The sequence below is a fragment of the Anser cygnoides genome, chromosome 1 (genome assembly GCF_040182565.1).
Source record: "Anser cygnoides isolate HZ-2024a breed goose chromosome 1, Taihu_goose_T2T_genome, whole genome shotgun sequence".
Taxonomy (NCBI): Eukaryota; Metazoa; Chordata; class Aves; order Anseriformes; family Anatidae; genus Anser; species Anser cygnoides.
The window spans coordinates 87,219,011-87,338,702 of NC_089873.1; the positions used below are offsets into that span (position 1 = coordinate 87,219,011).

The 119,692-nt window shown below is 49.3% G+C and overlaps 3 protein-coding genes and 2 long non-coding RNA genes across 24 annotated transcripts; 3 read left to right on the top strand and 2 right to left on the bottom strand.

Annotated features, from left to right (window-relative positions):
* Positions 1-1,503: 1,503 nt before the first annotated feature.
* On the bottom strand, positions 1,504-24,611 carry LOC106039991 (uncharacterized). 4 transcript variants are annotated; one of them, XR_010833344.1, is made up of 10 exons: positions 23,271-24,611; positions 18,014-18,200; positions 17,713-17,910; positions 15,130-15,191; positions 13,566-13,681; positions 12,669-12,773; positions 9,958-10,075; positions 9,641-9,688; positions 5,274-5,351; positions 1,504-4,828 (listed from the first exon to the last, which is right to left on the bottom strand). It is a non-coding gene; the product is annotated as an uncharacterized lncRNA (long non-coding RNA). The 4 variants fall into 4 exon arrangements; XR_010833346.1 differs by having other exon boundaries at positions 5,274-10,070; positions 12,669-12,740; XR_010833343.1 differs by having other exon boundaries at positions 5,274-10,075; positions 12,669-12,740.
* On the top strand, positions 9,333-28,504 carry GJA5 (gap junction protein alpha 5). 4 transcript variants are annotated; one of them, XM_067001674.1, is made up of 3 exons: positions 9,359-9,472; positions 17,770-17,866; positions 25,574-28,504. In XM_067001674.1, exon 3 carries the CDS (start codon positions 25,627-25,629, stop codon positions 26,734-26,736), a length of 1,110 nt encoding a protein of 369 aa, XP_066857775.1. In that variant the 5' UTR covers positions 9,359-9,472; positions 17,770-17,866; positions 25,574-25,626; the 3' UTR covers positions 26,737-28,504. The 4 variants fall into 4 exon arrangements, with proteins under 4 accessions (XP_013042995.1, XP_047927621.1, XP_066857775.1 ...); XM_013187541.3 differs by lacking the exon at positions 17,770-17,866 and having other exon boundaries at positions 9,333-9,472; XM_048071664.2 differs by lacking the exon at positions 17,770-17,866 and having other exon boundaries at positions 9,338-9,472; positions 25,542-28,504.
* A 15,273-nt stretch (positions 28,505-43,777) lies between these two features.
* ACP6 (acid phosphatase 6, lysophosphatidic) lies at positions 43,778-51,252 on the top strand. 2 transcript variants are annotated; one of them, XM_067001652.1, is made up of 10 exons: positions 43,778-43,987; positions 44,124-44,252; positions 44,359-44,489; positions 45,118-45,197; positions 46,010-46,097; positions 47,671-47,803; positions 48,570-48,670; positions 50,319-50,414; positions 50,629-50,794; positions 51,079-51,252. In XM_067001652.1, the coding sequence occupies exons 1-10, from the start codon at positions 43,793-43,795 to the stop codon at positions 51,217-51,219; spliced, it is 1,260 nt and encodes a 419-aa protein (XP_066857753.1). In that variant the 5' UTR covers positions 43,778-43,792; the 3' UTR covers positions 51,220-51,252. The 2 variants fall into 2 exon arrangements, with proteins under 2 accessions (XP_066857753.1, XP_066857756.1); XM_067001655.1 differs by lacking the exons at positions 43,778-43,987; positions 44,124-44,252; positions 45,118-45,197 and having other exon boundaries at positions 44,354-44,489.
* Positions 50,543-109,602, bottom strand: BCL9 (BCL9 transcription coactivator). 11 transcript variants are annotated; one of them, XM_067001615.1, is made up of 9 exons: positions 109,532-109,602; positions 71,637-71,719; positions 68,304-68,610; positions 66,441-66,757; positions 65,357-65,546; positions 64,790-64,889; positions 62,113-64,342; positions 60,394-60,654; positions 50,543-59,141 (listed from the first exon to the last, which is right to left on the bottom strand). In XM_067001615.1, the coding sequence occupies exons 3-9, from the start codon at positions 68,354-68,356 to the stop codon at positions 58,024-58,026; spliced, it is 4,269 nt and encodes a 1,422-aa protein (XP_066857716.1). In that variant the 5' UTR covers positions 68,357-68,610; positions 71,637-71,719; positions 109,532-109,602; the 3' UTR covers positions 50,543-58,023. The 11 variants fall into 11 exon arrangements, with proteins under 11 accessions (XP_066857716.1, XP_047927626.1, XP_066857725.1 ...); XM_048071669.2 differs by lacking the exon at positions 109,532-109,602 and adding an exon at positions 86,211-86,243; XM_067001624.1 differs by lacking the exon at positions 109,532-109,602 and adding an exon at positions 86,062-86,173 and having other exon boundaries at positions 66,441-66,754.
* On the top strand, positions 86,169-97,089 carry LOC125183680 (uncharacterized). Of its 3 annotated transcripts, none has more exons than XR_007166065.2 (3): positions 86,169-86,306; positions 86,961-87,192; positions 96,293-97,089. It is a non-coding gene; the product is annotated as an uncharacterized lncRNA (long non-coding RNA). The 3 variants fall into 3 exon arrangements; XR_010833338.1 differs by lacking the exon at positions 86,169-86,306 and adding an exon at positions 86,497-86,696; XR_010833342.1 differs by lacking the exon at positions 86,169-86,306 and adding an exon at positions 86,497-86,682.
* Positions 109,603-119,692: the final 10,090 nt, after the last annotated feature.

Here is a 119,692-nt window from a genome sequence, read left to right on the forward strand (position 1 = left end):
CCCTGCTCACTGCTAAGGGAAAGGCTGGTCTGGGTGCTCCTGCACTGGGTGTTCAGACCCTGGCAACGGTCTTACGGTGCTGGCCACAGGGAGCTGGGCTTTGCTGCCCTTCTCCTGGCTCAGGACTCCTGGTGGACACCTTCAACTCCCTTTTGTCCTTGTCAGTGGTCTTCAAGTGATCTAGTCTGGGACCTAGCAAGCTCTTGAGAGCACATGGCTTTGTAAAAATCCTGCACCTTCCTGGTTTTGTCTGGAGCAGAAGCACCTCATGTAGGGTCGCTCGCAGCATGTCTGCTCCCAGCCCTGGACAAGACCTGCAAGTTTGCTGGTCTGGCAGGTTTCCCCCAGTGTTTTCCCAAGCAGTTGCCCAACTTTGTTTAAGCTTCAGGGAGTTCAGTTTGGGGTGAAGGGTAGGTCAGCTCTTATCTCGTATCTACATGTGCAAGTGTAACCCTTACCAGTTCCCTTTACAGCTCCAAGAGTTCCTGCCTGGCGTCCCAATGAGGACCACACTTTCCCTCCGTGCTGGGGCCTTTCATCAGGAGTTAAGCAGTACCAAAGAGCCACAAAGATTTCTTAGAGACTCCCCAGCTTTAAGAAAAATCCTGGGGGCATCTATGACCTTCCTCCTTGGCAGCCTTTTATGCAGGGCTCAGGGCAAGGAGAAAGCACAGGGCCACCGGCTCCCTGTTTCAGGCTGGCCAGCGCAGCCCAAGGGTGACTCGGAGCTATGACAGGAGCTGAATAAAGCCTTAACTGGCCTGCGGGCCCTGTGAAATTGAGAGATTACATAAAGCCACTCCGGCCTCCTTCTCCTTCTGGAAAATGCTTGTAGTGCAGCTGAGGTGGATTCAAGAGCTTGAGCTACAGGATCTTGCACAGTTTGTTTTAGCAAATACTGTTGTTGTCAATTTTCCAAATGTCTGTTCACACACAGACTGTCCTAGCACCCTGCCAGGGCTCCAAACATTCATCTGTGAAAAAAAATTACTAGGAAACTGCCTGCATTCTTGCCTGTCCTTGTGACCATTTTAAGACCAATCACATAAATGGGAGCCCACATGGAAATATAGGTGTCAAAGATTTAGTTCTCCAAAGGCTTGTAGAGGTATGTAACTACAGGAATCCCACTTAGACCACTGCCACCTTCTTCTAACCACAGAATATCATGCTCAGTAAAACGTCCAGACCAGCAAATCCTATTTCCATCCCCCACTGGTAGAGGCTACCACAGGACAAAGACACTGAAACCGAGTGGGGGTGGATGGGAAGGGAATAGCACAGCAGGCAAAGACAGTTGGTCCCATGTGTTTTCTTTCCTTAAAGATAAAAATTTACACGAGTCAAAAGAAAAATCAGGAACAATGCAGGAATTTTAAAGAGGCCCAGGCTGCCACCTGACTCAGCGTCTAGGCAGGATATTGATTAGCGAGGCTATTCTTTATTCCTCTGCTATTGTTTAAGCATGGGCTCCCTCATGACAGCAACAGGCGTGGGAACACAGCAGCTTTGGTGTTAAAAAGTGCTTTTATCACTGAGCTGAGTAGAGGGGTCTCTGGGAACCAGAGATGGTGTGTCTGATAGTGAAGGAAAGGCATTCAAACCAAGAGCCTTATTCTGAGATCTGTAGGGCCAATCCCGCATTTCTTTTGAGTTGTGTTCAGGCTCCAGTGAGTTCAGAGAGGTGCAGAAAGAAAACATCTCTGCTGCTAAAAATTCTTGGATTTTTCCTTGAGCCCCAGTAGCTGCTGGGATGGCAGCTCCTACATACTTACTTACCCAAGTTATAAAGAAGCCATTGGGTTTGTAAATGGTGTAGCACAGCACAGAGAACAGATTCATCATCGACCAAGCTTCTTTAACATGCGTGAGCAGGTTTTGCAAGCCAGGTTGGGCTCCAGCCTGCAGTGGCTACCACAAGAATTCAACAGAACCAGACAAATGTGTAGTCACTTGCATTATCTCCATTTAAACTGTCCATGTGCTGGCAACCTGCCATTCAGAAAAGCACGAGCTTCTACCAAATGAACTGATGGACAATTATACAATTTCCTGGTAGCTTCAGGTAGGAATAAAGCAAAGTCTTTGGTTCCCTGGTAATTCTCCATGCACTAAAAAGCATCACACTTCAGTACTTGAAAACATCCAATTTGATTGAGTAGGGGGCAGTGACCACCAAGCAGGTTTTCAGCCAGCCGAAATATTTCTGCCTCCCATCAGAGATGTACAGCTGGCTACTGATTTTATATTCTCTGTAGGTTTGTTCTTCACTTGCATTAGAAGCTCAGATGTGACCTCATATATGCATATGAGGGTCTTTGTTTTCATCCACCCTTAAGATAAAAATGAAACTCATTCAGGCACTGACTGGACAAATATCAACATGTGAATTCACTTCAAAGACAGGGCACTGCAAAGTGGACTGTCAGACATAGGACATGCTCTTTGTAGACACTAAACACATATTCCAGCATCTAGAAACACTCTATAACGTTGCTTCATGTGTCTGTGTAAGCATGCACAATTTGGTCATAGTGTGAGCATACCAACTTTCTCTGTAGGCTTTCATGATTCAATATAATTCTTTCTAAATATTTTTAACCTTACCAAGGTTTAAAACCAGTCAGGATTCAGACAAGGTTCTCCTACTTCAGTCTGTAACAAACGGACAACTGAGATAGACTTTTTTCTTTTTTTTTTTTTTTTTAATTTTTAGGTGAAGGTGATAGCCCTCCTTCTACAAGAACCATGTTAGCACACAAATACTGTTTTTCAAAGATGGACTTTCTCTGAAGTTATCTCAGGACTATTTATACTGTTATTTATTACCTTGGTTGCTTATCCTGCCTCCATGCCAGCTTGTACTCAGTGCCTAGTAGAGAGCAAGCTGTGCAGTGGACTGGTAAGCTGAAGCCCAGAGGCTGCCTTGCTCTGCTCATCCAGACACCATAGACACTACAGGATAGAGACACTCATCTCTGTGAGAATAATCCCAGGTCTAGCACTGACCCACACATGAGTCCAGACATAAACAAAACATCTTCTGCATCAGATCATAAGCTTAGTGAAGATGTTGATTATGTCCTTATCCACATATTTTGGCAGTCACAAGTTGAAGAATCCATCATCTTACCCATTATTCCACAGTCCAAAAGGCAATCCAATAAATGTAGCAGGTTGCAATTTAAAGGACAGCTCATCTCTCCTTGAGCTCAGTGGTGCAGTCATATTTTCACTGCTTACTTTCTGACCTTCTTCCTCTTCTAAACCTAACTTATTCTCAGACAGTGGAGGCACATCTATAACTCACAAGCTAACAGGACCGAAGCACAGGCTCCAATATGATCCTGCTATCATTGGTACTGTTTAACTGTCAGCATGTTCTCTGCCAATTTCTCTCCAGGCCATTGATGCTCCCCTAGGATGGATCAGATGCCGGCCTGACTAATAACGGCTCCCACAGTGCAGCATGAACAAAAGCACCCTGCTTAGGGTCTGAGGGAGGGAGTGGAGAGGCAAACAGACATACACTGCGCTTTCATTTGCCCTCTAAGCCAGTGAGCAGAGCAGTCTCTCATCAATATTTAGTCTTCCAGTCTTCCAATCACAGTCTTCCAGATGAACCACCTCACAGTTTTGTTGCACTTGGAAACAAAATGTAAGTTCCCATCCAGTTCGATACCTGCACAAAGCAAGCCACAGATCACAATCGACCTCTTTGTGGATTCCTGTAATGCTGGTCAATTTGCTTACACAGCTGCAGGCTACTATTTCACATCACTTCAGTAGCTGAAAGATAATCTTGTGTCAGTCCTGTGCTGGAATTTCTGTGTGGTTCCACTTTTTAAAGTGGAAAATAATTTCTTTTAATCATGTGACACAATTTCTCAAGGTTTTTTTAGTGCAAGGATCTGAACAGAGGAGGAAAAATGGGAAGGATTGCCTGGGTGGAAGGAAAGTTGTGTGGCCCAGATTAGAAGGGATTTGACTGGAAGATTGGCTTGGATTTGCCCAGACCTGTTAGACAGGAATGGGAGACCTCTTCTCAAAGGTTTTTTGGAATGAGAGTGTAGGGAGTGCAAGAGAAAGCAGCTCATGTGAGCAGTATGGGCCGGCCACAGTATCTTCAAGAGAAACATTGAAGTCTGGTGTTAGATTTACACTGGATTGTAGCATTTGTGGAGAGCTCCAGCTCTTAAGAGCCTGACGGCATTAAAAACACCAGTAATTCCTCTCAAGGTGGCATTCCTCATGTTTTCCCAACAATCTGGGAACTGCAAAGAAGTGCAGATTTCTCAACTCAGTAATTGAGATGTTGCCTCAGCATTTTTTCTATCAGCATACTTCAAAGCTCTTTAGATTTCCTCCCCCAGTGCAGCCATCCATCCTCTTCCAGCAAATATCAGACCTTACTGATTATTACCAATAAAATTATTGATGTTAGAAATGCTGACTCAAGAAGATGAGGCTATTTAAGAACGTTTTAGCAGATGTTAGTTGAGTGATACTGCATCATTTCATGCAGCACATTGCAAAACATCTTTCTTCCCTGCTGTGTTCAATTGTTACTTTCCCTGCGAGAGAAACTTGTTTCTTCACAAAGCTGGCCTGAGAGGAAAGTGTGGGAAGAGTGTGGGAACAGCAGACAACATCAAGGCTTCCCATTTTTCTCTTCTCTGGTTCTTGTGAGCAATATTGCGTGGTTTTTAACTGCTGCAACTCTGAAGATTTCTTTCAGAGGGCACATCCCGTGGCATTCCTGGTTTGGAGACAGCACTCCTAAATACTGAGTACATTGTCAAAAAATCCGTCTTGGGTTCCTTTTGATCTGAAAGAACCAATTTATTTTCTTCTTCAGATAGGCATAGGATAATTATAGGAAGCACCCGTATCATTCATGTGGCTATCACATGCAAAAACCACCTATCTTACTAGCATGCATTGCTTAGGCATCTCCATTTCTCACACACACTGAAAGCCACAAAACATCATCCCTGACCAGGAAAAACTTTATTCATGATTTTAATATTTTTTGTCATAATTTTTATCATCTTTTTGGTTTTGTTGTTTAAGAAAAATAAATCACTTTTATCATAAAGCAACCAAATCCTATATTTTGGATACAGAACTGCCAGATTTAGCTCAAAAAAAACAATTAGTTTATAGCTACCTCAGCTTGTTTCAATCAGATTTACATATCTCTTGCTTTTCCACCATTTTAAGAAAAATAATAAACACCAGCAAACTACACACTCGTGTCTGATACCACTTACTTGTCAGGTTTTATCACCAGGTTTCTGCACGAGCTCATACAGGAGTCTTAGCACAGTGCAAGCACACTTTGGTATCATCTGCCAATCACGAAATCAGAGAGATGAAGTACCAGCAAGCCACGAAGGATATACCTCAGTACAGGCTAGCAATTTTGCATGTGATTTTCAGCTAGGTGTCCAATGATCACCCTTCATCTTCATCTCTGCTGGCGTTAAAAACACAAATATACAGCATACAAAGGACTGGTGAGAATGCAGTGCCTGTCTTTATACGGAGCAATCCCTAGTTAGGATTAGAGCAGACTGCATCACATTGTGTATGAGGAGTAAGGGGAGAGAATTTAAATGAAATTACAGGGGAATTTAAGTGGGGAGGGTCCTACGTTATACCATCAGCAGTACTTCAATGCCCAGAGAATCCCCCAACCCCAAGCCAATCCTCATAGCTTTAAATGTGGGCGCTGCCCATGGCCATCTGCAGAGCCCCGCAGTGTTTCAGCGTGGCTCTGAGCGGCCATGGAGAAGAAGCAGTGGCCGTCACTTCCTTGTCTTTGTGGCTTGTAGGTGACTAACATGCACACCTGCTTCCTTTGCAGGCTGTCACCTCTCCTGGGCAGCGGGGGCTGTTACAGAACGTCAAGCAGACGGCATTTTACCAGGAAATGCAGGTGTCCAGCAACACAATTAAGGAGATTTGAATTGACCAAATCCTTCGCCCTTCCAGAAAACAAAACTGAATACACACCTCTTCCAAGCTTTCCTCTAAAAAATATTCAGGACACCAGGCTGACAAGTATAGGTACTTAATGCATCCAAGTGTGTCTATTTGCCATCAAGCAGGCACACTGAAGGTGCAGCATGATCACCAGGACTGCCTGCTTCCCTTGGGTTGACCTCATGTCAACACTTTGGAAAGAGAAACCCCTTGTAAGGCAACTTTCCTGCACGCTCTGCACCACTGGGAGTTGGGCTAGTTTGTGAGCTCTTGCCAATAAAAGAAATATAATTTTATTCCGTGTGTGTATACGTGTGTGTGTGTGCATGTAGCACATGGATATTTGGTCTTCTAATATAAATGTAGCTTTCTGTTCTGCTTGGGCCAGCAGTGTCCTCCTGCCCTCTCCATTTGCTGTAATTCTCGTTGTTCGCAGAAGGCTTCAGAATCCAGCCAACACATATCACAGAACTGGTGAGGAGAACCATTACTCATAAATTTGTGCAATTGATTAAGTCCCTAATTGTACCCAGGCGGTCATGTCTTGAAATGCTTTCAGACCATCAAAAAGAGAACAAGCTGCTTGGGAACAGTAAGCACCATCTGAGACTTCTTCCATAACTCAGACTGTTTACTTTTCATCTTCACTCACCACTTCCAAGCACATCTTTTTTTCCTCATATTCTTTTACTGTTTCTTCTTTTGAAACTCACTTCCAGGGAAAGTTCTAAGGATATCTTGGCCTTCAGGGCAGATTCAAGTCCTGATTTCTCTGTACCCCAACAGAGAACGTATGGAGCAGACCGAGGTCCTTCTACCCCACAACAAACCTAGTTCTCTTTATGATGAGAGGTGTGCCCGTGATTCTTTCTACGCTGGCAGTGTTACGTAGGCAGCCTCTTAATAAGCTCAAGCTTTACAGCTGGGACATCTCACAGCAGCACAGCTATCTAACCCCAGCATGGAAGAGCACACCTCAGGAACTGTGTGCTGGTACTGGCACCACATGGCAGCATGTGGCAACCTACCAGGGTAAGATGTTCCTCAGCATCCATGCATCTGTCTGGTTGGCAACCTTTGCCATCCCAGAAGCTTCTGGGAAACCATATGACTCCTGGTAGGAAAAACAGGAGCTTCAACAATCTACAACATTTTCCATTCTATGATGCTTTTATGGAGAGGGACCTTTACCCACGTGAATGGCCCCAAGCTGTGACTATATCAAATTACTTACATGACCAAGTCTTTGCAGGATCCCAGCCTCAGGGATTACTGGGAGTTCAACAGTGGTGAGTGAGTGACAAAAAGGCTCTCACAGAATACATTTGGGGTTCCTACTTATTAGAACAAAGTGTGAATTAAATGATACCGGTGTAGGTGACACAGATTCCAATAAGTGCAAATAAAATATTTCCCATTGCCAGAACACCATCTCGTGATTCACATGTAGTATCCCTTACAGCAGAGGCAATTGAGAAGTATATTGACTAGCTGCTGTCTGCCTCAGAATTCCCCTAGCAAAGCTGGCCTGGTTAGCAGTGCAGGGTGGTCGACTTCCAGGCTATCAAGTCTCACTGAAATCAATGCAATTCAAGAACGTACTTAAAATAAAGTAAACACCTACAGACTGTAGTGAACTAAGATACTGCACCGTTCTCTGAGGTTTCTTGGTTGATTTGTTTACCAAGGAAGTATCTCAGAGGGACAGAAACTAGCAAAATATTCTAAAAGCTGTAGGAATACCCTACAAGCAAGGTAAACGTAAATGTAATGTAAATGAGAGGTGGTTGCATTTACAGTAAAACTACAAAGTTTAAGACCCAATTTCCTAGGTCTTTCCAGAGATCATGCACTCCCTTTGACCCTCATATAAGCATCTAACCTGGCTAAATTAAAAGGAAAACATAAGCCAAGATCTTCTACCACTTGCCAATGCAAGATGTGCTATTGCCCTAGGCCTCAGAGATCACTGTCGTTATGCATTCCTGCTTTTAACTAAGCTAATCAGGAGAAGAAGGAAGAGAATCTTTGAGGTGGGCTCCTCTTCCTTTCATCTGGAAAGTGGTTACTGAGTTGTTCAAAGCTTTTGTGCATAGCTCTGTGCACTCTGTACCTCTCAGCGTGTGAGTTTCTAGAGACTCCTACTGCACTATTGAAAGGAAAGGTGAGTTCTTCCTATACGTTCCCTGGAAGCAGGCTAAAAACACAATTAGCAGAAAACCCTCCAAAAAATAGCGGATGATTTTTCATTAAGCAGAGTTTGTAAATGCTTCTCAGTTACTTGTTCTATTCTCTTCTCCTTTCTTTGCAAATGATGGAACGCCTTAGAAAGGGTCAGACAGTGTGGACATTTTTGGCTTGAGAGTCTAATAGTGTGGTTGTCCATTCTTCTCCATAGCCGCATGCCAGCATGTGTTCAGTGACTTAATGGCACTGCTACTTTGGGGCAGCTAAACAGAGCAGCAGACTGCAGCTGCTTCTGAAGATATAAATATTTTTACAGTTGGGGGGCTCAAGTAGCCCCACAGGATCAAGGACACCTGGGTTCTATTCCTGGCTCTTCTACAGACCTGCTGTATTGTTTCGCTCCTTTCAGAAGCTCTAAATGAAGACCTTTTCCTGCCATATCTGTAATTTTAGGCGTGAGATTTCAATTTGAAAATCTGGACCACAATGAGGCGTTTGGGGTGTTGGGGTAGGACTGTGAATGCAGGACATTCACCTGATAACAAAATCCCACCAAAGCCATTCCACTGGTGAACACCATGAATGGTTCACAGGCCAACCTTACTTGCACCATTTACCAGTTAGCCATCTGCTCCCTTCAGATATTATTTTATGGCTTTCCTTTGTTTTTCACCGAGGCCTAAACAGGAATGAAATTGTGAGTCTTGTCGCTAGCCCTTTTAAATAAATAGCTCTGCCATCGCTCTAATAAGTTTGACAAGTTGGTCCCAGGCCCTGGACAGGAAGCTAATAAACTTTAAGTTGCTTTTCTATTGTTTTCCTAAAACAATTTGACTTCCTTTCTGATAGCCTCAAATTCCTTCATTAAAAATAGAGTAGCTGGGAGCCAGAGGAAGAGCTGAACGTGAGCCAAGTTGTGCTTACAATGCCGCCTGCGTAAGATCACATTTTTATCCTGATCCACGAAGACTCTTTAAAAGAATAGCAGGCAGACAGCTGCCAGTGCATGTCAGGAACAGCTCAGAAGCCAGTCTCCCCCAGCATCGGTCCTTCAGGCTTGAGGGAATCTCCAGCCAGTGAGCCAGTGTCAGACCACAGCAGGAGGCTGAGTCCCAGGGAGCTGACTGGGGTTTGTTTCCCCTATCCATAGTGTCCTCCCTCAGACACGGATCTCTTCTGGGAGCCGAACAGTGACAGAGAGGTGGGCTCCAGCAAGACCAAGGGGCTGTGCTAAAGCTAACCCTTTGGTCAGCTTCACCTGCTCCTATCTCTACCTGTACTGGCTCTGCAAAAAGAGGTAAAGGTCTATTCTTTCTTTTCTTTTCACTTTGTGAAATATCTATAGGTGTATATGCATACACATGTATTTGTGTGAAGCAGTAATTGATCTAGCTGGAAATCTACAGGACAAGGTGAATGTCTGGTGGCTAGGTAGATGAGGATTCCTTGCTTAAAAATGACTTACTAATCATTTGGACAAATCCTTTGGCTCTCCATGGTTTTGTTCCTCCACCTGTAAATCAAGGAGAGTGTTTATGAGAGGTGTAATTACATTATTATTTGCAAAGCACTTCTCCGCTACTCGGAGATGTTTTAGAGTTGGGAGGTGGAAGCAGCAGCTGTGAGAGTACAGTGTTTTATTTCCAGTAACATAAAGTTGACAACTAAGCTCTAGTGGTCATTTTAGATGGTCATTTCTCCTCACTAAGATGAAAGCCTCTTACAGATTTTCTTGCTGAAAACTTTATTGGCATATGAGACTGACACAGTGATATTTCACACCTTGTTGTTTCTTTTTTCTTCTTTTCTCATTCTTTGCTGGTTTGGTACTCTGGTCTGTATGGTGTTTTCACACTGATGGGCAGCTGAACTCCACCACACTGCTCTCTCACTCTCTGTCCTCGAAGAGGGGAAGAAAACACAATGAAAAAGTGCTTAAGGGTTGAGATAAGGACAGGGATATTGCTTACCAATTACTGTTATGGGCAAAACCTTTTCAGCATAGGAAGATAAATATAATTTATTGCCTATTGCTAACAGACCCAAGGAATGAGAAACTGAAAGCTAACTAAAAACACCTTCCCCCCATTCACCCTCTTTCACCTCCTCACCCCCGGATGGTGCAGGGGAACGGGGAATGGGGGCTGCAGTCAGTCCCTGATGCTTTGTCTCTGCTGCTCCTTCATGGTCCCACTCTGCCCCTGCTCCATGTGGGGCCTTCCCACAGGATGCCGTCCTTCCCCAGCTGAGCCTGTGGGGGCTGCCCACAGGCAGCAGCTCTTCCAGAACTGCTCCAACATAGCTCCGTACCACGGGGTCCATCCCCCAGGAGCAAACTGCTCCAGCACGGGTCCCCCACGGGCGGCAGCTCCCCCCAGACCCCTGCTCCTGCGTGGGCTCCTCTCCACGGGCTGCAGCTCCGGCCCGGGGCCTGCTCCTGCGGGGGCTCTCCATGGGCCGCAGCCTCCTCCAGGCCACCTCCACCTGCTCCACCGGGGGCTCCTCCACGGGCTGCAGCGTGGAGATCTGCTCCGTGTGGGACCCATGGGCTGCAGGGGGACAGCCTGCTCCACCAGGGGCCTCTGCACAGGCCGCAGGGGAACTGCTGCTCCCTGCCTGGAGCACCTCCTGCCCTCCTGCTGCACTGACCTGGGGGTCTGCAGGGCTGCTTCTCTCACATGTTCTCACTCCTCTCCCCCAGCTGCTGTGTCTCAGCAGTATTTCTCTTCCTTAACTCTGCTTTCCTAGAGATCCAACCAGCATCGCTCACTGGCTCAGCTCTGGCCACCAGTGGGTTCCTTTTGGAGTCAGCTGGAGCTGGCTCTGGTCTGACATGGGGCAGCTGCTGGGCTCTGCTCGCAGAGGCCACCCCTGCAGCCCCCCACTACTAAAGCCTTGCCATGTGAACCAAATACTGGTTGGAAAGAAACTGAGGCAAAAATGTCCATGAATAATGCAATCAATTGGGGATTTTTTTATTTTTATTCTTTTACTAAAGAAGGAATTGTGACTATAAAACTATTCCCCCTCATTCAGGGACCTATCATCACATGCTACTCCTGTTCCCTTGGGCCCAGTCTGTCCTTGGGAATTTGCTTCCTGCTGGAGGATGCCTTCAAGCTGTCTCCAGAGGTTTAAGCTACAGCAGAGAACCTCTATCTCCCTCCTTCTCTTTCAATCATATCCATGCCAGGGGATTTTGGATAAAACGTTTCACAAGGGAAGTCCGCTGTATCAGCAGGAAAGCACAAGTTATTTACCCTTCAGACAATCTCTTGAAGTTCTCAGATCTCAGGAGAACATTTACCGACATTTGAAACACCCTTACAGCAAAGCCAGATGCTGCAAGAACATCTGCTTTATGTGAAGAAGCACATTCATATGTGAGCTCTCATCTATACTGCTGCATGTTTGCAGATCTTCTCCATGCATTGTGTTGGCTTGCCCATTTTATTTGTTTAAATCCCTGACACAGAAGGAATACTCCATTAAATAACCACGGGATCAATGCTGAAAAGCTCATCACACTGAAACTCTTTTCAGGATTTACCTGGCTTCTGCGTGAAAGGGAGCAGCTCTGATAAGGCAATAAGGGAAGTACAGGAAACAGAATGAAAAAGGGACCTCTTGGCTTATCAGGTTCAATCCTTTTGAATAACAGGCGAGTACAAAACAAATGGCCTTTTCTAAACTTACTAAGCTCTACCCTAAATCTCATTAGGTTTCCACCCTCACTTCTGTTACTAGAATGCTGTTCCAGCACCTCCTTCCCTGCTCTGTTGCTTAGAAACCTTCTGGTTTCCAACCTAAATTCATTCATGGCCAATTTATATCTATTTATTCTTATGCCACATTGTCCTTTAGCTTATGTAGCTCTTCTCTCTCCCTAGCACTTACTTGCCCAACCCCCAATTCCAAAAAGTATTTATAGGCAGCAAATCTCTCCTCTCTTAACCTTTGCTCTGCCAGACTAAGTAACTAAGCTGCCTTACAGTATTCACCCTGCGGGCACATCACACGATGTTTTAGTTACTCCGAGTAGCTGCAGTAGCACGAAGTTCAGTGCGAAATAATTAATGCAGAGAAGGTCGTCCTGGTACCTCATCTATTTTCAAATCAGTTCAGATATCTGTTTGCAGTCACTTCTGTGACTGATAAGTAAACATACTCTTGGCCGAGAGACTTTCCATTCCTCTAATCACCCTGTTGACTTTCTTTGCACCTGTTCCAGGCTCAATGTCTTGAACATGGGTGAGCAGCACTGCACACAGTATTCCTGGGGGTCCTTGCATCCTCTTGGATGACATTAATCTTACTCGCTACAACTGGAAATACTGCTCTGGCCTGGAAGCTCACTTGCCATTTTCACCCCCATCACATCATTGGAAGCCTTCATGCAGGACTTTCCCCTTCTCTGTCATGCCAACTAGGAACTTCCAAGTGCTTGGAGAGATTGCTAGTGTCTGACTTCGCACTTTCCCATTTAAGCTCACCTTTATCACTCCAGCTGTGGAGAGCCTTCAGTTCTCCTGGTGCTGGAATCAACTCTGTCCTGATGATAGGCTCTGTTCCATCAGCAGATTTCATTAGCATTTTTACTTTCAGTGTCAAGGTAATTAATGAAAATATTAAGAAAGATCAGTCCTAAGTGCAATCTTTGAGCAGCCTCACAGATAATTTTCTTTCAACCTATTAGGGAACTTGTGTTTCAATTCCATCACTCTCTTACCCACTGGAGGATTTTTCTAATAATCCCTGTCTTATTCAGCTGAGTCTTTTAAAATAATTTGCTTCTTCTGGGATCTTATGCCTCACTGAAGTCTAGGTAGATATGGTCTGCTATGTTTCTTTTACCTAGAAGGTAGGGAATTTTACCTTTCCTCAAAAGATGATGCACGCTGTCCTATTTTCCCCTTACCTCCTGTATTTCTCCTTTCCTTCAAAATCTGTTCCACAGCACCACAAACTGCTGAGATCTGCAAGCTGCACATGGCAAGCTGTCAGCTGTTCTCCTCGTCCCCACTGTCTGGGGGAGCATTCTCTTCCACTTGCTCTCCTCACTCGAGTCATAAAAGTTTTGCATAGCAGTCTCTTGGGGAGGGGAGGAAAAATCCTTCTTCCCAGCTTACCAGTGGGCAAAGCACTAGCTGTGGAGCTGGAGAAGCTGCCATGACACCTTTGTTTTCCCTAGAAGAGGCTGCAGTACGATAGAGAGGAGGGGGGAGGACACGCTGAGTGGCTGGCTAAGGCATCCATACGACATCTCTATTCACCTGTCTTTTACCTCCCAATCTGCCTTCACCCATTTCCCTTCTGTGCATCAAAAAAGTAGTTCCCTCAACACCAAAAAAAAAAAAAAAAAAAAAAGAGAGAGAGCTCAGAACAGTTACCTCATGTACGTGATGCAGAAAGTTTCTCCCTATATTCATTCAATAGAACTCCAGCATATTTGCAGTATTCAGAGATAAACTCTGTAGGAGAAAGAGTATACCACTCTGGGACAATACTGGGGTAGGAAACACAAAGGATTGATCATGGAAAATCAGATCTGATCATTGTGAGTGTACAGCAAAGTTTCAATAAGGCAGGGCAGGGATATTACATTTCAGACAGCTTACTTGCAGGGATTGCCTCTCTGTAGCACATGAAAAACACTTGACAAGCCTTAGCTAGCCTATTCCAAAGCCATCTGTGAGTTAGATCTGTACTACTAACACCTTTTCTTGGACACTTCTATATGATGAAGTTCTTGACAATTTCACTGGCATAAAATCAACAAAACTTTAAATAATAATGCTTAGCGGAAATTTCTTCAGAAAGACTAATGAAAACATTGATATTCTCCTTCCTGTGGAATTTCATCACAGGCATAAAACTGCAAGGCAAGAGAGAGAAAAACAACTCCAGAAACATTCCCATTTTCTTTGAAGACACGGGAAGCCTTTCAATAAAGTTAGAAATGAAGTGGCAAATTATTATGGGTTTCCCCATCCTAGGAGTTTTCTGAGCTGCTATGGGAATGTACTGCATGTCCTGTACTAATCATCAGTGAGGATTCAGCGGGAGGGAGATTAGCCCTCCTGAAAAGGAGCTGCACTCTTAACTTCAGAGTGAGAGTGTCCACATGGGACATGACTCCAGAGCAGCCTCTGCACAGCACTGTGTATCTTCTAAATAAAGGGGATACTAAATTAGTAGGAGAACAACGATTAGATTAGAAGAGTTGCCAGCCCTGTGTTTTAGTCTCTGGACTACTTTTGCTTCATGATCTACACTAGCTGCTGCACAGAGGCTGTACAGTTATGTTCTGGATGGGAGACAACTAGCCCAGGAAGGATTGCTGGAGGGACACCAGCCAAAGCTTGTGTGCAGCAAGCCAGTTCTCAGGGAACCACAGTTTTCTAAGCAAATCTCGCTCTCCTGACACTGGTTCTTTCAGACCAGCCTTTATCAAAGCCAGAAGGCCTCTCTGATTCACCCTCATCTCTTGGTTCAGTGTGCAGGAATCAGAGTCTCAATTTGACACATACATAAAATATAAGACCTTCAGACATGTCCAGACAACATTTTTAAGACAGGCCCAAAGGTTCATGCATCAGACTCTGTGTGTGTGTGTGTATGGGAAGGGGGCAGCTTGTCAAAACCCACCTTGCCTGGCAGGCAGGTTATTCTCTATTTATCCGTAAGGGGGCCTGGGACACCTTCCTGGGAAGCAGCAAGTGCCCCCTGGGACAAGACTACAGCTATGCTGGGGCCCTGGTCCAAGCCAGCAAAGCAAGCCCTGCCTTACTTGGAGAGGTACAGGACCCTGCTCCACATGGATTCTGCTTTGCCTAAGCCTGAATGAGTCAGAAAAATATCCTTCATCGATGTCCTATGTGGAAGAACCTTCCCAGAGTCTGGCTGGGATAGCTGTGGTGCGACCCTGTCTCTTTTCAATTAAGGAAGACTTACTTATACCATGGCGTGTTATCTGGGGGAGGAGGTGCAAGGAACAGCAGCAGCGGCAGCAGCAACTGGAAGGGAAAGGGAGAAGTCAGCAGTGAGTGCATCCTGTCAGTATGGGGAGGGTGGCACAGAGAGAGACTGAGCATGGAGAGGGAGGAATACGACCCGTGATCCTTAAAGGAAAAACAACAGGAAACTAGGTTTGAAAATAGAAAGATTAAGCTGGAGGGGGTGGGAGAGACAAGAAAAGTAGGTGAAGAAAGAAGAGAGGCAGTGGGGAAGACAGAAAGTGACACAGAAAAGGGGTGGAGAAAAAAGAGGGGAAGAGAGAGAGAGAACCATACTAAAGGAATAAAACCAAGCAACTGAGAAGAACGAAGAGTTCAACTCAATTACAGAAAGGAAAAGTGCTAAGGCAAGGAAAGGAGACAGAACAAAAGACTCTGGAAATCAGGTAAGTAACCATGAGAGGGAAATAACAGAACTGCAGGAGCATCAACAGGGAGATCAAGCTGTTTAGACTCAAGGGTAAAACAGCATGAGGGGAGAGATGGACTTGGTGAGGCAGGAAAAGAAGGACAGCCAAAAACAACTTAAGAATTCTACTTTTTCTTTCCATTTCTATCCAAAGCATTCCCACTAGTAATAAGGTGGGTTTGGGGCATTTTAAAAATTACACCGTTTTTGCCACAGGCGGCTACACAGAACTGACAGGGGAGCCTCCCTGCAATAAACACGGATACCAATAGATTGCCATGTACCGGATGGCAGAATAAAAGCCGCACGTATCTTCAGACATTATAATGTGCAAATTGTAGTTTCTGCTAGATCCCATTTCTGCATGCTGTCAGGCTGCTCTAGGGAGAGTGGCAAAGGGAACTCTTACCTGTGAGAAGCTGCCAGGGTATAAGCGCTTTATCAAGCGTCTGTGTAAACTGCCTATATTCCAAAGCACGCAGAATAGTTTCAAAATACCTCCGTTTCTTTTCCTTGAGAGTATTGTATCCTGGCCAGTCTGTGATGTGGACCCTGGGAACATAACTCAAATGTAGCGAAGTGCCTTGCTCGTGTCCCCCAATCATATGTGCAGCACGCACCGCGGGTGGAATGCCTTTCTTCTCCATCCCGGCACGGCTCAGAGCAGCCTCAGCAAAGAGGCACACGGATCTAGAGGGACAAAAACCCGCTCCCACTCGCAGCTTCTTCTTCTTTTTGTTTGCCTTCCTAATTTTTTCCCCTATTTGCATTTGGCATAATTACTCGATTACATTTCCATAATTTAATATCTCCAGCATTGCAACCGCACGTTTTAAAGAGTAGCCCAGCTTGAAAATACAGTGTCCAGTTGTCTGGTAATTGCTACATCTGATCCAGCATAGTTACTTTGGTAACCCCTTTGATTTCCCAAAGGGTCATTTTACTGGTCATTTGCAGTGTCTAATGAGCTTTGTGGCATTCAGATTTTAACAGCTCAGGTAAACTGAGGCAGTACCTCTGTCTCTGAAGTACTGTAAAAACCACCAGAGGATTATGTAAGTAGCATTTCTGGATAAACCTCAGGCACAAAAAGTAACAGGCTAAATGAGCCTTAATTGCTGAAGTCTTCCTTCATGCTAAAACCTTGATGAGGAGGCACATGTGAAAGGTTTTCCCTACTGCTGTCTATGTGAACCTCTCCTTAAGGCTAAAAGACTTAATGCATGTAATATATGTTTGCATGTGTGTGTGCAGATAGGAGTGGGTTAAACTGTTACTCAAAATTCTCACACAGGTGCTGTATTTGTACCAGACGCCAAACGACTCTGCATCTGTTGGTCTTTTCAAAATGTACTCTGTGAAGAAAGCAGAATGTTTCTGACTTTCTTCCCCCTTTCCTTGAGAGCAGAACACTAGTTTAGGAGAATTCCTGAGGGTTCGGGATTTAAAATACTCATCAGACTCTGGTTGCTTGGGAACTATGTTAAGTATTCCTGCTACTATAAGTATTTGGCTTTTGTTTTGCCTTTTTTTTTTTTTTTCCACTCAACACTATATATTATCACACTGTTTCAGTATTTTGGACTCTCACATGAAAAATGTAAACCTTGTCAGGAAATACAGAATTTCCTACCCTAGACTCTCTTCTCTTTTTGACCTTCAGAGAGACTTCACACATTCTGCACGTTTGTCCTTGTTTTCTGACTTATCTCAAAGCATTGAAAATAGACAAGAAGGAATGAGTAACTCAGCACTATACCATGTCATTAGGGAGCATATTTCAGAGACTGCTCCACACCTCGGGTGCTGTTGTATGAAGCACGTGAACAGAGGCTTAAAATTAGAAATAGTTCCCAGGAGGCACAAGAGAAACTTCAATCTTTGAGCTAAGAATTCATGAAGAGGAAAAGAAATCAATTTTATGCCTATTGATAAACAACACATAGATCTCTATAAGCAATACTCTAATATGCCAGCTCTTTCACAAAATAAAGAAATATTCATGTCATACAGTAAGTAATGAGCCGAGATGCATGTCCCTAAGTCTCTCCAGTGTATCATTAAAGAGGGGTCAGTGGTTTTTAATGTAAGAACTAAGGGTTTTACACTTACATTTCTGTCTTTCTTCGTTATCTTTGTCATAATGGACATGCCTTGAGAACGGCTCAGAATTTCCATATGAAGCTCTTCTCCCTTAGAAGTGGAAAAGCTGGCAGATGCCTTTGTAAGGGCACAGTGGCTCAGGAAGCCAAGCAGTCCAGCCAGGGTAAGTGTTCCAGAGCTCCAGGGTCTTACGCTGCATTTGGATGCCTGGTGGGAAAGGGAGAGAATAGCAGCATGGGAGAAAAGCTGTCTCCAATTTAAAATCACAAAAAACTGTCCAAGAGGACAGGTTTTTGTTCTTGCTACTTACTCCAATTTCCTGTGCAGAGATGGGGCAAATCACTTAAACCGTGTTTGTTCACAAATGGCCCCTCGGTGGTGCCTCTTGTCTTCTGGATGCCTGCCTCTTAGATGTGGTCTAACTGGTGGAAGTGATAAATGCTCCTGCTCCAGCGTTAACCAAGGAGAGCTCTGCTTCGAACATATGTTGCATAGTGCTAAGTACACCAAAGAAAACAGATTAGCAACATCTCCACACAGCTTCCAAAAGTAATGAACATTTTTAATCTCAATCTCTCTCTGCCTTAGTTCCCCAGCTGCAAAATTCATGTAATACCATCTCCTCACCTCTGAGTGGTAATGAAAATAAGTAAATTAATAATTGTGAAGCGATCAGATACCGTTGTGATGAAAGCCATAGGAAAACCCATGAGGAAACTAATAATTCTGTCTTTAGAACAGGACTTGAATAATGTACAGTAAATGAGGCACAGGCCACCCACTGAACAATAAGGAGAAAACAAAACATTGAATAGCTGCTGCTCAAGAAAGCCCCAGCCAGGCTGGCACGGAATAAGGCAGGCATCCTGTGCAAAGAATGAGGTGACAATGTGAGGATGTGGTTAAAGACTCATAGCTAGGAGGCACAGGCACAACGAGATTGAATTAAGATTACTTAGGAAAGTAACTCTAGCATTTGCTAGCTCCCTACTGCTTGGTTTTGAAAATTTAATATTAGTTGTTTTTAAAGGGGAAGAGGGCATATATATATGTATATGTTCGAATATATGCTGAGTATAAAAAATAATCTACTCACAAGCTATAGCCTAACTTTGCCCTGGATGAGAAATGAAATGCTTGGAAGCAAGGCTACAGCCGTGAGGCTGGGGTGTGAAGAGAATCCTAAGGATCTTCGGGCAGAAACAAGAAAGGAGATTTGACGAGGTATAAGTGGGAAGTAAATAGTTGCTGAAAATTTCCCCTTTCTAAAGCTGAAAGTGTTAGCAACCTGGGTGCTGTAGAGAGTTAAATGGCCAAAATAGACCAAAAGCTGACCCTCCAGAGAAGGGTCAGTGGGGAGCTTGACTGTGGGAGAGCAACAGGGAACGGATAGGCAGGGAGACATTGAGGGAGAAGGGGGAATAAAGGATAGTGTAAGTCTGAATTTGAGCCCTTTCCTTCTCCTGTTACCTCTCCAATCTGTTTTATCCTGACACTGTTCTGAGCTGCATTTCATGCAGTCTGTGAATCAGCCTAAAATCACAAGAATAGGTATTTTACCACTGCATCAGGCCCAATGTGATGCCCACCATCACCTCCATGTCTCCTTACACCAGCCTCCCCCACTGTCTACGCAGTGCTTAATAACAATTTTTGTCAGCAGAGTTCAGGAACTGCTTTACTATGGCAGTCCCTAAATTTCTCGACATGTTTCTATCTTCCGGAGCTCCCTCTGCCCTGCTTTGCTGTCCTCTCTCCTGTATACAGCACTGCCCAATTTAGTACCAGCTGCAGATGCATCTAGGCTAGCTTCTCCCTACAGAGATAAATATACTGTCAAGAGCACCAAGCCCAGTCATCCTGAACTGGATGTTCTTCAACCTGTTAGTTAAGGAATAGGCTGGATAATATCCATTAGCCTGTTTGTAGCATTTACATCAGAGAGAGAACTGATTTCTTTTTCTAGCAAAAAGCATATGTGAGCCTTTGTTTAGCTTATCCCAAGACCAGTTTTATTGCATTTGTTTGGCTAAGGGCTGATGTTTGCAATGCACAGAGAGAATCCCAAGAGAATTAGAGGGTGCTCTCCGCATGCTAAGTATAAGCCTGGATACCACTACCACGTAACTATTTGAAGCAGGCTTTTCAAACACAGAGGGACAAATTCATTCCTCAGCTTGATTCAGATGTGTTTGAGGTCTTTTCTGTTCTGGGTCTTCTGTATCCACATCAGACAGAGCTTGGCCCTAATGTCTGGATATGTAAGAACATAAGAGCACAATTTGACCCTATCCAAGGGAAAGAATAAATAATAAAATAAAAAAAAATTAGCCATCCTGTATAGACAAGCAGTAACAATTCAGCACAATGGAAGTCTGCAGCTTCTAGCATCACTTCAGATGAAAATATTCTACATAATACTGTCATCTGTGTGTGTAACACATCCCTGATGTACTCACTTGGAGGTGTTGAGTGAGCTCCCTCTGTCTGTGTCTCTGTGTGCGTCAGGGTGTGTGTGTGTTCAGGAGGTGACAGGTCATTCAGCTCCCTTATCTTCTCCCCCACTCTCGTTTTTTGTGAACTCTGAGATTTTCCACAGTTGGAGAGGGGGAAAGCACACCTCATCAAGGAATAACAAGCTGTCTGCAACTACAAGCAGGGCCAGTGGTCTGGATTCCAGCATGACACTTCCAGAAATTGCAGTGAACTCAGGAGGAGCAGGGAGATGAGAAACATTGGACGTCTGTCTTCTAGGACAGGAGCTGTTAACAAAGAGCTCTGCTATGAGATTTGAGCACAGGAGTCAAAGTCAATCTCCTTGCAGCTTACAGGACTTTGAACTCAAGGAACTAGCAGAAAGGAATATGGACCTATTTAGTGCAGAACCATGCACAGATCAGAGTTACAAATTTGGCTAAAGAACTGGCCTATTTCAGGCAGAAACTTATCATAAGCACATATATGTGCATATGAAGCCAGAGGGATGGTGTTTGGATGGCAATGCCTGACGTGTCACTGCTCATCTGTTGTACGTACACATGAAAGAGCCAACGCCAGTTAATAGTGAACAAAAAGATACATCCTGAGGTGGGCTTTAGCATTGATTTATGTCCCAAAGCTCTGAAAAGCCAACCTGAAAAATGACAGCAGCTATATTGTGTGGGATGCTGAGAGAGTGGATTACTGCTACCAGGGGGCTGGAGACACCTTAGTGACAGCGTTACCTACCCTCCAGTGCAGAGCTGGAAGTGTCTGCAGGTGTGAACGGCCAATTTTCCAAGGCTGGGACCACTCAGCTCAGGCTGCAGCCTGCCAGTTGTTAATGCAGGGGAAAAGATCTTTGCTTGCATGCCTCTGCAGCAGCTATCTGTTGTGCCACGCACTTGCCTGGGCCTGGTAGGAGGTGACACAGCTGGAGGAAGGCAGGCCACAAGCAACTCCTAGGCATTGACCTTGCCACAGCTGACCTGGATGCTCCACTGAACAGGGCTGACACTTCCCAGTGCTTAGAGGAGATGGCTGCCTCCTCATTCAGTAGCTCGAAATGGGGGATCTGCTGCACGGCCTTGGGCAAAAATAGAGTGACTTCGTATTCATGACTCTCCCTTCTCTGGGAACCTCCCTTCCCTTACACAAACGCACCCTGCTGAGAGAGCCTCTCTGAGCCTGCCTGGGACCTGCCAAGGGGAAGAGGTGAGCTGAGAGAGGGAGAGCAGAAACAGTATTATAGTCAGGCTCTCCACTTTATTTTAGAAACATCCTGCAGAGATGTCGACCTCCTGTCACCTTCCTTGTGGGAAAAGTTAGTGTGAAGTGTGGAGCTCAGCTATTTATATCACTGCTGATAGTCTCGCCTGTCTGCTAAAGAGGGGAAAACCAGTGAATTCCTAGCAACTCCTGGGGAAACAGACTCTCATCAAGAAAAAAACCGTGCAGGAACAACCTTCTTGCCTCTTTGGTGTGAGTTTCTTAGCAGTTCCCCACAGCTGTAGCAAGTCTGCCCAACACAGCCCCCCTGCCAGAGTGAGAAAAAGAAATGCAGAGTGCTTGCCTCTCATTCAGAGCACGTGGCATCATAAACAGGAAGGGCAAAGCTGCTCCGAGAGCTACGAACACGTCCTCTCCCACAGAAAAAGGTAGCCCAAGAAGAGGATGGCGGAGAGCAGCACTCTATTGGCAAGGCAGCCTGGTGCACTAGCAGGTGCCATCCCTGCTAGGGTATTTTTATCTCGGCATTTGGCAGTCACAAGGCCCCGAGGTGGGTGGGAGCCACGCTTGGTCTGCGGTTTTGCTGCTTGGTTTTTCCCAGCGTTAATTGCGTTCCAGGTGACGATGAAGCCGGGACAGCCACGCCGCTGGGTTTGTGCCGGGCTGCGCTGGGCTTTGTCACATACACGTTTCCTCTTGCCAAGACCTCGTGACTGCGCACAGCCCCTCTGCTGCTCCAGCAGAAAGCTGCCAGCCAAGAGCACAGCAGCGCGGTGGCACGGCCCGAGACTCCGCATGAATATGCACGACGGCTGTCAAGACAGCCTGCTATCAGGTGCCGAGACCTCAGGAAGATACCCCGAGGTATTTTTCGCTGAGTCACGCCGGAGAGAGATGAGATTTGTCCAATTAAGTCCAAAGCAGGAGTATAAAAGGCCACAGATGCTCACACGCTGAGAGGCCGAAGCGTGTGGGGATAACAGTCTGGGAATGAGGAAGGGGAACTATATGGAAAATTCCCAAGAATAGTAAAGCCCCGGGGAGAAAGGCTGTGTCAGAGACAGTCCTGTATAGCCAGGAAAAGCTGTCAGGAGGTGACAAAAATTCTTCTTTGCTTGCTGGCAGCACAGCACTAGATGCTTTCTTCTGTTGTTCTCGGAGGTCCTTGGGCTGGCATGGCAAGAATAGCTCTCTAATAACTAAAACCAGCTAAGCCAAAAACGCTGCACTAGGAAGGACTCCCCTTCTCTTGGTATCCAGCACCCTTTCTCCCATGTCCTCCTACCCCCTCGCAGCAGCCACAGGCTCTGTCTGGGGCTGCAGCAGGCACAGCAGGAGGCGTTCGGCTCCTTGGGCAGCCCCTCCATCAAACAGCCTGCGCGGGGAGCAGCCAGCAGGGAGGGACAGAAGGAATGGCCCTACTTCCTAGTCCAAGCCTCATGGCTGCCAACCTTGGATCATTCAGATTTACCTCCTTTGGGAAAATACTGTGGGACTGTAACTCTAACATCCAGTGTTATTTTTTTAAACTTCTGGACTCCTCTTGCACTTACACTTGCCTATTTCATGTTCTGTACACATTGATCTTACGTTTGCAAATATCTAGGTGTAGTAGCCTTCACCAGGGGAAAGCAGACCATAGTAAAACTTCAATCTACCTGCACGTGGTAGAGCTGATGCAAAGAGGTGCCCAGTTTGCGAGTGCACATACGCATGGCAAAAAGGAAAACTCAGCCTTGGCACAGACAGGAAGAACTGTTTTAATTTTTACACTAACAAGCAAGGTGAATTAAGAAAAGACAGCTGTCAGCTAGCAACAGCGGGAGCAATAGGGGCACCTGCAAACAACACACACTCACCTGGAAAAATGAGGACACCCACAGTCGTTTACGCTGTCAGGGAAGGGATATTCCACGTGGTACAGTTGTGCTACACCCTAGCGACCTTGGACGCACCTGTACACTGAACTGTAGGCCGGTGGCTGCCTTGTCACCACTCTGGAAAAAATAAATAAATAAATAAATAAAAATCCTGGTTTCAGTACAGCTTTCTGTAAACCCATCACTGATTTAACTGCCTGTATTTAATTCTTGGTGCTCGCAAAACAAAGCCATATGTTAATTCCTCCCAAATGCAGTAACTGCACCAAAGCCATTTCAGCAGTCAGACCCTCAGATTTTTCAGTTTTACCAATGTAAGGAAGGAGAGAATCAGAAAGACAATTTTGTGTATTACTGCCCCTCTGGTTCTCAGCTGGCAGCAGATGAAACAGCTTCTGCATACTCCAGCAGCCACCAGGATCTACATTAGCACGACTGCAGCACGCCTGCCAGGAAAGAGCCAAAGCCCATCCTCAGCTTGCTGGCGTGCCCCTTCTCCCTCCTCACGCAGCTTCCAACAGGCGGCAGGGCAGCAAATGACCACCTCCCCATCTCCTCACCTGGGAAATCCTCACCTGTCCTCGGGGCAGCCCTCAGCAGCAGCAGGAGTTTAAGAATGAATTCCACTTTCATTCTTTGTCCCATTCACCCACACAGATTGACACCGCGCACAGACAAGTAATGGTAAAAAAATCATCATGTGCATTGCTACAATAAATTATATCAGTTACATAACCGGAGGAGGGAGTATTGTTCCCTCAACAATCGTATGGTCTCCAGCCTTTGCTCACAGGAAATGTACACAACGTCGCTGCAGTAAATTTTCAGCATTTAACAGTGTCTACTCTCCACAGGCATTTTTGCACAGTAAAAACAATTGGCTTTTAAAGAGGAGACAAGGGAAAACAAGGAAGCAGAGTTATCACTCTTGGTGCCTGCAGCTTTGGGATTTACCTTGTCTAGTGCTTTTAGTATTTCATTATGATGATTATTAAGTTTTGCATACATTTATTGAAAAGACATTTTCAAAAAGAACGACTGTGGGAGAACATTACCTCCAAGGTAATAATGCATACTTTACAGTGCCCAGCCCTTAACCCACACACAAGATAGTGCCCTGGGAAGGTCAGTATGGTGAGTATAACTGCATCAAATGATCACCCAAATACTCCCACAGAACCCCACAAAAAATGGATTAAGCCCATCATTCTCCTTTTATCCGGGGGGTTAAGTGACTTGGCCAGAAAGAGTCTGCCAGAGTCGGAAACAAAACTGAAGCGGGTTCTCCTACATCCTGAGTTTGCAGTCTCACTACCAGCCCACCTAACCTTTCCTCTCAGCAGACCACCTACCAGGAGATGCTGGTCCTTGGGAGGTATTTCAAGGGAGGCTTGTTTCCTTTGTCCATGCCATTTGGGCAGTGAATATTGTCTCAGGGCTTAAGAAAAGAGGAGGGAGCAAGATCCACCATGCAGACTTTGCAGCAGTTCCCATTTTAAGAGGTATGGCAGAGTGGCAGCAGATTAGGTTTACAGGACTGGCACAGCTCACCAAAGTCTTTACAGATCCAAAACACCTCAAACTTGTAAATAAAATGCTTGTAACTGGTGATACTGCAAAACCAAAGCAAAACCCATAGGCAAGGTGCAGGTGGGCAACAGGGAGGCTTTCTATGCCTTTCTTTCAGTGGTGACACTCAGCTCAGACACAAAGCTCAGAGCTGCAAGCACTTCACGTTCCAAGTGTCAGTGCAGATATTACTCAATGCAGCACATGAATATGCCAAGGCACTGCCCAGACCAAGCAGTACACCCCAGATCCCAGAGGATTGATCCATTTAAGGATTCTCCAGAGTGCAGTTTGCAAATGGATAACTACTGCTTTAACTACACAGGCCACAGAGGATGCAGTACGCAGACCACAGTGAAAGGACTTTCTGAACCAAGGAAAAATCTGGTTCACCCTCAAAATTGCAGTAGCCCATTTAACAGGTTGTAGTTTGATTATGATTAATAATAATAATGATGATGATGATTTAATAATATATAACATATATAATAATATAATATAATATTATTATTTAATAATAATAATAATTATTATTATAAAAAGGGTTTGGTGAATGTGAAACAAAGTTTTCAGCAAAGCAGAACTCATTAATCTCAGGTCAAATAAAAACATTTCCTTTGACACAAGCCAAATCATTCCACTCCATGCATCCCCAGCTGGGCATTTCCTGACCTTCCTTAGAACCCCTCTCTTCTGTCTATTTTCACCCACAGAGGCTGTCTCCAGTTCTGCCTTCAAGCCTTCTCCCCTCTCCTGGTGAGCAGAAATGGGGGACTGGAGTTTCTTGGGCGAGTTCCTCGAGGAGGTCCACAAGCACTCCACAGTGGTGGGGAAAGTCTGGCTGACCGTGCTCTTCATCTTCCGGATGCTGGTACTGGGTACCGCAGCCGAGTCCTCCTGGGGGGATGAGCAGTCTGACTTCATGTGCGACACCCAGCAGCCCGGCTGCGAGAACGTCTGCTACGACAAGGCTTTCCCCATCTCCCACGTCCGTTTTTGGGTCCTCCAGATCATCTTTGTCTCCACCCCATCCCTGGTGTACATGGGCCACGCGATGCACACGGTGCGCATGGAGGAGAAGAGGAAGATGAAGGAGGCAGAAAGAGAGGCCCAGGAGATGAAGAACAGCGGTGACAATTACTACCAGCAGAAGTGCCCTGTGGCAGAGAAGGCCGAGCTGTCTTGCTGGGATGAATCGGGAGGCAAAATTATCCTCAGGGGCAGTCTGCTGAACACCTATGTCTACAGCATTTTGATTCGCACTGCCATGGAAGTGGCCTTCATTGTGGGACAGTACGTCTTGTATGGGATCTTCCTGGAGACCCTGTACATCTGCCAGCGGGCACCTTGCCCCCACCCTGTCAACTGCTACGTTTCCCGTCCCACAGAGAAGAACGTGTTCATCGTCTTCATGCTGGCTGTGGCCGTGCTGTCCCTGTTCCTCAGCCTGGCTGAGCTGTACCACTTGGGCTGGAAGAAAGCCAAAGAGAGGTGCTCCCGGGCTTACAAACCCAGCCCCAGCACAGCTCCTGGCAGACTGGAGTCCGCCCCGCAAGTGGAAAGGGCACAGATGTACACTCCCCCGCCCGATTTTAATCAGTGCTTGGCGAGTCCCAACGGGAAGTTCATCAGCCCTTTCAGCAACAAGATGGCCTCCCAGCAGAACACCGCCAACTTCGCCACCGAGAGGGTCCACGGCCAGGAAGATGCTGCCGGTGAAGGGCCCTTCATGAAGTCCAGCTATGCGGAGAGCCCGGAGGTGGCCAACGAGTGCGCAGCGCCTGCCTTCCCCGAGAGCTACTTCAACGAGAAACGCCGCTTCAGCAAGACCAGCCGCGCCAGCAGCAAGGCGAGGTCGGATGATTTGTCTGTGTGACTTGTCGCCAGGAGGGATGAGGAGAAGGAGTGGTCTCAGCGCTTCGTAAAACTTCTGCAAAGTGGGCCGCAGACTCTTGCCACTAACCTCTCTCTCTTTTAATGCCCTCTTGCTCCTTCTCAGTGAATGTCATCATCACATTGCAGACACTTCTCACAGCTTACGGCAGGGGCAGCCACTGGACGACGCACTCCTGAAGGCTGAGAAGAAGCACCAGTCTCGAGATGTGAAGCTCTTGGCCATATTCTCACCATGGGACCCACAGGGACTGGGGAATTGCCATCCTTAACCACAGACTGGTAGAGCACAGGCTAGCACGCTCCTGAGGCTGCCTGGCTGCCCCAAACGCAAGGCCAGCCATCCACTGCGACACTGCATCCAGCAGACTGACTGGACCTCGATCCCCTCAGCCCCCTCGCATCTCCTTTGATGTCTGTCCAACACTCGCTACAGCACTGGGCAATTATACCGAGCTGAAGCTTCTCTCACCTGCAGGGAGCAGAAACACACCGGCGGGCTTTCTGAAAGAAAGACTCTCTCTTCTTTGTTCTCTCTCTTTTTAACCTTCCCTTTCTCTACCTGAGCCCGGATATTTTATACCAGTTTACCTATACGATAAACTCTACTTGAATTTTTTTGACACTGTGCATAGAACTGTTCCCATAGATAGATAAGGACAGCCACGGTCCCCCCACACACAGCTGCTTCGTGTCTAACTTTGGATTCCCTTCCTCATTCCTACCCCAGCACAGCAGGCTGGCCCCTGGGATATCGCTCAGATGATCGGTTGACGAAGACTAGGGAATTTTCCCAACATACTTATGTCAGCAATTTTAAGCAAGGCATCCACTAACAGAAATAGAGATTTTCCTCTGAGAACAGACGTCCACCTAGTAAAAAAGGACGAATCATCAAGCGGAAACAAAGTGATTTTTCCCCTTCTTATGCTCATCTTTCAAGCAACCTGAATGCTGCTGAAAGGGTGCTGACAGCTGCCAACTCGGGAGAAAAACATCCTCTGTTTACCTGCAGAAGAGGTACGGCCTGTGTCTTCTCCCTACTACCCTACAAAAAAAAAAAAAAAAAAAAAACACTTCAGCATCTTTTGCAAGGAGCAAGAGGCCCCTCCAGGTCCCGCACGTCAGTGAGCTCCTGGCTGCTCTCTCAAACCCGCCAGCCACTGCAAGCCATGATATCTGTCCTCCCAGAAAATCTCTGTTCTTCCATCAGGTCATCTTCTTCACTTCTGGTGCACGTGGTGTAAGGAACCACCTATGGACCACCTCTTTCCTCCACCGCAGCCTCCCAGAGCTGCCTCTGGAGCCCAGCACTGCACAGTGAGCCTGGTGGGTGAGGTCTGCAGGCAGCTCCCACCCTAGATACATTTTCTCACTGCAGAGCTGACCTTCCTCTTTTAAAGAGGGATGCCATACAGAGCTAAACTGCTCCTTATTGTTTACCCTGCTGTTGGACTGTGTGAGTGAATGGCCTGGGACCAGCTTGTGAGGGGACCAAGCCATTCCCTCTCTTAGCAGCTGCTGAAAAAGTTTGTGAGTCCTTGCTCCCGTTACACAGCTTTGGTACAGTTCTCTGTATGTACACAAACACAACCACACACAGAGGGGGGGAAAAAAACTTTTTTTGTTGTTTGTAAGGTGTTTTATAAACATGTATTTTATAATCCTGAAAAGACCTGTGTGCTCGCTCTCCTTAACATGAGATTTTAGTCCATTGTGCCTAGGTTTCTCCTAATAAAGTTCTAACTCCATCTCTTCTTGTTGGTGTTTTGCCTCTCGTATGGCTGAGAACAGGCCGCTACCATTGCCCCGGCTGCCCGCCAGCCTCTGCTGCTCAGAGATCACAAAAATTCCCACTGCCCAGAGTGGCAGGGATGAGGGGAGAGCTCAGCCAGGGGCATAAATAATAAACACTGGGAAATGATTGATTGACTGGCTAGCAGAAAACCCCTCCAGCTCCCTCTGCACTACCAAGGAAGAACGAACGGGAAGAGCTGGCCGGGGAGCAGCTGCCCTGCCTTGTTGTGACAGAAACTCTCCCTGCTTCCATCCCCTAGCACACCTTTACACCCAGAGCCTGCGCCTCTCCTTCCCATACCCAGTCTGAACTTCATCCCTTGCTCCCACTTTCTGGCTTTCACAGGCTCCCTTCTTCTGACCTCGGGTCCCTCTGTCCACCCAGAGGAAGTGCCCTTCCTTTCTCTCTCCACACGCTCTCCCATCCCGTGGGACTCCACACACTGGGAAGCTGGAGACCAGTAATGTACTGGGCCCCAGCAGGGGCATAAAGAACCAAACCAAAATTTCACAGGGACACCAGAACAAGGACCTTTAACTGGTGGAAGCAGGAGGGACCCTTTAGGATCAGAGGAACCTTGTCTGGGGGTGGCAGGGGTCATTCAGCCCAGAAAGGAGGATGCCATGTAGGCCCCACTGCCACACAATGCAGCAAGGAGGCAGGATTAGTCCTTAGTCCTATCAGGCCTGGCAGCTTTTAACTGGCATGTGTGCAGCCTTGGGTTGTGCCTGTCCCTTAGGGCGCCACCTTGCTGGGAGAGATGTATTTAATAAGCCAGGAGCTTATTAAAGCATATTCATGGATTTCCCTTTGAAAAACCTGGCTATTAAGTGATATTGCTGCTTCACGGGGCCATTTAGGCACTAACACAGGCCTAGTTTAATAAATTTTTCTCAGTTTATGACAAGCAGTGGTGCAAACTTTAAAAACTCTGCACTACAAGCACTCAGAGGGGTAACGACTCCTTGCCGGAGAGCAAGGTATGGTTAAAAAAAGTCTACACTATTTCAGCCCTCCACAATCCAAACATGTTCACAGTTTGGGTTTTGGTGGTCGCTGAGGCCACAGGAGGACAACCACACCAGCCCAGCTCTACACACGCATAAAAGCAGGTAATCTCCCTCTGTCACTCCTGCCTTAATGCCTCCCCGGACCTGTCTTCTAGGTATAACAAGTGGCCAATAGTTGATGGATGATGTTTGCACTGGCTGACAGACCATAAACTTATGACTGGTGGAATCCATTGCCAAGGCCAGCCAGGCTGTCACACCACAGTAGGAGCATATTTACTTCAGCCAGTAAGCGGAGAGGCTGGCCTGTCATTTCAGACAGAGTTTGTGGTTATTGCTTTGTCCCCAATGGATGGATGGATGGTCAATCTTTTAGCTGTGACCTAAATCAACATCATATATTAAGTTCAGTCCTTGGATAGGCAGTCAGTCTTTAAATGGCATCATTACAAAGACAGTGCTCTGGGGAGAAAAAAGGAAACACCTGAGATCTTTTTATTCTGCATTTGTCCCTCTTTTCTCAAGAGCCTTACCTGCTGGGGTTAGCTCAGTCTCTCAAAACTGTTATTTTTCCAGTGAGCACTGGAATTGCCATTTAACAGAAATACTGTCCCCCCTCTTCACCTCCATGAGCACACCTCAAACCATTCCAGTATTGCCTTCTCCGACTGGTGTCTTTCAGAGCCAGAAGCCAATTCTGTGTTACAGCTGTTTGCTAATCAGCTGTCGAGTCTGAGATGTGAAAACAGAAAATGTGTGTTTCACCAAGCTCTTAAAACAGAAAGACTTAAACCTATTAATGGAAAAGCTATATTTAAAAATATATAGAATGCCAAAACTAACAAAGTAATGAATCAAGACAAGGTCACTCCAGTAGCCCCTCTCATTTCTACAAAAAGCAGAGCAAGACAGTTGAGTGGAGTAAGACAAATGAGGGAGATACCTAAAAGTAACAGCTGATGCCCAGCATGCAGGTTGAGCAAGTTGTTTCTTCTTTCAGAGTACGTGAGCAAGGCAATACTCGTGCAAAGTCAAAGCTGTTGTTTAAGACTGTTAAAAAAGAATGGGTGAAAAGATGCCAGACTACACTATTCTCCTTCAAACACTTTTCCACAAAATAGTGGAGGCCAAGAAATTAGGAAGATCAAATAAATGAATAAATAAATACAAAGAATAAACGCACTGCATACTCATAGGAATGAGAACATGTTTGACTGGACCACAGGTGTCTCAAGCACAAAGACCGTAGAAATGCACTATTCCAGAAGTCAGCGTAGCATGGCAGAGTCCCAGCAGGAGTGGTGGAGGCTGCCCAGCCATTGGCCTGGGCCTACGGAGGCAACTGCTGTCCCCAGAGGGAACCACCGTCCCCAGGAGCCCCCGCTGCCACCGCCACTCCCGTCCGAGGCTCTCAGCAACAACGCAGTCTTGCCAAAAGGGTGCCCAGAGTCTTTATAAGCACAGGCTCCGCAGAATGAAGGTATGGACAGCCTGTAGTCTCTCTTGTTCTGGGCCCCGAGAGCAGCTGGCACCCAATTTTCTACTTATCCAAGCAAGGAAGAATGACTTCAAGAACTGGCATGAAGCTGAGAGGCAGCTGAAGGGATGTAATGCCACTGTTTCAGTTATATCCCACTCCTGTTTTCCTCTGCTCACTAGAGCTAACAGGCAAATCTAGTGCTTTTCTTCTGACCTGGTGAACTACCATTATGTGCACAAAAATCAGAAATTTCCCAGTGGCAAAAACAATGACAGAAAAGGGCAGCACTGTCTTTACAAATGGCATTTAAAATAAATTAACAAATAAACCAAACAAAAAAGCAGGCAGCCCTATCCAAGGCTATACTACTAACCTGCAAGATGTTTAAAACAAGCAAAAAAAAAAAAACACAATACATGGGCAGCATGGGGTGTGTAGCTCTGCACCGAGTTCGTGTCGTATCCAGCTCTCAGCGCTGAAAGAGCTGGCAGCACTATGAGGAGCCTCCAGCTGTGATGAAGGCTGTGCTGCAGGAAGAAAAGCCTCCTCCCTCTTTTCTCAGTAAGACCACTAACTGCCCCAAGGACTTCTGGAACCTCTTCCCAGTAGGGATTACAGGAGGGTATCCACGGCTTATGCCAGTTTTTGCACACGCATGTACAGCTTTGAATAAAGCACAACATTTTGGTGATTAGGTTGCCAGCCACAGCAGATGTGCAGATGGACTGAGAATGAGGATGGAAGGAGGCAGCTTCTTAAGACACACGTTTTAGGGGGAAAAACTGTGACTTCAAAGTGTAAAATTAATAGCTTTGCTTTTGCCCTCAGCGTTTGTTGCTTGTATGGTCTAGATGAATAAAGATCTTTCTGGGGACCACAGGAATTGTAACAGCACACACACACGCATATAGATAGATACAACATCACCATGAAAATGTGATGACAGAAAAAGAAAGAGAATCAAATGAGTTTATAACACCCACTTTAGCCAAATAATGCAGAAATTCTTCATTTTTCCTTCAGTGAACATTGTTTTACATTTTTTGAAATGGATTTGCTGAGGCCACATTCACATACCACCACTGTTTTCCCACAGATATTTGAGTGATTGAGTTTGACGGGCAATAGAGCTCTCAGAAAGTGCATGTCAGCCATGGAAACTAAGTTTTAAATTCATATGTACAAATATTCACCCCAGAGGCAGCTGCGTGTTCCTCAAGCCACCAGGAAGCACAAACAATATTGTGTAACCAACTCTGCCAGTCACAAACCAAACAACACACCTCCACGGTAGAGTACATGCCATAAATTCACACCGGAACACGTTTTAAAGACAGTTGTGGGTTATATCAGTCAGAGCAAACATCTGAGAGACCTGTAATCCGCTAATACTCTGTTGGTGGAAGTAGTGGTTAGCTCAAACGCATATTTGTCTGCCGTTCGCTGGGCCCTAGGCACAGCCCGAGGCATGGCTGGGAGCCGCTTGGGAGCTACACGTGTCCCACAAAAGGAGGTGTGCACACAAGGGGTGCAGAAGACCCCACTTTCTTGTCTGCTCACAAAGTCCCCACCAGACGGTTTGAATTTTCCATCAGCCTCTTAATGCAAGCAACTCTCTCCATTTTGTGCTCCTGCACAGAGGGCTTCACAGCATTCTTGAAAGCTCCTACACTTGGCAAGTGCAAAATGTAGCAGAAGCATTATGAAGTACTGCCACTCAGGCATAAAAACACTCCCCAGCCTCTAATACAATTTGCCAAGCTAACGCAGGGCTTCATAGCCTACCTATTCACACAAAGGCAGTGGTCTCTGGATGAATAAAAGTAATCACGCTGTGTTTGCTGGCAAAAAGTATTCCCCCAGAGCAAGCTGGGAAGCAGAACTCTGAGAAGTTGCAATATTTACTTACTCCTTTAAACTTATTCCTGGACCGAGGCCTGTAGGACTGCTACATTAAGCCGTGTTGCTCCCTCAAAGTGGCTACATCTTACTAGTGGATTAGGCAATCCTTTTCTTTTTTCATTTCCGTATTACTCTGGCCTCAACTCCTGCTCGGCCGGCACGTGATGAGCTCCCCTGAGGCTCTGTCTGCAGGAGCAGGGCAGTGGGCGGCAGGGAATTTGGCAGACACCCTGCCTCTTCCCACTCTCTCAGGCCACGTACTCTGTGGTCCTGCTCTTCTGATGCATCCTTAGGCAAGAAGAGCTCTCTATGGACCGCTGTTATTTTTCATGAGGACATCTCCGTCTGACAGGGCTGGACCAAAGTGGGAGAGCGCTCAGGGATTACTCCGAGTGGGATTTTGTGACTCACTATTCACACGCAGTAGCTCCTCTTCACCATAAGGTTAATTTAGACAGCAAGGGCAGATGCAGCCAAGCCAGACATCAGTATGCACGGCTAGGGACCCATGAGAGAGTTAAATTTTCTTGTTCACGTTGGACATGAGCCTAACCTTAAAAAGGCATGTCCGTGGTGGTCAGCTATATGACAATATAAAGAGAGCAAAAGTCACATCTAGCAATTTTTCCAGAAACTGGATATGTGCTGCTAGGACATGCCATTTTTAACAGCCCCCCCAGTAAAATCCGACACTCTCATACTCAGCTACACACAGGCTTTCACTAAAAATTACATTACCCACCAGCTCCTACCCTTAAAAGGAATCAGATTAGCAGGGAGAGGCAAGCTTGAGGTCAGAAACTTGCTGCTATTTGTTTGGGTTTGTTTTTTAAGTAAATGCCATGCCAGCTGTTCAGCCTGGGAACAGAGTTTGAGGTTGAAAAGTGCTCTTAACAGAACCGGTTTGATGGGTGCCAGGCTACGGGCAACAAGTCTCAGAAACAAACGTCTCAATTTAGCCATTGCTAAATAATGCTCAGTTTCCACCTGGCTTTTCTTCTAATTCATCCCACACTCAAGAAAGCCTTAGGTATAGCAGAAATTACCATCACCTTCACTGCCTAACATGAACTAACAACCCAAGGGCACGTGTGGTTTGTAACTGATACTCACTGAAAATTGGACTATTTTTCCAATCTGCTTTCCCCTCACAGATCACTAGAACTCTTTTCTCAGCTTTTCTTCCCCTCTGAAATGAGGCTTGGGATTATTTTTCGCACTCTGTGGTCTTGTCTTTTCTTAGGATACAGCTATATGTTCCTTTCCGCATTTCTAGTTTGTCCATGTTTCCTTTCGTCTCTGGCATTTCCGATGTGTCAAATTTAAGGACTTTCTGAAAAGCTCATTGAAGTACCCACTTCAAAGTCCTCAATAAAGAGGTTCTTTATGTTAAGCAGGACTTGGAATAGCCCTCACTGACTCCTGTCGGGCATCTCTGTCTGAGCAAGCACACCACAGGCTCCCCACACAGGGAGCTACCCGACAGACCGATAAGGTCCTCAAAAGCTCACATGGCGACACCTCAACCCTTTTCTTCTCCCCATGCACACCCACTGCAGGGTGACCAGCCCAATTCCTACAGCACAGACACCCCACCACTTCCCCGAGCGCCCTCCCCACAAGTGGGATAGGGGCTGCCACCACCCCGTGCGTGTAGGCCTCGGTGCACAGGCCGCCGCCGCCTCATGGTGCCATGTGCTCGCAGTCCCTCAGGCCCGGTGGCTCCAACCCCGTGGGGGCTGGTCTGCTCCCCGAGCTAATCAGAGAGCTGGTGTAGTCACACCAGCCTCACAACCCACACGTCTGTGACAAATTCACTGCCGTCAATGCGCTGCAGTTCATAATGATTATTTTCTGTCCACAGCGCTGCTGTTTGTTTCAATCCATTTAGCAATATTCATTAGCTCCCCACTTCAGATTAGGGTAATTGAGAGTAAGAGATCGCGTAATAAAGTCTTTTAGTAAGGGAGACCTGTCACATTCCCCTCGCTGACTCATTTGTTGACTCTGTCAACTTGCAGTCGTGTTTTACCAGGAATCTTTCTTCAGAAACGCTGAACGATTCTTGAAAAATGTTCCGCTGGCCCTTCCTTATGATCTCACTGTCACTGAAGTTATTAAATCAAAAGCTTCTCTTCACATTTACCCTGCTATTTTACAAGGGGAGGATACTAAACTCCAGCGCACAAACTGCTTTGCTTCTGACCCTTTGATGACTGAAACCACAGATACCAAAGCCCTAGAAAAACTCACATATGTCAACAATCCTTAAAATAAGTACTAAAAAACAGTCTTAAGACAAAACTGCTGTTAGCCATACCATTGTCTGGGATACTTCAAATTCTTTCTTTCAAGGAATCTCAGTCACTCGCATTAAATGACTCCCAACTGAGACATGAGAACTGGTAGCAGCGCAAATACCCATGAAGCAGCGACTGGTACAGCTGACAGCCACATGGGTTCAGAATGGCAACAAGAGATAACACAGAGACCAAACAAGAGGCTCAGACACCCAACGAAAACTTTGGAGAACACCCTCCAGTCCCTACTCCAGCAAGTTGTGCGTGTGTGACAACCAGCAAGACAATAAACCTTTCTTTGCCTGAAATCCATCCGGAAAATGAATACAGCAGCCCTCGCCTACCCCTAAGAAGGTGTTGAGATCCTACTGAAATGCAATGGCCTGAGATAGGCAAAAGATGGACATGGGAAGCAGAACAAACAAGACTATGTCCAAAGGTTAAACTCCATGTCTGGAGCTGCAATAAAACACAGATGTAACACTGTGCATGTACCTGTGCACCTTGCACAAAAGCAGTGCAGGACTATTTCCATTTTGAAATAAAAATAATAGCAACATTTCTGCAACCATGATGGGCCATGGATGTAAGGCAAGACCTGAAGAAAGTTCGTATCCTTAATTCAAATAGCTACTAACACAGTTGGAAAAACATCTGAGACTTTGCACATACAAGCCCTTCTGGCATGTACTTTGCTAGCTCATGGCCTTCCTTGCTGTGTGCCGAAAAATAATCTGTGTTTGAATGGCCTACTGAACACTCCATGTGAAATTACATCAACTTCGATTCAGCTCAAGCTCCCAGTGCTCCCTCCACAATTCTCCTAATGTGTCAGGACCCAGTTTCAAGTTCATTACCTTCATGGTTTGAATTATCACCTACCATCTGCAAGCAAATAAATTACTTGCAGTTAACATTTCAACAGCTTTCAAAAAACAGTGAAAACCTTCACAAGAGATACAATTCAATCCTTCCAACACTGTTGCATGACTCAGGTTCCTGCGTGCTATTCTCTGTCTGCCATGGATTTGCTGCATCACCAGGACAAATCATTAGATCTCCTCACAACACTGCCTTTCCTACACGTGCACTAGAAATCATAATGACTTCATATTATAAGACTTCACTCCATAATCACAGGCCTTCACTGGGGAATGGTACAGATTTACAATTGAGAGCTGCTTTGCATTGCATGGGTGGAAGACACTATGAACATATGAACCATAAAGTTAATAAGGAATAAATGTATTTCTTCATTAAAGTCATCGGCTGCTGATTCCTACTGGATTTCTCTTCCAGTAATAAGCAGTATGCACCTCCTTTGTTAATGGATATAAAAAAACATGGTACATCTCATCCCTCTGCTAGTTCTTGATACCAGGAGCATTCACCCTACAGTTCTGCAACACCAGATCCAGAGGCTGCCCGGCCTCTGCCATAATTCAGCTGGTTTTGTGCTTGATTAGGACTGGTGTGGGGAGCCTACTGCTGCTGCCTCTTTACTGATATACACTATCAAGTGTCTATGTCCATCTGATACGCAAAATAGTTTTCCACTTCACAGTATGAAATGTATTAAAGAGACCTGCCACACAGTTGCAATTAGGCACTGAGCTATAAAGTGACAAGACACGATATCTGCTTTGGAAAAGGTCTTATTTAGGCCAATAAAAAAAAGATTTTCACAAACCTGTGGGGAAAAACACAGTTTAAAAAAAGGTTTGTTTTCCCAGGATATGAGAGCTGCAGGACCAAGAATAGAAGGATGAGTTATATGCCTTTCAAAGCAGAGATTTATCACGGAAAATTCTGACAACCGTCAATGTGAGCAATGCCGTCAGGCACCACTTACAATCCACAGCATCTTTGAAACCTGCTGGGGGTTTTTAGAAAGAGCTAAAAATAAATGAAGAAATGCAGCAATTTATACACACACACATATATATTATTGTTCAATAAATAACAGGTGGTCCTGCCAGCAGTGTAAACACAGATGACTCTTGAAAACAGCTAAAAAACACCCAGCTAGAAAGCCCTTCCTAGCCACACAAGCAGCACATTCAGAGCTCTCCTTGAATTCTCCCAGTCTGTAAACCATAATCATCTGGGATCCCGACTCCCTGTCATGATGAGGCCCGAGGACTTCCAAGCGTTTTGATCTCCTTCACCCACTGAATTCACACAATTCCACCCTCCTGACCTCCTGCAGATTGTTGCCCTTCTGAAAATAACACACATGGAACAGCTGGTGGGACCAGAAATGTCTTGAATGTAAATAGCATGGGTCCCTGAGTTGAGGTTTTTCCCCTCTTGTAGCAGACAAACCCAGCATTTGAGCTGGTCCCCACCCTCAGATAACAAAGAGGAGCATATCCTAAAAGAGGAAAGAGACTGGGATACTATGGGCAACCTAAAAGGATTCAGACATCCAGTCTGGATGACCACAAGTTGAAACCCAGCAGGTCTGCCACCTGCAGTGAAGGTAAAGAAGAAAACAGGAAGCTGCCCTTGAATCTCAAAACTTAACTTAGTCTTGCAGCAATACAAATGGATAACATCTCACCCCAGCTCCAGTTACGTCTCCCCACCCTGGAACAGGATGAAGACACATCACAGGTTGTACAGCACACACGAATCCTACAGTTTGGTCACTTCTGTATGAGTATGAAAGTGTAACAAAAGAGCTTAACTTGCTAGGAACCCACTGTAAGGTTCAAAATGTTCTCTTTGTAGCACCTCTCCTCTGGTTGTTTACAGAAGAGTAACTAGAATCATTTACACTTGCACCATCTCCTTTAAGTTCGTATCATCCCCAACCTTTTGATATAATATATACTCACAAAAAGCTAAGGAGCCGGCAAAGATTATAAGTGCCAAACAGTTCAGTGCTGCCACAGGAGAGCACATCTGCCGCGGTGTCAGAGCACTGAGCCTCGGGATGCAGCAACTCAGCAGCAGCAGCGAGCGCCTGGCAGCTCTCCCACCACGCCCAGGACAGCTCTGCCATGCAAACACAGAGACTTCATCTGATGCAGTTGGGAACAGTTTATTGAGCCTGCTTCTGGAGGTTCCTCCTTATCTAAGCCTTCATTTTCCATGGAGAAATCACCCTTTTGAAGCTGATGAGAAAACTGCCCTGCTGTTATGCCAGAGAGGCGCGTAATTGAGTCTGCATGATCCCGCAGACTACCAAATGCAGCAGATGGCTGTAGGCCATCCAGTTTAGGATGACAAAGTTTGAACAAAAGAGAAACAGAAGGCAGGGAGTGCATCTTTTGCACTAGGTTACAGAAACCGGGGATGAACCCTCCACAACCAGCATGCCACCCAGCATAGTCTGCTTCTGCTGCTCGCAATGACCAAATGCCTGAGCCTGCAACTTATAAGGAAAAGAGAGGGAAAATCACGTGGTCCCGTGCAAGAGGCACATGGAGAAAACTGACTGTCTGACATGCTGTTTCTCGAACCCAGAGAAAAAAAGACTCTGAAAATGTCCTTATGATGCTGACTCTAAATGCTGTGACTCCAGCTTTCAGGACTGTCTCAAACCACCTACCCAAATTCAGAACTAAAGTAATAACCACAAGCATCACGCACACCATTTCACTGCTGACCAAAACAAGGAAGGTAAACTGGTGATGTGAGAGCATGCAGGAAAAGGGATGAGATGCATAGATCCATACGCTATACTATGAACCGTGCCTTGTGGGGAGGGCTTGGTCTGTGGCGGCATCTAGGAGTTTATTTTTGCCAATTCCACCCCAAAGGATCACAGAAATGAGGAGTGGAGACATTCTTTCCATTTCCCGAGCTGCCTTGCTCACCAAGCAACTGGCTGCAAGGTTTACAACAACAGACAGACTGGAGCAGAGACAAGAGTGATATAGCTCCGCGGGAAGCAATATAGCATACTCGAACAATTTATAAATATTTTTCCACTCTTTTTGAATGCAACACAGACTTACATGCCCAGACTGACTAGCTTATTATAGATGCTGTGGTCATCGATCCTCGCAGGACAGAGATATCATCAAGAGCAACACCGTTGCGAATGGTGAAGGCTCTTGTGGCCGCAGTGTAAAGAGGTCTGTGATTTTGAACATGAATACTGCACATATCCTTGCTTACACTGCAAGAGTGGAGACCTGATGGTCACAGCACCTGAGATTTGAGTAGCTGCTGTTACTTCAAGACACCTGAGTGAAAAGTAGCACTATTGTACACAATTGGAGAGCCAGCCATGTGAACATTTGCTGGAAAGGCGTATTGGGCAGGATAGTAAAACACCCACAGCAAGATCTGACCCCTTCTGCTGGACACAGACCCTCCTGGTGCCCCACAAAACTGGGGCAGGGGACACCACACTTGGACTTAGCTGCTCATGCTTGGCTTTGGACACTCACACAAGCCTGGGTACATCACCCTCCTGTGGCAGCCAGCTTCACTGCCACGCTCCCAGTGCAGCTGCGGCCCGTGGTTGCCCACAGCTGCTGGGGAACCTTTCCAGCTCACTCCCCTTGATGAGCAAAAAGCACTTGGAAAGGAAGCAGAGAAGCCAGAGGCAACGCAAGTCTATATTCTGGCCCCTACCATTCAGAAAATAAAAGAAAAAAAATAACATCTATCTGAGGGGTGTCCAAATTCTCTTTGTGTTTCTACCATGAGGACTTTTTGTGGTGTCTCTGATTTACACCACAAACAGCTCTAGCCATTTGTTCAGGTTTTCATGTAAACCAAGAAACAATGAAACACTGGAACCTGTCAGGCTAAATTGTTTCTTTGGTGGGTATCTTTTAAACACTTCTTAATTTCAATGCATGATGTGGAAAAAAAAATCTAATCATGATAGTTGGTCTTGAGCTTTAAGCAAACAACAGAATAAATAACTTATCGATGTATCAGCCACATAATGACTGTGTGGTTTGGTCAAACTGAAACTCGCTACGAATCACTTCTATTTTCAAGACAATGAAGATGTAAATGCAAGTTTACCACACAGGAGTGTTCTGAGATGCGATCTGTTTGTGGAGCACAATAAAAAGGCAAATGAAAGGAATAGTAATACTTTGCAAAGGTAGCAATCATCGTAATTTGGTTAAATTCCAGCCAGGAGGAAATTTGCACTCTGCTTTCAGAGAGCAAGAGTTCCTGAAACTTGCTTATTTGTTAGAGTTCATTAACTTCCCCCAGTGAAACGAAGCTCACCCACAGTGGCCATTGGAATAGCCTTCTGCTTCTCATCTGGTCACAAAAAGCAACAGAAGGGTAAAAATAACAGGTCCTTTGAAAACGTTTCTGTAAAGATAATGCATCTTAGAATAAATTTCTACACAGTTGGACGAAGGAAAAAAAAAAGGGCAACACCATTTGCTAAAAAATCGACAGCCGCCTGCTATTTTGGAGAGCTCTCCTCTAATTGCACACGCCTGCTGTGGCATGGTGTATTCTAAAATACATCTCTACAGAAATGCTGCTTGGCAGCAGCCAAATCCCCCCCGGAGGGACACTGCAGTCCCAGTCTTCACAACTTCACAGAAACTGGGGTTTTCTTCCAGCGTAACATTAGAATGGGAATGCAAATAAATGCACTGCCAGCCTCTTCCCTTGTTCCACCTCTGCTCATTTACATCACATCATCTCTCTCTCTCTCCCTTCTCTTTCCCCTCTCTTAACTACCTTTTCTATTCCCTCTCCACACAGCATCTTTTATTCCCTCGCCCCCCACATCACGAGATTCAGGCTTGATTTCTCCATTTGTTATTTTATTGGCTTCTGCAATAATCTTTTCATCTCTGCTGTGGCCATGCTCCTCTGCTTCACATGCTGTATACACTGGAAACTCAGGTAACCCTTTAGGAACAGCAGCGCTTCGAGACACCACCAAGATCACCCCATTCCCCAATCTGTAGAGGGATGGCAGAGCTGGTGGCTGTGCCACTCTCGCTGCCTGCACCGCCTCCTCCCTACGCCCTTTGTGCAGGTTTCCACACTCGCTCCTGCTGCTCCTTTGCCCTCGCCCTGCTCCCTGCACGTGCCAGCTACGTGGGTCCCTGAACGTGCCAGTCTCCTGCTCCTGCACCTCCCACCAGAAGCCCATCGAGCCCTGCCTGAAACACCCCCGGGCACTGCTCCTACCAGACTCTGACAAAGGCATCCTCAGAATTCACGCCCAGGGGATTTCCTATGCCCAGCTCTTCCAAATTATTTATTCACCTTTGCCTTCGGTTTCCATCTGAATCATGCCATTTGGTTTGAGGATACTTGCCTTTAAAATCTGGCAAGCGCTGAGCTGCTGTGGTGACAGGGGCCACATGTGATTTCCCAGCAGGTCCCCCTGGGAGCAGGAAATGCCGAGCCTGCCAAACAGACATTTACAGGCACTCTCCTTCGGACCGCACTGAGCTTCTTTCCCAGCCTGGCGCCTATACCACGTGTATCCACACACGGCTCCTCTTTCTTTCAGGGTCAGCCCCAAGGGAAACAATCTTGTGTCTCTTTCCAGGATTTCTTTAATTGCATTCAGTGGGAAAAACAAAGAGTGGAACAGCTGGGAGCGAGGGAGAGGTAGCTGGGGCAAGAAGGTACACTGGGGACGGGGACAATGTGTCCACTCTTCCTCACAGTCCTAGCTGGCCCCAGACAACACAAGCAGCACCTGCACTAGCTGCTGAGCTTCTGAATTCAATGTGGCCAAGCAAACCTTGGTCAGCAGCCACAATGATGGCCTTGATGTTAAGTGTTAGGCATGGCTTTCTGATGCTCTTTCCCCCGTGTCCTTTGGGGCATGCTCTCGACACCAGTACAAAGGAAATGCAGCAGAAAGCATACAAACAGCAGAAAGCCAACAGACCACTTTGGACCAAGCAGAAAGAGAAAGTGTTAGAAACAGAGGAGGCAAGGCTCTTCCCAAAGGAAGGGAGGGCAGCAGTGGAGCACAGAAGGAACACCTTTACCCTTGTCAAAAACCACAGGCACTTTAGGAGGTCCCAGAGACACCAGCACCTCCTGGCATCAATCTCCAGTCAGGAACTTTCCCTAGGACCTTGTTTACTGAAAACACCTTTTTTGGCCCAGTCTCCACAGAATTTTTTTCATGTGTGATCTTCCAAAGACCACATTCCACCAGTTCCCACAGACAAAGCCAAATGGGAAAATCTGAAAGAAGGATATAGTGAACGCACTGCAATCAGGGCTGCAATTCCCTACGGACAAGTTAAAGAACTGATCTTTACAGACAATACAGTAACTGATTCATAGCTTTCACGATCATCCCAAATTTCTGTAAAACTTTCCCTGGTCCTAAATATTCCTGATTTTAAAACTTCTTGGAGTCTAAAAGGAGTTTAAAACTCTAATGTGTTTTAAAGTGCTGGCACCCTGAAAGAGGGAAGAGAAACGGGAAGGAGAGAGAGAGAGAGGAGAAAGGCAACCAGGAAAAGGGGGGCAATGAGAGCTATCAGCATAGGCATGAAGCAAGGGGGGGAGAAAAGAGGAGCTGGGTGAAGTAGGGATCTAAGCCTAGAGGAAAGGAATAGCGGGGCTCATAACGTACCTATAGAGGCAGGATGGGCGGACGAGGAGGAACACAGTAAACCTTAATAAGTCAAAGTCAAGTAGATTTGGTCTAAGGAACAGGCAAACAGCTTATTCCTTGGTAGAAATACTACTTATGTCAAATGTATGTCTTATGTTTCACCACAAAGCCTTGAACTTGAAGGTTCATAGGAATGGAGGGGACAGAAACCTGTTGATTGCTGCTTTATAAAGCCCAAGAAAAGCTTTGTGGATACACAGCTGTCTAGCTCCCACATCTACCAAAGTTATTAGCTACTATGCTAAAAAGATGCTAAATAGCACAACTGATTGCATCAGCAGCCACTGCTCTCTTCCAGGAGTACCTCGATTGGTGCCACCTGGGCACCTACACTTACAGAGAACTTGTTTAGCACCCTGACTGTGGAAAAGGCCCTTCTTTTAACCAGCACCACCACAACATTGGGAGCATCATCTTTAACACTGCCTGCAGACCTCAGCTGGCATGGTTGTGGGGGTGAGGGAGTGCTGGCATTGAGCAGAGCCCTTCTGTCAGCGAGGTGCCGCCATTTGTGGGGAACCACCAGCGGGACTTTTCCCCTTATATTCATGCTATGAGCTGACTGAAAGACCCCGGTGTTGCCACCAGAGATTTGAGAGAAAGGCAGCCTCCCCCAAACCCCCTTCCCATCGGTGCTGTTAGGGGGTGGCCAGTGATGGAGCCAAGGGGGATTCACGGGCTCCTCTTTCTCCCTACAGCTGGTGAGGTAGCCCACGGGGACACGCGTTCAACACGCTCGTAGGCTTTGGATTTAAAAAAAAAAAAAAAAAGAAAAAGGAAAAATTAAGGGTGCGGGTGTTCTCCCTTCAAGTGTTCACTGAGAGAGGAGCGGGGTTGGCGCGGTGCCCGCTGGGAGTTGTAGTCCCTCGCCGCCCCCCCCGCCGCCAGCCGCCTCTGGCGGGGCACTCGGCTTCCCGTCACCCCCCGCGGCTGCCGGCGGCGGGGGAGCGGCGCCATGGGCTGGTGCCGGCGGCTGGGGCTGCTGGGCGGGCTGGCCCTGTGGGCACGGCACCGCCGGGGGGCGGCGGGGGCCGGGGGGGGGCCCGAGGGGCAGGGAGCCGAGAGCGGGGAGCTGGAGCTGAGGCTGGTGCAGGTGGTGTTCCGACATGGCGCCCGCACCCCGCTGCGGCCCCTCCCGGGGGCGGCGCCGGTGAGCAGGAGGCGGGGGGCGAGCGGGGGGGGGGGGGCTGTGGTGTTCCCGGGGGGGCTTGGGGTGGTCCCGGGGGGCTGCCCCCCCCCCCGGGCTGCCCCCCCCCGGGCTGCCCGCTGAAGCGGCGCTGACACAGGTGGAGTGGCACCCCCGGCTGCTGGAGGTGCCCGCTCGGACCAAGCTGGACTACACGGTGACCGACCTCAACGGGGGCCCGCGGCCTCCCTCGCCCTACGAGGAGAACTACAAGAAGACGACGTTTAAGGTGGGGCGCCCCGTGAGGGTTTCTTCACGTTCCCCCCGTATATCTCCCCTCTAGGCTTGTTTGTTTCCATATTCCAACGCGGACCCTTCCTTTTCTCCGCGCTCAGGGCGGTGCGATCGCGGGGCAGCTGACAACGGTGGGGATGCAGCAGATGTTTGCCCTGGGGGAGAGGCTGAGGAGAAGCTACGTGGAAGAAGCCAACTTTCTCTCACCGACCTTTAAGCCTGCTGAAGTCTTGTGAGTCTCTCGGTACCTTTCCGGACCTCCCCTTGCTTCCTCCCTCCTAGCAAGTACCCCTACGCCAGGGAAACTTTCTGGCTGCATACATCTCTCCCTCACATAGCAGACTGGGCCTTCATCTCTGGTCAGTCTGCAGAGCCCAGCGTGAGATCTCACTCATGCCATGAAGCATCTGATTTCCCAGCCCTCCTGGGAGGGACACCAGGGACAGATTCATTGCACCTAGGTTTAGCCACTGACATTATGCGCTTTTGTGGTGAATGAAGAGAAACAGACATCTCTGGAGCACAGCTGAACTCACTGTAGATGAAATAACTAAAGTTCAGTGAGATCAAGTGCACCCCCGCTGCTGACATCAGTAATGCTGGGAGTGTCTGGATTAGGATGAGATAAAATCACAGATAAGTGCCCATTCGTCATTTTCACTGTCTCTGAAGGGAAGTTAAATGGTAGTTCAGACAGTCTGTGTGTTAAGGTATCCATAGCAGGGCGAGATGAATCCCACCGCAGGTTTCCAAAGCCAGAGTGAAATCTGAACCCTCGGTTCCAGCGAGTCCTCCCCAGCTGGAGCCCTGTCCACGCGAAGGAGAAAGTGCTACCTCACAGGCTGCTTTCTCTCTTTCAGCGTCCGTTCCACTAATATTTTCCGGAACCTGGAGTCCACACGGTGCCTGCTGGCTGGGCTGTACCAACAGCAGAAAGAAGGTTGGGGAGACTTCTGACCAGTACCTTTCCTTAATCAGGCTTCCCTAGATCCACACACCTCTCACATCCCAACTCTCTCTGGCTCCTGGTTGTTGCTTCTTCATCAGCTCTTTGCTCCTGGCCCTCTTCCCCGTGCTGTCCTGTGCGTTCTTTATCAACTTGTCACTTGCTCCCTCTCTTTGTATAGCTTACTGCCGGTGCTCAGCTTGGATCTGTTGCCATCAGTGCTACAATTTCAGACCTGCTGAGGAGGTTTGCGTTAACCGCACTTCAGAATCAAGAGGGCAAAGAGTTCCAGGCCCAGTGTTCACAAGATGCAATGTCACATCTGAGAAAAGTTTCTCAGAGAAATCAAAGTATCTCGGCGATAGGAGTACCAAGATCCCTCATGAGTTCAGTGTATGGAGTAACTTTCAGCTGTATCTGACAGTTAACAGCTACTTGTATGTCCTAGAAATACGCTCTGGGTTTTGAAGAACTCACCTCTGCTCCCTCAGGAACAAATATCAAAAGTGACTTTGCCAGAGATCCTTACACCTCATGACGTAGAAACTGATCTTTGGCACATGCAAACACTAGAAAAAAATGAACACACAACTAGGAAGTGTTACAAGGTACACCCAGACAGCCCTATGGAAATAAATGCCAAGTGAACAGAAACAGCACAGCGGATTGTGCTGCAGGTGATAGCTCAGTGGGAATTGCTAGATGACAACAGTAGGCTTGAGCAGAAAGACTGGGGGAGTGATTAAAGCGGTCTAAAGACATGCAGATGCACTAGTGATCACAGAAGCTTCCTTCTTGTTCCGCAGGATCCGTTGTCATTGTCACTGATGAAGCAAGCTCAGAAATCCTCTACCCCAATTACCACAACTGCCAGCGCCTGAAATGCTTGAGCAGGTAATTGCCAGCCGTGCCTCCCCGTATGATTTCACCGCTGTGTCATTTTAGCAGTAGTAATTTAGAACAGCGCATTTTCTTTTCATTTCTCAATTTCTTCCCCTGCCACTTACTGTTTGTTGGGAATGGTTAGCTAGTTGTATAAAACACTAGGTGAGCAGAGCCATATACCAAGCACTAGTGCCAGAAAGAAAAAAAAAACATTTTTTATCTTGAAGGAGTAATTTAATTTAGCATATGACTAGCAAACACTCATTACTAGCTAATGTACAGCTATTCTGTGGCATTGCTGCAGGCCAGCGTTAATGTCATCTGCATCCTTTACCATGCCTTTCATGTGTGAACACACTGGGCCGCCTTTTTAAATTCATCTTCTCGTTTGGGGGTTATTACAACATTCCTGCTATGCTTTTACCTTCAAGAAACAGAAATATACCTAGCCTTGACACCTTTAACAAAGACTATTGAAATAAAATAAAAACATCCTACATGAAAAGAACGCTCGTGTTTGCAGAATCAAGCACTCCATAAATGCTTATGCCAGGTCAGGCACGAGGTAGAAACCAGACAAGGCAAACGTATTGCAGTTTGGTTGGATGATACATTAGCGTCTTTTTGTCCAAAGTTATTTGAGGGTTATCGGAATTCCTTTGTAAAAGCTCATTATATAATGCTCGACACTGCAGGCCACAGGTTGCTCTTGACAGCAGTGAGATGACAGCCCACAGAAGCAGCTTAGGAAAGCCAAAGTATATTCAAATTTGCACAAAGGAGAGTAAACTGCAAGCTCTTCTGCTCCCTCTCTCCATCCCACCAACTGCACATTTTGCAACCGTGTCGAGGTGGATTTCTTGAGCTGCACTAAGAAGCACTGACCCAGCCTAAAGGTCTGCCTGTGCCAGAATCTTTTTGAATTTGATTTCAAAACAGAAACTACAGCTGTTCCTAAACAAACACCTTCTCTCACCTCTTCCCCAACAGACCAGAGTCAGAGAAAAAACAACAACATGCAAAATGCTTAACTCAAAGTATCTGGCTAGCATTGATAGTCTCAGCTAAACTTTTAAAAATAAAATTCAAATCAGTGTAGGGGGGCAGGTGGCTTCTAACACAGTCAGAGATGAATTTAAGCTACAAGTGAGTACCTAGATGTTTCCCTTTTCCTACACCATACAGGAATCATTTCAAAGCTTCACAGCTCTTTCCTTCCATGAGGCAGTTAAAGGCTGCACCTTGGAGACAGGCTTGCAGTGTTCCAGTATGACTGGCTGTTAGTCAATACAGAGCCTTTGCTTAGAGGAACCTCCTCTTTGGAGATGTTACTATCGCATCTTAATTTTTGTTCCCCTACCTCCGTGAGAGCAGATGCCAACTGCTGACACAGAAAGCGTTTGTCCTTTCTGCCAGGGAGACTCCCAACATCAGGAATCCCTCAGTACCCAGCAGTTCTCCTACTCCTCCCTGATGTGAGACATCTCCACTGGACTGGGGGGGGGTATAAAAAAAAAAGGGGGGTAGGAAGTCTGACGTGTGAAAAGTTTTTGTTTTGTGTTTTTTCCTGATCCCCTGACAGGCAGAAGTTGAAGAATGCTCTTCTACAGCCAGGTATCTCTGATGACTTGAAAACAATTAAGGAGAAGATGGGTATTGATGGTGATAAGTCTGTGGACTTTTTTCTTCTCCTTGATAACCTTTATGCTGAGCAGGTGAGCTGTGGTGCATTGTCACACTATTACAGAAAGAAATACCCCTTTTTTTCCCTGTCCCCATGCATATGGAGAAAACAATGGAGGTGTCAATGCCAACTGATACCATTGGGTGTCCTGGTATCTTTTTATTTAGTTCAGAAAGTTTATAGAAATGGCACAGCCTTTTTTAGAAAGCAAGATACAGAGTCAGCCTTCCTCTAGGATGGCTGAAGACTTACCTCCTGTGTTTATGTTCTTACCCTGAAATCCAGTATCTCTTTCAGGTGTGATGCAGTAGAGCTCAGAGGGTGGCTGGGCCTTGTTTACCACCATTAAAGCACTTGTAATGGCAAAGTGCCTTCCCTTTTTTTGGCAGTCGGCACCTAACAGGATCATCTTAATTCTGGTTCCGGCATGCCGGCCCTGAGCCAGATTGCCTCTGCTACTGGAAGGGAGCTGGGCATATTCATACCTCCCCTTAATACCATTAGCTCCAGCAAAAAAGTGTAATTGGGCCTGCTGGTGTAGCTGTCAGCTGAATACTTCAAGGTCTGTTGCATCTCACCTCACACAGCCTCAAGGAAAGATGTCCCTTCTCTGGGTACATGGAGCGAGTCCATGTTTAAAAGCCACACTGGAACTCCTCATACGAATACTGCAGTGCATGCAGCGGTACAAATGTTGTGACGGGAACAGCCATTGTCTGCGGGCTGTCGTTTGTGTGGCTTCAGGCTTGGCTCAGAAAGGGGCAAGCCTGTTGTTACCTTACCTCCTCTCCTTGCAGGTGCATGGGTTGCCGAGCTGCCCTGTGCTGAAGAACTTTCAGCAGACAGTTGAGCGTCGATCCGTTGACTCGCTGCTTTTCTTTCTGGAAGACGGTTCAAGGTGACTGCCTGTACCCGTGCCTCCAGCCTGGGGGTTTGTCCTAGCGTACTCAGGGTGGATGACCTACGCTGGCTTACCGTGGCAGAGCTCAGAAGTCCCTTCCAGTCTGCCCATTTCCCCACCAGAGGTTATTGCCCCCTCGTGAGGTTTGTGCCTCAGCCATCTCAGTGCAAAGTCCAGTGCCTTGAGTCAGGGAGACCACACCGAGGAGGCCAAGATGTGGGCTCATGTCCCGTTTTGCTGGTAGCTGTGGAGGGAGTAATGCCCGAGGAACAGTACTAAGTCACTAGTAAGCAGTGAATGCCTCAGTTGCCAAAGCTGTTCAAGTGAGCCTGTGTCGCAGGCAAAAGCAGGAGAGCATAGGAGATGCTTCGAGCCTGAGTGCTGAGGCTGCACAAGCAAGGCTGTCCTTGCAGACACACAACTACAATCTGAATCCCACCCAGGTACATTTATCCCAGGGTTGGCACCTGCACAGCTGGGCTGAGAAGTGTTGATGCTAGTGGAAAAGGTGATTTCAGGCCCTGCACACGTGTAACGACTTGCAAAAGAATCTGCCTCTACATGCAGTTAAATTACTCACTTCACAGTGACTTGTAAAGGTGGCTGAGTTGCTAACCTAGCAGCAGCTTTCTTTCCAGATTTATTTGCAGCTGCCATAGTTACCCGTGCTTCTCAGATGGTGGCACAAGACTGCCCTTTCTGTTAGAACACTTCTCAGAGTCATCTAGGTTGGAAGAGACCTCCAAGATCACCTAGTCCAACCTCTGACCTAACACTAACAAGTCCCCCACTAAACCATATCACTAAGCTCTGCATCTAAACGTCTCTTAAAGACCTCCAGGGATGGTGACTCAACCACCTCCCTGGGCAGCCCATTCCAATGCCTAACAACCCTTTCAGTAAAGAAGTTCTTTCTAACATCCAACCTAAACCTCCCCTGGCACAACTTCAGCCCATTCCCCCTCATCCTGTCACCAGGCATGTGGGAGAATGGACCAACCCCCACCTCTTGGCCTTAGCCTTTTCTTTAACTTGCATTAGAGATCTCAGGTACTCAATGACTGATTTTCCCCCGGTCACACAATAGCCCAGAGAGCCACAGTCACAACCATACTCCATTTCTGCTTAGGTATTCATTAGTAAGAGTTTCTTCACACTAGAAGTTGTCAAAAGATCTCCTCTTTGTTTGATACAGAGATAAAAATATGTATTTTGTAAATGTAGGTGCTTTCTTCTCCTTAGTCCCACCCCCAAAGACCCCAAGCACTTCAGCTGGTCGCTCACAGTCAGCTGCAGTCATTGTCCCCGGCTGAAATCCATGCTTCCAGAATCACAACTAGGTGAAGCAAAATGGGATGGAGAACATCAAGGAGTTTCTGGGTTTTCCTTTATGTGGACCACATCTTGTGAGACTGGCTTGTTAGCACTTCTCCCCTCCCAATCTGCAATCGCGTTGGAATCTCAGTGGTGACTAAGCAACTGCTGAAATAAAAAGTAACCGTAGGAATCACATTTAATAGTTCTTAGCCACATTCAATACATATTAACAGTTTGCGAGGGAAAAGCAGGTTTCCAGGCGTTCGTTTGAAATTAAGTAATTCAAAGGTTAAAAAAACTAGTAGATTTATTTCTGCTTCTTTTATAGAGAAGTTCTTCAGATGTGTGTTGGTGTCCTTTTCTATACCTTACAGAAGAACATTACAGAAGCAGCAGATTCCTCATCTCCAGCTGAAAAGGCCAGGTACAGGGCAGATCTCTCCCTCTAATCGTTGTAAATTCCAACTTGCTGCCAGTGTGAAAAGCTGGTTCAGAAAGATATAGAGTGCGTGAGTAAAGAGAATGAGTGTTCATCGACTAGGAAAAGCATGAGCAATACTGGCTATCCAGAGAAACACAGCTAACCTTTTAGGATTTTTTTCTTTTTTTTTCTCCCCCCCCCCCCTTTTTTTTATCAGAAAGCTTATTCTCTATGCTTCTCATGACGTTACCCTTATTCCTCTCCTGGTGGCCCTGGGCACCTTTGATCACAAGTGGCCCCCTTACGCTGCGGATGTGACCCTGGAACTGTATCAGCACCGGCAGTCCAAAGAGTGGTTTGTTCGCGTGTCTTACCATGGGGAGGTAAGATCCCACAGGAAGCCCATTGTACATGTCCTCAAGCTTTTGTTTTCACACGCATCTGTGTAAAGTTGTGAAACGAGACTTGTTTTGAGCATGCTCTGGAGCCAGATAAAGTAAGACACCTAGAGCTCATCCATAGTAGCCAAAGTATCTCTTCTGGTGAGCTGGCTCTTGATCCAGTACGAATTTATGCATGGACTTGGCTCAGCTAGCATATTTCCCTGCTGAAGAATGCATCAGGATCAACAAAAAAGATCTGTGATTTTGTCTCTTTGCCTTTGCAGGAGCAAGTGGTGAAAGGATGTAGAGCAGGTCTCTGCCCACTGGAAGAATTTCTAGAAGTACTTTCACAGTATTCAGTCAGTCCAGAGGAATACAATAACCTGTGCTCTCAAATGGAGGAGAATCAGCAAAGTGACTCGTAAATAGTTCTTAAATTAAACCGTTTATTGTCACAATCTTTGACTATTTTTCCTTATATTCTTGCTAGCCTTCCCTATTTCTATAGTTATTTCAGATGAGGGAACTTTTTCTGACCTGACACAGGGTGGCACAGTGTCACTTTTCACCGTTAGCAGCTAGAGGAAGGAAGCTGCATAACAGAATGGCAGAATGGCTCAAGTTCACTTCTGAAATAGCCATACAAAGGCACTGAGAGCCTGAAAACAGTCTGTTTAAACTGCCCTGCTACTTCAGGAGTACCAGAAAACAACTGCTCCTCATACGCAGGGACTGTGGGATGAAGCCCAGCTCGCTCTGTGCTACCAGACTTAAGAGCTTTGACGTAACAGTTCACAGAAGGTTCTGCAGTTCGCAGAAGCTGCTCTGCCTTTCCCTTCCCTTTGTCACATTGGAGATTTACTCCGCATACAGATGAACCTCCCAAATTGCGTAGCGTTTAGCCACCCCATCGTCTCAAAGGCATTTTTGTGCACACAAAACCTCTCCAACGGGACAGGAAGCCTCCAAAGCTCTTCCCTGCACTCCTGTAATTATGGAAATTCTGCTGTGAACATGCAAAACAACCACAGTGGGCCCAGTGCAGGAACATGCACTTGTGGTGAACTCTGCTTAAAGTGCTTTAAACAAGAAAATCCAGGGAGCTGCTACTGACTGCAGCTCTGGGCAGTGCTGCATCTGTTTAGCACTTGGTGAAACAGGAATATTACCAGCAGAGCCAACAGAAGTACTTCTAGCTGAGAGGCCGACACTTTATCCTATAAGACAATACTAAGGACAACTATGCTGCCAAAATCCTCACAGTAAATAAAACTTGGATCCTACTTTTGGGATTTGTAAAGGCTAAAATATGGGGGGGACCACTTATTAAAATGGTGCTGCGGTTTTTGTTCTGCACTACCCCTTCTCGCTTAGAGAAAACAGACCGCAGTGATGTTAAGCGTAAGTCATTGACAGATATGTGACTGCAGGCACTAGACTACCTTCTCCCTGAGAAGCGTGGGCTGGATTTACCTCTACTCTTTCATTAGACTGCCCCCACCACAATTACATGTTGACACCGTGTACAATGAACAGAATAATTTGAATACTAAATACATCGCTGGAGGTCTCACTGAACTGCTATTAGAAACTGTCAAAAAAGCAAACAAAACATTGTTATTTTGCACCAAGTTCTTTATGCAGCCTAAAAACATAATGCCATTATAGAAAAATCAATGGCCTTGCTTAAGAACAGCGTGTTCTGCTCTAGTCAAGCTCTCTCTTTTGCACGGTATAAAGTATTTGGAGAGCCGTGATGCAGACATTAGGTATACAATTGGAAGTTATTTGCAAGGTGTGGACTGCTTGGGAAGGGGGATGTGGGGGAACATCACCAGAGGCTTCAGCTGTATCAGTAGGAAGCAGGAATTCACATACCTTCTGAAGAGAGCCACGAGCATACCCCAGCAAACTGAACAGCAACCAGGCTAGAAACCGCAACACACTCGTGATCTACAGGACTGAGCAGCACAAGCTGTTCTAGCACAGCCAAAATTATCAGAGGGCACTGCATTTACCCCATTAAAATAATCTAATCACTCTTAACAGGCTAATGTACATTTTGGTACCAACAGAAGATCTCAGAAAAACAGGCCAGCTTCTTGGCAGTGGCTAGGAAGAAGCCTTCTCTGTGAATGGGTTACTTCATAGCTATCTCACAGCTGCTTCTGCACCCAGCTCGGCCTTGGTATGAAATTGCTCAGACCACGCATTGCTCAAAGCCTGCTGGGCAGTTCCAAAGCAGTTGTGGCCCCCAGTATGAAGGAGCCGTGTTTCTGACCAAGCAGGTCCAAGTAATGATTTTGGAAGTGGGATTGGTGGGACAATGGAAGAGTTCAAAGACCACAGGACAGTTAAGTGTCAAGCGCCAAACTGCAAGTACAGAAGAGCTGAGGCATTTCTGAAAACATGGAATTAAATATATAATTATCAAGAATTATAATGATAATATATATATTATTATCAAGAAATCCAGAATTGCCTAAGGAACCAATGCATCTCTATGGAACAGGCCTACTTCCCTCAAGAACCAGGAGAGACAAACCCAAGGTAATGGGACGCAAAACAATCCAAAACTTTCTTACCTTAGGGCTGTTAATCTGAGTACTGCTGAAGTGAGCTAACGAGTTCAGCCTCAGGTTCCCTTATAAACTTGAAGTAACCAGAGTTAGTTGGCCTCCCTGGCTACTTTAAACCAATGCAGTTACCTCAGGTCAGTCAACTCAAACCAAAGGCCTTTCTTCATTTTGCATTGCAAACCTACCCTCACATATCGTGTTACGCTCCAGGCCAGGTTAGTATAGTGGGAAATTGGCAGGAAAGCTGACAACTTAAAGGTAGGGTTTTATTTTCACTTCATGTAGAAGAGCCTCTTTTAAGGTTTCCAGTATTCCAGACGAAACAGTGCCGCTTTTCTTTCCTGCCTCGTGCTCCGACTCGAACAAAACTAACCATGAGGTTAAAGCCTGAGTGTATAACAAACAAGTCATGAAGACCTAACTTCTCTCAGTGAAGGACCATGAGCACTGAAGGTTTGCTACTTCAAAGTCAAGATCAAGGGGATATCGAGCTCAGTACATTTGTCAATAAGGCCAACATAGCAAAGCTAGCAGTTTAGGTTTGGAGTTGAAGGCCTGAAAAACCACTCCAGGTAACGCGCTTTAATCTTAAACAGAAACAGCACCATAAAGCTAGGTGTTACACATCTGTCACAACGAACAGCATTAACAGCAACTACACAGACTGCCTAAGAACTGAAAAGTCTTTCACTGAGAGGTCACCCCACCATGAAGGTGACCCAGCCCACATAGGCAAGACTTTAGCTTAAGAATTACTACGCGATCAATAAAGTGAAGCACACTCTACTAAACGCCAGCCTGTATCAAATATTGCTCATTTCTCCTCAAAAAATAGCAAAATAGGGAACAGGCTTCAGCCACACCCTGCCAAGGCTGCATGAGGGAAGTATTCACCATCATGACTGCAGAAGAAAACCAAGTGTAGCCTTTTCTGCCATCGGAGTAAAAACATCATAGTAGACAGTCAACATACACACACTACAAAATTAAGTTGTGTCTACACCGTATTTGTAAGAGCCCAAACACTTTGGCACAACAAGTTCCGATAGCCTGAGGAGTGTTCCAGGTGCACATTTATCCTCCTCAGGAGGAGCCCATTACTCACATCTGCTCCAAGGAGGATATGTAGGTTGTACCAGAAGCACCACTAGCGTTCAAATCCCAGTCAAGACTGATGCAGATCAGATCTCCACGCATCGGTCTGTTTTCTGAAACATTACCCGTTAGGTACCGCCACGAGGTCAGCGCTAACTGGTAATTCCAGCGACTTGCTTGTAACGTTCTTTGGTAGATTAGCTAGCCAGCTAACACAGGTACAAAGCTCAAATTCATTTGGACAGTGCTTAAGACTGCCAGCATACTTCACAGATGACCGGTTCGCAACAGTCTACTACTTTAAAACAAGCAGATTTCAAATATTTTAAACTTTTGATTTAGCAGGCACATTACTTTGTGTTTCAGAAGTTCACCATCTGCTGGCTTTACCTTTTAAGTCTCTCCGCGCTCCGGCTGCGCAGCCATCTGGGATGAGATAATTTGAACAGCAGACTGTTTCCTCCCATGCTACTAGAGAGGAAGAGCAGCCAAGCATGTATGAATAAAGTCTATTTCATTCTTTCAAACAAAGGTGGAGGAGGAGGATTTGAAAGTTTAAAAAAAAAAAAAAAAAAGAAAGAGAGAGGAGGGGGAGAGGAAGAAAACTAAAAATGGCAACCCCACTTTCCATCTTCAAGTGCACCATGGCTACCAGAGCTGAGTCACAGCTACTATGGGAGATAAATTAGCAGGAGAGAGCAGAGCCTGACTTACAGATGCTAAGGTGAATTTGCAAGGCGGGCAGCTAGAAAGCTTTTGCATTTGCGAAGCAAAAAGGGGAAAAGTGGGATCAGAGCAAGGCAAAGAAGCTCAGCCTCCATTTACCGAGTTGCTTTTCTGACCGAATCCAGCTAAAGCCTTTGAACCTCTTGTCAGTTACCTGGTGTGAATCAGGCATCACCCCTGAGGTTAAGGGCACCCACACGGACTCAGGAGAACCCAAGTCTTCTGCGTTTTCTGCAGGAAAAAGCTAAGATACTAAATGCCAACATTTTAAGTTAGATGGGAAGAAAAGGAATTTTAATTAACCAGCATCTTAAAAATGCATCCTTTTGCTATCAGCTGGCTTTGAGACAGCGACCCTGCTATGCTAATTCTTCTACACTAAGCTGCAGTCACCTCAAATCCTTTGCTATTCAGAACACCTCAACACGCACAGGAAGCAGCCAGGAAGATTATTAAAAAACTCCAGCTTATTACTACATCAATCAAGTTTGCTTTGTTCAGCATGGTAAAAATAGTCAGATGTCGTGGCAGAAGCAGCAACATTTAAAAAGGTTGCACTGTGACAGTTCCCGTGCAAGGTGCTAAAAAGGGAGCTGTGCAACCATTTAAAGAAAAGGTAACTCCTCTGTACAGAAATAACACTTACTGTGTCATTCTCAGCTCTTTCTGATATCTTGACAAGCCCGTGCTTCAGGCACGCTACTTGTCTTATTAGAGGGAAGCACCACAACACACATCCTACACTTTGTCAAAAGAGTAATTCTCACCCAAAATCATTTTAAATTTGCATGACAGCGCAAAGGTGAATTCGGAAGCAGCCAAGGGAATGCTTTGAGGATTGCATGCCTCCAAAGGGGCAAGGCTTCACTCATTTTGTAACACTAACAACAACTTTGGTAAGCTGGCCATGGACAGCAATTCTTTTTCCACCTGTTAAACATCAGTTAACTCCCAAACACTCTCATGCACAAGCATCCACTCCCTTCCCTGCAGATCTGACACCTCCTGGTCTTCTCCAGGAGCGGGGCTCAACTCGCGATCGATGTTCTAGCATCCAGTCTTTCACTCCTCATAGACAAAACCATAAAACCTGCTTGCTGAAATTCTCTCAAAAGGCAAGTTTGAAGAGACAGGGGATTAGAAAGCAATCGATGAGAACCGCAGCAAAGCAACAATTTACTCAGCAGGGCTGTCTTGATAAAAATCTGCTCACTGTCGACTTCTCCCTCACCTTTGTTATTTAAGTTCATCCGCTCCCTGCTGCCTCAGCCTCCAAGCGGCAGAAGTCAGAGACCCTGCCCAACCTGCAGCCCCCGGGGGACACACAACCGAAGCAGCTCGCGCAGCGTTAAGACTCCAGCGCTCGGCAGGCTGACGTCGCTGCTTCGGGGAAGCTCCAAACCACGTACCTGTAGCGCTGCGAACGCTCGCCAAGAGGAAGCGGCAGAGACGACGGGTTTTGGCTATTCCTTGACCCTTGATAAACTGAGGAAGAAAGATCGTAACCATTGTCCCTGGGGCGTTCAGAAGCAAGACCTCACTCCGAGGAACACCAAGCTCCGTCCAGCAGTGAGCAAAGAGAAGCGCCTCGCAAGGAGCACGTGGTTGCCTACAGAGCCAATTTTTATGAGCTGCTGGATCTTGCCCCACCTAGCCTCTAGACTGCCTGTGATCATCTTTGGGAGCAAAGAGTCATCTGGCCAGCCATCCGATGCACTTCGGAAACAGCTGCATTGGATAAAGAAGACAGTTCATCTTTGTAAGAAACAATATATTTTATTTTTCTGACACCACAGCCCTGGCGAGTGGTTTTGTACCAAATTTAATGGAGGTTACACAGAACGTTTTACGCTGGGGAGGAAAAAAAAATAACCACAAAAAAAATCCTGGATAACTTTTAGTGTCTGTTCCACTCCCACATTAATAAAATCACTTGGGGTTTCTAAGAAAAGGAGAATAGGAAACAGTGAGAGAGACTACTGTAGAATGTAACAGTGTCCAAGTCCAGCCCCTTCCTAAAAGTGGGAAGAGTCCCCACAGGAGGAGAGGCGCTCCTAGGTTTACCCCCCAAAATAACACAATGTATTGCAGCTGCCATAGGAGGAGACAGAAGGGGGACGGAGAGAGAGAGAAGCCTATTTAATAAAGAGTGGGAGGGAGAGACAGAAGGTGCTGGACAGCACGCCATAATTTGAAAAATATGTCCTTAACTTATTATTTATTTCTTTTAAAAGATTCCCCTCACTGAACTTAAGTTCCTTTTTGTGCTTTTCATTAATACTCTGCTCTGAGGTCGTAGTTTGGTTTTTCTATACATTGGAGTTGAAGGAAAATAGTCCGAAGTTCTGAAGATGGATTCTCCACCTAAAGTAAACAGCCTAGAATCCCATTCTCCTCTCACCCCAAAGACTAAAGTCTCTGCTAAAATCCCTTTTACAATATAGTACAGTACACAAAAAAACCCCAAAAATAACCGAGAGTCCTGGGAGAAGCCAGTCCGAAGGACGTAAACATACAGAGAATGGTGCAACTTGTGACAAATGGCAATTCTCAAAATACAGCTACAGATTCTCAAAGCAGGTGCCATCACGGGATACCCAAGTCCACAAAAATAATTTTTAAAAAATAAATCTTAAAAAAAAACAACCTGTTAAAATGAATAATTTTTTTTTCAGGTAATTCCGTACATTCGAGATTTCCCAAAGCGTCCTCTGGTCTCTTTTCACCTATTGCATGGCCAAACTGTACTCCTGAAGCTCCCAAAAAAGCCCTCAGGACTTGGAATCTCATCTTCACAAGGATCAGAACATCCAGTCTTACGGTAGCAGCTTAAAACATCATGTTCCCTGGGTTTCCAGGGCCTTGGCTAAATCCTCCCATGCCCACGTCAGCAGCCATGCCTCGGGGCCTCATCTGGGGGGGAATCATGATGTTCTGTTGGGGTCCCATCATGCCCTGCATTGACATCATCATGCCGGGTGAACCGACGGGGCCCGGGTGGCTGTACAGCCCCGCGGGGGCTCGGTCCTTGCCTGGGATCATGCCCACGGCGGCCACGGGGTTGCTCATTAGCGCGGGCTGCCCGGGCATCGCCGTCTGTGCTGGTGCCATCATGCGATGGTGTGGCCCCATCATGCCCTGCTGCAGGAAGGCCGGCGGTCTCATCGGGTTGTGGCCCGGCATGGACGGAGCCGTCCCGAGAGGGATATCCGGAGTCCCCACCGGCCCGGGGCCCCCCATGCCAGGCAACGTTAGTCCCATCCGCGGGGTCTGCTCTCCTATCATCCCCTGCATGTGGGAGAAGCCGGGCCCGGGCCCCTGCGGTTGCTTGCGGCCCGGCACCTCCCCGCGAGGGAAATACTGTAGTGTCTGGCTCGGCTTCTCCGACGGGATAATCCGGGAGAGGTCGAACTCGGGTATTCCCGTGGCTCCGGGACGGATCACCTCCTGCAGCTCCGGATCGGTGAAAACCGAAGGCATATTGTTTCCAAGAACAGTGAAGGAGTCTGGACCGCCAGGGCCTCCAGTCTTGCAAAGTGCTGGATCTGTCGAGCTTTGGGGCAGGTTGGTAGGACGCCCCAGAGGTCCTTCTCCGTGGAAGCCCATTCCCGCCGGGAAGTTGCCTTGCCCGCCGCTCGGCCCGTTGTGGGGAAATGGCACCTGCTGTGGAGGGGACTGTACGGGAGGGAACCCCTGCGGGAAGCCCAGGCGTCCTTGAGGTACCATTGGAGACTCTTGGGAACCGTGCCCCATCATCGGGTTGTGTGACATCAGGCCGGGTCCCACGGGGACCCCGTGAGGAGGTATATTGGGTCCCATAGCATTTGGAGAGGGCATCTGGTTGTTGTGGGAAAGAGGCTGGGTCATTCCCATTGGGCTAAGGGTTGGCATTGGACCCACTGGGTTTGGACCTGAAATTCGAGGATTCTGAGAATTAATGCCCATTCCTAGGGAAGAGATAAGGAATCGGATTTAGGTAACAGCCAAGCATAAGCAAATCACGAAAATATCAGAGACCTTTCTGCAAGGTTACCACATCCACAAAAAAAAATAACTAAATTACTGCTAGTAAAAGAAACAAACAGTAGTGGCTCTGGAGAGTGCCATTTTAACCAGAAAATTGATGCCACCTGCACAGCAACCTCCCTAAGCTCATCACTGCTCTAGCAAAAAGGGACTAAAGCCTGCTCTGTAAGTAGGATCTCAGCCCAGCTCACACCTTTACTACTTTCCTGGCAGTCTAGATGTGGCAGTCAGTCACAAACATGTCTGTGGCAGATTATCAGCACATGGACACTTGTCCACCGGGAGGTGACTGAATCTCCTTTCAAAACCTAAGAAGAGATGAATCAGGTAACGCTGATAAGCCTAGGCGGTGGCGATTGGCGAGGTTAATGAGCTATCATCAAACGTACTCAATTAGTCAGCTTTCCCAGGTATATTCAGCAACTCTTATCATTAGTGTGTGAAACAGATAGCGAAGCTACAGGTAAACTCATCAAGAATTCATTATCAGTTGCTGCTCTCTTCAAACATCCAGTCATCCCCTCTTGCGACTACTAATTCAACCGGGTGGAGGGCCTACAGCCTACTTTTTTATTACATACGTGTGTAGCCATCAACGTTAAACCGTCAGCAGAAATCGTATTTATCATATGAGCAGGCTCTTCTGTGAGAGAGTCCTAAAGAACAGCATTTTATTTTGCCTTTCCCCCCGCTTTCTGAGGTAGGGACCAGGACAGTTTGCCTCAATCCCAGCTGAGGTCACCTGCCTTTACACACTCCCTTTACCAGAAAATGTACATTTTGAGAAAGTCTGCTAACCTTCTTCTGTAACAAAGGCAACGCACAAAAATAGTGGAGAAGAAAAGACCAGACGATTCAGTGTCAAAAAAAAAAAAAAAAGAAACCTTGTGATGCTTCTATGGCACTGTCTGAAGACAAGGGAAGAATGAAAGCATTCTTCCTCTGGGTAACACATTGTAGGTCTGACAATTATCCCCATAAACAGCCTTCACTCACACAAGTTATCCCACATGTGGAATAAGAGTGGTAATCTCTCACATACATAAAACAACCCATGACTATATATCCTTTAAGGTTTCCCCTCTCATCACCTTCATCTGAGGAAGCTTCCATACAAGTCACTCTCACTGTACTGCCCGACAGCTTGGGCTTACATTTCCCTGAGTTTCTTACCTGGTACACTATTCATAGGTGGCAAATTTGGGGAGCGTGCCGGAGGGGAGTCATCATCTGAGCTGGCCACAGTTTTGATGGCATCATGATAGAGCGGTGTTGAGCTGGGCATGGCAAATTTGGACATCCTGGACATCATGATGGAGAGAGGGTTTTGGGAGAGGGTTGGCTCCGGAGGCATTGTGTAAGGACTGCTAGAGGGAAGATTTCCAGGGAGAGTCACAGGAGCAGACTGGCTGACTGTGGAAGGAGGTGGACCACCTTAGAGGGGCAAAAAAAAAAAGAGAATTTATTTATTTTTTTCACCGTTTTTTCCTTAAATCACACCCTCTTCTCGTAGGGGATCTCAAAACCTTAAAAACCCTTTTATTACAAGGGACCATCTGACTAATACAGTCAATGCTGTGAAAAGTAACCAGAAAAATAAGCCTATCGGTCAAGATTGTTAACATTTGTTATCCTGGATTCTGCACTTCTCCTGGAACCCTCAGGAGCCTGTACAAATCTACAAGAACCACCATCAGGTAAGTCTGAAAATCCTACAGTTCAACTTCCATGCACCAAAGACAAACATGTATACCATGTCTAGCCATAAAAATCGAAATAAATACACAGTCAGTTAATTGATCCTGCGCCCACCAGATGTCAACTGCAACTCCTTTCCCTTTTTCTTTAAGCAGCACCAAGCGAACACAAAAGACATGTGCAGTGCGATGAAAAGCTGGAGCAGACAGTACGCTGAGACATGTGGGCAGATTTCTGACAAGCTGCGCCAGCAGCTACAAGCAAAACTCCTTGTTTTAATTTCATTTCTGCTTTTACATTTACATATTTACTGCTTGATCCAGTTAAAGAAGAATTCTCTGCACCTCTTAGCTTACCGTAATCCTTCGCTCTACCCAGACTAGAGATAACTGCACCTCCAGCCTCCTTTGTCCTTCAGCAACGATCTCCACGCCACATTTGAAGAAAAAACACCGATCTGCTGGCAGAGCCCGGCCAGTAACCCTGCTCAGTGCTGCACGGGGTCGGCCTCCCTGCGGCACCACTGCTGGGATTCCCCTGCTCTCAGCAGGCACGGCCCTGTCCCTGCAGCGCTGCCTGTTACCAGCAGCAGCACTAGAGGGCAACCTGGGCAAACCCGGCTCAGAGGTTTCCCCAGGCCGGAAAGCTCCTGCACTCGGAGCCTGGCTGCGGGGAGAGGGAAAAGAGGGGAGAGGCACACAGTGAACAGTCCCGAGCTGTTCAGGAGCATGTTCTCAGACCTCTGTGCCAAGGACCTGGGCCAGAGCCCGAATCTCCCTGGTTTTCTACCAAACGGGGATCATACAGCGCCCGCTCGCTGCTCAGCTCTGTCCAAAGCGGTCAAAGTCCAAACAAACGTTAGCACATCTCCTCATCTGCGCTGGGACACCTGGAAAGCTCTAACCACACCTGGACACGCGGCTGGCCCCTACGCTCAGCACGCCTTTGTAGGAACTTTTTATTCTGAAGCATTTTCATACCACAAGCAGAAACTTCTCTGCAAAGCCACAACCATCAGGAGGTAGGGGCACAACAGCCAAAAACCGCTCAGAGGACAGTCTTCTCCCCCCAACACCAGACATCCTTTCGCACCTCCAGACCCCACCCTGTCACTTCGTTGTCCTCCCAGCCACCAGCCCTCACCCCCAGGAGCTATGGCACAAGATGGAGTTGGGACGAGGAGGGGGCACTCACCCGACTCCACGTTCCCCAGCATGGCCGGAGAAGACATGGTGAGAGACGCCTTGTGGTTCGGGGGAATCCCGGGGCTCTGCAAAGGAGGCTTTGGAGACGAAGTCCATCCCGGAGAAGGTGCGGGGAGAGACGGAGACTTGAGGTGGACAGGAGAAGCAGCAGCAGACCCCAAGACCGGGGGGGATTTAATGGAGGCAGCAGCAGCTGCGGCAGTGGGGCCCGCGAGCATTCCTGCCAGCTGGGAGGGCGTCTGGGGGGACTTGAGGTTCCCCGAGGGAGACCCCATCATGGGAGACTGGACCTGGCGCATGGTGGGAGACTTCAGGGGGTTGATCCCTGGAGAATGCACCTGACCGGCTGCGGAGATATCCAGGGGCTTGCGGCCCAGGCTGCGCTGTGCGGGGGGAGCAGTGTTGAGGCTATTAGGGTTACTGGTGGGGTTGAGAGGTAGTGGCGGCATGTGGCTGAGCCGGTTGTTAGTCCTTTGGTCAGGCCCCATCTGTTCTCTGAGATTTCGGAGGCCAACTCCTGGGCCCTGAGACATGGGAAGGAAAGGCCTGGGACCCATGCCATACTCCTGCTGCGGGTGCTCCCCGAACGGCAACGGCACCATCTTCTGCTGGGAGGAGAGCATCTCCGAGACGCCGGGCCGCAGCTTCATCATCTCTTCCGGCCCGACTCCCGCCTCCCTCAGCTTCTGAGGTACCAGGGGTGGGTTGGAGCCCATGCTGACATTCATGCCCATGTCCCCCTTCATGCTGCCAGGGCCCATCCCAAACTCCAGCTCCCTGCTGGAGCCCATCTGGGGGGGTATTCCTTTGGGGAAGTCCCCCCGGGAGGGGCTCATCGGCCCTTCCACTGGCATGCGCGGGAAGATGGGGTTATTCCCAGGCTCCATGTGTCTCTGGGAGGGAATCATTCTGTTGATCTCCATGCCGGGCCTGATGCCCTCCATGTTGAGGCCCGGGGGGAGGCCCATCTGCTTCTCGGCCAGCTGCTGCTGATAGATCTCTTCGGGCAGGCCCTGCGGGTTGGGGAACCGCTCCCCTCGGCCGGGGCCGCTGAAGACGCCCTGGCCGGGAGGGAAGTTGCGGCCGTCTGGGATTTTTGGCACGTCGTCTGGCCAACTGACCCCTGAAAGCCCCGGCCGGGAGGCGGGATTCGGGACGTTGGGGCCCTCCATGTCAGGGTTCATCATTCCCGCGAAACCGGGCAGGCGCATCTGGCTCCCGGGCATGTTGGGATGAGGGGCCATGCCCCTGGGGGGCAGAGAGTGGGACATGTTCATGCCCTCGGGGAAGGGCTCGGGACCCCCGGGTCCCCAGCCTTCCCCTGGGGTCATCTGGTAGGGGGGGGGAGGGCCTCGCACGACGCCGCGAGGCCCGTGCTGGTGGACCATCATGTCCTGCAGGGAACACTGCTGCACGACCACCTGCTCTTGCTTCCTTCTCTTCTCCTCGTAAAACTCCTGCTGCAGCTTGAGCCAGGCCACCTGCTCGGGAGTCATGTGGTCCAGGTGGTCGGGGCCGATGGGTCCCGACTGGGAGTTCATTGGTGGTGGCCCCATTTCATCTGGGGAAAAGGGCATGTCCCTGTGTCCTTGAGGGCCAAACGGAGCCCCTCCATCTGTCCGAGACCCTGACCCTTTGCCTAAACTTTGGGATTGAGCCATCATGGCCTGTATCGGCCCTTCAGGTTTCTTTTGGGGACCATCCAGCACCCCAGAGTTTGGGGGCGGCCCCCCGCTCTGCCCTCCCGCAAACTCCTTCTCGTCAGGGAAGAGCATGCGCTGAATGTCTCTCAGGGTCTGCAACGAGCGCTCCCGGTGTTCCAGCTGCTCCTGCGACAGCCCATCCGGATTCTCGCCCAGACTGGACGGGTCCCCCCCAGACACCGGCTGGGGAGGACCTTTGGGGTCTGCAGCGGAGCTATTGCTACCTTGGGAAACTGGGCTCACTGCTCGGTTATTGGGGGTCGAACTCTGCCCAAATCCTTCCGTCTGCAACGGGGTGGAGTTGGCGGGGCTGCCCACCGACATCACTTTGCTTTCCACGCTGGGACTGTCCTGATCTATGGGACACGGGGGACCAGTGGGTTTGGACACTGGTGCTGACACGGGTGGAGTCGGCTGCATTTTGGCGTTCTGGGGAGGGTTCTGGTCCTGGGCGGCAGGGGGCTGCGGCTGCGGCAGGGGCTTGGGTTCAGTCCGAAGTGCAGTGATCTGGGGGTTCTGAAAGAGAAAGCCACAGGCCGTCACTCGCTCTTCTTACAGCTGTGCCACACAAGCAGAGGTGCCAATGAAACGCCCTGTCTCAGCCCCACCAGCCCACGCTTTGCAAGGAAGGGTAGCTTCCACACAGTCTTTACGGAGCGACATCTTGGCCAGAAGAGAGAGATTGGATCAATTGCTCAAGCATTACAGCAGGTACCCCTTGCTTCTGTGCAGGCTCTGCATGAGCAATGGGTTGGAAATACACCACCCAAATACTGCGAGACTCAAACTCCTCTTTGGATAATCCAAGACATTTATTTGCAGAAGGGTAGGACAACAGCTGTCCCTCTCTTTTCCATCCTACAATTTATTCCAGAGCATAAACAACCAACCCTCTCTCTGAATCACACACGCACAAGCACATTTACCATTTCCCTTCCCACCCACATGCAGGTAACTCCCTACCAAGGGTACAGTGTTTCGTTCCGCCTTGCTGTTTGAGATGTTCTGGATATGAAAGGACACGATGGTTTCCACCTGTCCCTTCAGCACAGCTTCTGCAGCCCTGCAAAGACAGACAGACAGACGCACACATCCAGTTGAAGCTAAGAATCAAGTTTTCCTAACCATCCTCCCTTCTATCCTTCAGCTGGCAGAAGGGAGAAAGACTCAACCACACGTATTTGATTCCACATGAGCAGCAAGAGAAAAATGCTCACATCTACAAACTCATCGGCATTTAGGGGTCACATCTTGGTTTAAGTCACCCCAGCTGTACTCACTGCATGGATTGCAAACCAGTATCTTATCAGCATTTGCCAAAACTGCCCCTCGGAGGACTAAATAATCACTTTTCAGAGGGCAAGAGGCAGTGATATTCCCTGCTCCATCTCTTTTGGCATCTCCAAAACACTTAACAATGCCTTTTTGCTACAAAAACGCCGTGGATGGAGAAAGGGCACATGAGAGTTTCATAAAAAGGGAACACAAATCTAAGCCTCGCCTCCTGAAGGCATTCAAGCATCTACCTACTTGTTGGCCATCTCAGTAGAAAAGACGTAAACCACTTTGGATGGAGTCTTCTGCCCACTTGCTGGCTCCAAAGTAGCAGTCAGGCCATGGGAAGGTGTGGAAGACCTTGGGGCTGAAGCATTTGAAGGAGTCATGGAGTGTGGTGTGTGCTGAGAATCCTGGGACTTCACATGATCGGCAGAATTGCAGTCTGGAACGGTAAAAGAGGAAAAGAGGGGAATCACTATCTTGGGAGCTCTTTGGAAACCATTCCTGGTTCATTATCTGGAAACAGACAGATTTTCTTCCTCTAACATTCCCGCTTCTCCCTCACGCACTACTAAAGGCGATTCTTCTGTTACACCACCAGGCTGGCAGAAAGCTCAGCTTGTCCCATTTGGAGACAAGTGGCAGCTCCCAGAGCCGATCCCTTTGCATTCTTTAACAGCCACACAGAATAGCAGGAAATCTACACAACGGAAACGTCCAAATATACAAGTGTCTGCATCTAAGGAGAACACACTGTGCCAAACCCAACTTTTTCTCCTTCCTCTTCAGCCACCTTAGGCAGGAGACCTAGCAAATGGGCAAAGACGGACGACTGCCCACCTCATCTGTATTCGCGCTGCCTCACAAGGGAAATATGGGAGCCAGGAACAGAACCCAGAAATCCCAACTCTCTGCCTTGTGTTACCAGCCAGGGTGCTCCGCGTTATGTATCTGTGTTGACAAAACAGGCTTGCGTATTGTTCAAAACCCCAGTTACAACAGAGCAGTTCCTGAAAGGCCAAAGGCCAGAAGGAAACCAACAGGTTGCATTTGTACTTTCAAATCCTCCGGGGGAGTTTCAGAGTTACAAAGGAACTTTCCCACCAGAGTCAGGCCTGCAGTTCAACTCAACATGACGAGAAGAGACACGTTTACCGATGCCAGCTACGACAACCTCCCCTCTTTGCTTGCTCTCAAGACCCTTAGACATTGCTGGCTGGAACTTAGAGAACCACAGGCAAAGAAATGTTTCGCTAACGCTTGCCTAGCACTTCTCCATCCCACAGAGGACACCTGCTAATTGCCTGCATTTGTGTACGTACCCTAGCAAACGTACCTTTGATTTCAGGGTCGTCATTAGGAGTCCCGGCTTCCCTCTGTTCAAAGGAGTCTGCCGAAATGCTTCTCTCTCTCTTCCCCTTCCCCTTGGCACCATTTCCGGCCCCATTCTTTAGCCCCATGCTCCCACCTGGGCCAGGGAGCACTTTGGGGGGGTGACCTCCACTTTTGGGGTCACAGGGAGAGGGCTGGGATTGGCTGGTGGAGCCCCCTTGTTTGCCCTGGTTGGAAAATTTGGAATCCAGCTGGGGGTTGCCAGACGGGGACATCACTGTAGGGGGACGGACCATCACCTCCTGCTTTGATTTGGGGCTACTGGGGACAGAAGGGAGGGGGAAAAAAAAGACAGACAAGAAAGTGACAAATCACTTCACAGATTCATTCAACCCTGTGGGAAGAGAAAGCAGAAACAACCAGTGCCACCTTTGCAAGCTAAGACAATTGCTGACAAATAAGAAATGCCTGCAAGCTTAGAGTCATCCAGGTGCTTTTCTGAACGTGCCCTGAAAGGGTTATTATCCAAGATGGGATCTCATTGCTCAAGAAGGCACTAGGGCAGGCTACAGACCTGCCAGATCCCAGGAACTGCTGTCACATGAGGACCTACCTCTGGAGCTTCTGTCAATAAAGACAACGGTTTCTATGTGCACAGAGAAGCGCCTCACACCAAGACCAGCTCAGAGTAAACAGACGCAGCGCAATAAAGTTCACCTCACCACTCTCCCGGACCCAAATTATACAGCGCAGCTCCCATCTGAGCAGACCCCCCCTGCACCTCCCTATCCAGTTCTACAGGGAGCACAAGGAAAACCCAGCATTACTGCAGCATTCATCATACGTTGGGGCGAGCTGCCAGGAAAACACAAACCTCTGACCGTGAAAACAATTAAACCAGCTACAACCTGCCTCTGAATAAGGAAAGAGAAGGATACCATCTCCCTGCACACTCCTGCAAAATGGGGCAGATGAAACTTCTTTCGTTTGCCAAAGGAAATGCAAAATCCTTTCCTCCCCTCCTCCATTCAGCCGATTGCATCCTAAAAATATTTTGCTCCCCTGGGTTTTACACACACATCAGCCATCCTTTCCTTCTCAGCATCCAGTTACTCCGTTGCTACCGGATCTTCTGCATTTTGTTTTCCCATCACCACCACTTCTTCCACCAGGCAGTGCTTGCTAGCATCCTCACTGTGGGACTGGCGCGTGCCAGCTCCTCCTTTGGACAGGCACCTGAGTCAGAGGCATTCCCTCTGAGTCACTCCTAGCTCCTGGTGACCTCTAGGAGTAAATAATCGAACCGGAGAACGCTGTCAGTCAGACCACTGAGAGTCCCCGGACGCTTTTCACTTCCAGATTTTTCCCCTCCCAAATTAGCGGAGGAGAGATGCTGCCCCGCTGCACTGGCAGGTGAATGATCCGGAGGACCTCAGGGCACGGCTGATCAGTTCTCCAGGCTGTTTAGGCACACAGTGAGAAGGAAGCATTTTGCGTGGAAGCACAGACAGAGACCTTCTGCTGCCCAACTACCCCTCGGGGAAACAGATAATTAGAAGGGGGGTGGGGGAAGAGCACAAACAGATAGAAACAGCACGTTCGCTCTCCTCCAACCTATTTAGAGACCTGGTGGAAGGGAGGAGGGCAGGAGGAATGGAGAGGCCAAACCCCACAGGTTAAGAGCTCTTTCAGCTCACCCCGAACCTAACGAACGTGGGGGCCCATCCACACCGTGCAGTCAGCACCCAGGTACCCAGCACACCCGACAGGAGCACAGAGGAAGGCCAGTAAGTCGCATGCACCAGTCCTCGGCTCACACCGCAGCAGAGCAGGGACAGCATCATGAGCTGCTGGCTCTTTTCCTTACCTCTGTGTGTTGCCTGACGGGGAGTTCCTCACTTTGGGGTTACTGGAATGCATTGACAGAAATCCTGAGCTCACAGTCTCACACGCAGGCAGATGGGCTCTCGTCAAGTTCCTCTGGGGACTGTGCCACCAGAGGCAGCTCTGAAGCACTTTCTGCCACCCGCTTCTCTCAGCGCTGTCTGTCTGCTTGCCTTTTTTCTCTTCGCTCCTCTCTGGTTTTGCACGGGGCGCTTCCCTCCTGCAGCTCCAGCATTCTCTAGACGCGTGCCTCCTGCTGCCCAGGGGAAGTCTCGCATCTCCAGGGCACACTGTTAAAACCAGCCCACAAGAAGAGAAGAGAAATCTGGTGAGGAACTCTCCGAGCAGACGCGTCTGCGAAGCAGCACATGGCAGTACTTTCCCGTCACCGCGAAGACGCAGGAGAAGAGCTCTCAGATGGCTCAGCACAGCTGCGTATTTCCAAGCGGAGGCAGCCCCGGCTGGCCGCTCGGTTTACAGGCGGCGAGGCCAAGCTTCCCTTCAGCCACAGCAAATCACGCCGGAGTCAACAAAGCGGGGAAGCTTCTCATACCTGGACGCTTTGATTCCGTATCTGTGCTCAGCTTGAAGACACCTCACAGCAAGTCAGCAGGAAGCCAAAATGACAAATCCCCAACATGACTTAGCTATCCAGAATTCCCCCGTGAACGGCCATAATCTGATATTTCTTAAGAACATAAACTCTGCTCAAATCTTTTCTGTCTCCTTGGTCCAATATAACCAGACATAAGTTCATTGATGTGTGCTAAGAGTTGCACAGAGGGAGGAAAATAAAATAAAATGCCTTCCTGACCACCTGTAAGCAACCAGCTATGCTGTGATTACTCTGTAAATACCAGAGAGGTTAGTCAGTCATTATTTCTATTAGAAAGGCCAAGAGATCGCTAGAGAGCTGCCCCTCTAAATTTGCTCAGCAACACTGTACAAACTATCAAGACCTTAAAAAAATAAGAATAATAAAAAACCACACACAACAAAATAAGCATTTTTTTCAGCTTCTTGCTAATAAACAAATATGCGTGATGCAAGCAACACGACACTTAAAACTTTCTGGAGGAAGAAACTATTGAACATTACTGTTTATGTCCTTTGGGCTAAATTATTTTGGAACAAATTTCTGTCTTGTTTATGTTTCAACAGAATCTCTTCTGCTCATCTCATCTACTCAGATGCAAATCCACTTAATTTAGAATCTAACCAAGATTTATTGTTAATGTATTAAGCAATGCTAGTTAAATATTATTCAAATGTAAATATTCCTGGTATTCCTTCTCAGCACCGAAGAAGCGGTTTCTTCCTGTGTGTATCAAATGAAACAAAATAAATCTCCTCAGACTGGTAGTGCCTTGAATATTATGGATAGACTACTGTTTGAATTGTTTTTAAAAAGGAAAAATTGCTTTGCTTATGCGTTGACACCAGAGGACTAAGAAACTCGTGTACTTTATGACCACCTCTGGCCAAGGAGAGTTATCAGCAACCTGCATTATCGAGCAGCTGGTTCTCTGGTTCCCCAAAATGATCTCATTGTGAGGTTGTGGTGCCGTTATAAATCTTAGTGACTTTGCATCGCTGTACTTGACAGGACAGCACCCCACAGTCCTTCCTCTGTAGTCCTTCTATGAAAAACACCGCCTCCAAAACATCACCTCCTCGACAAGCCAGAGGAATATCCTGCTCCATATTCTCACCTCCACTGCGCCGCACAACCCCATTAATGTGGGGAATGTTTCTGCAGTAACAGCCTCATTTGTCCTGCCTCTTACTCGGCACAATCAGGTGAACCCCAGTCCGAGCCACACGCTCCACAGGATCCCTACGTCTACGTCTCTCTGGAGCTATAAGCTGGTTATCCCATTGATTCGGAGAACAATGTTGAGTTACTATTGTTACCACTATCAGGCTGTAATTGGAGCTGGTGCTGCACAGACACACTGAGGACAAAAAAGAACATCTTCCTAAACATCTAAATTGTACCAACATTCCATGCAAATTCAGCTCCTGCGCCTGTTTTGAAAACAAAACTGTAACATTATCGACTGCACTGAATAATAACACTTTTCAAAATAGATTCATGCATCAGTAGAAGTCAGTGTAACTCAGGGAGACTAGAGAATCCTCGCTTCAGGTGAAGGCGTGACTGAAAATAGAGTGAATTTCAGGTAACAGAGAACAGGAACAATAGCATTAAAAGGAGTGGAGCTCAGTGCTAAAAGCACTGCGTGGGCACCTGTGTGACGGACTCCAGTATTCTAGCTGTTTCTTCCTCTGCTTTTCTACTTTTGCTATTTATGCTTTATGATGCTACCTTTCATAAATTACAAGATGAGAATTTTCTCAGACACCCAGTCCTGCACGGTTCCATGGGAAAACACAAGGAACAGAATCAAGATCACACCCTCCGCATGGGACTTCCGACAGCACCAAACTTTGAAGCACTTCACAGGACGAATTAACCTGCATTTTTAACCATGCATTTTATGCTATAAATACACGTATCTTCCAGCTACTGGAATTGATACGTTCTGCAAGGGAACTGTGTTTTCCAATCTCAGTTTAAATTTCTTCTTAACAGAGAGAGCTATAAAGGATACATCAATATATTCATTGGATATATTGGAAGAACAGCAACTCACCTTCCTCTGCTTCTCTCATTTCTGCACGCTGGGAACATACTATCTTTTATAATGTGAAATGGGATGCCTCATGATTTTTCTAAATGCACTCCTAACATATGTCTGTCTGGAAATCTAGGGTTCAATAATGGAAAATCTCCAGAGAAATGTATTTTTGCAGCTGGAGCCTGCCTGCCATAGCAAAGCCCTTATCATTGAGTTAAAATTAGAGGAAGGTTCGTTGACGGCGAATGGTCAAGCCACTTTCCAAAGCATTTCAGCAAGCTGACTCTGGGGCTGTGTTTTCAGGGTTGCTTTATGGTACGCCAGGCACAGGCTGCAAGGAAGAGGGGTGGTTCAACAATCTGCTCATTCTCACCATCCCTCTCCTGACCAGATCAGGGGAAGATCCAAGCGGGAACCAACCCAAGGAAAACAGGAGAAATCTCTGTTCAGCCGGATCAGTCCCCTTGATCTGGTTGATGATGCAACCACATCAGTGCCACTGCAAGCTCAAAGGAGGAGGTGAGAACAGGTGAAAAGTAGCCTCACCCAACCTGGTGGCGGTTCACAATTTGGATGGCACAGGATGGCTTTAAACATCGGTTTCAGAGACAAGAGAGATGGACCCACATCAGTGGAGACATCACAGGCCCTCCCCTTTTCGTCAAGTCGCTTACCGGGACCCCTGGCGTCACGACACAGCAGTACTCATTGCGGAGGCCATGAGGTGCGAACCACTCCTCTCACAAGCAATGATCACCTGAAAAAAAGGAGAGAGGCAGAGCTTCAGCAGCAGGAACACACAGCCCAGCCAGCTGCCGCCCCTCCTTCCTAGCCCCAGGAGCGAGCAGAGAAGTCATAATTTGCTCTGAACCACTGGCAGGAGGGAGCCTCTGCCTAGGCTGGCAAGGTTCAGCAGCAGCAAAAACGCCAGCATCAGGCCGGAACAGTCTGAAGATGTCGGCAGCGCGAGGAGGTGCGGAGGGGAAGTAGCTCAGACCTGCTTTAGCACTCCCACATTTGAGCTTGCTGGATTCCCATGAGCTCATCTGTGCTCCGAGAAGCTGGCACAAAGCTCACACGAGCAACCTCCCCTTCCCTGCGCCCATGCCTCTTCAAAGGCTCACCTTCCCCTCGCTGTGAGCCCAGCAACATCTGCCAAACCCCTGTGCTCCACACACACAACCTCCTCCACAGCCAGACAAGCTATAAATAAAAACATCAAGCGTCAGGTAAAGCCAGGCAATTGCTCAGTCGCATCTAGGGGAAAACCAGGCAGGTTTTGGAAGGAAGACGCGCTCCTTGCTGTTCTGTCAGCCCCTACTGCACGTCACTGTGCTACGCTACAGAGAGAAAGGAATCCAACTGCAAACCTTGCTGTGTAAGACATCCTGCAAGCTTGCTCACGAGAGAGCTGCAGCAGTGCGTAGGATCCCTTGGCCTACGGTTGTTCCCTGTAAGGCCAAAATAGTTTGTAGCCCATGAGTGGATCAGCCCCACTTTAAGTAATGGAGACAACCCTGCATCAAAAACTTACGGTCACATCTTAAGGAAAGACACAGGTACCTGAAAACTTAGCAATATCAGGAAACGCAGACTCTGAGGCACAGCTCAGTGGTAAATCTGAGGTCAGGAGAGAAAGAGCAGCTACCTGCCAGCTTCTTCTACCTCACCCACTCTGAAAACTGGCGAGGCCGTGAGAGCAGCAAGAGCCCACACAGCACCCGGGCTGTCGGGGCCGGCGCGGTCCCCGAGCACTCAGCTGTTTACACTGCGAGGACAGCCCCGCGGTTCAAGTGAGTGCACTCCCAAAGCGCTGCCAGGGGCTTTCCGTGCAGCCTCCGTGCCTGCTGCTGACCAGATGCCTCCAGCAGGGACGCAGGAGCTGCTGTGAGGCTCGATTAGTTACGTGTTGTGAAACCCTCTGCGTATTCTCTTCCCTCCGACATTCTCCAACTGTTATCTCCTGCAGCTTCACCTTAACAGTGGGGCAATACCTCACCATGTAATCCACCTCAACAAAACCAAACTACAAAGCCAGGCCCAAACAATGGAGCTACATTCTCCACCCAATCCAGCCAAATCAAACAATGAAATCATCACCGTGATAGACCGTCCTTATCTAGGCAGGTCACACCTGCAGACAGGAGCTGGAACAAACACCCATCGCAACAAGCTGCTTCAGCCAGCGCAACCTCCCGCAGCGGCACCATCAGCCCTGCACCCAATTACCCAGCTGAAGCTCCTCTCCCCTTTCCCCCACCCCACCCACCGAAACGACACCAGCCATGCCATGCCGGTGCCAAGCCTGACGCGCCTCTGCCAGGGCAGCGACAAGACCCGCCTGTTCCCTTGGGAGGGCAAACACCAACACCAGCACGCACCGCGGTGGGGAGAACCCATCAGAGGGAACGGTCGGGTTCAACCCGGCAAAGCACCGGAGAAAGACGGCCTTATAAACCACGGGCCAGGACCACGAGAGGGACACCACCAGACACGAGGCACTGCTGTGGTGGCCCAGACGCAGTTATCACAATGCTTTTCCATCTTTACTGCTCCCCACAGTCGTAGCCTGCAGCACGCAAGCAGCTACCCCAGGGCAACTAACAATACACGCTCAGCTGAGCTTAGCTGGTGGCAACTTGCGCACGAGCCATCTTCTATGAACTAGCCACCCTGTTACTGTGATGCAAACAGGTCCAAAAAATAAATAAAAAAGCCCACCCAAGCTAGCTTATTCCCTCTCCGTGCCCTTGCACCGCAGAAGCAGCTCTCACACTGCTTGGTAGTGATGAGTGGCCGGGTACTTGGAGGCGTGCAGCGTTAGGGCTGCTTCAGCGGGAGCAGCCGTAGTTAGCACTGACTGGCTTCAGCCTTCTCTCCCGCTTTGAGGAGGAGAATGTGGAGAGATGAAATGAAGGCATACCAAGTAGATAAAAGTATCCAACTTATGGCCTTACTGTGACACGAAGCATTAAAGGCAAGAAACCTCTTTCTCAGTGTACAAGAAAGAGCACGCTTCTTTTTTTTTCCCCACGGCCTTTCTGAGACTGTCAGTCTGTGCCGGACCGAGGGCGGCGAGAGCCCAAAATCAGCAAGGAAAAAGAAAAAAGGCTAGAGATCTGCTGCTACAGACAACACGCGGTGACTCCGAAGGCAAAGCGAGCCGGCACCCTGAATTGGCAGCAGGGTGGGAAGGAGAGGAGAGAGCGGGTGGACTAAGACGCCGAGCAGCAGCTGCAGGAGGGTCGGAGCCCGATGGTGCCGGCAGCAGGAGCTGCGCGAGCCGCCTGCAGCAGGAAGCACATGGGCACCAGTGGGCTCCCCGCGTGAGCAGGGAGGTGGGGGGAGGCGGTGAATCAGCCAACGCGCTCCCTCCATGCGACTGTGCTGGGAAGGGCCCGTCCCATTCCCCCGACCCTCCTTTGACCACTTATGAGGGAGAACGGCTGCACTGGCAGGGGGTGACCCCACTGCACCCGTGGCACCCGCGGAGCGACCGCGGGTGCTCGCCCTGTGCAGAACTGACCAGTTTTGCCTTGCTGCACACCTGTGGCTGAGCAGCACGCGTTACTTTTTAATAAGCGGCTGTTTAACAAGGTGCTTGGTCACACACCTCATCGATAAGAGTGCAACCAGGAAACAAGGAGGACGCAGGAAGTGTTATTCAATGCTTTTATTGAGCAGTCAGAGGCCTTTAAGATCATGTGTAAGCGACTGTGTACGTTGACGTGAGTATTCCAACACCACGCACATCTCCCCGTGACGCTGGAGGAGATGGGGACACGGGGCAACCTTCATTCCCCTGAACCAGTCCCAGTTTCTAGCTACGGCCCCCACTCGGGGCTTGTAACTACACCCTTACATCTGCCCCCTACCTCCTAGCAAAGGCTGTTCTCATCCTTCCCCAGGAAAGCGTAAAGCATGTGCCTGTAACACAGCTCGTGGTGAACCCACCGGCATTCAGAGGGGTTTGTCAAAATGCTGCCTTACCTTCCGCAGGCCAAGCACGTGCTGGACCCAGGAAAGCAACAGCCATCAGCCTAAGGCCATCCAAGCCTTTCCCTTCCAGCCACCATTAGCACTCGTGACCAGGCTGAAAACTAATTCTAGAAAAGATAGGATTATTCTTCAGCCACCCAGGTGGCCACATGCTCACTGGTGCTGCCACAAAGGAGGCAGCAGTGCCTGATGGTACAGACATGGACAGGCTTTAGCTGGTTGTTCAAATACACTTCTGTTGTTCCCCTGCCTGCTCCCCCTGTGCTTTTTCTTTAACACGGGCAGAAAACACACTGGGCACCCGAAGAGCCACCAGGGCTGAAGGCACAGTATCAATACACATCATGCGGACCCAGCACAACGCCGCCTGTTCAAGCGAGTAATCAGGAGGTAGCCAGACTAGCTACTGTCCTGGCTCTTTCCATAGCAGTGTTTGCAAACCTCATCCTCTAATCAAACTACACCATCATTGCTCCAAAGACTTCCAGCTGCCGTGCTCATGTGCTCCTTCTGCCAGAAAGGCAGTGGCTACTTGCTCCTGGGCACCTCTGACGGCACATGGACTGTACTCTGCCCCAAAGCAGCTGCTGATTTGGGGAAACTAGCAAGATCTGTCATTCCCTGGTACGCTGCAAATCCCACTGACTCAACAAATCAATTTCTTGGCATGGGGCTGTGACAGGGGAGGGTCAGGCTGGGTGTTAGGGAAAGGTTCTGCACCCAGAGGGTGGTCGGGCACTGGGACAGGCTCCCCAGGGAACTGGTCACAGCACCAAGCCTGACAGAGTGCAAGAAGGGTTTGGACAGTGCTCTCAGGCACAGGGTTTGATTTTGGGGTGGTTCTGTGTGGAGCCAGGAGTTGGACTCGATGGTCCTTGTGGCTCCCTTCTAACTCAGGAAGTTCAGAATCACTGAGCCAGCTTGCTAATACTAAGCTGACCGGATAGCAACTCACAGCCAGCCACCAATTTCTAGATGGCCCTCACTTACCCTGAAACAGCACAGACTTTGACATGTTTACGTCTTGGCTATAAAAAAGATGGCGTACACTAGGTTCTCACGCTTTCACAAAGCCAAGAAACTCCACCTTATGCATAAGTCAGAGAAGCCTCCACAGCATTACTACTTTGCTGGTAATCTTCTACTGGAAGCAACTCTCAGTCAAAAGAATCCAAAACTTGCCACCTAAATTCCTTTCACTACATGAATGTGGGACACACATGTTCTTCACCAGGCTCACTGCAACTTCCCTAAGAGCCTGATGAAATAACTTTCCTCGTGCACATGGTGTGCATCCACCGCTCCACTAACCTCTGAAACACAGGCAGGTTACTGCCCAGAACTAGCGCCATGCACGGAGAAAGGGGCTGAGCAAAGATAAGCACGCTTAATGTACATGGAAAATTTACGGCACTGACATGGAAAATGCAACCAAGAGACTATGCCATTACAAGGAAAAGAGGTTCCTTTGAGTAGCTCAGATTAATGCAAGAATTTAGGACCACGGGAGGAACATCCTTGAAATTACAAGAACATACCTAACCACCTCCATGCAAACGTGGTGTCTGTGGTCACACAAACCCAACTCCACTGGGCCTGTGTCTGTGTCCACATCCTTCGGGTAAGACAACGCCGATACTCTCCCTCCCACACTTTTCCCCCCTAACTCTGACCACCGCACACATGGACGTTTTCCAAGAACCAGTCTCTCCTGAACTCCATTCAAAACAGGGACAGCCACAGGAAGTCACAGAACCATAGGATGGTTTGGGTTGGAAGGGACCTTAAAGCCCACCCAGTTCCCCCCCCCCGCCATGGGCAGGGACACCTCCCACCAGACCAGGTTGCCCAAGGCCCCATCCAGCCTGGCCTTGAGCACCTCCAGGGATGGGGCATCCACAGCTTCTCTGGGCAAGTCCTACCTTTCCTTCTCCACTCTTAAAAAAGCGCAGTCAAAACAATCACTGACAAAGGACAACGCAGACCCAAGGGCTCAGAGAATAAAGTAGTTTATGACATTCCCAACACAACCGCCCCGTGCCCTCACGCAGTGTGATCTCTACTGACTGTTCTCTTCCCTCCTCCTTCTGACAAGCACAAGGATAACCAACAGCAGCCACGATGTAAAGGCTGTTTAAGTAGTTTCTTGGCTGGAGTATTACAACAATAATTCTGAAATAATCTGTTGCAATAGACATGTTGCCCACTATACTTGTAACCATAATTTTAAAAGTTGTTAGTAACACTTCAAACACTTTATGTCAGGAAGACTACTGTGCTTCCATTAAACTTTATTTTTGGTGCCCTAACAATGCTTCAGTGTGTCATTAATACAAAGAGGATGATCGCCTTTCCTAGACAGTTACTGATTTCATACAACTCTTTCCACAACTCCTTGCACAAATTAGTGGAGGAGACAGACACTTGTGGACACTGATGAACAGATTCAAGTTGTCCACAGACACCTGGAGACCCTTTCAACTTCTCGTCTACTGTGTATAAAACTGAACTACGTGATACACCTGGGACTAGAACAGTCGCCTGGCATATTCTGACACAGTTCCAGAAGCCAGTTTTTGGGGAAATAAAACACAGCAAAAAAACACATACCAACGTCTAAGCTACAACTACCTGCTTCTGTACAGGCTGACCGATTCCTGCTGTTGCTAACACCAATTCAGCTTCGCCAACACGAGGGGCATTTGCAGCTGCAGGTCAGCCAGGCTGCTGTCACGTCGCCGTGTTGTGACATCCCGCTAACATCAGCTCGGCCTCAGCATCCTCCAGCACAGCTCCCTGAGCCAGCTCGGCTCCCCCTACGTTAGGGACACCGGGAGCAGCCGGTGTACTTCACGGCCGGAGTTTTTAGCACTTTCTGCGGAGCGTCACTTACCTTAGCAGCAGCCTGTCTGCTCTAGAGTTCCCACTACTGTAAGCACCGGCAAAGATCAAAAGCTTTTAGCAATCAGGGATTTCTCAAGGAATGTTTTAACATTATTTCCCTAATATATGACAGGCTTCTGCGGCTTTCTACATCGTGTTAGCAGTTAACAGACCTAGCATCAGTCAACATTACGTGCAGGAGTCCAGCGGAGAACGCTAGAGCTTCCGACCAGCTGCCTTCATAGCTTTGCCTCCTGTCAGAATTTCATCTGTTTTTTAGGGAAGCAGGTAGCACGTTCAGGGCCAGAGGCAATCTCCTTTCTCTTACTCCTCTGGGCTTATTTTTTTGAAAATTTAAACAGTGACGTCAGCATGAACAACCACCATAGGTAAAAGAAGCCTGTACAAAGCTTGTCACGGTAGCTCATTCTTCACAAACTAACCTGTGGAGGTGGTGGGGGGAACAAACAGGATGCAATGGATAGGAAGACAAGGCTGAAGAGACACCAGTTTGTTCTTCACTATATAGTAACGCCATGTTGTTTAAGTAGAAGACTTGGGAGGAATAAGGTACCCATCAGTTTAGCATGAGGAAAACTGAAAAAAAGGAGGAAGCACTTTCTCTTTTCCTTTCAGCATCCCCTCGCTAGGCTTCCAGAATGAAAGATATCAAACAGTCCTCAGGCAAAACACCCCAGGCTGCAATCTTGTCAGTTTTCGTGAGCTCAACAGGGCCAGGACGGGTCAGCACCAGACAGACCTCCTCCACGGAAAGCCCGGTGCTACGGCGAGCCCTAACCCCGCAGCACGCTGCAAGGGGGCACCACACACCGTGTCCGTCAGAATTGCTGCAGGCAACCCCACACCTTCCTCGGCCCAGCCCTCGCTGAACAGGCACCCCGCCTCTCTCTCAGCCAAACGAGCAGCTTGTCACGGCTCCCCTAAGCGTCAGCACCCGTGGCACTGCCCGCCGGCGCCACTTCTCACCCAGGATCGTCGCCACCAGCTGCCCCCTGCCCTGCTCCCTCCCGCAGCTCTCTAACACCAGGCTCTCCACCCTGGGAGGTCGGCAGGACAAAACATGAGTCCCTGTGGCAGCAGAGTGAAGAAATGCTACAGCCCCTGCGTGTTGCTTACTGCTGGCTGTGCTCGGCCTCTTGCTTCTGTGCCGCTGTGCCCACAATAGGCGCATTACAGGTAGCACAGCCTTTGGTGACCTGGCGCTGTGCGTCTGCGAGCTGGTTTCCTAGCTGCTAAACGTCGGATCGTCAGCAGAGCAATGACTCTTCTGAGGAGGAAATCACTTCAAAGACCTCTAGCAAGCAAAGACTGTGCGTACACGGCGCTCCAGGATGCTACATGATCATATCAAAGCCACTGGGATGAAAAACTGACATTTGATAAATAACGTGAGGTCACCTAAAAGATCTCACAACATGGCATGGGAAATTCTTATTTTGACAAGAAATTATGCAATTCCATAATCAGGCCTATTATCTCCTCTACTGCTTTGACGTGATCTTATAAAAGCATCGAGTGCCTGCAACCCCAACTGCTGCAGGATCCTCCCTCATTCTACACAAGACGTACATGTTTAATATTTTTCTCATTAGCCAGGCATGCACAGCAAAGCCTAAAGTACTTCAAGTTATTTACCGCTCTGTATAAACAGAGCGCTGTTTTCAAAGCCTCGTAACTGTCAAATCAAAGCTACCTTTCGCGGGAACATTCAGAAGCGTTTCTTCTGGATGGTGGCTATTTGCCTGACAGTTTCAACTTTCCATCCCCGACTACAAGAAGGTTAAGGGTGGTTTTTCTGAGACAGGAGCGAGTGTCTTCTCACTAACAAGCTGTCAAGCCATTTCGGCCTGAAGTTCTTTACTCCCTTCTCATCCATACACATAAAACGCTGCAGAAAAATTCAATCCCACCAGCGCGAGTTGGGAGAAGAGCTCCTCTGCACGCACCTACGATGATGGCCTCAACTCCCCGCTGCAACAGCTCCAGTTGCAGAAGCCGTGGCCGCTCCACTTTGACAGCTACGGCTTAAATTACACTGCAAATACGCCGCTTCTAATCAATCCTCAAACAGCGTGCCAGATCGGTACGGAGATAAACCACTGCCGTTTCATAGGCGCAGGAGCAGCGCTATCGAGGCACCTGAGGAAGGCGGTTTAGCAAAAACACAGAGAGCACAGCTGAGCAAGCTGGAAAAGGGCCCGCTGCTCGTAGACCCACTGCTATAGCAGTGAGCCGCTAAAACAGAATTGTCCTTCGGGTCTTGCTCTACTCCAAACATACCACAAAGGTGGCAAAAACTGCTTCACGCACCATACGCAAGTAGACATGCGGATTTAAAGCGATTTGTAGAGCATAAGTAACATGACCTGGCCAATAGATCCCAGGCACATTAAGAGCCAGGTTCTCTTTCCAAATTCGCCGCCAGATCCAACCTAACCTGGTTTGAGAAGAGCCCGTGGGCCCCAGCTGCCCGGGCTGAGCAGGTTCCCACACTCTCCCTCCGTTCAGAAGGTGCACACGGAGATGACCAGCCCAGAGGAACTGCTCAAGTGCTCTCAGTGCCCAAATCACAAGCACGCTGACCTGAATACTGAGAGAGGCAAGCTCTCCCCCGATCCTGGATGCAGTTAGACCACTGCATATGTCACGCGCTCTTTTTGCCACAGACTGTACCACTAAGGAGCACTTAAAATCAGCATTGTTTTCAAGGCTACAGCACCCAATTTTCAGTGAACTCTCAGAGGACATCGCTCCGGCACCTCTCAGCCCTGCTTTGTTGAAAGAAATTATGTCACATGTAAAGCATACTTGCCATTCTCCTGCTTCAAAAGCATTTCATTGATTCTGCCAAGCCTTTAGAAACAAGCAAACAAACAAACAACCCACCGTACAGTGCCACTTTTCATCTCCCTTCCCTGTTCCACCAGCTCCTTCTCTGAGGGCAAACAAGGAAAAGCTCACCTCTGCTTTTAAGTCTCCCTGAAAAAAAGGGATCTTGGAGCGTGTTCAGCTACCCCAAAGAGATAACGCTCATTCTTCAGACACAGTAAACTGCAATTTCGTAACAGCCTTTAAAATAAATTCAGCGAGTGTTGTCAGAGTAGATCAAAACCAGATCGCTGAGATCCAACCACCGAGGTGCAGGTAACAACGCACAGAAGCAGGAGTAAAACCCACCAACAGACCCGGGCAGCAGCAGCTCGCTTTGCACCACAGCCACGGTTCAGTATCTCAGACCGGATTTCAGGACAGGTCACCAGGATCGAGGCAGAAGCCCAGGCAGTTTAATGGCACATCCCAAACTCCAGTCCCAGGCAAGTTCACGCGAGACCCTTGCAGAAGACGCGGACACAAGTTACGCCCTCCCTCTCTTTCCCCAACATAGAAGCACATCTGTTAGAGCACAATAAAATCAAGGTTTAGACCACGGGCTTAATACTCCTTCCAAAATTTCTACTATCGCTGATTACGATAATTGGATATTCTTCATATTCCTGCAGACATCTGATCCTTTTTAACTCTTGTTGAATCCTTGCTCCTGATGATTCTCACAGCGTGAGTTTCACTGCTTAATTGCAACCACGCTAAATATTCTGCCATCAGTTGACACTGCATGTTCTGTATCACCAGACGGTCCTGAAGAAGCAGAAACTTTTCCACAGCTCAACAAGCACGCTCCTCTTTTTGCCGCCGCTAAAGCTGCTTAAAGAGGGCTCCTCTTTTTGTGCATCGCACGCATGTTCGGGGATGAGAAACACTGTTGGCAAAAAGGAGAAGGTAAACCGAAGGAGCTGTTCCCAGGCAAGGGAAGCTGTAACAAATAGGTGTAAAAAACATTTAGCAACTTTAGCAGACTCTTAGAGGTACAGCTAGATGAGCACTCCCTTTGGCAGCAACGCCAGCTGAAAAGACTGCTGCTACCAATATTTACTTCCACCCCTGCACCACGCTGTCTGATGTGCCGGTACAACCGCGTGCGTGGCCAAACAGCGAACGAGTTTGGCAAACCCACCCAGGCTAAATATAACCTTTTCTTTTGCCAGGCTACTTATAACCCAGCTCAGTCCCTTGATCCACTGCAGCATGCAGCTGCACAGGCAGCAGCACCAGCACAAAGGGAGGGCTGGTGCAGAGCCCAAAAGGGGATGTGCTGAGGACTGCCTGAAAGCCAGCTCCACCAGAGAAAGGCACACTTGCAGGCATCGCAGCTCCTACAGCTGAGGATACAGCCACAAGATGCAACCCCGTTTCTTCAAAAATACCAGCAACACTCATTTTAAAGTCACCATCGGACCAGTAGACTGGGATCGAGCAAGCAGTAAAACATCACCTTCTGTTTTGCTGTTGTTACAGAGTTAACTGGTGCTCGTAAGATGGCGTGGTCTGAGGGGCAACTCTTCCAAAATCTCCCTGCAGACGGGCTTTTTTGCCCAAGTTTGTCAAGACCACCTGCAAGCCCTAATCACGGGCAGGGTCCCTCTGTTCGGTGCTCGCACAGTCCCTACCACAGCGGAGATCCAGCCCCAAGACAATTAAAGCAGGGACATAAAAACCTGACAGAGGAGTAAAGGTATGGGGAAAGCCATTTCACATGCGGTAGGCGCAGCAGTGCTCAGACAACGTCAGCAGTGAGATCTCCTTCCATTCACAAAACGCTCTCAAAACCTGAGTTAACACCTTCGTTTTGCCAGCAGGAAGACCAGAGGGACTCCAGCAGAGCTTGTAAGCAGGAAATCCTAGCCCATAGCAAATCTCGCTGGGTTAAAGGACTTGATATCTATGTAAACAGACCACAGACCTCACTGAGGCACGGAGATTTCTGTGAAGTCCAAGGCCATGCAAACCAGATAGGAAGATTTTATGAAGGCTGCCTGCCTTGCTCTGAAGAAATGCTGGTAAACTTCTGGAAAGCAGGAGAGATCAAGCCCTGCTGGGTAACACAGCTGACATTTAGGATGTGAATTAGTTTCAATACTCACTTGAGTGTCAATTGCTCCTAGGGATAGAGATAAGGGGGTCAGGTTTTGTTTTTCTTCCACTGAATTTTTAAAGACCAACAGAACTCCTAAGACACACGCACAGCTAGCAAGGCAACATGGTGTGTCAGGAACTCGAGAGGGGAAAAAAAAAAAACTCTAGAAAAAATCCTATAGAAATAGGGATGTAAATTCAACATATTACAGAGCAGCAAGTCTTTGAATCGCCAGGAAATGTGGATCAAAGGTTAGTCCATCCTTATCCCCCTCGAACACAAACTGTTCACAAAAGCCATCGCATATGAATATTTTAGCCGTGTGGCTTATAGTTGCCTTAGTTTCTATATTTGGATATTCAGTGACAAATGTAGTTTCTTTGGCTGTGGGCTAACCCTAACTGAAAACAATCCAAGTGCACGAACTGCAAAGATGAAAACGCAAGATGGGGAGGCAGGGAGAGAGAGAGGGAAGAGTGGGGAAGAAAGAGTCCGTGCTCTTTGTATCCATAACATACAGAAGACATCTACAAAGTTTCTGGTTGTATGAACAGACACCTATTTATTTTCTTCCACATTGAAATTCGGGTCTTGCCTCGCTTAGAAGACTGTGTTGACCGATAAACAAATTAACTGATCACAAGAGCCGAAAGCAACACGCCTCCCCAGAAACCACAAAAACCTAAAAAAACAAACAACAAAAAAAAACCCACCCTTTACGCACAGCCCTACCCCACAAGGAGATGGTTACAACAGTATTGTCATATTCTCACTACTTCCCTCGCTCCGCAGCGGATCACAGTTTCTCTCAAAACATCTTTATTGCATCTATGAACTGAACAATCTGCCTTGGGAAAAAAAAACGTATCCTGGGAAGTCAGCAGCAGAACTTTTACCAAACGCTGCCAAAACCAAATACGTCTATGTACACACAAAATACATCCCCAGAAGAATTTCTAATGCTAACCTGACCAAAGACGAGCAACTGAATGGGAGGGGGACTTAGACAAAAACTTGTTTCGTTGTTGTTTTTTTTTTAGTTGGTTTTGTTCACACTTATTTAACGTCAATGATTGATTAACATTTTGGATAAAGGAGGTCTTTGTTAGTGGTTCAGCATCTCCACCCCTTCAATTAAGGTGTTAAGAGTTCACAACAGTGCAGTGAGATGAAGACCCCAAGACCCCCTCCTCCACAAAATCTGCCCCCCGCCGAAAAAAAAAAAAAAACCACCAAAAAACCCACCTTACTGGGAAAATTCCCAAATCCCAAAACTGTCATCGCTGCTAACTCCAACTTAAAAAAGAAAGCTGCCTTTCTTTTGTTGTTTGAGGAGGAGCCAGCAAGGGAGACAAGGAAAGAATACGAGCCCCTGAGCCATTTTTGTGCTCCGAGTAAGAAAAAAAAGGACACATTCATTGAAAATAATCTGCTTGGAGATCGCTGTTAAAAACCAAACCAAACCCAACCCAACCCTAGAGCCAGCACCCAACCGGTCCCAAATGGCCACAGTACCTCACCAAAGCTACCCCCACGCTTTCCAGCAGCCGGCCGATGGGCCTGCAGTGGGATACGGGCACACGCAGGGTGAAGGCACAACCGCCTGCCAGCCCTTGCTGCCCCTCAGCCCCAGCTCAGCTTCACCAGTCCCACACCGTGACAGCCCCACGAGCAGCATCAGGCGTTACGGCCCTAGTGGGAAGTGGGAGGGAGGTAAACAGAAAGACAGGACTACAGCTCTTTAGGTATGTTAATTCTCTCCCTCTGTTCCCTGGGATTTTTTTATTTGATTTCGTGTAGTGCATTGCCTAGCTTCCCAATACTTGTTTTTGTAATACGTTGAGCAATCGCTGACTGAATATTAACCTCCAACAAAACAGGAAAAAAAAATGCTTCGCTTTTTTTTTCCCCCCCCTTTTTAAAGCTCGATACATTTAAGGATGCTTCACGGCTCCTATGATGCCTGTGTGGGCTTTTCATGGAGAAATCCAGGACGGAATACTTACGAGGAAAACAAAAACGTTACTGGAACCCCTCAAAACTGGAAGAGCTGTCTCCCCCGCCTCCTCCAACTCTGTTTTGACAGGAGAGCGACAGTCACCCGCAGCAAGGCTGAGCGAGACAAGCCTGGCTCGGCACAGCCTTCTGTTCTTCTCTGCCCCGAGCCGGTGAGGTGAGAAACTGCCCCAGCCAAGGGGAAGCTGCTGCTTTCCACGGCAAGTGCTGCAGGAGCTGATGCTCCTCTCGAGGACAAGGGTCTCGGTCACCTCTAGGCCAATCTCAGACCCCAAGCGAGGTCTAGCACCTTCCCTCTCACAACAGCAGGCTTTGAGACGCTCCACAACCAGCTCCCCACTGTTGCTCATTATTTCATACTTTGTTACCTCGCTGCCTGCCAGTTTCCCGACTGATTCCTCATTCTGTTTACTATTAAACCTCTAACCGCGTAACCATCCCACCTCAGTGCTTTATGCCCAAATAACAACCCACGACTGCATCTGAGCCCGCCGTGTCCCGTGTCGGGCTTTGTCCGCCCTCCCAGGGGACCTCCCGTACCCCAATTTCTGGTCGCCAGAGGCCTCGTCGCCCCGTCCCCTCCATCGCGGCGGCTCTGGGGACGGGCAGCCGGAGAAGCGGGGCTCTCTCCCCTCCCCGTGCGGAAGCCGAGCCTCGCAGCTTCCGTGCGCCCACCTGTCCCGGCGCACCCCGAGGGGCCGTGCTCAGCGGCGCCGCCCCCCCGTCCCGCAGCCCCTCGGGGCAGCCGAGGACAGGGGCTCCCCGTGCCCCCCCGAGCCGCCCCCCGTGCCCGTGCCGCAACAAAGCCCCCTGCCCCCCTCAGCCCCGGCTCAAACTTTCGGCGGGCGGCGGTTGAGGAGGGGACGGTGGGGGGGGGGGCGACCGTTGGGCGGTCGGTTGGGGGGTGGGGGGGTGCCGCCGCGCGCCGCCTCCCCTCACTCACCGGGGGCCGCGGGCGGGCTCAGCGGCGGGCGGGAGGGGGCGGCGCGCCGTGTCCCCCCGCCGCCGCCGGGTCCTTCCCCCGCCCGCAGACGCACACAGGCTCCATTGTCCGCCGGCGCCTCCCCCCCTGCCCGCCGCGCGCGTGGTACCGCCCACCGCAGCCCCCCCCCGCTCCCCCCTCCCTCCCCGTTCTCCCCCCCCTCGCTCCCGCCCTCCCCCCCCAGCTCCCGGCCCGCTCCCGCCGCGCCCCGCCCCGGCAGTGGTACCGGCCCCGGCTCGCTCCGCCGGCGGGACCGCCTCTCGCTCCCCGCGCCGGGCAGTGGGCTCGCCCGGCCCCGCGCCCCGCCCCTCCCCACACAGAGGGCGGGCGCTGCCGTACACCCCCCCCCCCCAACCTGCCCCCCCCGCCGCCTACGCAGTGGTAGCGGCCGGGCTCTTAAAGAGACAGGCCCGCCTCCGCCGGCGCCCCCCGCAGCCGCAGGGGAGGCGCTCGACAAGCCACGCCCATTCGGTAGGCCACGCCCCCTCCCTTATGACCACGCCCCCTACGGGGAGGCCACGCCCCCGCCGGCCGCGCGCGTGCACCTCGCGCTCCCCTGAGGCGCCGCGCGGGGCCCGCCCCGTAACGGCCCCAACGGCCCGGGCGCGAGCCCCCTGACAGGGCGCCGCTCCGCGGGGCTCCCCTCAGCCGCCCGGCCCAGCCTCGCTGCGCCCCCTCACGCCGCCCCAGCCCCCTGGTGCCTGCTGGAGGGGAAATCTGTCTCCCCAGCAGAGGCTGGGATTTCTCTGAGGAGCCCGAAGAAGCCGGGCGCCCATCTCCCCTCTCCTGGAGGCGCCTTTGTAAACCCCGGCCCGCGCTCCAGCCCCAACGCACACGTCCATAGGAGGTGTTAGCTACGAGGTGTTAGCGGCTGCCGCCCTTGCCCTCCTCCCTCCTCTGGCCCCGCACTTCGCCGTCTCGTCCCCGACGAAGACAAGGGAGCCCAAGCGGCCCCCAGCTCCCACACGCTGCGGTTCCTCCAGCTCCCCTCCCATCCCCCAGCCCCATCCCCCTGCACTTCAAGCAGTTATAAATGACTGTGCAACTCGGCAGGCAGCGGTCTCAAATAACCACGCCGAGCCTCTCCCCTCCAACGGCTTTATGTCTCTTCCTTCCTCTCTTCAGGGCTCCGGGTAGCGACCGGCAAGGTGCCGTGCTGCTCTCGCAGGACTTCAGCTGCCGCTTCGCACGCCGCCTTTGGGGATTTGCCACAGCAAACTGCCACGAGCAGCGAATTCCCAAGGCGAGGCTTCTCAGCCCAGAAATCCCTGGCGCTGTCCTCCAAGGGCTTTACCACGGGAACTGACAACAAGAGGCTCCCCAGTGATCCGAGCCGCGGTGACAGGCTGTAAGGCAGGTAGGTCGAGCTCCGGCCTAGCGGGAGAGCATCCCCCCGCCACAGGGCCTTGCCCTCCCTTGGCCACACTTGTAAGAGCAGCCCTGGCAAGGCAGCTGGCCTGGCTCTCCGCAGCGCTCCAAGAACATCTTGGAAACATTACGGCTCTCACCGCGCTGCGTGCGCTCTCCTCGCAGCTCCCTGGCTGCAGCAGGGACAGAAGAGCAGCCTTTTGATTCAGAAGCGGGGTCCTCTTCCGCCGGGGCGAAGCAAGCCTAAGGAAAGCGGCTACGGGAGCTCCACTTGTGCAGAACCGATCAGACGAGATAGGCCAGCCAGCAAAATGCATTTGCATTACACTTGCTGTAGATGGTTCAGAGCACGGCACACCCCAGTCGCTGCTTTTATGCTCTGTAAGGGCCGGGCCCTGCAAACACCGATTTTTACATGTGTAAGTAGAGTCCCACTGAAACACAATGGAGCTACTCATGCAAATAACATTACGAGTGTAGGGCTGTGGCTCCATTTCACCACTCCATCTGCAGCAGACTTGGAGGATCCTGCTGCTCTCTCTCACAGTTACCACCTCTCACTTGTGCCGGTTAAACTATTTATGGAGCCACAGCCACAGGTGAGCTGTTTAAAAAACCCAACTTTCCTTTAAAAGCCATGCATACTAATGAGAACAACCCCTGAACACCAGACCAGCTCTGATGCAGATCTCATCCCCACAAGTGGCTGAACAGGCACAACTGGAGGAGGTGGAAACATCTGAGGAAGAGGAACTTTTGAAGACGGGACTGAAGGCAGGCGAAATGGCGACACGGAGCCTTAGCGTGTGAAGGCTGCAGGCATGACTCTTCTGAAGTTAGACCCTGCCCCTGACCACCCGCGCTCTGCAGCTGAGCCTGTTCTCTTAACTGCACAGTTGTTCCACGTGAAAGAAGTTTCACCTCCAGTGAAACACCAGATCGCACCTTTTCAGTCACTGGTGCTTAAAAACATTCCCTCAAGAAAGTCTGCCACCATTACGAAGGATCTGCCAACAGTTATTGCTTCCAGGACCAGGAACACACACTCCTGCTTACAAATAAGGAACGCGGTTTCCATGTGCATCCGTAGCCAGCACGCTGCTGCTTCTGCAGTCAAAGGATCCCTCGCTATTAGCTTTGACACGGCACATTTGGGCCAAGCAAAGTATTCCCTACATTTTTTTCAGTTTATGGGCTATTTTATCTCCAGCAACTCCGGGCTGAAATTGCATCACATATTTCCTGTCTTCTGAGGCAAGATTTCCCTCTTTCAGCGTGATCATAACCTTCCAGCAGGGAAGCTCCACCAACTCCTTCAGAGCTTTGCTCTCTATTCCGCCCTCGACTTCTGTGTCCACGTACACCTGTGCAAAGTGGGTGTAAAACGCTCGCACTGCTGGAAGTGAAGAACACACATCATTAGGAGGATGTGTTGCTTTGTTTGTTTGCTTTAGGTTTTTTTTTTTTCTTTTTTCCCCTCCTTTTGCTCTGGTGTAAATGATCAGAGGAGCCACAGGACCACAGGAAGATCAGGCTCTGTGAAATCTTTTTCTTATGAGCTTTGAGTTTTACATGGCTGCGTGCTCTAATGAGCCTTCTCGAAAGGAAACAACCCGCTCTGCGAGGAACCCAGGTGACGGCAGTTCTCCTCCTGCCACAATCTCTCTGCATGGGCTCAGGGGAGCTGCCTTCATGAATCCTGCTGCAGGACAAAGCCTGAGTCTGGACGGCGTGAAAGAGATGGCAACGGACCACAGGGAAGGGCAGCTTAACGTCCGCTGTTACTTGGAAAAACCTCTTCTTTCTGAAAGCATTTATCTATTATAAATCATTCCTAAAAGATGAGGAAATCAGGATTAGGAGGAGGGGGAGAGATTGTTGTGGCTTTGTTTCTAGTTCCGTTTCTTTTGGCATCAGACTAGAACCTAGTTTGGCTAGCCGCGAGCCTAGCCACTTTTGCTGAACCTCAGACCTGCAAACGCCAAAGCAGCAGCTCTGCTGGGTTCGGGCAAGCGGTCCCTCTGCTCCCGGACTTGCGTGGGACTGCACAAGCTCACAGAGAAGGGAAAGGAGTACATACCCGTAATGATCTCCATATATATGCGTACACACACGCACACCCCAGTGCTGGCATAAGGCCACCTGTAGCTCCCCGTCGCGGATCACCACAGCCTCGATGGCCACAGAGGGCACAGAGCATTGCTGCGAGGGAAGCTGGCTGCACAGCATCACCCTACAGCAACAGGCAAATGCAGCGTGGCAATCAGGACCTTGCCCTCGCTTCTCCTAGCTACACTGCAAAGAGAGAAACATTTAATCTCAGGTTTTCCTATTCACTCATCGATCTCCAAACAACCTGAGCCTTAATCAGGTTTGGGATGGAGCGTGGAAATGGGCCTGTGGTTAAAATACGTGCCAGAAGAACCTCGGGATCTCCAGACTTCTAGCGGATCTGCCCCCCTTCGAGACATTATCCCACATCAGAACCGTAATGCGATGAACAAATCCCATGCATTATAACAGTCCAACTGCAGGAAGCTCTTGCCCTATTTAGAGTCATCTCCAAAGTCAATAAGCAGGTGTGAGGCAAATGCTAGGCAGCAATACGGATAAATGCTCAGTTTTGTCTCCTGTGATAAAAAAAAAAAGAATTAAAAAAAAAGGAGAGAGGAGATTGAATCAGAAGGGGAATCAGGTAAACAGAATCTGGGGAAACATATGCTCATAAAACACATGAAAAATACAAATTCATACAAAACAGAGGTGGCAAATTTTGGCGTACAGGAGATCCCAAAACCAATGTTCGCCCAGGAACACCGGTCCTAGTACACTGCTCCTCTGTTTTACACGGAGCTGCTAATACACACCAAGTGCTGTGGCGCAGCCAGGAGAATTTGGCTGTGGAAGTGCCTGACCCCTGAGCATTTCAAGACTCTCAGCAGAAACTTTACACTCCCTTTGTATGTGTACGTGTACACGTGTGTGTATGTGTACGACTGTCTTTGACTGCAATGAGAAAAGGCACCACAGCCTCCTGCTCCCATTCAGCCACCTGGCGAGCCTAGTCCAAGACAGCAAGCCACAGCTCTGCTGCACGGGGACACACGCTGCGCTTCCGTGGTGTAAACCCCACCAAACAAAACGTTATCCCCAGAGGAGTATTTCTGAGAAAGCCATGAGCAGCTGAAGAAAGCACCTCTCAGAGGCATCCTTCTCACAGGAGGAATGGAAGAAAGCTGAGCCTGCCCGCAGGCAGACAGAAACCACCTGTGACCAGCAGGCACAACACCGGCCCTTTTGGCATGAGAGGCTCCTCGTGCCTCCCCGTGCATCCGGCGCTGCTCGGGGTGCCCGCCTGCTGTACCACAGGGCGGCAGCGCACAGATGTTTGGGGGTAACATTCGGCTCACGACTCTCCTGCAAGGCTACAAGAAGATAAAAATAACTTCAGCATGATTTCCCCTCTAGATTGCACATGAAGAAGAAACCAAGCCCCCACTGTACTGCAGACTGGCCCATTAGAGCGAATGGTTAAATTCCTGCTCTGAAAAAGTAGGCGTTGTTGTCTGTTTTGTGAGGCAGAAATCAATATTCCCGCCTCCTCTCCTTCTGTTATTTCACCTTGAGATACTCACAGTCGGGTAGATGAGATCTGAATCTTACTCCCCGTTACTGCAACTTTTCTCTCCCCAGCACTTCACGGGGTCACCGATGTTGTTGGCATCCTAACCTACCTGTAATTTACCACTCAACTCCCTAAACTGAACGCCACCAGGGCCTGAAGTAGCGACTGATTTTCCTTCCAAATCACACCATGGCGGCTATTTCTAACTGTTTATCTACACCCTCTATCTCAGTTATTTTGCTCCCTGCGTGCTCCAATAACAACCCTCTCTCTGCCGCCGCCTCTTTCTTCCCTGGGCCCCTATAATTCACCCCCTGGCGCTAGCCTCTTCCACGCCACGGGCCTCTCACACAAACCTTGTTTTATTGTGAAATGCTCCTTCTGCTCCCTGCCCGCCTCTAGGCTAACCGTGGGGGGCAGCTTGGTAAAGGGGGGAGCGAGGTGAGAAGGACCTGAGCGAGCCAAGTACAGCCCAAGCACACCTGAAGAAACACTGGCTGGGCAGAGACCCCCCCGGGTGAGATAAGCGGCGCCACGCAGGAGCAGCTGCTCCTCGAGCAGGTTTCCCTTCGGCTCTTCAGATTCTGGGGCCGGGACTGGTTCCCGCAGACCAGGTAGCAATACTGCCAGGCTGCCTGGGCTGTTCCGACGAGTCCTCTTGGATGCAGCTCTGTCTACTATCATGCCTGCCTCTGTCACCTAAGGATTAGACAACTGCAATATGCTCTACTTGGCACCATGCTTTAAACCCATTCATAAACTGAAGGCAACGCAGAATTCAGCACTGGGAGATAAGCCGTGTCTCTCACCCACGGTCCTTCTCACATTTGTGCTCCATTTTTACGCCAGCTGACCGCTGCTTTCCAGAGAGATTTTAACATGTTCCTGATGACCTCTAGTGCCTTGCGAACCAGGAGCCTTACCACCTGAGAAATCACCTCTCGCATTTCTTAGAAGCAGCAGAAAAGGCACTGGCTATTCTGCCTAGAGTTTCAGGAATCACCTCCCCAGGTGTTTGACCACCCTTTTGCATCCCATCCTAGCACCCCGGAGACGCGTAAGTTTGCAGAGGTACCTAGGAGAGCGGAGTTGAGGGTTGTTCAGTCTCTAATTTGCCATTGTTTGCTGGTGACAGTCTGATGAAATAGCTCGAGTTATAATGAAGACAGTTTTCATTATCTGTCATTTAAAAATGTCAAGGGAGCTCCGACTGAATGGATAGGTGCTACCTGTTGTTTCAAATAGCTTGTGATGAAGGAAATACATTTCAAAAGCGCTAGTCACTGATTTACAGGTGCTGTACAAAGATTACATAAAACAGTGAGATCCCTCCAAAGAAAACAATCAGATTTCCCCCTTGCTCTTTAGACATTGGTTTATTATCAGAGCGTGGTGCTGACTTTCCTCTGCAGCAATCACCGGAGGCTTTTCAGACCTGCAAGACCCTAGACGACAGAGGACTACACCGACACACACAGGTGCCGTCTTTACGAGGGGGCACTCGAGAGTTTTGGCTCAGCTACATACATGCCTCATTCTTGCTCTGCATTTTTACTTGTGCACATTTACGGTGCAAACTCCGGACTGCTTTAGCAGCAGATGTCATGACTGGACATACTTCTGTCCAAACATTTTGCTAGTCCCTCTCTGCAGAAGGTGTTGGCCTCTCACAGCTGAACTGCAAGAACAGGCTGTGTGAATGTTCCTAGTCCATCTGAGCACAAAATCTGCCAGCTTATTTTAAATTTTATCTGTTTATTTGCTGGTAAGAATACATCTGCTTACAATACCTGCCTTGCAGATCCTGAGAGACACCTAGCACATGGTGTTTCTTTTCCATCTATATCCTGACGTCTCTGAGCGTCCATTTAGCATGTGAGCTGGTGCTGCACGGGGGACCTGCCTAGGTAACGCAGCTCTTACGGGACCCGCTGTGCCTAAGCGTGCTTGCAGCACGGGCTGTACCTACACACAGCCCATACCTCCTGCCTGTCCTTTCTGTCAGGCAACAGCAAAACGAACACCAGAAGTCCAGCCAGCAACAGGCAGCGCGGTATCGTGATACTCTGGCTACGCTGTCATAAAGAACCCCTTGCATTTTTGGCAATTGCTGTTCTTGAGTATCCAGCATGAATCTCTTGTGAACATTTAAATGCTGAAGCAGAGGTACTTTCAGCTTAAGAAAGAGACAACAAAGACTGCTGCTGCTTTGTGCAGTTAGCACAAACACAGCCTGCCCAGGTCCCATGCAAGCCAACTAGTCTGTGCAAGTCCAGGTCACCGTTTCCCCCACGTGCAGACTGCAGCACCCTCCACGGCGTCCAAGCTCTTGGTGATGTACTCAATGCTCAAAACTAAGAATTGATGGTGATGAGGAAGGAGAGAAAGACAGAGTCTTTGGAAGGTGGGCTCTGCAAGTCACAGATGTGGGAAGAAATAAGAGCTGTTCTGAGACCCGATCATTTCTGCATCTTGTTTCCATTAGGACAATGCTTCCCAGCCACTCGCCTGAGCCACCCTTGCAAAGCATCTCCCAAAGAAAAACGTTTATATTCGTGGCAACATGCTCCAAAAAAAACACATCCCCAGTTGCCTACTGCCGTAAGCAAGCGTAACTCCAACAACTGCAATAAAGCTGCCCTTTCTGCGGCCCTAAGGCTCTAGCACCACAGTAACGAAGCCAAATACCGTTGTGATAAGACGGCCAATCCACCAGAAGATGGCTGAACCCGCGTCGCAGGCTGCCTACAATAGATCTCCTTCCTGTGGAGCCCCCTGCCCTCTCCAGCCCCACACCCCGCTCTCAGGGCCGCAAGGACGAGCTGCGGCAATAAAACGCAGGTACCAGAGCCTAACGACCCTACAGCTCCAGCTGCTTGCCACTCCGGTTTCTTCGCTATCCCGGCGCACGGCTTGTTTTCCCTGTCTATCTGAAATGCCCTGACAAGCACTGCTCACTCCGAGCTTGAGGCGATTGCTGGACCTGTTGGGGGATCCCTCGGCACACCCCGAAAGCAGCCCCACAGCTTGGAGTACCTCCTGGATTGAGAAGGATGCAGTGCCGGCTGGTAGCTCAGGACTGAGGAGAGGAGAGCAGCAAATGGTCCTTCAGCTTCAGAAGTGGTCCCTTGAGGCTGGCAGCAAGGAGCCTCAGCTCAGTAGTATAGTCTGGGGAAAGCACTGCACACAGATCCAGTGGGTAATGTTGAAAACCCATCGGCAAAGGAAATGTTTTAAAACAGAGGAGGAAAATCTACTTGAAATCAATACTGTGAAGGTCTCTAAAAGGAAACACTGGGAAAAAAAAAAAAAAAGGACGCATTTGCCACATATAAATCTTTAATGCTATCTTGTACTTCTAACAAAGCCTTAAAAGAAAAAAAAAGCAAATAAGAAAAAAAAAACAGGGACTGTAATGCACCTGATAGAGCAATCATCCTCACATGGCAAAATATGATTTTCACACCTGGTAAATGAAATGACTCCGCTGCGTCCCAAGGCCAGGGTTAGGGGCTAAGGTGAGCTGTTAATGGAAGGTTAGAGCCCACATAACACATAATGGCTCTTCAGGGAGCACCTTTCAGATGCTCTTTTCATGTACGGCAGCGCACAGTGATCAGAAGGCACTGCCGGCACACACTGAAGTCATTGTCACTGACAGTGGTTCTCGCTGTGCAGTAGCCAGCTGATAGCTTGGCTTAAGACAGCCGGCTTACACGCCAGCACTCGGGCTCGGGTAAGTCTGCTCTCTTGTAAGAGCAGTCCCAGATTCTTTCATCTCCCTCCTGGCATGCCTCCTGCAGCATGCCAGGGTTAACCAGCCGCTCTCGCCTCACAGGCGAGGAGCGAAGCCATTGAACTGAGACAACAAACTTCTCAGCCACGTACAGCCAGAGCCTCCGAGCCATTAAAAGAAAAGCATGCCGTGAAAATCAAGGAAAATGCTGATCACAGGCCACGCTGGTAGGTACTCGGTGGCATTCAGAGCCTGCCCTGCATCAGCAGGCAAGACTGCTAGATCCATGCTGCACAATTTGCCAGTCACTCGGGGACGAGAGAGAGCTGAAGCCTCAGAGGTACCGATACGTGCAACAACAAAACCCGAGTGGAATCGGCCAGGGGAAGAGGCAAGGAGAAACACAGCGAACGCTCCAGCGCCGAGCAAAACATGTGGCTTTACAATGCGCTTGAAAATATCTGGCTCCATAAATTAGCCTGCGATTCCCAGCTCTTTAACCCTCGGCTCCCGCTGATTTCTGTGGATGAAGGAGATGTTTGGCACTCCCAAGATCAGAGGCCGGATCGAATGCTTTTCAAGAAGTACACAGATGCGCGTGTTCCTAGGGAAGGACGAGCTAGAGTGAAGCCTTCAAATGAGCACAAGGAGAACCTCCTGCCCACAGACAGGAAAGTGGTAACCTCCTTCACTTCCTTTGTGGCTTTAACCTAAACCACAACTCCTCCCTTTGGGTTAGGAGTCTCCTCCACTCATTCAGATGTTTGTCAGCTTGCCTCTGCCTAATACCCAGCATCTGTCACTGCCACATAGGAAAAAGAAGCTCTCATCTTTTTTCCCTCTGTCCCAAACCCCTTCTGCAGTCTCCTTCTGAAACAAGAATGGCTTCGATGCTTGGCAAAGCAAATCTAAACCTTCAGCTCTTCAGGCACAAGTGCAAAGCTCACCAATTCCAACATGAGGGAGTCAGGGGAGAGGAGACACTGGCACGCAGGCTACACCAACATTTGGCAAAGCTGGCAGCGAGGAAACTTCAAATCATTGTTCCATACCTAATCAGGGAGGGGAAAAATAGTTTCCCAGCCTATACCCAGAACCTATGACCAAATGAATGAAGGCAAGATTTTACTTCATCATCTTGAAACACCGTACTTCAAATTTTGGCACTTTTTGTAGTAATTTACTTAGATAGAAACAAATGATCACTGGTCAGGACAAAAGGGTAGCATTTAGACTTTTCAAACATCAGGGCATTTTGACCATTTCACAACTTCTCCCCCCTCCCTTTTTCCCACCCCCCCAAGATGGGACACTAGACTGGAATCAACTTTTCCCGAAAATAGCAACAGTTTTGGCAAATCAGCAATTTTCTAAGAAAAATGTATCACTGGAGAAAAATCTTAACAAAACCTAGTCCTGTTATTTCCTCCCAGCACTGCGCAAGAATATGCCTCCACGGTGTAATTCAGCCTGAAGTTTCATAGCAACTCTGATTCAGACATATTGCTCACGCAGATATTAGGCTATGCCTTTGACATCATGAGAGCAATGCAAAACAGCACATATACAACGTGGCCAAGCAATGCTGCTATGGAAACCCTGGCTTTTGAATTCCTGTATATGGGGTGTCTCGATTCGTATCCCTAATATCGCCTTAATGGAATTTGGTGTATTTGATTTCCTCGCCCTAGTCACCTCCCCCCTTCGGGAAGGGGGACGTCTCTGCAGGTGAAGCAGAAGGGGATGATGCCCTCACCACGTTCCTGGCTCTGCCGCACGCACCAGCTCAGCAAGCCCCAACCAGCCAAGGAACCGATTTGTGCCTCAGTTTCTGCAGCTGGGAGATGGAAGTCACTGGCAAAGAGCTGCTCGTCGGTCTGCTTTTGGCTACGACTCTAATATGCTTCGAGCTCCTTTGTGACAGCCAGAAGATGCACGCAACGCGATTCTTGCTTGTTACTTTCCGTAGGCGAGGAGCCACTGTCCTCTGCAGACCTGTGCCGCTGATCTCTCGGTAGTGAAGAACCGACTCAGGAAGTACAGTCGCCCACTCAGGCAGCGAGGAGATAAGTAATAAAGCGGTGCACTTGCCAAGTTCTAAGGAGGTGGTTTCTTAAAAAGACACGGGAAGCTTTCATGCCTCGAAGCTGACTAATTTCAGAAAGTTCCCGTTTCGCTCTCTTTTTCTTCAACTTCTTGCAGAAGTGCGCGGATCTGCTCCTCTGAAGCGCTTCCCGAGAGGGAGGGCCAGGCTGGCTGGACTGAAAGCACTCCTGCTGGAGAAAAGGGGGCGCCTTGCCTCCTGCCCCCTCATCAACAAGGTGCTCCCTCCTGGTGCCCTTCTGCTCTGGGCCGAGCACCCGAGCAGAGCGCGCGGCCTCGTCGGCACGGTGCAGCAGCCGAATAAACTCACCCGCGCGAGCCAGCGATCACAACTGCAGATTAAGTTCCTTGCATTTGTCTGATTGTGTAATTGCCGGGCTGCACATTCAAATGAGTATTTGTTTTACTGTGTGATATACAGATAGAGCGTATGCACTGGAGGCCAAATTCACCCCTGTTGTAATTTCCCCAACTCCGGCAGCAATTACTCAAAGGATTAATTTGGCCCACAGTGTTTTCTAGTATATGTGATTCATCATTTCTTTCCTATAACAAAGAATAATACACTGCTTCAATCAGCGGTGATGTCCTGGCCTCCTTGAGGCTGCTGGACTCCCTGTTTAATCAGACATAAAACAAATCACTTGTAGAGGCAGAGGCGTATGAGCATGCTTTAATTACAATATTGTAACACCAATTAGAGATCTATCTAATCGAGGACTCAGTATTTCCTACTCGGGTATTACTCCCATGTTGGGATAATTACTGCTAATTAAGCTTGGAACTAATTAGGCCAAATGATCTCATTTATACCAACATAGATGACTTCGAGGAGTTCACACACACACACAAAATCCAAGGGTGATTTTATCATTCCCGGACTCACCAACACCTTTGCCTTTGAGACGGACTGTCCCTCCCCAGCAGAAAGCCCTGCCGAAATGCAAGTCGCAGAGCTCTGGTGACCTCGGACCCTTCCCACGGTGGAGAAATGCTCTCTGAAGGCGTTTCTGTTGACAGGCCCGAGTCACCTTGTGCTCTAACAGACACTGAGAATGAACAGAGCCGTGTGTCACTGTGGTCCAGTTCATTCAAAACCTACAGACTGCTCTCCCCGTGTCCTGGCCGCCTTCTCAGCACACCTCTACTGCGTAGGGTAAGGAGGTTTGCTGCAGGGCCCAGCGCAGCACTAAGACTCAGAGTAACTAAACAAACCACAACAAACACACTTCTTAAACACGCTCTGTATGTACTGTTGCATGATTTGCATGAGTGCTGCGTACAGTTAGAAATGACAACCCAACAGCATTCAGTGACAGCGGCTCAGATGCACCACATGCCACAGCTGAGGGCGGAGGCCGGCTCTGGCTAACTGAGCTCCTCGCAGCACTGGTGCTCCCGGACTCACCGTGCTTGCAGCCTGCCGGCATTCAACAGAGCTAGAGCTGGCTTTCCACTGCAGTCAGGAAAATAAAGGACAGCCCACGAGGCTGTGTTTATATTGCAGCTTCTCCTCCTCTCCCCGTGCCTCCAAATTTCTGCACCGGCTCAGCACTGAGACTCGCAGGTAAACGAGACACCAAGTCAAAGCAGATGCTATCAAACTAGCATTTAGACCTGCCTTTGGCTGATGGAAACAGCAGCAGGCAGGCAGCGGCGGGGTGTTCCCTGCCTAGCACTGACAAGGGTTGTGGGTAAAACAAAGCTTAAAAACAAAACCTTTGATTTTTGCCTGGGTAGTTTGGGAGAATGTAAGTTGGCTGGGACTTCAACTGTTGCTTCTCACCCAAAAGGTGGTTTGCACCAGCAGCTTGATTTTCTCCTATGTATTTGCTGATTTCACTTCCAGACTGACTGAAAGAACACCACTTACTGGAACACCATCTACCAAAACGCCAGTCCCACCTCTTGAAGCAATTCAAGGCACAAAACAACTCTGCGCGTAGTAAAACCTGCCTTCTCTTTACTTTTGGCTTTCCCTTACCAGCTCCCTTTATAACTCCTAAAGCTTCCTCCTAAACACTTCATCCTTTCAGGCTTTCTTCTGCTTCTGGCTGGAACCAGGAATGCACCATTGTTGTCAGGTCTTCTTCCAGCCCGCCCCTTTGTCCTCGCAGATCATTGTTTCCCGGTGAGTCACAGACTCCCCCTCCTTCCCCTCCAAAGGCCTCCTGAGCAATCTTCTCTTTTCCAAAGTCTGTCAGAAGGGAGCCCAGCAGGATTCCCTACCCCGGCCCCACCTGGTGACAGCACCTCCTGGAGCTGATCCTCCAGCTGTCCCAGGCGTTTCTGCAGAAGTGCCACTTCTTTGTGCAGCACCATTAGCAGATTAGTAAGTAACACACGGGACTAACACAACCGCCAGCTGGCAACGCACTGCTACTTCTGCCATTTTCTTTAGCGAGCAACGTGACTCCTAAATCTGATCTCCCCCTCCAGCTGTTACCCAATCCCCATCTCAGCTACCAAACTCTCTCCTCCCTCCCCTGACAAGCCTGTCATTCCTTGCTTCCCAGCTGCCCAGGCCCTCACTGCTCCCTCCTCAGGCCCAAATAGGCCAGCAGACACAACGCAAGCATCCATACACATATCAGATTGCGCGCTGCAAAAGCGAATGCTTCCACACGCTGCAACACAGCAGCAGCCCACGGCCCGCTGACCCACGCTTGTTTGGGTGTCTGCTGGAACCCTTGTAGGAAGGGGTGGGTTGGAGACCTTCTAGTGGAAGCACAGGCATCGACCCCAAAGTCTGAGCAAGGCAGTGCTCAGCAGAAGCACAAGTTGGGCCTGGGGGACCTCTCTGAACAACATCTTTGGCATTAAGGCGAGGAACTCGGGAGCTTGAGATCAGAAGTGCATCCCAACCGGGCACGAGACTCGAATAAATATGACGCTTTACACTGACAGAGTGCCAGAAACCTCCTAACACCCCCCCCAAACTCCACATACAGGACTCTTCTCAGTCACTGGTGGCTTGGATGGCAGAAACCAAGCAAACAACCTCCCCATGTAACAGAGGAAGGAAGAGAAGGAACACCCCATGGAGGAACGTTGTAAGGCATTGTTTTCAGAGAAAATCCATACTCTCATTTAGGGTCTTACTACGTGCAGAGGTCCTGTTGGTGGCCAGCCCCACGTGGCTCTATCTGGCTTACCCTGTGCCTGAAAAGAGCAGGCAGAAAGTACAAGAAAGCTGAGACAGGTCAGAAGTAGTAAACCCTTGTTTTCCCGGAGTGCTAGCCCCAGCAAAACATCCAGGGTCCAGCAGCAGGATGGCAGGAGAGAGGGGCCACTGGCCCTGTCCCCTGCCATCCCAAACACCTGGTTGGTACCGGCAGCATCTCCACACAGAAACCAAAGGGGCTGCTGCTTACCGAACCAGGCAGTTGCCAGCTTTGTGTCCTCAGCCCTCACAGGAGCCCTGGCTCAGGCTCTTGCAGCATCGGGCAGGAACACATCCCCGAGCCCGAGGTTTTGAAACAAGATGTATTTATTTCTTATTATTTTCAGTTATCTGAGTGCAGTAAAGGTCAGAACACTTATCTTCTGGGATTGGTTCCCTCTCCCACTCTTGTGATTCAAAACCAGTTGAGTGATTTTTTTTCCTGTTTCTCAGACAGAAAAATTCCATTGGGAATGAAACCTGATATGGGGCATTTTCTAACGAGGAGCTGTGGGCAACGAGGATCCACCGCAATGGGTCAAGGAGAGGCCTGGGGGCGTTCCTGGGTTCTCCTCCCCAGTCCTGCAGGACACAACGGAACAAGCACAGGGATGGGTAGAGAGGCCACGGCTTTTTACCCTAAGTTTAACTGAAGCTGATGGCAAGGACTGGGGTGGGCAGGTCACCTACGTGGTACTCCCGGGGCTGCATTTGGGGTGACGAGACTCAAGGACACGGCTGCACGTTCCCTGCCCTGTACAGGGGCTGCTCCATCACCTCCAGGATTAATTTATGCAGAACATGGGAAGACACGCCTTTTCTCTTTGCAGCGAATGACTTCATTAACCTTTCGGGAGCTTGCCAATAGAGAGGTAGAAGCAATGGGAAAAATCACAGTTCTGGGGGAAGGGGACTTCTGCCATGTTGCTAATGGCACGTACCGGGGAGAGGCCAAAGCCATCAGCAAGCGATGGACCCTCACCCGGTAACACTGCCTTCCAGCCCTGCTATCTCAGCACCACCTCTCCCCCAGCTCTGCTTTGTGGCACGACCAGGGAGACAAGGAAGCCAGACGGGAAGACAAACGAGGTAGAGGAACACGATGGCAAGTCTGGGGAGAGACCCAGCCCAGCGCCAGAGCAGGAGGGAAGGAGCAGGTAAAACTGGTGAAGCAGGTACAGAGAAGGGGAGAAACAGCTGTGGGAAAAATGGAAAAAGGTGTACGGCACCTTGCATGGAGCATGAGGGATACGAGGTCAGTCTGATGGAGAGACAGAAGGGGGAAACCAGGAGCTGTTTGGATAGGAGAGCTCAAGCTCGTGACTTTTACGAGCCTAGGACTGAGTCATGCCTGGCAGGGGCAAGTGTGGTGTTACCCAAAAACGGAGCTGAACTCCACGGGAGGCCAGAAAGTCACCGTGCCCTGTCCTGCAGGACGCGGGCTGGACTTGAACACGTGGCCATCTGCATGACCTCTTCGTGCTTCGCTGTCAGGAGCGCCTGATGAGCCCGCATCTGGCCAGCACTCCCACCGGCCACCTGCACCACCTCTGCCTGCCCTGGGAAAGAGCTCCCCCAGGCTGTGCATCCCTGCTGCGGGAGGAAACATGTCCTGGGGAGGGAAAAAGGGCTCTGAGAAGGGACACCCAAAGAGCAGCTCTCTTCCCTGCTATGCACAGGTCTCCCAGGAACAGAGCGCAGACGTCCTGACCCACCTTGCTGGCTCAATGCAGCTCTCCAACAAGAAGCAGAGACCTTCCCAGACCTCTGGGGAGAAAGAAATCAAGCGTGCTGGCACCAAAGCGCCGACCACACTGTCGCTCAGACCGAGAGCCGACGGAGCCCGACCCAACACCAGTGAGGGCAAGCAGAGGAAGCCTCACCTCGCAGGCACAGCAGGCACCTCGCACCCACAGCACGGGCTGCTGGGCTGACCCCACACACTGCCCTTCTCCCTTGGCCCTCAGCCGCCTGGCCCACGGGCACAGCTGGTGGCTGCGTGGGACGGGCAGCAGAGGAAGACAAAATGGGGTCCAGGGTGGAGAGAGACGCGAGGGAGGGATCTGGGGGAATAAACCAGGGAGAGGAGAGATGAAGAGTGTGCGGCACATGAATAATGGGGGAGGGTAAGAGATACAGGGTGAGAGAAGAAAATGACATGAACAGAAGGAAGGGAGCTGCAAATAGAAGGGGATGTGGAAACAGCAGAGAGAAACAGATTGCCAGCGCGGTGGAAGTAGAGGAGACCTAAAGGGACAGAATATAATAAGAACTCTCAAAATGAGAGGAAAATGGGAGAGAGAGAAGAGGAACACGAAGGGGAAAAGGAATATTTATGGTCTCCCTGAGAAGGAAGGAGAAAGCCCTGCACTTTTTTCTCCCTAGCTTTCAAAGGTCTTGTGAAAGAGTGAAGACTTGCCACCCTCATTTTAAGAATGGAGGAACTAAGGTACTGATACTGAGGGATACAGTGAATGAATGAGATGGCAGAGAAGAGCTTAGCTCCCTACTTAAAGCCTCCCATCAAAGACACAGGTGAAGAACAGTCTTGACTTTCTCCCCCTGAGCACGCCAGAGAGCACTGCCCAAAGACAGCAGGAAGAGGACCTCCAAGAAAAATGAGAGAGAAACCAAAGTAACGTAGCTAAAAGACTCGCACCTGCTGCTCCTTTTCACCAACACCCCATCTCTGGAGACCCTGATTTAGAGGCATTCAGAGCAAATTAACCTAGGATGCAGTGAAACAAGCGACAGCTGACTGCTTACATGGAGAATCACCTGCGGGAAGAAGACATCGTGGTGTGGGTTTGGGTACTCGCCTACCCCAGCAGCTTACAGCCCGCTGCCCCGAGGGAAACGGAGAGGAGCGGTGTGTGACAGGGGCTCTGCTCCTGCAGTGCTCACTGACACCTTCCATTTGCAGAGCTTTTTTTTTTTTTAGATGTCTAATATTTATCCAGCTTAATTTGCACCGCCTTTATGTTTCAGCTGCCACTGCAGAAAACAGGCTTTTTGTGCACGCAAACAAACATCAAACCCCTAAAGCCACGTACGCCTGAGCCAAATATAGTTTGCAAGAACCCTGAATAAACCAGATACCTGGTGCCTGTTTGCACTCCCGTACGCACACGGGCAAACAGAGCTTCCCAGTCACTCGCTGCACACAAACACGAGCCCGCAGGATCCGGTACTCTCCTAACCTCAGCCAGTGCTCCTGCCTGGCTTGCGAGCACGGGAGCTGTCTGGATTCCCTCCTCGATGAGTGACGAAGGTCTCTCAGCTATAAACTGATGTTAATGGCAGGTTGTGTACCTTGTTTGTTTATTGCCGAGGAGGAATGTTTGTCATGGCTGTCAAGAGTATAAAAATATTTCCATGACTTCAGACAGCTTGGCATTTTACATGCAGCTGAGAGAGTGGGTGAATGTACAGATGAAAAATTGAAGAAACATTATTAAGGGAGCACAGAGAATATCTCCTAGCACCACCGAGCCGGCTTAGAGAGGCCAGCCAGGTCAGAGAGATTTCTGAATAAAACGCACTTTTTTCCCCCCAGGGTCTCTGAAGAGCTGGCAATAATTAAGCCTTACAACACCTTTCTGGAGTAGATAAGTCAGCCGAGGCCAGCTGAGGTTAAAGGACTCGCCCGTGATCACACATAGCAAATCCGTGGCAGAGAGGAAGAATAAAACCCGGCAGGCATCGCTCCTCTGGCCCGAGCCCCAAGCACCTGGCTGACATCCAGACCCGGGGACCGGGGCTGCGCGGGTCCTGCGGGACGGCACGGCCACGGGACAAAGAGCCGCGCGGCGGCGAGCACCCGCTGCAACTTCGAGACGGTAATGGTGAAAACAAGCGACAGAAGGCTGGGAAGCAGCGCCTAGTTACGGGCTGCGGTGCCAACTGTATTAAATATACATTGATAGATTCAATTACAACGAGCACTGTGCACAATGGAAATGACTGCAGTCAAGGACCCAGGATGGCAAGAAATAACCCCGAAATATAAGCACGTTTTTCAGTAGGAAGGAACCCCTGCTTCCCAGCCTCGTAGAAAAGGTGCAACCTCCTTTTTTGGGGAGTGGACTGTCCAAAGCCACCCCAACCAGTGAACGGACAGTGACACCCAAGCTCCAGGGCTGGCAAGAAGTGCGGGTGACTCGGGTTTAGCGGGCTCCGTATCACCTCTGCCGAGCAGCCCTTTGTTACCAGTGTCACCAGAGAAGCCCCAGAGCCAAGTGGCAGAGCAAGTGAGCTACTGCCGCACGTCCCCACCAGCCACCAGCGCCTCGTCGCTGCCCTGGGCTGGAGGCGCCCTGCCGCTGTCGATATTCGGCCCTGCACCCATCTGTGCTGGAGCACACGTCTCTTTTAGCCAGCCCTGAGAGCTCTGGGCTTGGCAGAAGGTGAGGCCAGCTCCTGGCATCATTAACCGACTGGGTGGTTAAATACACTGGGGCTGAAGCGGGAAGGGGAGGTCACCGCTTCGCTATTCTTCTTCACCCGCTTCCAAGCATTTCCTCAGGATTTCAGAGTTATGAAATTATCATTGTCACCCCCCAGAGCTTTGCCCTCTCCTTACCATGACAGGCGTACTACCCAGACCACTAGTAATGATTTAATTTCCTCCTCCTTCTTGGAGCGAAAATAGCAGGGATAATCATTCAGCACTCCGTACACGCAGCTGCCACCTAAAAAAACGCAGGTGAATGCAGCTAAACGGAAAGGCGAGCACAATCTTGGGCCATTTTTTGTACCTGGAGAACTAGAGCAGCCGTATTTTGCATGCAAGATTACAGGTCTGTGTGTAGTTGCATTTTCACATTCCATTACTGCAATTGCACACGGCCAGTTACGTGCCTTAGCAGCAGCTTACAAAAGCAATTGCTGCTAAACATACAAAATCCAGCTCGCAGATGCAGACTAAAAAACTGGTCCTTATTTTTCTGCTGTAGGAAAAGGCATGCCTTTGCCAACTGCCTGCCCCTTGTGCAAGCAGCACACCGGTGTATTTCCTTGCACTTGCACGTTGATCTGCATAGCCAGTCAAGCCTTCTAATAACCTAAAATATACACAGCATTTTGCAATGAGAAGCGTCCCAAAAATGCAAAAAAGCCCTGGGTTTTGCATAAAAAATTATTCTCCCGGCAAGCAACTGTAACCAGCTCTCTAGTTAGAATGTACTATCTGTTTAAGGCTCCAGAGAAACACAGTGCACACAGTTTAAGACAGTAAGAGAAGAATACTTTTTTTCATTGAAACTATAGGGGAAGTTTTACCTAGATAGACTGCAATTTCCTGAGCTCGAACCTGGCAAAGTGCCCAGGGCTACGACCACCCCCACCCCCTTCGTTTACAAAAATTACCATGCGGCCCTCGGCAGTCAAAAGCAGTTTTCAGAGTTTTGTTTTTTACGTTTCTCCTGAAAGATGCTGGGGCAAACTCAGTTGTAAGCGAGCCCGGGCACTGCAGAATTTATTCCAAGAACTAAACTGATGCGCAATGTCCTAAGCATACTATCCCCAAATACCCTACCGAGGAATGGTTCAGGACTGAGTCAGAGGGAAGCGGACTGAATCACAAACAGCAATTCCTGCAAACTGCTCTCTCCCCCGCCCCCAAGTTTGCAATCCAAGCGGTGACCAGGTTGTGGTTAGCTTGGGAAATCTGATGAGATCACAGTCTGGGGAGATAGAGCCTCAGACACTCAAGTTTTTGTTAATCGGCTCCTTGTTTTGTGCGGAGACATGGACAGCAGTTGTTCTACCAGGTTCCCCATATGTTTATAATATTGTTGTTATGGGAATACATGTACAGTCCATGTCACTGGCAAGTTGTGCTGTTTTGTGCTGGAAGGACAAAACGGAATTCATTGTCCAACAGAGCACCGAGCCTAGGCAGAGCTCGAGCAAAATTTATCGTAGCATGAGTCACGCTCGGTGCAAAAATGCATGCTTTGTTCGTGCGATGCTGTGTGATCCCGCCACGCTGTCCGCAAAGAAGCGCAGGCCGGGAACCGGGCACACCGCGCCTCGGGAGGCAGGTGAGCACTGCTCCCATTTTACAGCCTGCAGCCCCGATCCCAGAGGATCAACCCGAGGTTCTGAGCAATTTGCCGAAGGCTGCCCATCAAGTCAACGTCAAGACCTCAAGTTCTGTGAGACCTCCTCATCTGAGACCGTTCCTTCTCCAACGGGACAAGCGAAGGATAAAGCAGGGACAACAGTGACTCCAATACCACCATACACGAGTCTACACCACAGAGCAAAAGCATTCGTTCTCCCAAGGGTCCCCAAACGGCGTTTAGGGCAATGGGCTTGCTTCCAGGACACGGAAATAATGCGTGTGGTTACGTGTGCGAGGCTATCACCAAAAATACCGTGCCCGAGATGCCTGCACCCTCGGGTGCCGGGCAGGGAGCGTTTGTGATGCTCACACCTTCAGTGGGTAGGAGCAGCATCTGAGACTCAAGCAGCTCCACCACGTTGGAGCAGCACCCAAGAACCGATGAGGAAAAATCTTCGTGCCTGACAGCCCCAAACAGCGCAAAACCCAGGCTGAAGGAGTGAAATATGTTTTGTTTACTGCCAACCCCACCGACTCCTGAGCTACCACTGAAGATCTCAGAGGCAAAAGCAGCTGACTGGAGCTACGCGCAACCAGTTCTTAGGAAAAGTACTTTACCCGTTTAGCCTCCTTTTAGCCATCAGCAGGCAGCACAAGAAACGGCCAGCTCCCCTCCCCGCCCCCCCAGCCCTGACACATTGCCATTTTCTGTCCCCGTCTCCACGCAGCCAGGCACATCCCATGCTGTAGTTGAGGAGCGGCGTGCGCGGTTTAATTGTGTGGGCGCTCTCCGGGGAAGGGCAGCATGGGATGGAGCCGACTGTCCACAAAGGAGCCGAGGCAGGAGGCCAAGGCTCGTTACTGGCCTCGAGTCATCCTCGCTGCTCGGCGCATCTAGGATTTTAAAGTGCATCGCTGATCAGATCAGCAGCTTGTCCTAGAAGGAGAAAAGTGACATAAAATATGCACAAGCCTTCCTTCTGTCCTGACAGCAGGTTGAGTTTTCAGATGATGTGGAAACAGCAGCCTGCTCTCCTCCCCCCAACATGGTCTCCTCGCGTGCCTTCGCTGCAGTGCCGCTGCTTGCTGCTGGCTCCAGGGGCTCTGCCTCTCCGGCATCCCTGCCGAGGCTCAGGCTCTGCCCGGGGGCTCCTCAACGCTGTTTTCATGCCCGCTCAGCCCTCGGCCTCTCTTCTCAGCATGCCAAGCAGGGGCTCATTAGTGGTTTCCCTTGTTAAGCTTTTGTGGCTCCAGCCCGTCCGGCACAAAGCGGGAGCAGAAAGGGCATCAAATCACCATCCGAGGGGCAAAACTTCCCCACGCCGCCAGCCCGGCTGGACTTCAGGCAGGTGATCCTGGCGAGGGAAGGTCGAACATGCACGCGTGCGATCCATCCGCATGTGTGGGAGCAGCGTGCCAGCCCCGTCTGCAACATGCAGGCACTGCCTTTCTTCTCTCCTCTTCTTCAGAGAGAGCAACTTGGAGTACGTTTGACCCGAGATCAGCTCTCTGCATGTAAATGTGCATAAAATTTTTATGGCATTGTTTGCGTGCGTGATGTCTTCCGCTCTGTCACAGGAATGCCGTCGTGAACAGAAAAGCTAAAGCGTTGCATGTATTGGTTTCAAGTCTCGGCTGCCCTGCACCTCGCATCACAATTCATGCAAAGTTGGCTGCGAAATACTACCGGTGCCATGCTGACAGAATAAGCTATTATGTAAACTGAGGAAAACAAGAGAACTGGGCTGCATCCACGCAGGAACCATGCTTACAACATGTGCACCTTGCCCCTCGGGAGGAAGAACGTGCCACACGCACAGGTGTGTTTGCACAAATTTGCTGCTTCCATGCACGCAGAGGGGTAGGGTGCATGGTAGCAGTCATCAAGAGGTTTGATTTCACCCCTACACCTATATTCACAAAGGCTGGGGAAAAGTCTGGTATTTTGTCCTTGCTGTTGTTGGGTTCCAACAAAATTAACAGGAATTCACAAAGTCATTTCAACAGAAGATCCCCCACCAGACAGACCACCTACGGAAAAGGCAAGCCACACGCTCTCTTCCCCATCCCCTTGGCTGCGATCCTGGCCCTACGTGCTATCAGCCCTCAAGCTGGCTACACAGATCTCTCCTTTCCCTGCTGCCTGCCCCAAACTCTGCAGTCAGAACACCAGACCTCTGCTTTCTTCCATGCCCAAAGTCCTACTACGCCACATCCAGCTCATCTACACTCTATTTTTGCTCGTGTCCTGGCTGAGTTCAGAATCCCCCCTCTTTTCAGAGTCCTCCAAGGAGCCTGTCCAAGATCTTCTTCGGACCTCCTTCCTCCCTGCTCCCCCACCTGTCTACATCCTCTATCCGCTGGTTTTCCACCCAACATCGAAACTGTAGGAGCCGGAGCTGCCTCCTCCACAGGTCCGGCTGCCTGGCACAGGCATTTTTAATCCCCACCTCGGTGCCTGACAAGTCTCATTTCAAACACGAGCTGAGACTTCTCCCCCTCCTGTGACTGAAAACCTCCGAGTCTTTCTCCCTGCTTCTTGCATGCCTCCATCACTGGACTCTCCGACTGCAAAGCGCGCGGGATGAAGGTATTACGGAAAACGTTCCACCCAGTAATCGTTTGCTGCTTTGATTCTTCTGCTGCTTATTTATTTATTTTGGAGAGGGAGGTAACAAGTCAGGGAGAAGCCGGCTGAGATTTCTGCCGTATACATTTTTTTTGCAGCAGCAAGATCCTCCATCTTCCTTGCTGGATTGAATAGGGTCTCAGGACAATTTAGACTCCCTCCCCCATCTCCCGTTCCTGCTCATATTCCTCAGCACACGATGCTCTCCTCCCAGCCCCGCCTGGGAAAGCACAAATCCCCGCTCTCTCCCCCTCCTCCAGCTCCTGCCTCACTCAGGCTGTGTCAGGACGTTAGGATGATGAACATTTGTGCGGCTCGGATGCTTGTAGGTTATTTTTTTTAGCAAAACAACTCGAATCAATGAAACCCGAACGGCGGCAGATGACGAACTTAAAAGACCTCGCGAGGACGCACCTAACGTACTGGAAGGCTTTCCGAGGAAAATGTATATATATATAATCCTCCACATTTTTAACAAAATCTAGTGCAGAGCTGGGCATGAGGACGGGGGTTTCTCTGCTTTTTATCCCCCTCTGCCTTTATTTTTTGAGCTCTCTCACATCGCCACCTCAGCCACAAGACCTCCGGCGAGCAAGCGAAGCGAGGCTTCACATTGTTACTCTCCCGCCGAGCCAGGTATTTACCGGCTGATAAACACCAACAGTAAAACCGCCTCCATCTCCCCAAACCCCAGAGCATTAAAAATATATAAAATAAAATAAATAAACATTAAAAAATACAGACAAGCGCAACCCAGCCGCGGGAGCACCCCTCCCGGCGAGCAGCCCCGGGGGTGCCGCCTCCCCCCTCAGCGGCGGCAGGGGGGCGGCCAACAGGTGGGACGCCGGGGGAAACTGAGGCAGGGCGCCCGCCGAAAAACTTTCCGCCCCCCGCCGGGCCGAGGAGAACCGAGCCGAGCCGAGCCGAGCCGAGCCGAGCCGTGCCGGGCCGTCCCCACCGCCGGGCGCTGCGGCCGTTGGCGCGGCCGTTGCGGCCGTTGCTTACCTGCCTCAGGCGGCGGGCGCGCGGCGCGGCATGGCGGGCGGGCGGGCGGGCGGGCGGGCGGCGGGAGCGGGAGGCGGCCCGGCCTGCGCTGGCCCCGGGCGCGGTGGCGGCACGAAGGCAACTTACGGGGCCGGCCGGCGGGGCCTATTGTCTGCGCGGGGCGGCGGGGCGGCGGGGCGGCCTCCCCCCGCGGGCGCCGCGGCGCTTGGTACGGCCCAGGCATTCATGCCAAGCGGCTGTGGCGCACGGCGCCTCGCCTCCCGCCACTGCTGGCGAGCCGCAAGGCGGGCGGCCCCCCCCCGCCCCGCCCCGGCCCCGCCCCGGCCCCGCCGGGCTCCCTCGGCCGCTCCGCAGCCCCTCGGGGAGCGCCGTGGAGGCGGGGGGGGCGGCGCCCCGTCCCCAGAGCCCCCGACCAGGAGGCCCGGGGGGCTTCGCAAAGGCTCTGCGGGCGCCAGCCCCGTTAAAAGGCGATTAAAGCCCCGGCGTCGCCGAGCACGGCCGGCGTACGACCGCCCGACAGACCCAAAATGGCCACGCTGCGCCCGTGGCGCCTCGTGTTTTGGGTGGCTTCGGTCCCGCGGGGCTCCCTCGCCACACGGATCTGTTGGCGAAAGCCAACCCAACACGTGGCTGGCGCGCGTCCCCAAGCTGCCCTCCTCGCAGACAGGCTCACGAGAAGTCCCTCGTTGGGCCCAGCGAGCGAACCGCTGTCACGCGTTGCGTAAGGAAACCACGAAACCCCATCTCAAGAGACACACCCCTGCCCAGGGACGACAAAAGGGTTTTCTGCGAGCCTCCGTGGAAAAGGGCCGCGGAGCCCTGAAGAGCATTGCACAAGCATCAGCTGGTTTCATTTAATAGAAATAATTATAATAATTGCCACTTGGATAGCGGTTTTGTCCAATGATCTCAAAGACATTTCACTAACCCGGGCAAGTATTTTTATCTAAATTTAACGAGCAGTAAAACAGATTGAGGCAGATGAAGTGACCTACCCAAGGTCATCTTCCGAATCTGCAACAGAAGGGCGAATGCAGATTTCTGAACCCAAGGGCTCAACAGAGAAGCTGCCTCCCAAAAATAGAGCTCCTACAGTCCCCCAAAACTCAAAAAGTTCATACGAGCCCATGTGTCACTCACTGTGAAGAATTTTAAACAGGTCTAATTTGCAGTTTGGAGACTGGGACAGACACAAAGGAGGTGCTTCCCAGGAAAGAGAAACAGAGGTCAGGCAGGGGAGAACGACTGCAACCCAGAATGACTGGAGACACAGAAGGAGAGACGGGCTGGGGGCAAGCACAACCAGGCTGGAAAATCCGAGTCAATCTTGCAAACATCCCAGCTGGAGGAGCACGGCAGTGCCAAGGAATCTGGGTGAAAGGACTTGAGGTGACATGGAACACACAAAAAGAATGTACGGTCTAGAATTAGAATGGCAGGAAAACAAAATCACACCGTTTGCAGTCTGGGAGGTGGTAGAGCATGGTTTCACCAAAGCCTTGGGCACAGACACCGGTCAGACCCTCTGAGTGGCTGCGGGACGCAGTGAGGGCAGGCCCAGAGGTGCCTGCTGCCCAAGTGCTCTCCTCAGCGCTGGCAAACGCTGGGAGCATGGCGCTGCAGGTCCTCAGAAGAGGATGAGTGCCCCAACTTAACCTGCTGAAAGCAAAGCCAGATTACATGCAGAGCGGTCATCACGCCCAGCGCCACCTCCTGCAGCCTCTGCAAGGGGATGTGCAGCAGCAGACGTGCCTACCGGTGTGCATGAGGGCACTGAGCCTCCGTACACCAAAGCCGCTCTGGAGTCCTGGATTTATGTCCGACAGAAGCCAAAGCCTAGAATTTGTCTCTTAAGAAGAGACCTGGGTAAGCTCATTTTGGCACTCGTCAGGGTGCCATAAAGGCCGGGATCAGTCCAAGCTCCCCCTGAAAAGCTCAGGATTTCTGAGTCTCTTGATAGTCTTTTAAGGAAGAACAAAACCTCTCCGGGCTGACACAGGTTGAAGCCTGATCATTTCCAGTATCCACATTCTGCTAAAGGTGAAAAACAACCCACGGCTAAACTTACCTTGTCTGGGAAAGGCTGCACCCAACAGACTTTCCTGAGCCTGTGGTACCCAACAGACTTTACAAGAGCCTTTCTCTACTGCTCCAAGTCTCAGCTTTTCAGGTTGTCTTTGTACCCCGATGAAGATGACAGTCTTCTCTCCCTGTCCCTGGACTTTCTAGTGCCTAACCAGCTCTGGGTGAGGCCATGTCTTCTTCCAACTGATGAGAGCTGCTGCACTCAGCAGGGCGGATTTTCCCTCTTCCTTCATTTCCATAACGTTTCTCTTCTGTTTACTTTCCCATTGCTCTCCTCATGGCCCCAATTCAGGACAGCATGTAAGCACATGTTTAATCTCATTGATCTCATGGCACTCCATGTACGAAGGAAAACACGGGTCCCTCTGCCCAGCGCCTCTCTCCGAATTTTACATTAAGGAGGCATCAGGTAGAATTCAGAAGTGGTCACTTGAGAGTGGACTGCAACATGGGCTTCCCCCTCTCCTCGGGTTAAATCCGGAACAGCCAGGCTGGTGATTCCTGCAGATGCTTCCTCTCCAGCATGTATGTGTGCCCAGGGAAGCCACAACTCTTTTAAGAAAAGCATAACGCCCCTGGCAGAAGAGGTGAGCATGCCCTCTCTCCTGAAACAGCCGCAGCTCAGGAGCTGGAGCGCTTCCATGGGAGATGCAGACAGGAAATCCCTGGGGCAGAGGAGGCAGCACAGGCTGGGTCTTCTGTACCTCCACAAGTGCTTTAAACCCTCTGGATGCTGCAGCTTAAAAGGAAGCATCAGCCTCCTTGGGGTTCTGCACAGCGCCCATCCTGCAGGCACGCTCCTGCAGGCAAAGCAGCATTTTGTTTCTGGATCCTCCTGCTGCTGCTGTCGTGCTGAGCCCTGTCAAGCAGGAGGCTTTCCCAGACAGGTGCAGAGCGGAGCTGCTGAAGCCAGGGGCCTCGCTGTCAAATCTGATGGGCGTCCCCAGCACTAGACATCAGCTGAGCAAGGGCTCACAGAGTCACAGTTTGCACTCAGATGTCTAAAACTCACCCAAGTCCTGCTTTAGGACACTAAAAGCTTTATTTGACTCATTGCTGGGACTCATTTCCCTGTCTTCTGTCAAGTAGGAATTGCAATGCTCCTTTCCTGCACTCCCATTAATTCAGATTATGTGATGTTTGGGATTTGGGAGGGGGCAGGGAGAAATGACACCTTTCCACTGTGTGCCTGTACACTGTCCTCCACCTGGACCCCAGTTCCAGTTCAAGAGATTAGGTGGCTCCTGTAAAACAAGTAGTGTGCAGCAGGATAGGCTCGCTTCCATATGTATGAATGAATATACCTAAGTTTCTTTTGTCCACTGAAGCATTCAGCTGTCACCTCCTCTACAAGAATGTGTAAAAACCCACAACCCGGTCCTCGTCCCGTTTCCAGTCAGGAATACACACACCTGCACCGTTTAGACCTTCCGTGCATGCCAGGCAGACCAGACACCTCTAAAACATGCTGGGCACACTGTACACAAGCAGATCATCTGCACAGCAGGTGTGACAATTCCTGGACTCATTAGATATAGTGCATGCATGCTATACAGTTCACCTCCCCAGCGTGCAGTTGACCTATCCTGAATTTCTGGATGTTCAGCAGCCCAGCTATCTGAAAGGCCTGGTGGGCACGTGGAAACTCTGGATAAATGCACGTGGTGGTCAGATTTCATCCCCAGAAAACTCCCAGGTGGAGAAAGACGAGATGTCCAGGGGAACATGCACACACAGAAGCTCACAATGGGTGGTTCGTCTGTACCTGTGCAGCAGCCGTTCACATCTCTTCCGATCTATGCTGCTTTTCCTTGCCTTATGCTGTTCTTCTCAGTCCAGAAAGCTGGGAGGTTTGAGTAAAATATGCTCCTCCAAACTGGCATGGCTCTCTGTCTGCCCATACGTACACATCCCTCCACATAACACTGGTTGTGATGGCTCTCTGTCCCTCTGTTCCTCACGGTGGATGTTTTGAAATGCTGTGCCCCATCCCATTTTGCAGCATTTTTGGTCTCTATGCTGAGCCCAATTAGTTTTTCCCACTGTCATTGCAACTTAATTCCATTGCCATAGCTGCTTTGTTCCCGGTCAGACCTCAGATAAAATATTCTTAAGAAAATCTCAGAAATCCCATTATTGCCAATTTTCAAGCCATCTGTTCCTTTTCTTAAAGTCCCTGATGTTGGATTCATGGGCTTATGCAAGAATCTCAGCTTTCACTAAAAAAGGAAAAGTAACTTTTCTTGTTCCTGAAAAACTCCAACACTAGAATTCCAGAGGAGGGCTCTGAAGTGATCATGCACTTATTTTCGAGCCAGATTTCTGAGATAATGCCTTGATTTGCAGGTCCTGCCTCTCGACTTTGCGCTCTGGGGGTGACAGTGCTCCGTTCGGCTGGATTTAGAGACCTTTGGCTGGAAGCAGAGGGGCTGCGCTGTGAAGTGCGGTGAGAGGAGGAGGACAGCTCTGAAGCGGTGCATGATAAAGGTACCCTGAAGTCTTCACAGCTGGAGGGGGGGATTGTTCCTGTTGCAGTTGCATTGTTTTATGGTGGTGTCATGCAATGAGACGGTGCCGGTTGTGGTTGTAACCAGCAGGCGGAGCTGAGCTGAATAAACAAGAGCGAGCTATTCATAGCCATAAGGAGGGCAGAGCACTCCTCTCCTAGCAACACAACCAGAAGAAGAGAAGAGCTCTGCCCAACTGGTGAAGAAATGTGCACGAAATGTTGATATTCCTCCCCTTCCGAGCAGTTCCCCTTCCCTTGCTGTGAGATGCCTGGAGACCTCGCCTGCCTCACTCGCCCTGTCAAAAAGCTGTTTGATCTCAGCCACGGGCTTACGCAGGTCTTGGCAAAAACTGTTTTCTGGGGGTTGATTAGCCAACATCCTTGTCAGCTTTAAGAAGGCAATTAGAAGTAGAAGGCGGAGGGTAAACCTGTGCCACGGGGCTGTTAACAGCCGGGAACAAGATGCAAGGGGCAGTAGGATGGGGGCTGCCCACTGCTCTGCTGTCTGCCTCAGGGGTGGTGCTGGACCATCCTTAGTCCACGAGCAGTTGGAGGGCTGCTCCACCAAGTCATTTCTCTACCCACTTCTCCAAAGGCCAGTTACATCAACACCTGCACATACGGTATGATTTTTTTTTTTTGGAGGGGGGATCCGAAGGCAGAGCTCTGAACTTTTGGGGTGCAAGCATGTGATAAAGCCTATGGCAGTTAAATGCACATGGACACTGCAAAGGAAGCCAGCACACCTCACCGTTTGAAAAATTAGGCATGTAGTAGCACAGCACTGACAAGTGTTCCAAACACCTGTAACATCGCCAGTAAATCAAGCAAGAGCATTTGTCAGCTCGTCATTAGGAGAGTAATGAGGTAAGTACAATAGAATGTAGGCCAAGCAGAGAGGCCAGCATCCATCTGTGGTAGATATCACCAGAGACAAAGAAGAATCAACGTTTAAAAGAAAACGTATGGACTCTAAGCAGGGGAAACCCAATTCATAATGAGAAGCGTCCATTGTTCCGACCTCTGTGTGGTGCAGACATACAGCCACACCTCTGGAAAACAGCATGTTTGCCCTCATCAAGCTACCATCACGATATAAGCAGACTTCTCCGTGTTCACTACCGCACGTCCGTGATTTCACTAGCCCACACGCTTAAGTAATGACCCAAAATCAAAGCACAAGTAGTGTGGTCTCAATGAGCACATTTTTGAAAGAGATTTTATTTTTCCAGCAAGTTTTCAATGCATGAACGTCTTAAATTGTTGGGAACAAAAAAGGAGGAGGGTAATCAGAGGCACAATTACAAAGTCTATCTGAGAGGTTGCATACTAGGCTTCCAGATCTCTTGCAAAACATGCCACCACTTGAACTCCATGAGTAATTATCTTTTATGGAGTTTGGCGAGGAGAGAGGGCCTCGACTCACAGTTTGTAACCAAATGGCAAAGTATCTGCTACAGGAAAATGATAAAACACAGGGATCGCCGCTTCTAACTTCAGGACCTAGAGCTTAAAATAACCAAGTCACAGATTTGGCACACCCAGACGAAAGTTTTCTTATCCCTTCAGCTACACTGTCTATTCCGATCTCAACTAATGTGATACACCACAGCTTTTTTCTTTATTTTTGTACTGCAGGAGGGTTAGGTGTGTGGGGGTCACAGAAGGAAGTCTTGCTCAGCAAAGGTTAGGAAATGCCCCAAAATACAAGTGAAATAGCAATAGGAGAAGAACAGCAAGGCTTTCTGTGTGCGCTCCCTCACTGCAGCCTTCCTTAGTCTGCAGGAAATTCAGCGTAGGACTCTTGCTTGGTGTACCTGATTCAGCTGAAAAAGCAAAAGCCTGGTACACTTAAGAGTAGTTGATAGAAAGAATGATAAGAGAGAGCAAAGAAAAAGGAACAATTGATTTAATGCCTTCATTTGTATTTAAATAAATAAAGATGCCAATATAAGGCTCTCGGCACCTTAATACACAATTAAGGCTACCAAAGAGAAACCAAACTATGCATGGCTCCCAAGCAGCGTGAAATAATTATCCAGAATGTGCTCTGCCACCTCCCAGGGGAAAAAAGACTTGTTCCAGCCCTCCCTGCCTCCCTCTCCGAAGGGTGCCATTTAACAGTGCGCTCGTCCTAAGGACTTCTGCTGAGAAAGGGGGACGGCACATCCCTGAGTGCCACTGCTGCCCTGCCTGGGACACCCACACACCCTCTGCCCACCCACTGACCAGGGAGGCTGTCAGGAGCTGCTCCTGGTGACTGCCACTGCTGCCGTGCCGCGTGGGAAGGGGATGTAACGTGCTGCTGCTTCCCTTTCCCTGGTAGTGCTTAGCAGAAAAAATGTTGGCTCAACCCAGACCCTGTTGACACTGAAGAATATTGTTGGCCCCAGTAGAACAAGCTGGAGAACTTCTGTGTCCAAACCAAGAAGAGAAAAAAAACCTCAAAGTGATTTCACTACCAGTTATTTCACTAGCAAGACTGTTACAAGCTCCCAGCTCGTAACATTGTTAGCGTTACCCCCACCACATTGGGCTTGAACTGTTTCTGTTTTCTATTAACATCCCTTGCCCAACGCTGCAGCTGCACACACAGCTCTCTCCTCCCTGGGGCAGGGACTGGAGCTGACAGTCCTCAGCCAGGACAGCAGCCGCCTTCCCCAGGGAGCAGCCAGCACTCGCAGCAGGTCACCAGCACCAGCACCACTGCCTGCACACCACTCCTTGCAAAAGCAGCTCCAATAATCACAGAGCCACAGAACGGTTTGGGTTGGAAGGGACCTTAAAGCCCACCCAGTTCCCCCCCCCCCCGCCATGGGCAGGGACACCTCCCACCAGACCAGGCTGCCCAAGGCCCCATCCAGCCTGGCCTTGAGCACCTCCAGGGATGGGGCATCCACAGCTTCTCTGGGCAGCCTGTGCCAGGGCCTCATCGTTTTTTTTTTTTCTCCTGCTCAAATCTCTGTTGCTATTGTCAGGCAATTTAACAAAAAAATCATTACTTTTGTGGCAGAAAAAGCTCTGCAACAGTAACGGCTCTCTGCTATAGTTTGCCTGAGCTACCCGCTCCAAATTCATCATGAGCAGGTTCTGTACAAGCCGTGTAGGTGAGGCTGCCATCACCACCAGCCTTGGTAGCCTGGCAGAACTTGAAGGTACAAGGGCGGCTCCTTGGTCTCGAACCACAAGCAGTCGTTTGCCAGGCTAATTCCTACATTGCTTCCGCTTTGGCTCTGCCCTCACGGTTGACCTCTGACCACCTGCTCTGCTTCGTCCTGTGGGACAAAGCTACGAAGTCAAGACTCTCAACACTGCAGTTACCTCCACCCTCCTCCCTGAGGAGCCCATCTGCATGGCCCTGCAGGGTTTGCTACGCCAGTGACGCTGACACCTATGTAGCAGTTAGCTCTGCTGCTGCTAACTCTGTACCAGAGCACAAGGCATAGCAGGGCTGGTGGGACGTGAGCCGTCTTGGGTCCGGTACTAGTCCTGCTTCCTCAGTCAAGCAGCGTGCCTTATCCTTAGTGCTTCGTGCACAGCTTCAAAAAGCAAGCATGAATCAATCCCACGGGATCAAGACCTGAGCTAGGGGTTCCTCAGGACTTCATGGTGGTGCTGGGGAAAGCGGTTTGGGTCTTCACTGGCACGTCCATTCACCCTTTGTGTCACAGTGTCAGGATGCCTCCAATATGCAGAGAGAGCAGGAGGAGGAATGAGTGCCATCAGGATTTTTGTTTCTGATGGAGGACTCCAGAGGGCTCACCCTGGAATGGTCTCAGGTACATTTTGTCACCTGTCCCAGAGCAGGGCATGCCTCAGCACACACACTGACACGCTCCCAGGCTGGCAGTCATCGTGGTGCATCCCTTCCATGAGCGCTGACTGACTCCAAGCCTTCTCCTCGCGTTTCCGCCAGCTGTCAGAAAAGCTCCCACGCTGTTGTCCCTGGTGGCCAGAACTCGCATTCAGCAATCACAGCCTAGCAGTCCTGCAGGAAGGCAAGCCTCAATAAAGGAGCTGAATATATTTCCTCCTCACCCAGCAATTATTCTGCTTCCTCTTCTCCTTCTAGGTCTCCAGCCTGACTGCCTCTCCACACACTGGATATGGTCCCAGCAACGCTCAGCTCCGCATGTCAGCTGGGAGCACGTGCAGCCGTGACATCAGGCACGATCCCTGATCCCAAACAGCACCAGCTGTCACCACCTCGATCCACTGGGACACAGCAAAATGGAGTTTTTCTGGTGTGCGTATTCTGGCTGCCCCTTCCCCACTGGAGTGCTTACAGTCAGCCCTGAGACTCGGAAAGCCGTCCGGGTCATGTTTGCTCAGCCAGCCCCAGTGCTGATTGGCATCCCAGCGAGGACAAGCTGCAGGCACTGCTCGGCGGCGGACGCTGGGTGGAAGGAAGCAGCAACCCTCCTGAGGGCCAGGGGAGCTCCTGGCAGCCTCCCTGCAGGCCTCTGGGGAGCAGGCTCAACCCTTCCACGCTCTGCCAGCAGCCGTGCCACAGGTGCCCAGCAGAGCTCCCTGGGGAGCCCCAGCTGCAAGCATGCGAGGAGAAAAACAAGCCCGCACAAAACAGAGTGGTCAGCGTGGACATACTGGGCCTCCATGGGAACACACGCTGCAGGAAACCTTTCCTACCAAACATCTAGCCTTGAAATAGCGTGGGCAACCTTGCTTGGCTCTCACTGTACTCTAAACACCAACAGTCATGTCGTCAAAACTGCGCATCTCGCCTTGGAAGAGCCCGGTCCATTTCCAGTGCATTCCAGTAGGAATCTTTTCTCTGGATTCAGGGTGGACTGGGATGAGGGGAACAGCAGAGATGTGGTGCTGCTACGGAGGAATCAACTTTCCTGCATCAAATCCGTTCTTCTGGAGGCAGAGATAAAGGAAAAAAAAACCAGAAAGGAACAAACATACATCTGTAGCTACGTGGCTCAATAATTTTGTCTAATATCTGTTTGTGTAACTGCAACAATCAGTGCCCCCGCCAAGGTCAAGGACTCCCTGTACAAGACACTAAATAGCGAGAAGCAGTTCCTGCCCTGAGCAACTCAACTAAAGAAAGGAGTGAGGACACGGGGAAGAGGAGCAGGGATGTGACTTGCTTATGGTCACACGGTCCAGAGAAAGAGCTGGGATGCCAGCACAGGTCTGCCCACCTCCCTTCTCCCTCTCCCAGTGCCCTCAGCAATAAAACCAGCCTGACACCCTCCGCCGCTCTGTGCGGCTGCAAAGTTAATTAGTTAGGTCTGAGAATTAGTTAATTTCCAGGAACAGTTCTTCCATTACAAGCACCATGCAGCAGGCATTTTACATCCACAGCTACAAGAGCAGCCTCTAAGCCCACAACCCTTTGTCGAGAGCAAAAATAGAAAACAGTCGCAGTAAATGGGAAGAGAGTCAGGAATAGAGCAAGGGCAGGGAAAGATGGCTCTGCTAAAGAATGGATGTTTAAAAAATACCTAATTATCTCCAGAGCCTGCGTATACTGCACTTGTTTTGGCACAGCAAGACGATAAGAGGGTGGCTCAGGGCTACACAAAGACAGCTCTAGC

Excerpts from the sequence above, each read along its gene's own strand:
- GJA5 (XM_013187541.3), top strand. The coding sequence starts at position 25,627 with ATGGGGGACTGGAGTTTCTTGGGCGAGTTCCTCGAGGAGGTCCACAAG.
- ACP6 (XM_067001652.1), top strand. The coding sequence starts at position 43,793 with ATGGGCTGGTGCCGGCGGCTGGGGCTGCTGGGCGGGCTGGCCCTGTGG. Across the intron at positions 50,415-50,628 it reads TCTCCAGCTGAAAAGGCCAG|AAAGCTTATTCTCTATGCTT; the intron begins GTACAGGGCAGA and ends TTTTTTTATCAG. Across the intron at positions 50,795-51,078 it reads GCGTGTCTTACCATGGGGAG|GAGCAAGTGGTGAAAGGATG; the intron begins GTAAGATCCCAC and ends TTGCCTTTGCAG.
- BCL9 (XM_067001615.1), bottom strand. The coding sequence starts at position 68,356 with ATGCATTCCAGTAACCCCAAAGTGAGGAACTCCCCGTCAGGCAACACA. Across the intron at positions 66,758-68,303 it reads CCGTCAGGCAACACACAGAG|TAGCCCCAAATCAAAGCAGG; the intron begins GTAAGGAAAAGA and ends TTCTGTCCCCAG. Across the intron at positions 64,343-64,789 it reads AACGAAACACTGTACCCTTG|AACCCCCAGATCACTGCACT; the intron begins GTAGGGAGTTAC and ends TTTCTCTTTCAG.